Source organism: Miniopterus natalensis, chromosome 15 (assembly GCF_054644295.1).
Source record: "Miniopterus natalensis isolate mMinNat1 chromosome 15, mMinNat1.hap1, whole genome shotgun sequence".
Lineage (NCBI taxonomy): Eukaryota > Metazoa > Chordata > Mammalia > Chiroptera > Miniopteridae > Miniopterus > Miniopterus natalensis.
In genome coordinates, this window is record NC_142095.1 from 8,938,269 (window position 1) to 9,058,331 (window position 120,063).

At 39.6% G+C, this 120,063-nt stretch overlaps 1 protein-coding gene across 6 annotated transcripts; it reads right to left on the bottom strand.

Moving 5' to 3' along the window:
- Nucleotides 1-10,957: 10,957 nt before the first annotated feature.
- On the bottom strand, nt 10,958-89,960 carry GOLGA4 (golgin A4). Of its 6 annotated transcripts, XM_087824865.1 has the most exons (26): nt 89,634-89,960; nt 82,223-82,312; nt 75,910-76,008; nt 73,128-73,193; nt 69,000-69,314; nt 66,519-66,566; nt 63,562-63,618; nt 58,205-58,303; nt 57,722-57,854; nt 56,609-56,796; nt 56,235-56,318; nt 55,330-55,368; nt 54,033-54,180; nt 42,834-43,012; nt 40,534-40,662; nt 37,548-37,703; nt 32,062-36,302; nt 31,482-31,603; nt 30,971-31,101; nt 28,430-28,531; nt 27,042-27,062; nt 26,798-26,866; nt 24,627-24,702; nt 21,502-21,605; nt 16,275-16,361; nt 10,958-11,627 (listed from the first exon to the last, which is right to left on the bottom strand). In XM_087824865.1, exons 1-26 carry the CDS (start codon nt 89,703-89,705, stop codon nt 11,604-11,606), a joined length of 6,879 nt encoding a protein of 2,292 aa, XP_087680991.1. In that variant the 5' UTR covers nt 89,706-89,960; the 3' UTR covers nt 10,958-11,603. The 6 variants fall into 6 exon arrangements, with proteins under 6 accessions (XP_087680991.1, XP_087680989.1, XP_087680993.1 ...); XM_087824863.1 differs by having other exon boundaries at nt 10,958-16,361; XM_087824867.1 differs by lacking the exon at nt 75,910-76,008 and having other exon boundaries at nt 10,958-16,361.
- Between the last annotated feature and the right edge of the window lie 30,103 nt (nt 89,961-120,063).

Sequence of the window (120,063 nt, forward strand, 5' to 3'; positions counted from 1 at the left end):
AATAGGAAAAACTCCAGCTTTCCTGTCTCTAGGTGAGTAATTTCTGAGCCTGGTTTGGCAGGACTTCTTCAAGGGTCTCCAAAGGGCTGAGCCCCAGTTGCCCACAGCAGCAATGCGCTGACTGGTGCACCTTTCATTGGCTTTACGCCCTTTCTTCTCTCTTTTCCCTAACTCCCTCTCTTATGCTCCTCGGGACTGCCTCCCGAATGAAGAACTGGCACCAAAGCCCCTTCCTCAGGATGTGCTCTCAGCGGAGCCCAAACTCGGGTCATCTCTGCCTTCGTGGGCTTCCGTTCTGATGGCAGCGGGAGACCGACAATAAACAAAATAAATGAGCAAAGCCTATAATGTGGATGGAGACGGATGTTATGGCAAAATAGAAAGTGGGGAAGGGGACAGGACATCAGAGTGGATGTGGGGCTTTTTATACAGGGGTCCAGGAAGGCCTTGAGGGCAAAGTGGCGTGTGAGTCAAGGCCTGAAGAAGGCGCATCAGTCAGGTCAAGCTGCGTTATGCTTTGTTAACAAGTAACCCCGGGTCATAGGGGCTTAAAGGTTCATTTCCCCCTGAAACAATGTGTCCCTTGTGGGCCAGCAGAGGGCTGTGCTCCACGTGTGTTCATTTAGTAGCCCGCAGAGGAAACATTGCGGGTTGTCATGGAAGACAGAAAACGAATTCTGGAAGGTCTCCCACCATCATGTGCGAGGTCAGCCCTGAACTCTTTGGTTCTACTCATAACTCATGTCCAGAACTAGTCATATGGCTCCACAAACTACAAAAGATGAAAGAAAAAACTGGTGAGGGCAAGAGCGAGAAGAGTTATTACATAATTTATAGGATGAGGGACATGACACTTCGGGAGGCTGGAACAGGACTCGCCAAGGTCGCCTGGCAGGATGTAACTCGCACCTCCAACCCCACTGTGTTCTGCGGGGGAGACAGGAGGGCGCTGGCTGTGCCCATAAATGGCTACAGCCTGAGAGCGGCTTCCAGCCCAGCCGCTGTGGAGACCGGCTGCCTCAGAGGGACAGTAAAAGCGAAACCGCCTCCATTAATCAGGTCACCGGATTAGATATGAATGGCCGAGGCCTTGCCAGCAACTCCGGCCCTGACAGCTGACGGGGGACATCGGGAGCCCCTAAGCACAGACATGCCTCTGAGAGCTTCCACGAAGCCTATCTGCGAGGCTGGGCGCATAGCTCACACACTCGGCCGCCAAGGCCAAGGTCAGAGGACAGAGGAAGCCTCAGACCCACCCCTGCCCGGAACCAGAGCGGCACACGAAGGACCTATAGAAACCAGAAAACATGCTGCCCTGGGACGGAAACAACACTCCCCATCCTTGTCTCCATCGTGGGGTGTGTCCTGTGGCCCACTGTGGTACAGGGTCTGGAAAATGACTCAGTTTCCCAAAGGTGAGAAACAAGAGAGGGATGCCCCAGCAGCCAAAAGCAGAGAGTGGCCAACTAAGTGACAGGCTGTTGATAGTTTGAGCAAGAGAAGCACCGAGAGGCAGCCATTGGATTGGACTCCTTGGAGGCGACTAGTGACCTTGAGAAGAGTCACCTTAAAGCCACTGTGGGGAGGACCCCTGATTTAAGTGGCTCAGAAAGGAGGAAGCTGGAAGAGCCTGGAGACAGTGGGTGCAGGCGGCTCTCAAGGGCCTTTGCGTACGGAGGAGAAAAACGGGCCAGACGCTGCAAAGGGACGCGGGGACACGGTGGCAATTCGCCGATGCTCACTTGGGTTTGTTTTCTGAGATGGGAGCTGCTTCGGCAAGTGGCAAGTGTCTCGTCCCCGCTGACGGCGCGGGCCAGGGGAGAGGGACAGGCTGCTTGAGGAGAGGAGGCACTTTCCAGAGCTCTGTCCCCGAGGAGGCGACCGGGCGGCTCCGAGGAAAAGCAGAGGTGTCGGCTCCGCGAGAGAATCGGCTCAAGCGCAGTGACCCGACGGGACGGGTTTGAGGAGGCTGCAGAAGCGACGGCGGGGAGGCAGGTCCCCACTGCGCCCATCGCCTCGGCCACGAAGGAAGCACCGGGCTCAGCAGCGAGGCGGGGATGGGGCGCCGGAGGCCCAGGAGAGAGGTTGTCGCGTGAGGGCTGACGGGCCAGGGGATGTGCTGGGACCGGGAACTGCACCACCGGCCCGCGGGAAGCTGCGGTCATGACTTCAGGGAGATGGAAGGTGGGTGGGACCGAGGCAGGAGTCGGGTCACATGAGCCTGATGGAGCGTCCGCAACGTGTGACAGTTACACTGGACGGCGGGGTCTAGGCTGGCTAAGGGGAAGCGCGAGGAAATTCATGGCAGGCGTGAGGCTGTGAAAGGATCCTAGCGGAGCTGATAGACCTTAGATCTTCGCATCTTCAGCGCTGAAGAACTCTGGGGTTGTGCCAGCAGGAGGCATGAAGACTACGTTATGGAGGGGCACAGCTCCGAGACGTGAGGGGGGCGGGACAGAAGCCTGGAAGCTGCAGCGAGGAGCAGGGTGGACACTGACTCCACCTTCGGGCCCAGCGATCCAAGGAGCATCCACCCACCCACCCACATCCACGAACTCAACCCCAGAGCACTGTAAGGGTTTCACTCAAATCAAGCAAAAGAAGAGTTCAGAGCAGAGCTGGGGGATGCAGGGGATTTTGCTAATGATTCAGTGTGAGTTTGAGAGGGCCCTGTTATTGGAATCACTAAGTCCAGGGTTCGAATCCTGCCTTCCAGGTTATTGACTGTGTCGCTTTTAACGCTCTTCTTGACCTCCATGGTGACCCAGTTTCCTCACCCATGGCTGTTATGAAAGTTAAAGGAAACGGCGCACAAAGTTCCTGGCAGACAGTGACAGCCAGGGCCAATTCTCTTCTGTCCTGTGTTTCTGACTCCTGAAGTTTCAGCTACAGCTTCTGACGATCAAACGCATTTCAATGACCGTCTCATCAGCTGTGCTCAAAGCAACTGCTGTTTCTGTCTCCTGACTGCCCTCTCGCTCTCAGACCCCTCTCCCCCATCCCTCCTCCAGTTAAACAATCCCAACCTATTCCATTCCTCCCAAGGAAGGAACCCCAAGTACATATTATCCTGACATTTTCTGACCTTTGAGTATTTCCTTATTTAAGCTTCGATCTTTGTCACAGCCCAATAAAACCTAGTGTCAATTTTAAGACAGCTATTAAATATGGCTAAAGGCGAATCCTAGTGATTAAAGTGGGGACAACACTGCCTGCCTCCCTAGGAGGGCTTCCGTGGGCCACTGGGTCCTGAGTCCCTCCCTGCGCCTGGAAGAAGATGCTCCAAATGCTTCCACCTCCCCCTCAGCTTCCCTCCCAAAAGAGAGCAGTGTCCTCTGCGGGTGCCCCGAAGCTAATCTAGCACCATTAGTATGTGAGAAAGGGAAGATGGCAAATATTCTTATAAGGGTATTAAGAGAAGGAGGGGGAGAGAGACAGAGAGAGGGAGGAACATCCATGTGAGAGACACATCAATTGGTTGCCTCCTGCACGCACCCTGACATGGGCCAGGGATTGAACCTGCAACTCAGATACGTGCCCTTAACCAGGAATCGAACTTGCAACCCTTCAGTGCTCCAGCCAACTCTTGAACCACTGAGCCACACCGGCCAGGGCCAGAGACATTTATAGTCACAGCAAACAGGTTTGATGTCATGTGTGCACTCGACTGACGGGCAGTGGCTGCAGAGTACCGAGTTGAGAACTGTTATGGTAAATTGTTTGCACGAAGGGCCCCAAATCTCTACCTCGGCGAATTCACACCCTTCTCGGGTGACTTACTGATGCTCCTATCGAGAGATGGTGTGAATTTCCCTGGCCCTGAATGCTGACTTTGGCCCAGGTTCTGACAGGAGCAGAAGCTTCAGGAAGTGCTTGCAGGTTGCCATTTCTGCCCTGGCATCTGCACCTTCACCACGAGCACGTGACTGGCCAGCCTGCTGGAAGATGACAGAGACGGGCAGCAGAGCCAAGTTTCTGCAGCTGAGCCCCAAGCCGACAGCCCACCAACCCCCAGGTCATGCGAGGGAGCCTCACCAAGGCCAGAATGGTCCAGCCTCCATCACTGACCCACAGGCGCTCGCTCTTGAGCTAAAGAGATGCTTGTTTGAAGCCACTGGGTTCTGGGTGGTTTGTTACGCAGCATGACTGTCGCAATAGATAACTGAGACAAGCGCTGATAGTTAGTCTGCCATGGTGCAGAAAGGGACAGCGGCATCCCTTCCAGCATTCTAGGAGAATAACAGGCCACATGGGCTTCCAACCATTCTCCACATCGTCCCTGGGCCTCCCACACAGAAGCCCCATTTCAGGGATTGCCTGGCATCACCCTCTCAGGGGCAGAGTCTGAGTCCCCCTGGGGGAAGCCAGGGGTGGAAGTGAGGCAGGGAGTGGCACCTCAACCATCGTCCCACAGTCCAAAGTGGGGAAAGGGAGAAAGAGTATAGGGTGTCCCCCCAAAAATGTATACACATTTTAACAGCTGAGAGCGCAATTGATGCTTCTTCTTTTCAGATTTAACCCATTGGCATTAATAACTATTCAAAGCGTGTATACCCAGGGGACGCCCTGTATATATGCTCTTGAACGGCACAAACGACACCCTCCTTCCCTCTGATCATTCTGCAGTCATCAGTTGTCTCGGCTACAGTCATCCCCACCTCCAGCTGGACCTTGGACAGACCTCCCATCTCAAGAGTGGGACCCACAAATGGATCCCAGTGAGAGCTGAGCAATGGGCCAAGGAGTCTAGGATCTGGTCTGTGTCCTTGCCTTTGAAGCTGTTTAGACTGTGGGCCTTGGTGACAAAGGCCAGCTGGCTGCAACCTCATTCTCCTGGGCCCAGGGAGCAAGCAATGGGGTGCACATAGCTCCAGAAAACAAACGACTTCAGAGGGCTCCTCTCCCCCCTCGCCCCCCAAGAGGCCTGGGCTACCCTGCGCGTCGCATTTGGCTTGAGCAATGGAACATCCCTTGTGCATTTCATTTTTCAGAGTCCACACTGGCAAGAGCTGCTGTTACAAGATTCCTGGCAGCTAAACTGACCCTCGACTTTCAAGGAAGGAGATAAACAGCTTTGAGCTGAAAGCATCCAAGGCTTATGTTGAACTTCTCTTGTTGCCGTTCAGGATGACGTCTCGGAAATCAGCGAGGAGCGTGTGGCCTTCCTCACTGGCCCCGTTTGCCTCTAGCCTCACCTCCCGCACCTGCCTCACACCTTCTCTGCCAGCAGCTCCCACTTGCTGTGGTTTCACACACATCCCTGGCCGCTCCTTACCTCCGAGCTTTGCTGTCCCTCTGCCTTGGACGCCTCCCCAGACTCCAGCAGCTCCCTCCTGCTCTTCTTGGGCCTTGGGCAGGTGTCAGCCTGCAAGGCTCAGCGAGGTGCCCCTCCTCCTCGTTTCCACAACCCCTGCGCCTCCTCCGAGCACCCGCATGAGTCTCTTCCAGGTGATTTCCCATCCCTCTCTCAGGATACAGTGGCATGTGTGTCTTCTGCTGCTCTCTCGGGGATTCGTTTCCTCTTGGAACCCTTCCTCTAGCTTAAGACGGGGTGATTTCCTATGGGAGCCCCAGCAGGCATCCCTGCAGGGCAGCTTCTCGTTTGCTAATGCTGGGGTTCGGTGGGCTCCAGAGTGATGCTTAGGTTCCTTCCCCTGCTATCTGCGCTCCTCAGAGAGCCAGCTCCTGCTTTCCCAGGCAGAGGGTGGAGAGTTTCTGCTTCTGGTTAACGTGTGGACAGTCTTCAGTGGCTCCTGGGTTGATGCAGGAAGTGCGGGCCTAAGTTCCCAGTTTTATACCTAAGCGCACAGGCCAGGCTCCCAGAGCCCATTCATTCATTCCCTCCCCAGGAGCCTCGCTTAGCAGCCTGCCATGGGGCAGGATCCAGAGGCCAGGTTCTGACCACGCAGGATAATCCCCTGGGACAGCTGGGGGTGATGGTCAGGAGCCCTGGAAGCCAGAATTGGGGTTAGCAGCCCTGAGAGATATTATCAAGGGTCAGGACAGAGGAGCAGTGTGAGACTGAGCAGAGCCTGGCAAAAGGAAAGGGCCAAGAAGGTCAGACCCAGTGGTTAGGGCTGCAAATCCAATTCAGGTCAACACAGACAGGACCGAGGTGAAGCTGTCCCTTCTCATTGAATGCTGGCAGGAGGACTCCTGGGTATACACACAGCCGGTGACCTTGAAGACCCAGGGCAGGGCTGGACAGGCCCTGATTGTCCCAGGGAAATGCAGGACGGTGGTGACTTCCAGGACAAACAGAACACCTGATGGCAATGCAGGTTTCAGGCCCAGAACATCCTGAGGCTTCTCCAACAGACATGGAGCCAAGGTTGAAGGAGGGGCTCTCTCCTGAGCTCCCCTCCAGGCCAGCACCCAGAGAACGGTTAGCTCTGGCCTGCAGAGCTAGAGCTTAGCCTGCCCGAGATCCTCACGGAACCTGCAGGATGGCCCCACCACCCAGGTGGGTGCCTCTGAGAGCCAGAGAGGAAAAGGGAACCCCACTCTCAAGGCAAGGCAGCGAGTGGGCAGGAGGGCAGACTGGTGAGGCCGCCCCGAGGTGAGGCCACCCTGATCGGCGATGCCGGTCCTCACACTCTGCCTGTCTGTCCTGTGAGTCTACCTCTTTGCCTACTTCCGGCAGCAGTTGGGCACCTGTGTTGGCTCAGGCGGTTTTCTGTGAGGCTCCTGCGTTACAGCCAGGATCACGGCCAGGATCTCAAGATCCACACCACAACGACTCCTTCTCCGGGAGTCCTGCGAATTCAAAAGACCAATTATCTGTCCTACCCACTCCCACGGAAGGGACAGGGAAACACACTGAATATTCCCCATTTAAAAGGGGTAGGCAGGCCCGCCCAGCGTGGCTACAGTGGTTGAGCATCGACCCATGAACCAGGAGGTCAGGGTTCAATGCTCAGTCAGGGCACATGCCCGGGTCGCGGGCTCGATTCCCCAGTAGGGGGCGTGCAGGGGCAGGCGATCATTGATGTTTCTCTCTCTCTTCCTGTCCCTTTCGCTCTCTGAAATCAATAAAAACATATTTAAAAAAGAAGAAAATGTTACTATAAAAAATAAATAACTAAGAGGGGAAGGCAGCCCTGACCAGGTGGCTCAGTTGATTGGAGCATCATCCCACACACCAAAGGGTTGTGGGTTCGATTCCAGGTCATGGCACATACCTAGGTTGCAGGTTCAATCCCCAGTCGGGGTGCATACAAGAGGCAACTGATTGATGTTTCTCACTCTCTCCTTTCCTCTCTCTCTAAAAAAAAAAAATCAAAAAAAAAACATATCCTCCGGTGAGAATGTAAAAAGGGGGGGCAGCTTTACCCGGGTGTGGGGCAACCAAGAGGTCTTCCTGCTGCAGGGGAGCAAGCGATTGGAAAAGTAGAAGCGATGTACCCATAGCTGCATATCTGGCTGATTTCAAGAGGTCTTTAGAGTCCATTTTTAAGTGGCTGCATTATTTACTGTCATTGAGGTGATGTTCACATATATGTGGTGTTTGAACATTTTTGAAGAATGTAACATCAACAAAACCCAACTCAAGAGGACCCCAAATAAAGGCAGGAGGAAACTGTTATTACAAGGGGGACGGAAGGAATGCGGTTGCTGCTGCACCCGCCCGCCCTGTCCGTGGAAAGTATGCTTTGGGCACAGCTATTTCAATTTGTCTTTGACACTTTCAAATTTGGGTGAAGCCCAGTTTTGAAATGTAGTGTTCCAGGAGTGTACTGGCTCGGAATGTTCACCCACGCATCACATCTTTGGAATGTTAGGGGCAGTGGTGCCAGGCAAACGGGCACACAGCAATCTAAAATGTGTCCACTTGTTTGGCCCCAACGGCAGCTGAGAGAAAGGCAGGTTGGTCCCGGATTGCATTTTCAGGAGTGTGGACAATGTGGACAGTAAAATCATCATGGGGTCCTGAATGAAAGGGACTAATTACACATGACCTAAATGTTCAACAGTAGAGAGAGGGGATAAATGATGGCATATCCACAGGATAAAATATTATGCAGCAATTAAAAAGTTTCAAGGGAATTTTGATGGCCCGCAATACAGACATATAAATGTAGGCATGCACACCACACACACACACACACACACACACACACACACACATCCATTCACACATTAGAAAAATATTCCATGATTAAATGCACCAAAGTAACAGTGGTAATTTTTTTTAATCTTTAAAAATTTTTATTGAATTTATTGGGGTGACATTGGTTAAGATGATATAGGTTTCAAGTGTACAGTTCTATAGACAGTGGTAATTTCTTGGTGGAGGATTCTGGAGGATTTTTTTTAAATATATATCCTGCAAATCACCTACAATGAAAACACATTTCTTTCAGAATCAGAAAGAAAACAAAAACAAAGGTCTTTTCTGCTTGTTTGTTAGAGGTAAAGAAGAAAGTTCAGTCTAAACACAGCCCTTTAGCCTACAGCCTTCTGGCTCCTGTTCGCTGTGAAGGGTGAAGCAGCTGTGACTGAGCCATCCCTGCCTCTGGGCCCTGCTGCAAGGAAAAGGCATGACCACCCGTATAACCTGTGTGCCTCTTACTCTACCAGCAGTTTTTGTAGCCAATGAATTTTTGCAATAAAAGCACACACTTATACATCAGAAAATATTGTGAAGTTCCAGTCCTTTAATTTAGGAATGCTTAATTTTCATTCCTCCAAAAATTAATGTTAGAACCTACCCCCCAAGGTGATGGTATTAGGAGGTGGGGCGTTTTGGGGGGTGATTAGGTCATGTGGGTGGAGCCCTCATGAATGGGATCAGGTCCTTATAAAAAGGACTGTGAAAGCTCCTTCGCCCCTTCGACCATGTGAAGTAACGTCGAAAAGACGGCTGTCTTTGAACCAGGAAGAGGGCCCTCACCAGTCACCGAATCGGCTGGCACCTTGATCTTGGACTCCTCAGTCCCCAGAACAGAGAAAACTAAATGTTTGTTGTTTATAAGCCACCCAGTTGATGGTATTTTTGTTACAGCTGCCCAAATGGACTAAGACACAGAATTCACATGCCTCTGACTTGAACAAAGTGACTAAAAAATTAATTCTGGTCACCAAAAACTTGCTAAAGTAACATCTTTAAATGAAAGGTTTGTTTCTTGGCAACAAACACTACATCAACCTTTTTGTGTGCTTCGGTCATGAGGTCCTGGAGAGAGCCTTGGTTCAGAGACTCGGGGTCCAGATCTAAGCGCAGGAATCACAGCTCTCTGTGTGGCCTGGGGCCCACCCTTGGCCATCACAAACCTCAGTTTCTCTGTCTGCAAGTAATAATCAGAGAGAGGAAGGCAAGATATTCAGCAGACCATAATCTTTGATGCAAGCGTGTCCTGTAAGTATTGGTGGAATAATTTGGTCATTTCCCAGGCACCAATCAGGAACAGTTACAGGGGATCACCAAGAAAAAGCCCCAGACACTGAGCACAATTATAAGGCTCTGGCCTTTTTGCTGGAACAATTAACGAGGAGAGAATGACACCACTATTCTTGTTCACTCCTCCCCCCACTCCGTGTTTAAAATCCAGCTTGTGCGCCGTCTGGTTTGGCTCAGTGGTTAGAGCATTGGCTCGTGAACTGTCCCAAGGTCTATTCTGGCCAAGGGCATGGACCTCAGTTGCAGGCTCGGCAACCAGCCTACGTGTCTCTCACATCGATGTTTCCCTCTCTCTCTGAAAAGCAATGGAAAAAATATCCTCGGGTGAAGGCTTAAAAAAAAAAATCCAGCTTGTGTACTTTCTCGGGGGTTGTCAAACCAACCCGGCCAAATCCAGCCTGCCACCTGCTTTTATAAATAAAGTTTTATTGGAACACAGCTATGCTCATTCATTTATGTATCATTATCTGTAACTGTTTTTGTACTATAGTGATAGAGGTGAGAGGTTGTGACAGAAACTGTATGGCCTATAAAACCGAAAATGTTTACTATCTGGCCCTTTAGAAAAAGTCTGCTGACCCCCCTACTCTTTGATACACTTGTCTCAAGAAATGGGTTAGGGAGAAGCTGTTGGAAGCTGTATATGGATTTCACTAAGAGTTTACAATCTACCCTAGGAAAAGATATAAAAAGGGTAGGAAGTCATATGTCTGTTGTCAGGAATTCTTCAGTGGGACAAAATTTTGCTACTTAAAAAAACCTTGATTTAAAAAGGAGGGAGGAAGGGGAAGAAACGGGAAAGAAGACCCCCTTCCCTTGCTGGGCGAGTAGCCCTCAGAGCAGTCAGCTGTGGGCTAGAGGAAGACCCTTGGTGATTCTCCTCCCAGAGCCCCCCACTCTTTATCACAATATGATGCATCAGCAATGCTAAGGGCCAGGCTGGCTGGGAACTGAGATTCCACCCTGAGGCAGAGGTTAGATAATACCTAGATACTGAACACTGTATTTGCTAAAATATAGTGTGTGAAACCCTCTAAACAGTTCCCATCTCTTGATGACCAGAAATTTCTCTCTTGCCAAGGTTAAAAAGAATCAAAGTATGGTCTACTCCAGGTAGAGAAGGTGCCTCCACGCTGGCGGAACCCTAGAGCATACCACGAGGTAGGTCTTCTTTCCATACTTCTAACGTGGTCATGTTAATTGTGAACATAAAAAAATCTCTCCAAATACTCATCTTGACAAATAATTCATTATATTCACCCAGACAGAAAATAAATTCTTAACTATATTGAAATAGATTTCAACATAGAAAAAAAGCACAATCAGCCCAGTTGGCATGGCTCAGCAGCTGTGCATCCACCTGTGATCCAGAAGATCTCAGTTTGATTCCTGGTCAGGGCACATGCCTGGGTTGTGGGCTCGATCTCTAGCAGGGGTTATGCAGGAGGCAGCCGATCAATGAATCTCATCTCTAATGTTTCTCTCTCTCTCCCCCCTCTCTTCCTCTCTCTAAAATCAATAAAATATATATTTTTAAAAAGAAAACACAATCAGCAGTTTTTATACAGTAAATAAACTTTATTTATCTGCTCGAGATGACATTGCCAACAGTCACAGGTGTGCATACAATAGTTATGTATTGACTATTTACAATTTACAGTAGTATTTTTTCCTCTGAAAAATATAAGTACAAAAGCTAAGTAAACAATGAGGTACTGCAGTTTGGATTTCTCATGTGTCATAACTTAAAGAACTAGTCTTTAGTAAATATTCAACAAATCAATCTGGATAAAATAGTCAATTCAATGCTCTAATTGATCAGAAAAAATCCACTAAGTTTCACCTCAAAATGTATTGCACAAGTCTTTTTTAAAAATCACTCTAAAAATAAATAGAAAAGGTAAGCCATTCTTTTAAAAGGGACAAACAGAATGGAAGAAAGGAACATTAAGTGAGCCCATAAATCAGATTAAGTTATTTAAAAATTTTAAACAACATAAAACTCTTCCCAACAACAAAGAGAAGCAGCAACTATCACCATTCCCCACGGGTACCGCCTATTTCAAGGCCGCCTGCGATATAAACGCGGGCCAATGCCGGCCTTGTCCCGGTCTTCTGGCTGCATGAAGAGCCCGGAACAGCTTTTCTCGAAGAGCAGCAGCGTGCAGCCTTCCAACGCCGCCAACATGGCTCCCCTGTCTCTTCAGGATGAAGGCCGGAGCCATGACTGGGAAAGAAAAAGGAGGACAGAGAAAAACACCCCTAAAGCCAGCTTTTTGGGACATCAGTTGTTTCAAGTTAAAATTAAATTTTATTCTTTGGCCTGGGGACTGAAGTAGAACTGTTCTAAGGATTAAATCCTATGGAAATCTTCTAAAAATACTGTCCTTGGAATGATCTGCCCTGGAGTCAGCAATCCTGACAAACAGGATTTGTAAGTGACACTGAAGCCGTAACCTTCACCAGGAGCTGGACGCTCCCATGTCACAGTCAGAGAAAGCCTGGAGCCACCGTGCTGACTCCGCAGAACTTCTCCAGGACGCAGCAATCCAAGCTGGATTCACAGGGGAGCGAGTTCTTCCCTCGCCCTAATGTGTGATTTTCCTACATATTGCAGTACCCCGGGATGAGATGTGAGGCAGCAGAGGGGAGAAAACAGCACTTTGGTGTAGAAAGCTATGCCTCACCTAAAATTAACAAACTTAATTTTAAAAACTCAAAACGTTATGAGAAACGAAGCTAAACCTTCCTAATAAGGTTTCCTGATTAAAATGCTAAAATCTCAAGTATAAGGTCAAGCACGAGGTTTAAAAAAATGCCATAAAAATAAATTACCGAGTAAGATTAAGTAATAGCAACAAACTTTCATATACCTTTAGTGGAAAGGGAAAGTTTAAGTCTTTCCAATTTGTAAATGAACAATAGAATCCACTACTTATGATGTACTTCAAATAGCATATGACTTATGAAACTAGCTCAATGATCATGTTGGCCCTAGAAAGCTAGACAAGATAAGAAAAAAACCTTCTCTTACATTTACATTCCCATGTCAGCTATTATTTCAAAACCTTAGCTTGAGCTGTCAGGGGAAGAAATTCATGCACGACCGATAACAAATGTCAATGTCATGAAAGACAAAAAGGCTGAGAGAAGTTTTCTGTTTAAGGGAGAGACTAGAAAACCATGACAACAAACTGCAATGTGCAATCTTTGAATGGATCCTGGAATTTAAAATATGAAAGACATTATTTGGAAAACTGGGAAAACATAAGTATTTACTATATACAAGACAACAGTATTATGTTACCATCAAATTTCCTGAGAGTGATTATTGTATTATGAATATATAGAAAAAGCCCTTGTTCTTAAAAATATTTGCTAAAGTATGTCGTTTATGTTTGCTAACAACTGTCAAATGTTACAGAAGGAAAATACACATGGAGAGAGTGTGAGAGCAAGTGAAAAAATTTGGCAAAATGCTAATAATTGGTGAATATAGGTGAGGGTATATAAGTGTTTATTGTACTATTTTTGCAAATCTTATGTTTGAAATTTTTCAAACTAAAAGTTGAGGAGACAATCAATCAATCAATAGAAATGTGACACAGTAATCATTTCCAGTGATTAATGACAGTATTTAAATGCAATAATATAGCAAGTATAATGCTATATATTATTAAAAGGAAAATTTAAGACTTACTGAGTTTGATATGGGATTTACATGACTAAAGACAATTCTAGACAAGTTAATTGATATATATTAAAATCAAAATGAGACAAATGTAGGCATAAAGGATTTTTAAAGTTAAATGGTTTTTAAAAATGCTGTATAGCCCAGCCGGGTGTGGCTCAGGGGTTGAGCGTTGACCTAAGATCCAGGCGATCAGGGTTCGATTCCCAGTCAGGACACAAGCCCGGTTTGCGGGCTCAATCAATGACTCTCTCATCATTGATGTTTCTATCTCTCTCTCTCCCTCTCCTTTCCTCTCTCTGAAATCAATAAAGATATATGTTTAAAAATAAAAAAAATAATAATAAATAATAAAATAAAAATGCTGTATATTGGCATTTTAAACCTTGATACTGTTAGCTGAATACCAGCCAAATTAACAATCACAGAAAATCTTTAATTATAATTAAGCTCTATTAATTGTGATCCAGGTTATTTGTGATTTCTGAAAATTCTAGCAGTAACAGGTAAAAATATACCCTAAATTTTTAGGGGGTGCTAAGTCAAGCTAATAGCATGAATAATACGTGGAGGTGATTGGAGGGGTGTTTAAGTAGTAAAGACAGTCAACTGCTTCGAAGTATTTTAGATGCCTCCACTTCACTGTAGTAACACGGTAATTAGAAACAGCCACCTTCAATTAAAGCTGGCTGCCTAAGGGTCTCCACAGGACAAATGTGTTATTTGGTTAAACTGTATGATCTTAGGAAATAATAAAAACTGCATTTATTTTTAAATCAGCTTTACTAGTTTTCAATATTTCAGACTAGCCTTGACTCCAAGTAGGCTTTTACAATATTTTAAATTCTGGATTTGTGAAACATATCACTTCACTTTTACCTAGAAAATGATTTTTCATCTCTCTCTCACAATCTTTATTGACTTCAAAGCACATTCTTAGGAAGCAAAAAACTGAAAGGAATATAAAATACATAATTTTTTTTTTGATTTTTAAACAAAATTTCAAAGAGAAATTCTGAAACTTCCAAGTACTATTTAAAGGACTAAAATTTCCTAAAATTATATCATCTCATTGGTAGTGGTGATTATTAATCTATATATTATTAATCTATAAAACAATTAATGGAAAATACTTATATTAACCCATAGCAAAATCATATGTTCATTAAACAAAAAAGCAAAAGAATTCCAGCGAAATGGTTAATATCATGCAACACACATGATTTTTGCACAGAAGACACAGACATGATTCTTCACTCACCACATGCTAACTAAGCACAGACTGATGGTTACTCAGAAGATACCACTGCGAGGTGAAGTGTACTACAAAGCCAGGAAGAAAAAAAGCTTATTGGGTTAGTTTTAAGACTTAGTATAACACAAAGATTATATGTGTATATGTACTTCAAAGGATTGAACAGATTGTACTTAAATTTTTCTCTAATCTCCCCAAATCAAGGAAGTATAAGCAAAATATAAGAAATCTGTAATACCTCCCTCCTATCCTGAGTAAATATAACACTAGGTAGCTGAGATTTTTACTTGTAACTTTAATTTAAAAATTTAAACAACATAATTAAAGATGTACTTCCCATTTTAAGTACATACTTATATGCTAGATTAATTAGTGTATATGATTATTTGCTTTATAAAAAGATTTCTTTCATAATTCCATTAATGAACACATTCAAATTAGATTTACATAATCTCAGTTGACCATCGAAACGGGAAAATGCTGATGAACATGACCACAGTCTACCTATGTCAAACTGTCACTCCTAATACATGTCAAGTTTATCAATGAGTGGTTCTCCTGTAATTCAATGGTACATCAGGAATGAGGACACACCCAACATTTCCAGTCAAAGGGACCCAACTTCAAACACAGTTTTGATACAGCAACCTTTTTAAATAAATTCTATGTCCTGTTTTAAGATGGTCATAACCCAAGATTATTAATTAGCTCCCTGGTTTGCTTTAAAACAGCATCAGCAAAAATAGGTGCAAGTTTATAAAATCTGAGTCTATTCTTGGATAATGTGACCAACCTCAGAAGTATCACTTTATTTTTTTATATTTAATATAAGTTAGTAAAAAGCAGTAAAATCAAAAGGCAAACTAGAAAATAATATTTGCAACACACACAACACAATGAGGTTAACATCCTATTGGAAAACCTGCAAAATATATGTATATGGATGTTCCCCTGTGTCTAGTCTTGTAAGTACTGAGAAACTGGAAACCACCTGAGTGTCCATGAATAGGAAATTGGTGAACTAAACTGTAGGACATCCATATAATCATACAGTTAGCCATTAAAAAGTCTGAGGTAGATCTATTCATAATGAGGAGGCATAATATAAAAATATAGGTGAAAAAAAGCAAGCTGTTGCCTACTCTCATTTTTATAAAATAATTAACTGATGAAGGAATAATTATCAATATATTAATAAAGCTTAGACAACCCTGGGACAGTTACCACACTACTAACAAAGATGACCTTGGCACGGTGGAAATACCTGGGAGGCTGGAGATCATGAAGACCTCCCTTTCTGCGTAATGTTTCTGAATTATTTACAATGTGTTTTGATCATTTACAATGATCACTTATTATATAATTCTAAAAAAAAATCAAGAGTCAAAACTGCTTTCAAAACAACAAATCCATATTTTACAGGTGCAGTATCTTTCACTGTGCATCGGTTTTATATGCAGTTGTTTCCTGAATCCACCTTGCATGCTGTACTGAGACTATACAAAGGGAAAAATAAGCCTCCGCTGGAATAGAAACCATTTGTACCTAACAATGCTGAAAGGTTCTGATGATTTTATTAATTCAGAGGAGATTTTAAAAATTCCAACCAAAGGGAGAGACATGAGAAACATTAACTGAAATACAAGGCTGGTCCAGGGCAAGGACTAATCAAGAACTTGACGCAGAACAAAGGATCAGTGTGAAAGCAAAGCCAAAACAAAGTCAATAGAAGATCAATTACTAAAAATTCATATCTGCCCTATATTAAACTTTCTTACTGTGGCTTTACTCTCATTTATCAGGCTACAGTATAATAAAAATAAAAATTTTTAATTTCTTTTACCAACTCAAAGGCTTTGTAAATGAGGCAGAATGTAAATAGATAAGACAAAGTCATCTTCTATCAGTAACCTACTTTGCAAGCTTACCATTAGTCGAGCATCTTCTCTTTCCAAAATTTTCTGAGTCTGATCATCAGGGAACTTCAGTACAGTGGTTATAACTTTTGCCATGGTCTATAAGAAAAACAAGAGATGATGACTAATGGACATTAGAGCAGAAGTCTTGACCCATTCTGACATGTTCTGCTGGTGAGATTCTTTAGTGCGCTCAATGGAAGCCACAACCAAAGAAGTATGATGTGAAGGTATCACTCAAGGAAATCACAGCCAACACTAGAACTTCATTTAAAAGGACTCCTCATAATGTCTGGTTGATTTTACTTTAAGAAGATGCATTTACAATAGCATGAAGCTATATAAAGTTCTAATGCTCTTGGCCCTTTATCTTAAGATGAAACTTTATTATTCATTTTATAAGGCTTTTTATTTGTATAAATCTATCTAGTAAGTGATGAATTGCCAAAACATATGTTCTAAATAATCAGAATTAGATACTCCCAAGTTCAGCTTTAACTAAATCACATCATATATCTCATAAACATGGGCTACTGCATGAACATGAACATGCTCAGTTGGTATTTTTAAGACATGCAGCACATCAACCTAATAGAAATACAAATTACATTTTAAATAAACACAAGATGTTTTGTTTGGTAGAAAACATGACGGATCAAACAATTACACATGGTGGCTTGCAAAACAAGATAATAAATTGTGCAGATCTAAATAAATATACCGTAAGTCAGACTGTCACCCATAAGCTCGTGGAAAATTCTCCTCAAAGGCTGAAATTCCCTATTTTGTATCAAGATGAGATGTTTTGAGGGAGACAGAGAGGAAAGAAGATACCACTTATGAAATAAGTAGGACAACACGTTTAGAGCTTACATACACATTCAGGCGCTAGTGCTCTCCTAAGGATTCCTACAGAGAAGGGGAGGATCACCCAGAGAACTGACTCTAACATTCCTTGTTGCTACACAGACTGTGTGTGTGGGGGGGGGGGAGTGGAGGAGACAGACTAGAGAAGGTCACTGAGGAGAAGATGACATAATAGAGTTAACCAAAAATTTTGGAAACTCACATCATTAGAAAAAAAAGTATAATTATTTCCAGGAAGGAAAGAAACTAACATTTTAAAAATTCATATTATGTTAATTTCCTATTATATTATGTTAATTTTGTTAAAATTCCTATTATATTAATTCCTATTGAGCCTAGGCAAGGCACTTTACATACTTCTAATACTTATATCAACTAAGGTATCAACTAATAACACAAACTCCAACACAGCGAGATCTTAGTTTCAGCTCCTCCTTTTTATTTTCTGCCTCTGCCATTTTGATGATCAAAAAAATACCATTTAAAACAACTTAGTTCTTGGAGAATTCCACAGGAATTCTACAAAAACCCTCACCCTTTAAAATTGTATTGCTAAACTTGAAGTCTAGAATAAAGTGTAAGTATGGCATGAGATGGCAAGAGAAACATGAAGTACCCACTTCAGTATTCTTTTTATTAACACTCTGAAGCAATTTTAAATGTTTTCTGGAATACTATCTATGAAGGCTGTTTTTAGAAAATAACAAAAATCTAAAATTCAGGAATTTACAATTATAAGAATTTCTTTAATTTCAATAGCTTATGAAGTTCAAAGTGCCCAAAAGTCCATTTATATTCACTATGAAACCACATATACAAGGATACACAAGCATGTCTGTCAAAAAAACCCAAAAAACCAAAAACAAAAGAAAACTTTGGCTAGTGTCTTCACATTTCTAGACAGTGGGAAATGGGAAATCTACCTCTAAATTCATCAGCAATTTCATCAGAATTTGCAGCTGATCACCTAATAAAGACTTCAAGGTCTTCCTTGGCATGCTAGAAAACTCTAATGTGAAGCCCAGCTCTCTGCCACACCTTGGGAAAGAAATCAGACTGTCCACTCTCCAAACAATATCCTCAGGCCCAGGGAGTAAGGGGTAGTTCAAATGAGCCATCTGGGTTAGAAGTAGCCTGTGTTGCAAGGTTTTCTTTAGGGAGAGGCTTCAGTAAAAGTTAGGATGAGAAACGATTTCTATTGAAAGGAGAACAGGCTGACGTTTAGTATCAATAATAGCACAAAGGATCAAAACCCAAGAAAAAGAAAGTGCAAGAACAGAAGATAGAGGGGAGCTTATTTAACTTCATACTATAAGAATGTGTCCTACATGTGGTCTTAAAACAATCATCTGCCTCATAAAATCAGAGACCCTCCGTGCAAAGGCAGGTGAAGAAACGCAGGTGGGGTGACAGACAGATCCTGCTAGACAAGAAACAACTAGATGGGGTCAAATTGCAGAGGCCACAACAGAAATCTGGCTCATTGTAAAGCCATAATCTGGTCTCCATTTCAAATTCTTGGTTGTGTAAAAATTGGGAAAATCAGCAAAACATATGTCTAAAACGGTTCTGATCTTGACAAACCCCTACTCAAAAATTTCCAGGGCCACCCCCACCCAATACCTCCAGGTAAAACTCTGGAAACATTCCAGGCCCTCCACACTGTGCAGCCCTAAGCTAAGCTGCTTCCACCTCAAAGACCCAGTGTTTTAATTGGATTAGGCTACATGTCTTCCAAAACCCACACTCAATTTCCTGCCTTAGACCCTCTGTCTAGGCTTTCCCTCCTATCTGAGCTCATCTATCTAACCCTAAGCCCCCCTTTAAAACCAGTAGACACACCTGTTTCTCCATGTCGTCTTCCCTGACCTTCTAGCAATAAACATGAAGACTCCATGCCTCTCTTAACAACATCACATTGTGCTTAACTGAGAACAGCTCCCCTTCCCTACTAGAGACGGTCCCTGACTTATAAATTTTGACTTAAATTTTTCAACTTTATGACGGTGCAAAAGCAATATGCATAATAAATAACATGAAATAGTCGACACTTTGTTATAAAATAGACTTTGTGTTAAATGATTTTGCCCAACTGTAGGCTAATGTAAATGCTCTGAGCGTGTTGCTATGATGTTCAGTAGGTTAGGTGTCTTAAATGCATATTAGACAATGATATTTTCAACTTGCAATGGGTTTATCAGGAAGTAACTCCACCATAAGTCAAGTAGCATCTGTAAATAGTAATCTTAAAATTAGGGATGGTGTCAAATTTCACCTCCCTATCCACCTGGTGACAAACAAAGGGCCACAGGTAGCAAGTGCTCAATAAATATGCAGTAAATTTAACAGAAAATCTGCTACCAATTTTCAATATTTACCTCTAAAATGTGAATGCAGAATAATATACTTCTCATATTTAGCAACTAGAAAAATACCCTGTATGATGAAGATGAACAGCACAGACCGCTCCTCAATGTGGACTCCAGCCAGGTATTCAATGGGGCTGCCTAGGCCTTGAGGAATCCCAGGATTTCAGCTGTCTCCCAAGTCACATCTGCAACTACTTGAAAAGCCCTGAAAACATAAGCTTAGACCTAGCTGAACTGGCTGAACTGGGCCTGCCCCAGAATACACCTTATGTTAGTGCTGGATCTTTCTTCAGAAGGACTTAAACTCTGTAGAGATTTCATCCCACATATAGTCACAACCTCCAAAAGAAAAGGCTGAGGCAGTCAGTCTCTTCATTTCACAGACCAAGAAAAGGTTAAATAGTGTATTTAGCAACAACACTGGGATCATAGTTTTAAATTCACATATGAACCAAAGTAACTAAAGTTCTGAGAGGCTATTTTTTTTTTTAAAGATATGCCTGTTCCCCATTCCCACACAAACTGTCTACCTCACCTCAAACATAGGCTGCTATCCAATAAAGACATAAGAGAAAGTTGTATTTCATTAGCTTTGTTTTAAAAAGTTAAGGAGAAAATTAGTTTCAGCTATCCTTTGAATAAAAAAAAGTTCTTAGAAAACTAGACACTGAGTCACTGAATTAATATATCCCTCCTGTGATACATGTTCAAAATCACACTAGTTATTACTTTAATTTTTAAACTATTTGATACAATGAAATGAGATTTCTATAGATATCAAGGACTCAAAGGACTTCTAGTTCTATAACTCCTAGTGTTTAGCTGAATCTACAATCCATAAATTCATAATATTCTTTTAAGAGATTTTCTTATGCCCTTACTTTTTAGGTTTTTAAATATATTTCAAAACAATCCCTGCCCAGCCAGGTGTGGCTCAGCGGTTGAGCGTCAACCTAGGATCCAGGCGATTGGGGTTCGATTCCCAGTCAGGGCACATGCCCGGGTTGCGGGCTCGCAGCCAATCAATGACTCTCTCATCATTGATGTTTCTATCTCTCTCTCCCTCTCCTTTCCTCTCTCTGAAATCAATAAAGATGTATTTAAAAACAACAACAACAACAAAAAAACAATCCCTGAACTGGCTTAGCAACCTATGACTCAGTAACACCCCCCCCCCCCAGACCTATATATTAAAACACCGATTGCTTCTAAAACTAGAAAACTCATTATTCCATTCTTGGCCAAGGTATACAGATCATGTAAAAGTTCATGTAGGTAAAAACTTGAAACAATATCAGAAAAAGAAATTGCTTTAAATGGGAAGTTCTGTTTGGAAAACTCATGAATTTCCCTAAATGCATTCAATTCAATTCAAGATATAGTTACCAAAAGTCCAATATAAGGTTCTTTAAAAACACTGTAAATAAGAATATACATAAATATAAGACTCTACACTCAAGGATCTTACAATAAATTTAACATCCTAAAAAACAAATAAGCCAGGCATTATTACTCATATGATGTGGTAATTTTAAATGATCAATATTTCTTATATGAAGGAATGATTTTCTTACAGTGCCTAATGTAAAATATTTCTAAATATCCCTAAGTAGTCATTCTTAATTTGATCATTTCCAATACTTCCATACTATCCTTAAGTCACCATGAAAATGAAATGTTATCCTAACTTTAAGATCTGAAGTTAAAAATAAAAATAGCCACATGCTTCACAAAGTATTAAGTTAATGAAATTTTAAGTTTTAGTATTTAGCATCATCCAACAGTATTTTTTAAATTAATATTTTATAAATGTAATAAATATAAGCAAAATCTGTCAATTAACTTCTGTGAATTAACTTCTGTGAATGACACAGGTCCTACACCTACTATTAGCATGTATGGTCTGTTAATAGTAAGCATACGGAATCAATATGTATGTTAAAAACGGGACCCATTTCCTTTTAAATTAAGCCACATGCAAAATCACCAGATATGATTTATACCTTAGTCTCTCGACCCATCATATACTCAAAGAGCACTTTTCGCAAATACTCAAACTCAGTAGGTTCTCCAAAGAGTGAGACATCAGTACGGTACAAATTGCCACCTGTCAAATAAAAAACAGGTAAAACTGTAAAGACAAAACTATATGAGCTACTTATTACTTAGAAAATAGACAAACTAAAAAACAACTGACAAAGAGACACATCATTCTTGTATTAATTATACTGTATTGCATGGTGCTGTACTGTATATACATGAAGCATTACAACTGGTACCCTCCCTTGTAAGAGAAAACAAGGATTATTACAGCAGCTTTATTTCTCACACTTTTCCTCTTCCTCCTCTTCTGATATGACAATTTTAAAAGACTATACTTAGGGAATACAAAGATTCCTTAAATCTTAAAAATTATGTGTTGGCTTCAGATATTCCACAACAATTAAAATTAACAATCATTTTTCTTTTATTAAGAGTTTAGTATCTCAGAATAGTATTCTAGTTTTTCTAGTATTCCAAACCAAAAAGCACTGAGTTGAAATCAAGTTTTCAGAATAGTTTTTGAAACACAAGATAAATCAAGTAACTTGAAAATGCATGAAATATTAATGTCATTATAGCAATTTTCAACTATTTTGATTCAGCATCTTAAAAAGACTACCATAATAAGTTATAGTTTATCTGTTAAGCTCTATTTCAATCTAAGAGTAAAGAATAAATACAGTTCAGATATGTGAAGTCACACTATGACAAACTTTAATCTGAGTAAGTTCATAATTATGCATTATGTGAAATCTATACTTGCATCCACTTCCAGTAGTATGGCACACCAGGTAATCTGAAAAGCCCTCTGCTACCAAGAAACATCTAAATGCTGCGTAAAAACATTCTCAGATCATAGGAAATCCCTAAAGGGATAGAGGAACACAGGAAAATAAAACCATAAAATTAATGGGAAGGCAAATGGGATCTGGGGATGCCTAGACAGTAAAAGCCCATATTGAGTTTTGTAAAGAAGCCAGAGACTAGGGGAATGCACTTATGCTATAATATAATACCAGTGGTTACCCTTGGGAAAAAACAGAGATAGGAGATTAAAGAGCAGCACAAGGAGCCTCAGAGGTACTGCAATGTTCTAGACAGCAGATTCACAGGTGTTAACTAATCTTCATACTTGATATTTACATCTCATGTATGTGTATGTTTGGAATACTTCATTTTTAATTAAATTTATTGGGGTGACATTGGATAATAGGATCATATAGATTTCAAGTGTGCACTTCTATGATACAAGATCTGTACATTGCACTGTGTGCCCACCACCCAAAGTCAAACTATCTTCTATCACCATATATTAGGCCCCGTCCACCCTCCATACCCCCTTCATTTTTTAAAAGTATGTATTTTTAGAAGACCCAATTCACTCAAACCACACTTTGCAAATATAGAGTACCAAGAACTAAATAGTGATAAAACACTATTTTCTCTTAAAAAATACATGTGTTTCATCCCTCTAGATCAGTGATTCTCAACCTTTTTCATCTCAGGACACACACAAACCAATTACTAACATTCTGCAGCATGGCAAAAAGTATATCTAACAAAAAAAAATAGGTACACTTTTGATTCACTCACACCGGACAGCTATTGTTGTGTTGGCTACAGTCATTTTTTATGTGACAATCTAAGGGAAAACAGGTCAGTGCCCCTGACTAACTAGTCAGGTATTGCATGTTTTGAAAAATTCTTACAGTACACAGGTTGAAAACTGCTGCTCTAGATCAACCAAATACAAGAGTTTACAATGTTTTTCACTTTTCAGAAAATAATTGATTTGTTTTAAACATTAAATTACTTATTTATAGCTATTTTCCTGGAGAAACAATTAATACTTTTTCCTGTATGGTGGGTGCTCATTTTACTCTTATTCTCTAAAGACACAGAATGGTAAAGAGATTAATGTGCATATTCAACCAGACAACTTGGGTTGTTGAGAGGATTAAATGAGCTGATACACATAATATATTTTATAATAGTGCTTAATGTTATATATGTGTTGGTTATTAAATAATCTATGTATGATCATTTTACAATTTAAACTGAGAAAAAATGTCATGTATGAAATCCTTAAGTTGACACTACCAAAAAGAGTCAATCCTGTTTCTATGCACTGCTGAGCACTGATTTAACAATTCTATGCTGCATGTTGACGGCTGTGGCAAACAATCTTTGTAGTAGTCTTCTCTGCAATGAGCCATAAGAAACTTCCAAATTGGTTTTCCCTTCTTTTTGAAATGCATTTTGGGAAGAATCCAAAGCAAGTCCTTATCTAATTTAATTAAAAATTGTGTAGTATCTTATGTTATTTCATAGCAATAAGCGCTTTCAAAAATATAATATAAAAGAATGCAAAATGGCTTAGCTTCATGCCCTAGTTCCTTCCATGAAAAAGCAGAAAGGTTTATAAAACATTTAGCAAAATAAAACTATTCTTAATGCAGTGAGGTAGTAAAACTGAGAATGGAAAATTGTTATGAGATCATTCAATGATGGTCATCTCAAGGGAACAACTACATAAAGACCCAAGCTCAGCTTTAAAATCCTTTGTAAGTAGCATACATTATTTAAATTGAGAATAATCTGTCCAAATTATCCTTCCCCAACTTGAATATAAGAATGCTTATGAAATTATTTTCTCCTTAAAGCCTCCTAAAATTTTGTAATTGTATCACTATTGTAACAGGAAAAAACAGAAGCACGTAAAATATATAACTGTGTAGGAGTGTGTGTAGTGGATTAGATAAATGTTTGCATACATACAGAAGAGTCTAGAAAAATATACATAAATTGTCAGGTAGGTCCATTTGGAGAATGGAAATAACGTGGGAACTTGTAGTTTCACTTATACACTGTAGCATTGTTTGAATTTTTAAACAACAAATATGCATTAACTTTGTTTTAGATTACTATTATTCTTTCCTTAGAACAAGCTGTTATTGGTGAATCACAAAGGTAAATATAATCTAGTTCGTTGTGAAAACTAGATTAGCAAAGACAAAAATAAAAATCACCCATAAATCAACCAAGAGATAACCATGGATAACATCATAAGAGGGATCATTCCTACCTTTGTAAGGTGTCCCCACAGTTGTTGCATATACGTTCTTTTCATATTTCTTCAAACGGTCTTCTAAATTGTGAATCTAGAAAATAATAAATATTTATTTTTTAATTTATCTTTATTGTTGAAAATATTACAGAGGTCCCCCTTTTTCTCCATTAACCTCTTCCAACCCCCACTCACTCCCCACCCCAGGCCTTCACCACACTATTGTCTGTGTCCCTGGGTTATGCATATATGCATATAAATTCTTTGGTTAATCTCTCCCCACATATCCACCCGCCCCACCTTCCCTCTGAGATTCGTCAGTCTGTTCCTTGTTTCTGTGTCACTGAATCTATTTTGTTCATCAGTTTATTCTGTTCTTTAGATTCCACATATAAGTGAGATCGTGTGATATTTGTCTTTCTCTGTCTGGCTTATTTCATTTAGCATAATATTTTCCAGGTCCATCCATGCTGTCCCAAAAGGTACAAGGTCCTTCTTTACATCTGCATATTTAAATCATATCATAGAATTCACATGGAGACTATATGTAAAAAAAAAAAAAAAAACTAATATAGCCACTAGATTTTTTAATGCTGAAAACAGCATATAGGCAAATAGAATACAAATGGCTTCTTAGATGTGACACCAAAAGCACAAAAGAAAAAATATATAAATTGGACTTCGATAAAAGTAAAACTTCTGTGCTTCTATAGACCTCATCAATTAAGTGAAAAGACAATCTACAAAATGGGAGAAAATATTTGCAAATCAGTATCTGATTAGGGATTGTATCCAGAATATATTAAGAATACTTAAACCTCAACAACAAAACAAATAACCCAACTGAAAAATGAGCTAAGGACTTGAATAGACATTGCTTGAAAGAAAATATACAAGCAGTTGAAAAGATGCTCAGTATCATTACTATTAGAAAAATGCCAATGAAAACCATAACAAGATACCACTTCATAATAGGAGGGCTATAATAAAAAAGCTTATTGGTGACAATGTGGAGAAACTAGAATCCTTATAGTTTGTTGGTGGGAATATAAAATGGTGACACTATGTAAAATAGTTTGATGGTTTCTCAAAAAGTTAACCATATAATTACCATATGATCTAGCAATTTCATGCCTGAGAATGTATCCCAAAGAATTGGAAACAGGCATTCAAACAAAAATGGTATATAATGTTCCTTGCAGCACTATTCACAATAGCCCAAAGGTGGAAATAACCCAAATGTCCATCAACTGATGAATGGATAAAGAAAATGTGGTATATCCATACAACAGAATATTACTCAGCCATAAAAAGGAATGCAATACTGATATGTGCTACAACATGGATGAACCTTAAAAACATCATACTAAATGAAAGAAGCCCGAAAACAAAAGTCCATGTATTATGCGATTCCATTTATATTAAATACTGAGAACAAACCCACAGACCCAAAAAGCACATTAGTTGCTGCCAGGGGCTAGGGGAAAAGGTATGAAGAGTGACTGCTCAATGAATATAGGGTTTCCTTTTGGGGTGATGAAATGTTCTGGAACTAGATAATGCATCGTGAATAAACTGTCAGTGAATCATGTGCTTTTAAAAATGTTTCAAATGGTTAATTTTTCTATATTTGAATTTTAAGAAAACTGGAATATCCCTGGATATTTAGCCTTCACACTTAGCCTGCTGACCTGACTCACCATTCCTCCAATTTGGAAAAAGACTACTAAAAATCACGCACCACAGATACACAAATACTGGTGTTTTTATGCCTGTGCATCCTTCTAGGTATACACACATGGTCCTATTTAACTCAAATTACTGGATAACAAGTGGACAAATCATATTAAGTCAAGATAATTTAACCACTAGAAAAAAATAGTAAAGATTGATGCCAATGTGTTTTCCCTCTGATAAAAGCAAAAATAATTTTTAGAACTTAAGTTATTATAAATTAAACAAACATAAACTGTTATCCAAAATGTTAAGCATTAGAAATAAGATGCAAATGTTCTTGTTTAAATATATGTAATCACAAATTCAGAGAGATGCCCTCTATAAATGTAAAACAAAATTGCAAAGCCAACTATTAAATCAGTTCTTTTTTAACTAGTTAAAAGAGATTCAAGTACATACTAATATAAATTAAGGAAGGTAGTTAAAATAAAAGGCACCAATTAGACCTGTACCTGTTCTCTGAACTCCTGCTCTTTCAACTTTGAATCACTGATCAGACTGGTCTTCTGTGCTAGTTGTGTCTGAAAGAACAAAAAGTCAGATCTGAAATGCATACGGGTTTCATCACTGTCTGGATACTTTACTACTCGGGAATTTTTAAAACTTAAAACGGTCTCTTTATGTTTTAACTTAAAACACAGAATGCTCCTGAAAATGCACCACCTCTAGTCAAATTCAATGAAGATTTAGTCTTACCTGTAGCTCCATAATTGTTACCTGAAAGTGGAAAAGAAAAAAATGAGTGCTTATTATAAAATTTTTAAGAAGCATTAAAATGGAGTAATAAGAAATTATAAGAAAATAAGAATTCAGTGATACAGTCTTAAGAGAGTGGTCAGATTTGAAATGAGACAATTTAAAATATTTGTTTTTAAACCTGGTCTATTTTGCTATACAAACTATTATAGTGTAAATATACACAAACATTGGTAAACACAAGAAATAAAAATGAAAGCTGCACAAACAGATTCTCAAACTGGGTCCCACATGGCCTGTGTGTACTTGTTGAGGTGCACAGTGGGGCAGGAAGCCACAGGGTAAACATGGCCTATCTTTCATAGCATCAATTTTACTTAAAGGCTAGGATTGCCCAGCCACAGTGGCTGAGTTGGTTGAGCATTTTTCTGAGCACTGAAAGACTGCTGATTCGATTCTCGGTCAGGGTGCATGTCTAGGTTTCCGGCCCAATTCACATGTGTGAGGCAGCAGACTGATGTTTCTTTCTCTCTCTTTCTTTCTCTCTCTCTAAGCATTTCCTCAGGTGAAGATTAAAAAGAAGAAGAAAAAATTGAGATTATAAAAATGCCTTGGTATACAGTGCCAGATAGCTCTGAATTCAGTCATTTTTCAAAATAATCCTATTACATTTGCATCTGACCCATTAACTAAAGAGAAAAATAGGAGTTGTTTTGTTTTAATCCTCACCCAAGGATATGTTTTTATTAATTTTTAAAAAGAGAAACATCAATGTGAAAAACACACATCAATCTGTTGCCTCCTGTACATGCCTCGACAGGGGATCGAACCCACAACCTAGGTATGTGCCCTGACCAGAAGTGGAACTTGCCATCTTTCTGGTGTACGGGATGACGCTCCACCCAACTGTGCCACCAGCCAGGGCAGGGACTGTTTTTCTTAATGACATATAATTAAAGACATTTCTATGTGACTACAAATAAGGCTATGTTATAGAGTAGCATATAAAATTCACATGAATTTTTAACACAAAAATATAAAAATCTAAAATTATCACACTTTCCATGGACCCTTTTGGCTACGCCTCAGGGCTGTGCAGTTCGCTTTCCTCTGCTGTTCTCTCCACAGAAAAGGTTGAGACACACAGTATAACAGAAACGTCTAGGCTTTGAAGTCTCCAGATTGGGTTTAAATACCCAATACAACAATGATTGTGTGAGTCTGAACATTTTATTTAACCTCTTTGAACCTTAGTTTCACTGTCTATAAAATAAAGGCAAGGTTTTTGTTAGGATGGAATGAGGTAGGTATGTGTTAGTAAGCAAGTCAAAGAATGGAAATGACAATGTTTTCAAGAAACGTGTGATGCGAAGTCCAGTTTCTCTCACTTTATCACTGCCAGAGTTTTCTTCCTGCTGATATTTCTTCTGCAGCTCCTCAAGTTGAGTCTGCAGGTCCATTACTTTTGCAGTCATTTCCTCTTCACGAGCCTTTAGAATTAAAAAAAAAGTTAATAAACATATCAAAAAGAGCCTAGAGAGACAGCACAGTATAGAGAAAACTACCTCTGTAGGACAAACACACACCTAAACCTGTCTGAGTCAGCATCTGTGCTAAAAAAAATTTGGAATTGGAATATTCATCAAATTTCCAAGTAATAAAGACAGGACAAGTGTCTGCTGAGTCAGGATCGAAACAGGAAAAACCACCGTAAACAGGTATCTGACTTAACAGGTGTTGACTTTGCCAGAACCAAGGAACAGTCCCAAAAGCAAACAAAATCAGATAGGCCCCATGGCATAAAATAAGGCAACAAACCACCACAGGACACATGGAAAATCTAATTTTAAATATCACTTGTCATGAATTTAGACCACCTGAAAAAGAATGAACCCCTTCTCTCAACATAAGCAAAGCAAGGATCTCCTTTGCAATCTCCACTAAGGCACAATTTAACCTAGCCACCACCCCTACAACGCCATTAACCAGAAATTGTAAATACACAACTGCCCGCAGTCTTGGTTTTCTTTTTTAATATGTCTTCATTGATTTCAGAGAGAGGAAGGGAGAGGGAAAGAGAGAAACATCAATGATGAGAGAGTCATTGATTGGCTACCTCCTGCACGCCTCCTACTGGGGATCAAGCCTGCAAACGGGGCATGTGCCCTGAGTGGGAGTCGAACCAAGATTGCCCATACTGGCCAGGCAGTTTTCTCTTTTTATTTTACCATCACATATCCTGTGTGGATGCCTTTGTCAATGTAGCTTAGCCTTGTTTGAAAGGATTATCTGTTAGCTACTTATTTAGTTAGGCCCAGGTTTTAATATGACAATTAGTTATGTAAAACCTTTCATTTGACAGTTGTGGGATATCGATCTAAAGCAAGCCCCCTAAGAATTAAAAAAGAATCCTTAATGTGTTATTTCTAATTTAAGAAACAGTTCTGTAATTTCCTTTGTAAAAACTTTCTAGTCTTTTTGAAGGGAGGAAAAACAGTACTGCTTGCTCTGAAGTAAAAACAAGAAAAACTAGCTAGATTGAATATTTATGCACATAAATGGAAATTATGTTTTAAAGACTAGTTACTATGCCAAAGCCAAAGCACTAAAATACAATCACTGTCAAAAAGAAACTAGTTTTGTAGCCAATACAGCTTTAGGAGCTACTTTTTCCCAGGGAAATTACTCTGAGGTTGGGACTAAGCAATTAGGTAAACTCCTTTACTTGTGCATACTCAATTCCTCCTTTGAGGGGTCACTACCTCTCTTCCCAAATAAATTCTTCCCTGCCCTGCCATGTGTCACCTCCTTCAAATTTACCAACTGTCTAGTATGAGCCAAGCATTTGGCTAGGTCCTCAAGACTAGAGATGAATAACAAAATCCCTGTCCACAAGATGCTTATAATCTAGGGAGAGTACAGATACATTAACACCTCTACACATATATGTATGTATGTATGTATGACAAAAAGCACACTATAAGTGAAGTGATATGGATGAGTACCAAAGAAAACAGATGCAATTAATTATAGTTAAGCAGTCAAGAAACAATGGTATTTTTTAAAACTTAACACATATGTGCTCTATGGAAGTATAAGAAAAAGTGAAATTATTCAAATCTTTTCATAAGGAGATCTAAAGCTCAAAAAGTATAAAAAGGTAGCATTTGTATGCATGTTTCATACCCTGGAATTCCAGCCTTTTCAATTACATTTAAAATTATTAGAATCTATTCCTGGCTGAGACTTCTACTGCTGCCATAGTCAGCTGAGACATGATTCTCTGATTTATGCATTTTTAATCATCAAATGGTTCTTACCACACAGTGAAATAAGGCTTGGAGTAACTAAAGAATCTGGAACCCAAAAAATAATAATTTACATTGTTTTACATTTGAAAATGTTCTCGAGTTCAAAATAGTCACTAGCACTTGTGGCTTATCTTCACAAACAAAAAATAACAATGATAATCCACCATTAGTGGAATAAGTACATTGAAACATTCTTCCACTAAATATAAAAGATCTGGCTTGATGCACTCCTTTTTCCTCCCCATCTTTTTCATCCCTCAAGACCAACCAAAACCATATAAATTGGGTAGGGATGAAATAAAGTTAACTGCCGTCCCCCACTCCCCCGGAAAGATCTCAACCAAGCTAAGTAGCCACACTGAAACATGCATTGCCTGGTTAGCAGAATCTGATTAGGAACTACAATCTTGGCAGAAATCAATCAGACTCCTTATAAATCTGCATACAGTTTAGAAATGCTAATTTGGGTAATACTGAACCAAAAACAAACAAACAAACAAAAACCTCTACATTAAACACACACACAAAACAGGAAATCTGACAGCCCAAGCCCAGTCTTCTTTAGCACTACCATGAAATCTCTTACAGCTAAATTTCAAAATAGAGAAAATAAGGTACATCAAGGATTTCTTCGTATCTTTTGGCTGTTCTTTTTAGATCATCTTCTTTCTCTGCAATTTTTTTATATAACTGATTTGTCTCTTCTTGATGGCTTTCCAAAAGTTCAGCCTCCACTTCCTGGGCTTTATCTAATAAATAAAAAATGGACACACACAAGAAAACACATTAGGTAAGAATTAGTATCTCTATCCCAATTTCAGTAAGAATCCATGTTCCGAATCAAATTTTATGAAAAATCAACTGACCAAAATGTGCCCTTTACACAGAGCAGGAGTGTCTCTATAAGGTAATTAATTCGCAAATGCTTTCAGGTTTACCCGCTCCTCTTCTTAGTAAGGCAAGCCATGGACAGGCAGCGAAGGTTCCATTAGAGAACTTTCTTGGGCAAGAATCATTTTTCTCCAATTTAAAAACTTAAAGCACTTAACACAGTGTGAAAAGACTAGGCTTAAATTATAGTCTCTGCTGATACTGACTTGTTCTTTATTGAATTTAAAATTTTCCTTACCGATGGTTTCTTTCAGGGTTGTTTCCAGCTCCTGTTCCTTTTGTGCCAGCTGTGTATGGAACTCCCTCATCAGCTGTTTTAATGTGGAATTGTGCTTCAACTCAAGATCTTCCTGCTCCTGCCTGGTTAGCAAAAATATAAAGTTAACCAATGCCATACAAAAAAACAAGCTGTAAAGAGTGACTTGGTCTTCACAACAGTGCATACAATGTGATCTCAGTAGGGCGTGTGTGTGCGTGCGTGTGCATGTGCAGGCAGAGTAAACTGTGGAAGGATACGTAAAGTATGATTATCTCTAGGGAATGGTCCTGGGGATTTGAAAACTTTTCTGTTCCACTTATAATTCCTTAGATACATACCTAATAACCATGATTTTACATGAAAAAAAGGGGGGGAGGGCTGTCCTAAATAGACACGGAGAAACACTTCCCCTGCCTGAAATTGTTTTTATATCTCCTCAGTATTTAACTTATTAGATTTATGTATAATACTTCAGGTAGGTGAAACTTAACTGTACAAAAAAGGGACTTAATTAAGGAGGACTGTCTTAAAAAATAGTCATGCTGAAAAAAAAACTTACTTGATTTTCTCTTCCATTTCTTGTTCATATTCTTTCCTTGTTATGTCCAATTCTTGCTGATGTTCCTTCCGCAACATTCGAAGATCTTTCTGCAACTTCACAATCTCCTTGCCCAGCTTCTGCTTCTCCTGTTCTGCTGCTGCTAATTTAAACTCCAGGTCACTGTGCTCAGCCTCCATGTTACTAAGCAATTTGGGTTGGACCACATGTGATTTGGACTTTTCTTCCCCACTTTCTTCCAAAATTTCTGTGGCTTTACTTTTTCCATCCCTCTGTTGTTGCAAAGCCTGTAATTTTTCATATTTTGAGGTCAACGCTTCCAATTCAACTCTATGTTCTTCCTTCTCTCTTACTAAGCAGGAATCCAGCTCTTTTATCTTTTGCTCCAAAGTCTGACAGGTTAGTTCCCTCTCCTGGAGGGTTTTCTGGACATCGTCAAGCACATTTTCCAAGTTTTGCTTTGTCCCCGTGTTATTTTTCCCTCCTCCTCCTTCCATGCACTGGGATACTATCAAGGAATATTTGTTTTTTTCTTCAAGTTCTTCTCGAAGGCGATTAATCATAACCTGATCCTCGTGCTGCTTTGCCTCGGCATGCTCCAGCTTTATTAAGAGCTCCTGGTATTTGCACTGCATTTCAGAATGAGAAGAAATTGTCTCTTCTTTGTCCTGCTCTAGCCTCTGCAATAGCTTTTCTTTTTCAATTACATTTCTTTGTAAAACACTGATTTTTTCCTCACATGCCTTCTGCACACAGCCATGGAAATCTGCTGCTTCTTGCTCACTACATGCTGCCACATTTTTTGCTGATCTGGGTACAACTGATGTTTCTGATTGTGGTGAACTTTCCACTGACTTAAGTTTTGCTTCCACGACGTGACTTTCTTTCTCTCTTTCCTGCAATTTTGTATTTAGCTCACTCAGGCGGCTTTCCATCTCTTTTTTATACTGCTGTTCCTTCTCTTCCATTTGAGATAGCAACTGCTTCTTGATGGCAGCAATTTTTTGTTCAGCTTTCTTCTTCAGTTCCGCTAATTTTGCAGCGCTCTCTAGCTCCAGTCTACCTTCCAGGGCCTTTAATGCCTCTTCTTTGCTCTTCACACTTGAATTCACACGGTCCAATTCTTTCTTCTTAGCTTCAAGTTCCGATTTCACAGAAGCCACTTGCTCTTCCAGTCTTAAGGCCTTTTCTTCGGCCTCTTTCACCTTGTTGGCCTTTTCTTCTCCCAGCTCCTGAAAGTGCTGAAGTTTCTGAACCATTTCATTCTGCTCCATATTCTTTTGCTGATTGTAATTTTTAAGAACTTCGTTCAAGGACTCGATTTCACTTGTTTTCTGAGCAACATGCTCCTCTAATTCCACAACTCTCGCTGTCTGAATTTTTAACTCAGCCTCTAAATGACACTCCTTTTTCTCCAGCTTGCTCTTCTTATCTTCCATTTCGCCCTCTAAACACTCAAACCTTTTATGTTGCTGGTCGAGGTCCTCCTTCAACAAAGCCATCTGCTCATCCTTTTCACCGGCTTCCTTTGTTTTTAACTCAAGCTGCACTTGCAGTTCTTTAATAGTATTTTGATACTGTGTAAATTTTGACTGTGCTTTCTTCTTCCATTCTGAGAATTTGTTAGATGAGTGATCTACCTGTTCAAGAGCAGAAATTTTCTCTTGACTCAGAGTTTCAACTTTCAAAGATAAATCTTGCACCCGATCCAGCAATTCATGTTTTTCCTCATCGTGCCGCTTACTCAGTGATAAAATGGCGGCGTCTTTTTCAGTTAGGCTGATACTATTCTGAAGTTGAGCGTTCAGATCAGTTAGTTGTTTACTGAGACTGCTGACTTCGGATTTTTTTTCTTTAAGCTCTTCTTTCATCAATGTGACAGCATTGATGTTTTCCGATAACTCTTTCTTCAGCTGTGTGATACAAGACTCCTTGTCAGAGGCGGCCTGCTGCTGACTGCCGCCCTCCTTCCGCAAGGCTTCCTTTTCTGTTATAAGACCTTCAATATCAGCCTTCATGTTCTTAATCTCATTTTCTTTTTCTTCTAACTGGTACACAGCCTGCTGGAAAGAACTATTTAGTGTACTTTGCTCTTCTGTTAGCTGTCTAAGTTGTGCTTCTAATTCAGAAACTTTGCAAGTTTTAATTCGTAGTGCCTCCTTAACTTTAGTTATGTGGTGCTGACAATGGGAAATTCTAGTGAGAACAGCATGAATTTTACTATTACTAAGGTTGACCAGTTCATCCGCTTTAGCCTGCAGTAAGGCTTCAGTTTTCTTAGCACATATATCCAGCTGAACTGCTAGCTCCTCAGGCAGTTTTTGGAATTCCAAGATTTTGTCTTCCAGGCTTTTCTTACTTCTTTCATGTGAAGATTTCAACCTCTGAAATTCTTCATCTGTGGCTTTCAACTTGTCAGTCAACTCGGAAACTTCAAGCTTATCTTTCTCCGACAGCGTCTGCAGCTCAACTACACGCTCCTGGAGACATGCATTTTCCTTCAGAGAATGCTGCAAGCCAGCTGCCAGCTCTTTCAGTTGCGCTTTCAGTTTCACTTCATTTTGTGAGAGAGAATTTATCTGGGCAGACTTCTGGGTGACTTGTTCCTGTAAGTCCTTTATTACCGCACCCTGCTTACCGCCCTCCTCCTTCAACCACGCCATCTCCTTGTTCATCTCTTCTTTCTCACACCCAAGTACGAGGATCTTTTGCTTCAGTTCTACTACCTCTTGTTCTTTCTCCTGTAACTGGGTTTCATGTTTTTCCTGAAGTTCCTCAGCTTGCTGAGTAAGTTTCTTCTCCCAGGCTGATCTCACATCATCAAGTTCCCGCCTATGCACCTCAGTGAGACTCTCTATTTGCTCCTTTTGGTTTGCTTCCAGCCTTGACACGGCATCATGGATTCCCGCTGAGTTAGCCTGTGCCATTTCCAAAAGCTTAGCGTTGAACTGTTTTTCTTTCTGACTAAGCTCTAGAACGGTATTCTCAAGCTCTTTTTTAAGCTTGGCTTCCTGATCCAACAATTTCTTCTTTAGCGTTTCTTGCATCTCCTTTGCTTTCTGCTTAATTTTTTCCATCTTTTTCTCTTGACTTTTAAATTTGGTTTCATATTCCTCATGCAAAACACTAATACTGTCCTCCTTGGCCAACAGTTTCTGCTGGAGCGCTTCAATTTCTTTGCTCTGACCTTCTCTCATCTGTAAAATTACATTTTCCTTTTCCATCAAGATTTGCTTTGTCTGCTCCTGCTCAGTGTTACTGTCTTTAAGCTGGGACTCACACAGCTCGGTTAAAGATTTCACTTTTTCCTCCATTTCACTGTTCTGTTTTTCCAGTTGCTGCCTTAAATCCTGCACCTGGGTTTTGTAAGTGTCTAACTCAATACAAACATCTTTCTTTTGTGTTTCAACTTCAGCTACCTGCTTTGTAAGAAGAATTCTTTCTGCTTCCAAATCCAACAACTTCTGCTGCAGCTGGGCCAGCTGTTCCTCGTATGCTTTTGCCTGCTCATGCGTGGTACTCTGGTGTGACTGAAAAAGGTCCAGTTTAGCAGATGCCTGCTGGAGCTCCCTTCCAGACCTTTTAATATCTTCCTCCAAGCCCTCCACACGAGCCTGGTGCTCTTTCAGACGCTTATCCTTCTCCTCCAGGAGAAGCCCGAGTTGGTTGATCTCATCTTTCAGTGCCTTCTCAGTTCGCTGGATAGACAGCTCTTGCTCTTTAATAATATTGTCCACTTGTTGCTGGTGGTGATTTTTCTGTTCATCCAGCTTGGCCTCTAACTCCTGCTTCACTGTATCTGCTTGACTCTTTAATACAGAAAGCTCTCCTTCGAGCCTGTCACGGGCCTTTAATGCTTCCGCCAGCTCAGAAGACAAAGATTCCAGCTCTGTTTGCTTCACGTCCAGCTTTTCCAACGTCCTTTCATTCATCTCCTCTATGTGGGCCTGAAAGAGACTCTCTTTGTCTTTCAACAATGTTTCTTTCTCTTGTTCATACTTTTCCCTAAGCTTTTCCATTTCAGTCTGATGCTGCTGCTTTAAGACTTGGAGTTTTTCAGTCCAAAGGTTATCCTGCTGATGCTGCAGGTTTTCCAGTTCTGTCTTGTGTTTTTCAACCATGATTGTAACTTCTTTATTGTGCTTATTCTTTTCAGCTTCCAAATGAATAGCCAAATCTTTTGAATGAATTTTGCTTTCTTGTAAGCTTTTTTCCAAAGAACTTTCTAATTCAAGAATTCTCTGTTAATAAAAACAGATGCATTTTTATTAAGTACAGATTTGTTTATTAGCAATGCTACACATGACATGATGTCTACACCTATTTAAAGATTAAAATTTAGATAAATAACTCTACACATCACACCAAACACTAGAAAGGACCAAGAATCTATGCTCAATTCCTAAAAGAATAACATAACAAAGAAAAGATTCTATTTTTAACACAACTCATAATTCCAGATTCTTTCTACCTACATTGGTAACTATTTCCACTACCTATATTTCAAGAATATTTTCACAGAATAGTCAATAAGAAATTCAATAAGAAATAAATTATAAAGTAGATAACTGTTGGTGGAAAGAAGGGTATTTTTTCTGTGTTTTTTAAGACCTATAATAGTATTCTACTACTTTCATAATTTAATTTTGGAAGAAAAATAATGTATTTGATTTTTCTACCCCAAAAGCTATTGAATGTCAGAGCAGATCTTTAGGAATTACCAAATCCAATCTCTTCATGTAACAGGTGAGAAAATTAAGGTAAAATTAATTTACAAAGCTAGTAATTGGAAGATCTAGCCTGAGTAACCATTCCCCTCCATCATGCCATCTTACAAAAATGTTGAAAATGGGAAAATAAAGCAGTTTAGAACTATGGGTAAGAAGTGTGACTGTTTCGCTGTCTAAATCAGAACAAAAAATCTAAATAAATGACATCAGTTTATTCAAAACAGGGCATACAGAGAGAAGGACCAGAGGGCCTTAAAAATGTGCACACTGAGACATACATACAAATGTTTATTATAGGGGTATGTTTAATATGGGAAAATTGGGAAAAACTTAAATGTAAAAGCAGGGCATTGGGAAAACGAAACTATGATACAGAGAATAAAGTACATCCAGGACATGACATGAGGTAAAGCTGGACAGGCAGGAAGGTACCAGGGCAAGGGCTGCCTACAAAGTGAGGCCACTTCCTAAGGATCAGGGTGAGTAAGCAATGGAGTGGAGATTCTACAGAGTGTGAGAGCAAGGAATCAGGGTGAGCGGCAGACAGCAATAGAGCCAGCTAAAGGCAGAGCCAGGAGCACCCTGTAGCAAACACCGAACCTCTCCCATGAATAGCTATTACTACCAAAAATGAAGTGCATGTAAATGTAAATCTAACCCAGTAAAACAAACGCTTCTCTACAACTGGAGAGAGAATTTAGTTCTCATGTTCAAACAATTTCACAGCTCTGGAACCTGAATATCATATAAACTTACAGTTCTATAAGTCTCTGCTTCTTGCTGAATGTCCTGAAGTTTATTTTCACTCTCTGTGAGGATTGCTTTTTTCTGCAACTCTAACTCTTCCAGGGCCAGAGATTCTTGGTGTTCTTTTTCCTTGGTGATCTTCAAATATTCTGATTGACATTTTTCCTGTGCCAAAAGCAATACCACCTTAGACGCACATAAATCTTCAGCATTCCCAAAGCACTTCTATAGGAATCATACATTTCACTTGATCTGCACAGCAGCCCTGTGAGGTAGGCAGTATCATCACCTCTCTCTTCCCATGCTCTAGTCTAAAGAAACAAGGCACTAAGGGTTTTAGTGTGGTCAGGCCAGTCTTTGCCACAACTACTATTGATATGAAAAATCTCCTCCCAGTAACCCCACTACATCTGCTATTTTTCCACTACTTAAAATGTTGTGGAAAACACTACTGCATGTGAAAGGTCACACAATTGTCGCTACCTCCTCACTGCACTCCACTTTCCTGTTTAAACTCTAGGCAGAGAAACTAGATTATAAATTTATATAATTTGTGAGAAACACCTTATTATAATAGAGAGCCTTACATGGAAAACCAGTCAAAATCAGAGGATGACATATGAATACATGAATTAGGTCCATAAAATATCTATAAAAGCCTACATAACTCTTTTCAGATGATCTGGGCTCCTTTACTGTACCATGAATCCTGAAAAGCTTCTTCGATTGCCCTTATTATATATCAACATCCACCATTTGAAAAGAGAAGCTCCAGAGAGCACTTTTAACATTTATTGGCTTTGGACTCCAATTAAGTATACCTATCTATACCTACTGCTTAAGGTTTGTATTGCCAGCTAGCTGCACTATTTTCAGTTCACTACACTCTGGTGAAGCATATTGCTTTAAGCAAAGATTTTGTAGCATATTATAGATTGATAAGAAAATATTAGTTTCTAATCAATTTTAAATATACTATATTCTTAAATGTGAACTACATTTTTTTTTATTGACTTGAGAGAGAGAAAATGAGAGAGAGAAATATCGACTTGTTCCACTAATCCATGCATACACTGGTTGCTTCTTGTATGCGCCCTGGCCAGAGATAGGAGCCTGCAACCTTGGCTTATCAGGATGACGCTCTAACCAACTGAGCTATCCGGCTAGGGCTAATGTACACTATATTTTAAATGCATGTCTCATGTGCACATAAAAATAAGAGAGGAAATTTCACAAGTCTGTTGAATTCTGACTCTCAACTCAAAGCTAACTTCCTGAAGAAACTAGATAGAACAGGGGAGTCAAAGGGCACAGGTGCATGTGTACATGTGTGTGCTTTTTATGGTGTCTATGTCCTGCTCTCTCTATTCAGAATATATCTGAATATATCAATTCCTAGAACAAAGTTTTAACAAGGTGAGTGTTCAAGGCTAATACCCCAAAAAGCCCATTACTCCAGCACAAAAACCCACAGTCAGTCTTATGAAAAGAATTTTTAGTGCCATTCCCAGCTTCATTTACATCCCACTGTGTTCCTTCATTTCCATGCCACTATTTTATTTATTTACTTATTTTTTCCAAGTATAGTTTACATTCAGTATTATTTTGTGTTAGTTTCAGGTGCACAGCATAGTGGTTAAATAATAATATACTTTACAAAAGTGGTCTCCCAATATTTCAAGTTCCCATCTGATATGGTACATAGTCATTACATTATTATTGACTATATTCCCTATGCTATACTTTACATCTCTGTGACTGTTTTGTCACTACCAATTTATACTTCTTAATCCCTTCACCTTGTTCACCCAACTTCCCAATTCCCTCCCTTCTGGCAACCATCAGTTTGATTTCTGTGTCTATGAATCTGTTTCTATTTTGTCTGTTCATTTATTTTGCTCTTTAGATTCCACATATAAGTGAACTCATATGGTATTTGCCTTTCTGTGTCTGACTTATTTCACTGAGCATAGTATCTTCTAGGTCCATCCAAGCTCTGGCAAATGGTAAGATTTCATTCTTTTTTATGGCTAATATTCCATGGTATGTATGTACCACCACTTTTTTAAAAGATTTTTAAAAACTGATTTTGAGACAGAGAGGAAGGGAGAGGGAGAGAGAGAAACATTGTGAGAGTGAAATATGGATTGGCTGCCTCCTGTACACCCCTCACTGAGGACTGAGCCTGCAACCTAGGTATGTGCCCCTGACTGGGAAAAGAACCATAAGCTTTTTTTTTTTGGTGCACGGGACAATGCTCCAACCAACTGAGCCACCCAGCCAGGGCTGCATTGAAAGCTTTTTTAAATTATACATGTTACCGTATGGATAATAACTTCATATAAAAACAAACTAAATTTTTGGCATTAACACTTCTTACAATAACTTATATTAAAGGCTTTCACAATTCAAGAAAAAAATGTTTTTTCATTTTAAACTTTCAAATTATACTGCTCCAAAAATCTTGTTTTTGATTTTCTGGTTGTTGATTTGGTTAGTTCAATCAGTTGTTTTTTATTTTATTTTTATTTTTTCAACATCATATGGATTAAAAATTACTAGTGAAGTTATTCCACTTAAAATGAGAAGTGCTTGGTTTTCTTCTTTAAAATGCATTTCAGACAAAACTTCCTGGGCCGTGAGCTCGGCTCCATTATGTCTGGTGAATTTTTACACTTCTCCCTGAACTACAGAGTTGCTGGCTCACAGCTTCAGTTAACCTCTCTACTCCTTTACTTCTCCTTAATCACAGCCTACTGCCAGGGTGAGAGATGATAAACAACTGATCAATGAAAGCTTGTTACATCAGTGAATTTAATTTCCACACAATACTAAGTTACCAGCTCTGACAGCCCCTTTCCTGCCTACATTCTGTCCCTGCTTAACTCAGAGGTCAACGCTGCCAGTAGTCTGACCTCAAGCTAGAAGCCAGGGGTGAGGAGATGACAACTTTATAATGCTGTGAAGTTTACCTACGGGGAAAAAAAATACTTACAAGGGCTACTTTCATTTGCTCCTGAAATTCTCTTTCCTGGGTCTGAAACTTCTTGGTCATCTCCTGCTCTTTGTTAGCCAATTCTTCTTCATGAAGCTTCTGTAGTTTAGCAATTTGTTCTGAGGATTTCTGAAAATCAGCCAGATAGTTAAAGTGAAACACCCAGAATAAAGTATGTAACTCTACCACCAAATAACACTTTGTTACAGTTTATTATCAAGCTATAGCTTTTTAAGAGAAAAAATCAGAACATATTTCCTACATAAATCAAAAGTCACCCAAGTCTCAATAGTTAAAAGAAAAACCAGTAAAGTATTGTTCCACATTTAAGACAAGGAGAGCTGCTGCTGCAGTAGTCAGTCCTGTGGGGTTGAAGCTCCTCTTCCACATCTTGCAGGGATTCCTTCACCAATCAAGATCGGGAATCACGCAGAGGAAATAAGGATGCCCGCAGAGAGGGTGCTCCACTATGGTCAAGTTGCCCAGGCTGCACCAATCTAATTATGCCTAACTTTCCAGGCACGTACTATTTATTAAAAACTATTGACCTTGCCCTGGCTGTTGTGGCTCAGTTGGTTGGAGCATCGTCCCATACACCAAAAGGTGGTGGGTTCAATTCCCAGTCAAGGCACACACCCAGGTTTCAGGTTTGATCACTGGTTGGGGGCAACTGATCAATGTTTCTCTCTCACATCAATGTTCTTCTTTCTCTCCCTTCCTCTCTCTGAAATCAATTTTTTTTAAAAGTTTAAAATACTGACCTTATTCTTTCTCTGATAGAAAGACTTAATCTTACAAAAAAATGTCAAACCTTCCTAAATAAATGTAAAAATATAATATAATCATATAAAACTACCAACAAATGGGGTGGGGTCCACTAGACAAAATAAACATGTAAGAATAGCCAATATTCTTCTGGAAAATAAGAGTAATAAGAAGAGGTTATTAAACAGAACATATTATAAAACTAGAATAATTAAAACTGTGTAATACCAGCACATGGTCAGAAAAAGCAGTTGAATAGTACAGAGAATCCAGAAGAAAAAAAAACCCATATAGCATATAATAATTCAGTGTGTAATAAAGATAGCATGTCATGTCAGAGGGAAAAACATGGATTATTTTAAAAAATGATTTGGAGACTACTTAGTAGTCATCTGGAAAAAATTAAAGTTGGCTCCCCCTCATCCTTATACTAAATAAATTCCAGTTGAATCAAAGACTTAACCATAAAAAATAAAAGCCTGTAAGTGCCAGAAGAAAACATAGAATTTTAAAAAATGATCTCAAGTGAGAATGTATTTTCAAAGAACAACAAAAATCCAGACATCATTTTTAAAAAAGAAAATTTTCCGCATGGCCAAAAACAAACAACATAAACAAAGTCAACAAGTAAAAAACAGGAAAAGTTATTTTGATAAAAGCATCTTATATCTGAATAGATAATTCCTACCATAAATAAAAAGCCTCTATAAATCAGTAAGAAAAAGACCAAGAGCCCAACAGAAAAATGAGTCATGATTTGACCAGGTAATGCTGAAAGAAAAACTATAAATTCTTTTTAAACATATAAAAATATGTTTACCATACTGGTAAGAGATATGAACATTAACATTACAATGACATCTTTCTTTTAACTGATAAGCTTGGAAAGATAACAAAGTTAGGCAATACCTTCTTTGCAAAGGTATTGCTTGTGAGAATATAAAGTGTTCTCCATAGAGTTTGTAGCAACTATGAATAACTTAAAACTACACATAAATCTTTGCCTGAGTAATATTCCACTTCTGGGAATCTATCCTGAAGAAATATACATGTGAGCAAATATGATAAGGATATTCATCATCTGTAATAGTAAAAAATAACCTAAATATCCATTAAAAGCCTGATTAAATTATGAAGCATTCATATAATGAAATCCCAAGAAGTCTTTAAAACAAATGGGCATCATTATCAATTACTAATGACAAGGAACAATCTCCAAAACAGATTATTAAGTGGAAAAAGCAACATATAGAACAGTATATTTAACATTCTTTTTTTTTTATTAAAAAAATTAAAGAGAAGATTTTAAAACATAAGAGAGAAATTACATGCAGAGACTATCTCTGGGAAGTATATCCAAAAAGATATTAAGTTCATTTCTCTATCAAAGTGGTTTTTTTCCTGTATCCTGATCATGTAATGGTCAAGGTCTGAAATACAAAATAACTCTTCCTTATACTCATAGATTGTGGGAAGAGCATAAGGCTCAAGTTTTCAAATTACTGTAGCCCATTTCAATGTAGGATGGTTCTTACTTTCATTATATCAACAACCTCCTGCTTCGCCTGACTTAATTCTTGTTGAAGACTGATGCGTTCCTCCTCACTTGTTTTTTTAATAGCTTTTATTTGTTCATCCATTTCTGCCTTCAATTTTCTCCGTGATTCTTCTGTTTTTTGGGCTGTACTCAAGGCTTTTTCAAGTTCCTCAAAAGCTATAATGAAAACAGAAGAAAACAAGTATCTCAAGAAATACTATCATTGAGCTAAAGTGTTTTATATTCAATTTATGGAAACTAAGAGCAGCAGTAGCAGGACAGGTTAAAAAAAACTCATCAGTGTTTAAGCCAGGAGATATTTCTGAGTGGTTCAACAAAGCCACATTAAGTTCTGGATTAGGATCTTACAATTGCTTGTATGAACTTAAACTCAGAAGTTTGAAACAAATATTAAATTACTAACGGTTCCCCACTCTACCCAAAAATGCCCTTATGGATAGCAAACTCAAAGAAATAAAGACTTGTACCTACCTCTGCACTATGCAATTTTAACTGTGTGGGTTTTTTTGTTTGCTATGTAGTTCTTATCTATTATCAATAATCAATTAATATTATTATGTATTCACTAGGACATTTTTAATGGAAAGATTATTCTTTGACTAATCTTATTTTTTAAAACCTGTTAACCATATAATAAAAGAACAGTTTTTTTTCAACATCTTACTGGCTGGATCACATATTAAACAATGTACTTCGAAATGAAACCTACTGCCTGTATAAGTTTTGAACTAGGGCTATTAACTGGAAAACTTTACCTGATTCAACAGTATATAGAAAAGTACTATCAGCAGGGAGTTCTTAGGTGAAATAAGTAAGAATTCAGGGCCTGTAAAAACACACATCTAGCCCAGAGTATTACTATCTTTAAGGAGGCCAAACAACTCACCCAGCATCAAAGTTAGATGGGTTGGGTGCAACAGATGGGTAACTTGGCACCAAAAATATGTATGCGTGTATGTTTATGTATATTTGTGTATATATGTCTGTGTATGTGCATGTATGTGTGCACTGTATATGCATGTGTGTGTATCTACTGGCATAATGATCCCTATAAAAGCCATACTGCTATTATATTCTAGCTTATTTCCTCTAGTCCTCACAGAAGTCAGACTTTTCTTTACCATAGAGATGGACTATAAATAAAACATCAATTATCAAGATGGGCTTTAATCCTATCAAGAAATATATGCAGGGGGGTCAGTTCACTGACATCTGTGTGGCATTTTCACTCCCAATGGTATAAGAAATGTAGAACTTCAACCTACGGCATCTGGGGGAAAAGAGCCCTTTTATTAACCACACCGTGGCTTAACGGAGAGTAGTTTAAGCACAGGAATTTCATACCTGAACACAAGAACTGTTCTAAAGAATTCTCTTAATGGCAAATTGCATTAGTACAGAAAAAGGCAAGAGAAAGGCTGAATTCTACTAACAACTGGGAAACATAACTTAATTTGCTTGACACTTATTAAACAAAAACTTCTCTGTGCAACCATGTATCTTTGATATAATAAGAAACTTATCTCATTTATTCATTTTATATGCCCAAAGCATAAAACTAATGCTCAAATATAGTCTAAATTTCAAAGAAACATTAGTTAGCTGAAATGATTTTTTTAAAGATTCCTATGCTAGTTTTACTGGTATTTGCCTGCAAACAGCAAGATGATGATAATCCTTAGATATAAATATGTTGGAAAATAAAGTATTTAAAAGACATGTTGTTTTTGTTTTATTTAGATATTCCTTTACTATAAATTCTAGTGTCGCCCTGGCTGGTGTTGCTCAGATGGTTGGAGCATCGTCCTGTGCACCAAAAGGTTGTGGGTTTGATTCTGGTCAGGGCACTAAAGTAGGTTGCAGGCTCAATCCCTGGTCGGTGTGCAGGGCGTATACGAGAGGCAACGGATCGATGTTTCTCTCTCACATCACTGTTTCTCATTCTCTCTCTCTCTCTTCTCTCCCTCACTTCCACTCTCTAAAAATCAATAAACATATCCTTGGGCAATGATTAAATTTTTAAAACTTCTAGTATCAAGCATAAAGAAATATCTCTTACTACTGACAAGAAATTTAGTTTCCTAATTTCTTAAAAATCAAGTAAAGTGATCAATTATGGGAAAGAGATTCTGTAAGAGTGCTTACTGCTTAGTTTGTGCTGAAGGTTTAAATGTGGGAAAGGAAAAAATGGAAAAAGGAATGACTGTTTTTCAATGCTTGGATGTCATCAGCATCTTTGCATTATGGTTATTATTCAGCATGTAAAATTGTAACTTAGCATTTCTAAGCACTTCACAAAAATATTTTAAATCAGGCTCTGGAGAATCTGAAGATACTTTTGATATTCTTCCAGCAAAACAGTTTTAAATGAAAAGCTTTTGTCACTTAAGCAAAATAAAACAAAACTGTATACAGTGATACCAAGGGAATTTTCCTTGTTTTCATTTTTAAAATTCCAGAATCCAGTACAGTATAAAAATAGATGTAGTGTTCCCACTCTTTCAAACAAAAAAATCCATGCCACAAAGCTCCGATTTAGATATACTTTTCCAATAATTAAGTTTTCTAACCACAATCAGTTTAATCCACTGAAAAAGTTTTCCTAAGTAATTTGATTATCCATCATAATAATTAAATAAGGATAAATCTGGTTCTGCAGTTCTTTTCGTCTAAATTTAATATTTTCTCCCACCTTCTGCTACCATGTCAGAGAACCAGAGATCTTTTAATTCACTGTCCTCATTCAAATGCAAGAACTGAGGCACCCAACTTTTTTCCTCAGATGATAAATCAACCTGAATATGTAGGCTTGATGGTAAAACTTTAAAATTGTATTTAAGGAACAACCCTTACCTCGCATTATTTTTTAAAACTAACAATGCTGACATTGATCGTGTTCAGGTAAGCAATAATATATCTTACTAAACCAGAATTTCTGAACCATTCAATTACTGATGGCTTCTGACTCAACAAAATGCAGCATGTTATACCTCTGGTACACAAAAACTCAACTGCTTGCCACTTCCATCCTGCTTTACAAAATTTTAAGTACAAAAAAATAAATAAATAAAAGCATTACAACGCATTGCATATATCCACATACAGAAAACCTATTTCAAACATTCTGGATTCTACACTGGAACACAAATGAAGCCACTTCCTTACAGGAAGTCTGTCTCCAATGAGTCCCATTTCAGTGCTGGAGGACACATTGAGAGTTTACTTACTAACCAGAAACGTCTCACCTTCTGATGCTGCAAAAACCAGATACAGTAAAGTGGTGTCCAGAATGAAACTATGCTAGGATTTTCATGTGAGTACTAAAGAAGCATGTTCTGAACATCTACATTATTTATCTTGCAATTACCAAGGAAGGACAAGTGAGTGGGGAGAACAAACGGGAGCATCAGCCACAGCTGATGAGTCTCTGCCAACATGCAAGAGCGCGCGGGGAAGCCATGGTCACGGCACACACACCAACAGGAGGCTAAGCACGAACTGCCATCGAATGTTGCAAGAACACGCTGTGTTCTTCCAAAGCAAAATTCAATGTATCTCAGGCAATTTTTATTTAAAAAACAAAACAAAACAAAAAGAACTCTGAAAATATTACTAGGCAAAAATTTATTGAACCTTAAGAATAGTCCTCTGCCAAAAGTAAATTGTGGAAGAGGCGTTTTATTGCTGTCTCCTCCCTTTCCATTGCAGGTGTGGTTTGTTCACGTCTACGGGAATTATAAAAGGGACAGATGCTCACTGCGAGAGTTAAGTGAGAAATGTCGGCAACAGCTCAATAATCCAACCACTCGTTCCTCATGCATTTACTGGGTGTTTGCCACCTGCCAACCATAGGCTAGGCACCGGGTGACATAAAGAACATTTTCACACACTCAAAACACACAGCTGAAGTAGTAGGAGAGGAAGAGAAAGGAAAGAATGAATCCCTCGGTAAAGGCAGGAAGAATGTGGCATTTGCTTCTGCCACCTCATCACCTCACCTGCCCTCATTCATCCTCAGTGCCCTTAATGACCCTGACAAATGCCAGAATTCTGAGACTCCGGGTAGCATTACTGAGGTTTCGCTGCACGGTTCCAGGGGGCGTTACCGTAAGAATAGCAAGGCCCACGTCTGCTCCCACTACAGGGAATACACAAACGTGCAGAAGCGTGGAAAGGCCGCCTGTCTCTCAATGAGCCGTTGGCCCCAAGGAGCTGACTGCGAACATCAAGAAATGAATAAGGAAGCTGGTGCCTGTCTTCACCCCAGCAAAAAAGGCACTAAGATAAAATGCACGCGATACTAAACTAAAAAACAAAGGCAACACTACAAAAGGAATAAAATGCAAACTAACAGAAAAGCAACAAAAGGAATTTTGATCAGAACTTCCATCCCATCACCAAGACTCTTGTGAATAAAAGCAGAAGTCCAGTGGCAGTTTTCAAAGTGTGGTCCAAAGATCTTTGGGTCTTGAGACCCTTTCAGAGGGCCTATCAGGTCCTCCCTTCTCCAAATACATATCTGTATGAGGGGAGACTTTCTTGATACATTTCAACCAAAATAACATATTACAACAGATTAAATGCAAAAACAGATATAAGCCCGGCCGGGCGTGGCTCAGCAGATCAGGGTTTGATTCCTGGTCAGGGCATATGCCCGGGTTGCGGGCTAAGCAGCCAATCAATGACTCTCTCATCATTGACATTTCTCTCTCTCTCTCCCTCTCCTTTCCTCTCTCTGAAATCAATAAAGATATTTTTTTTTTAAAAAAAAGATATAAAATCCATCTATCTCCTATTAAGCCCAACAATGAGATCAGCAAAAATGTAAAACAAGGCCACTCTTCACACTAAATTTTGTTTTGGAAAATATAGGTAATTTTCATAAAAGTATTTAACTAATATATAATAGGCTTATCATTGTTATTTTGAAATGAACTAAACAAACATTTTTAAATCTCTAATACAGTAAATATCACTACACATAACCCACATAAAAAAAGTTCTTTGAAATCCTCAGTAAGTTTTAAGAGTCTAAAGAGGTCCCTAAGAGTAAAAATTTTGAAAACTACTCCTCTAGAGTTTAAATAAAAATAAAATAATACTACCACCCAGTGGCACAACCAGCCAGTACAATATTTATATATAAATTGGGGCCTTCAGATATTTAATGAACATCACATTTATAATGGAGATCTACCGTTTAAGCCACTTTCCAAAATGCATAACAAGATTCATTCTGTAGATCAATTATACTTTGACATTTTAAAATGTATAGATCTAGCCAGGCCAGCGTGGCTCAGTGGTTGAGCATTGACCTGTGATCCAGAAGGTCGCGATTCAATTCCTGGTCAGGGTGGGCTTGATCCCCAGTGGGGGCCGTGCAGGAGGCAGCTGATCAATGACTCTCTCATCATTGATGTTTCTATCTCTCTCTCGCCCTTTCCCTTCCTCTCTCTGAAATCAATAAAGATTTTTTTTTTTTAAGTATAAATCTATCCAAAATTTCATGCACTTTATATTAACCATATAAATTTATATATTAAATACCTTAAAAACACCAGACAGATCTTGGAAAATTCAATTAAATTGAAAATATGATTCTGTAGCAAAGAAATGTGTTCTGCTTGCTGATGCTTCCCAGAACAGTGACAGTGCCAGGGACATAAACAAGTGCAAGGTGACAATAACTATCTACATATATGGATGCACAGCTACTACTGCAGAAATGTGTCAAGCACCTACAAATACATGACTATTAAATAAATAACCTATAATAAATGAAAATCTAATTCAATTTAAAATACTAAATTTTTCCATCAGATATTCATTTAGTGCCAAAATATGCATACTTATCTAACATGGCAGACTTATATTCTACTTTAAATCATACTTTTTTGCCTGAGAAACATGGAATTTTCTTTGTAAAGCTTATCCTAAGCACCATGATAAGAAAATAAATAGCCCTTACCCCAGTCCTGTTCATACAAGGCTTGGGAAAGGCACCATGATTCACTTATTGGCATGTGTGGATGCACAAAAATAAGATGTTTTGTGAGACTTAAGACTCCAAGAAAACTTTGTTACATAAATTATCAACAACTAACAACGCACTTAAAATATACACGTGATTTTTGTTTATCATATAAATACACATAAACCTTACACATTATTTAAATATATAAACTATTTTAAAGGGTACTTCAAACATCATACAAATACATTGCACTGAATGTCTTTATAGCGTGTCAAACCTACACTATACAAATGAATAAAAATAAAAAAACTTATTTCCTGCACAAACACAACATGGCAATACAAAAGCAAAGAATGTTATAAACTAATCTGTTTTTAAATGCAGCCAATCATATAAAACACACAACTTTAGCAAGACAGGGTGCATGAAAGGGAAACAGAGCTTACAAAAGACAGTGCACTCTGGAAACTTTCCTAATCCAAGCAGAATATTTTATTCATCTTGCATAATTGTAGGCAAGGACATTCTAAAGGAGGGGTAGGACTTAAAACTGTTGCATGAGTTCTCTTTTTATACTGGCTTCATTTAAATCACTTAAAGGTAACTAACAAAAAAGACTAAAAGTCTGTAGGTAAGAATTTACCCTGAGAAAAAAATCAAATATGAAATAGGCTATATCACAGAGTTGTTACAGTATTATTCATAATAACAGAAACATAAAATAATCAGACATTGATCAGTGGGGAAATGGTTAAGTAAATGATGCGCAAGCATTCTGACGCAGCCATTAAAATATGTTAGTACTTCAGCAACATGTTAAAGTACTCCAAATGTAATACTAAATGGAGAAAAAAAGAGCATACTGTATATACAATATGGTATTTAAAATAATATAAAAATAAGGATTAGAAAAAAGACTAAATGGAAATATATTGAAACAGTGATGTACTTTTATTTTTTCCAATTCTTTTGCAATATACTGTATTAGTAACTAGCCAGCTGCGCCCACCTCCTACCCTGGTTTCTCTCTCTCTCTCTAACACACACACACACACACACACCAACCAAGACCTAGTGCAAATATTAGTAGCATTAACATTCTGCACTAGTACTGCACTGAAGAGGTACTATTCTAAACAATTAGTAGTAATACCTAGCACCTATAAAATACAGCATTATACACTTAAGCTAAATGACCAGACTTCTTCAAATTTAAAAATCCAGTTACTTAAAGATATGACTATCTGTTCGTAACATCTAGAAAGGAATATTATCAACAGTTGTAGTAAAATGCTTGTAACAAACATACTTATTTTGATGTTTTTTAACCCAATAAAATAAATAATTTTAACAAGACAAGAGTGACAGGAGAAGATATGACCTTGAGTGGTGGGCACACAGAGCAATATACAGATCTTGTGACATAGAAAACCACACCTGAAACCTGTATGTTCATATTAACCACTGTTGCCCCAATAATAAAAACAAAAAAGAGTGATATAGTATCATACTTCAAAAATATGCCTAACAGCCAGGCCAGTGTGGCTACGTGGTGGAGCATTGACCTATGCACCAGGAGGTCACAGTTCAATTCCAGGTCAGGGCACATGCCTGAGTTGTGGGCTCAATCCCCAGCAGGGGGCATGCAGGAGGCAGCAGATTGATGTTGATGCATTGATGTTTCTCTCTCTCCCTTCCTCCCTCTCTAACATCAATGAAACCATACTTTAAAAAAATTTTAACAAAAAAAAATGCCTAACAATTCCACTAGAAAGTAGAATGAAGTACCGCAGGTTGATCTAGCTTCCTAAAGTAAGCGTGTCACCATGCTCACAGTCTCAGTATTTTATGATAAAACTGTTCCTTTAAAAATAATAAACATTCAAATTTCCTTTGTCCTCCAACATCTGGGAGGCATCACAGTTCATCTAGAAAAACTAAGAGCAGTACAACAGAGCGCTTTCCATGAAAAGTAGTAGAGAATGCAATTGAACCAATTTTGACCTCCAGAATAAGCCAGCCAAAGAAATCGGCTGTCTACTAATATCTACATGTCAGAATTTACTAAATATATCCCGGTTAAACATTTTACAGTTGAAAATACGTTAGGAGAGTTTGTATTCTTTGGTAGTTATTTTATGTAGACACAATTTACTTCTAAAAATCTGAACTACAAACTTTAATGATGTTCATGTTTCCTTCACATGGCCAGCTCTTATGTATTTAGCCTTTGAATTTTAACTTTAAGAAACAAGTATTTAACAGAGCAACTGAATTCTCCAAGAACCAGAGAATGTTCACAAACTATTTATGGAAACTCTACTTCCTTTCAAAGGCCTTTTCTTACTTTTAGTACTAAGATGGAATTTTTCGGTCAACTGGCATATCCACCTTATATTTGACTCAACTAAGACGATTAGATGAAACACAGTTGGTGTGCAAAACTAGTTTCCACAATAGACTTAAAAGGCAGTATCTTCAATGTGGAATCAGTCTGTTACAACCTTCTATCACAGCTCTCAATAATTATGACCTAAAATAAAATTTTAAATATCTTTAAAGGCACTCATAACTGTGATCCAAAGACTTTCCAAAGGGAATGTATATTAAATAACTTTAAGTCACATTTCTCTTTAAGTATTTATTAATTTTTAATATTCTGACAGTACTATTAACAGAAAAGTTTCTCAATTATTTACAAAAATATAGTTTTATGAAAATCATATTTAAAGACAAAAGTATATCTGTATTTTGGAGAAGAGAAGGAAGGCTGTATTATCAAAGAGCTGACTAGAATAGTTAGCTGGGAAATTTTTATCTGACATGTGAATTAACTGTATATTTTGTCTACCTTTTCACCATTTATCCCTTTCAACTTAGTATTTATTCATGAGTTTCTAGCTCCTGACAAGATACACCCTAATTTTAAAGGAAATTTAATCCCTTAACCAGCATTATTTTCTCTTGACTGGCTACATTAGTAAACAAAAGCAGTTCTAAATATGGAAAGGCTTGATATGAGAAGATGAGCCTTCGCCTTAGTCTCACTAATTGCTTTTCATGGAGAGCAAACCTGTTTAACAATGTCTCACAACTCTCAAACTGCTTCAAGTAAATCTTCAGAGATTGTATTCTGGGATGTTGTCTATTAATGTTCTCTGAAGGGAAATTTTCTTAGGTTTACTGGGAACAAATTCATTAACTTAAGTCCCCAGCCACTTAGCAATAAAATTTAAGGAGATGGGAGATACTTACGAACACATTTGGTGTCAACCAACTACTCTCTCATCCAGGCTCATTCCCCTCTTTAGACCTTACAATCTGGTTTCTACATTTCTGAAACCACACCCTGGGAATCAAATCCTCATCATATTTAAAGACTTTTTTAAAAATTTCATCTTATTTCCCCCTTCTGGAAATGCCTCTGATACTCCCTCCAAAAAGTATAGCTTTCCACAAATCCTATGACTTCTTGGGTAACATTTTTCATTGCTATCTCTCTGCAAAACTCAAGATCTCTTTGGTTAAGAGCAGACTCTGGACTCAAAATGCCTGGGTTCAAATCCTGACTGTACACTTACTCTCTGTGCATGAATGTAGGCAAGTTACTTAACTTCTATGTTCTTAGGTTATCTTATTTGTAAAATGAGGATAATAACAGTGCCTACTTCATAGGGATTATGATGATTAAATACAAGTGTACACACAAGTAAATACAAGTGAAGCATTTATAACAGAGCTTTGCATAAAATAACTAAGTGTTGGCTGTCAGTAGGAGTAGCAGCAGCAGTGCATACATACTACTGCTACCACTTTCATTACTACAACTGCAAAACCTAATCTTTGAGAAATCAGCCTCTCCTACAGACTGAACCATAGGCTTCAACCTTTGGCTCCTGACTCCTGAAAGATCTCCATTTTCTTATTTCCAAATTCCTACAAGTCAATTCCATTTGAAAAGCTCATGATTGGCTCAAATTCAAAGTATTTAATAAGCAAACTCATCATTTCACCCCATTCCTCAATTTCCCCATTTAGATTTTCTGACTTCACAACATTCATTCAGTTTCCTAAGCTGAAAACCTTGGAGTCATCTTGGATCCCTCCTTTTCTTCCACCCCTCTGAGTTTATGATACCAAATTCTGCAGACTGTGCTCTTCCTCCTTCCCAGATCCATAATCCTAGTCGAGGCGGCCACAGCACTAAGTCCCTCAAACCTGACTTCCACCTTTGTGTCTAAGTTTGACTTCCCCTTCATTTCTTTTCTCCGTAAACCACAAGCTTCCATACATTACACTTTCCTACTCCACTACAAGTTTCCTTTTGCCTTGTACACCAGATCTAAACTCAGCTACTCACCTTTTAAGATTTTAACAGTCAGTTCCTTCACAATGCAACTTCATTCCCCTCTTCAGCAAGAATGGTTTTCGGTTGATTCATACACCCACTATGGTCACTATGCCTGTTTATAGTCTTGTAGCATCTGAAATGTGTGCTACCCCATCTCTTTGTTTGGGCCCATTCTATTCATTTGAGGCTCAACTCAAATACACATCCTCACTAACCTGAAGGCACCAGTTCATTCTGCCATCTCTACTTTCTAACACCTCTCCTTTCTTTCCTAGCACTACTCAGTATTGTAGCTGTCGACTACTACACTGGTCTCTATACTTTACAGCCTAGCATTTATTATGTCAAAACATAAAGCTATTGTGTGTAACACTGAATTATTTATTATTCTTTTAAAAGCAGACTATGTCTTATACTTTGTTTGCCCTAAAGCATCTATAAGGTAGCAGTTATTTAATATGTACTATGTTGTGCCTATTTGGGAAGTTCCAAAATTATAAACCTGAATTTTGATGCTCTAAGGCAGTGGTCAGCAAACACTTCCTATGAAGAGCCAGATAGTAAATATTTTAGGCTTTGCAGACCACGTGTGGTCTCTGAAACATACATATTCTTCTTTTGTCTAACTACTTGAAAATGTAAAAATCATTACTAGCTGAGAGCCCTACATAAATAGGCCATAGTTTACCACCCCCAGCCTCCTCTAAGGAACAATTCAGTGTCTTACACAGTCTCCACAGTTAAGCATGTCTATCAATATTTAACTAATATTTCTAAATGCTGGTTGGTCAAGTTGCGCTTTACATGACTTTTGACCTCTAACATAAAATAAGTAGCCCCTGCGTTCTTACCAGCTCTTTCAGACTTTTCTTTCTGTTCCAGTAATTCCTCTCCCTGGGTAGTCATCTGTTTGATGCGACTACGAAGTTGAGCAATTTCCTCTTCTTTCATCTCTAGAGTTTCATGCATCTGCCGTTTTGTCTCTGCTATTACCATTCCCTAAACAGAAGCACAGACTCTAAAGCGTTTGCATAACAAAACTGCGTCATAAATAGCACGCATCAAACTTACTTTAAGAGGCAGAAACAAAGTATTTCTTACTAATACAGCATAAATTTTTTCACAAACTGAAATCTGTGTTTCTCACTATATACTACCCTACCTATTATAATAACCTTGGTTACCTGACTTATCAGGGTATTTTTGATATATAAATTATTTTCATAGTAAGTTTAATCTTTTAAGTATTAAAAATATATTTTAGTTTAAAAACTTATTTTATAATCTTACTACGAATGTTTGCTATAATTTTTCCTATCTTAGTAAACAGTTTATAATGAACAAAATACAGCTTTTTCTATGTAGCTCAGAGCCATCATGAACTGTAATTGTGAACCTGTGCTGTAACATAGAGAAAGACTCAGAGGCTGCTGAGAGTGTAAGGTTACTGCTGCCATACTGAGTGGTCCAAGATCCTCCTGGTTTTTCTCTTTCCACTTTTGACAGTCTGTGGTCCCACAACTAATCCTTATTACGTCAGTGAGGTACCTCCATTCCTCCAATTTGCTAATTGCAACTGTCTTCCCACTCTCAGATAACCTACACAAGAAATGAACGTCACTAAGTCAGTCATTCGTGACTAACAAAAAATGAGGTGCTTCAACTTGTCTTTGAAAAATAAGATTTTATGACAATTATTTTATGGTCTTAAAAAGATTATTACCTTACTTTCAGGGTTTGTAAACCCGTTTTAGGGTATGACTCTTCCAGATGGCTAATATTAAGTGGACAGATTAAAACAAGGTAAGTGGGGTATTACTATATAAAATTTCAAAACAAAAGCATGGCCTTCAGTTTCTTCAAAAACCAAATCGCAACAGAGACAGGACAGAGAGAAAGAGGGCAGTGAAACCTATAGATTAAAGGAAGTTTTAAGTCATACCAATCACTTGCAATGAAAGAATCTTACTTGAATCCTGATTCATAAAAATGGAAAAATAATTTATGAGACAAAGGGGAAATCCGAAGCTAATTAGACAGTTGATTGTATTAAGAAATTATTAAATTTTTTGACGTGATCATGATTATGTGGTTATATTTTTATAAAAAATAGAGTCCTTTATTTTAAAGATACATTAAAATACTTACTGAAGAAATGATAAGATTTCTTGGATTTGTTCTAAAGAGCTGAGGATGATGAGGGGTTAGGAATGTACAAATGAAATAAGATTAGCCATGACATGTTAACTGCTGAAGCTGGGTGATGAGTTTATAGGAATTCATATCATTAATCTTTCTACTTTTGTAAATGTTTTAAGTTTCTCATAATAAAAAGGCTTTTTTAAAGTGGGCCTTCATGCATTTCATAGAATAGAATCTAGCAAAATGATATTGTAGAATGAAAAGACTGCCAGTACATTTCAATAGAACAGCTCTGACATGTTCTTTATTACATGGCTACTATAGCTATAAAGTAGCATATTAAAGAAAATGGTGGATGGTATGTAACCGACTGGAAGCTGCTTTTTAAAAAGGGCCCAAGAATTTAGGATTGAAAGAGTTTAGGTCAAAACTATTTGCCCATGAACTTTTCAGTTGTCTTTGCTGCCATAGCTACAGCTGCAGCTCCAAACCTAAACTACCAATCTCATTCTGTTTATGAGAATTATACATTACCCACTTTTTTTTTTTAGGCAATTTATCTCAAGATCATTCTATTTCCATTACTTGAAAGACAATATTTTTATCATTCACATGTAGCAATGCTTTAACTCTAAATAACTTCTCTAAAACATGTTATGTACTATAAACAGATTCCTTTGCAACAATTATTCTAATCTATAAATCAAAATACTGACTGGGCTCCAGAAATCAGAGAATCAGCTTTCCATAATACAAAACTAATACTAACAGTTATATAAATCTAAAAATTAAAACAAAAAGATTTTTCATGGAAGCAGCTACAATAATTTTGGAAAGCAGAGGTCTGATTGCTTCCAAAAGTGAATTTTGGGGCCCCCTGCCAAATTTTAGTATCATAAGTATTGTTTTACCTTATCTTGTTCAAGCTGTTCAATTAAGTCCTTTGCATCACGTAACTGAGTGATAAGTTTAGTCTTCTCAGCCATATGAAGCTCCTAAAAATTTTAAAAATTTTAAAAATTCATTTCCATCTCTAATAAAGCTGCTCCTCATTGAGAACTCTAAACATTTTATCTAATTTGGATACTTCTCATATCTAGAAGAAAAGTACACAGGATGTCTGAAAAGTATGGTAACTGCTTTGAAGCCCAAGGCACTTGGGTGCCCTCTCCATGCTGTCTATGGAGGAAGGGAGAAGGCTTTGCAGAGAAGGTGCAGGCCACGCTGGGGCCTGTGCATCTAGCTTTATGGGGCTACCTTAAGCAAAACTCATTTGCTCTTTTACCTTCATCTTTTCTAGCTCTTGAAGTCTTTCATCTAGTTGCTCCTGCAGTGCTTCTTTTTCACTGGTTAATAGTGTACACTGTTCCTTACGTGACTGAATTGTTTCCTTACAACGCTGCAGTAGGTTCTCTTGACGCTTAACTCTTTGCTGAAGCATTTCCAGTGTGTCAGCAGAAGCTCCATCTCCAACTATTAACAACAAAGCAGCACAAGCAGGGGCAGTCAGTAAGGAACATGAGGGATCCCTGGGAATAGTTAATTCTGTTAGTGCACAGGACTGTATTCTTATCGCAACACTGCTATACTCAGCTAGATCAACAAGAGAGGGGCACCCTTCCTGTGTCTTAGCTCCCACCCCAAAAGAATTACTAAAATATTCCTTCCAATGTAGTCTAATCTCGTCCTGAAAAGAGTTCTGGTAAGTACACCTTTCTCCATCTCCTTACATTTATTAGTGAAGTTTTCTCACTTCAGGGGGATTTCAGGGCCCCTTATGGGTTGGTTACTCAGATAGGCAGCTGCTTAGCACCTTACTCTGGCTCTGACTAGACCGAAAGTTTATCATAAATCTCTTGGAGACAAAGAACTGGTAAATAAAAAGTGGAAATTTCACTGAAGATGTACCTCAAAGCCTCAAAGAGTAGGGAGGACTATAAATGGATTTTAAGAAAAGATTTAACTATTTTTTTCCAGTTAGGTAGCAAATAAGAGGGCGAATACAGATATCTTCGAATGCAGAAATATGTAAGTAATATTACTTAAAAACTTATAAACAATTGCAAATGGCATATTCATTAATCTCGAGTAGATAGAACTATCCTGTTATATGAAAACTACTGCTATCAAGAAAACTGTATAAGATAATAAACTGACTTCAATTACAATGAAAGTGTGGTGCTACCACTCCCAGACTGTCAAGTTTTAAAACAATTACTTACTTTCTCCTGAACAACAACAAAGAACAAAAAAATAACAAAAACTCTCATCTTTCTGGAAATGTTAGGATCAGGATACTTTACTTCTATCCCAGCCCATGTCTACTAGCTCATACCCTAGAATCTCTCGACATCTTCCTCTAATTCTTAAATTAACATTTTGACAAGATGAAACTTACCTACTGCCCCTACATCACTCTCTGTGTTTTTTTCTTCAGTAACGCCTTCAGCCTGTGGTTCCATCAGAGGGAATGGTTTTGTCAAACCAATGTGCATCGGGCCATTTCGTAACCGTTGTTTCAGCAGAGAAACCTTAAAAAATGTGCTTTATTTAAAAAAAATTATTCAAAAGAAAACATGGCAGTAGTACTTTCCTTAAAATAGACAGGATAGAGCAAATGATATCCTTTTTGCTATATTGAGGGGGAAAATTAAAATAAAAAGTTTACTCCCAATGCAGTTTATTTCTGTATTTGTTATTTTCAATTGCATCATAGTTAGCCGAAAGACAGTAAGTCAATAATTGTCCTTAAAATTAATTGAGGAAAAGCAGAGTTTTAAAAATATACACCATTTTTTAAAACTTCTAGAACCTATTACATATCTCATCAAAATCCCTTTATTTTGCTTTATCCAAAAATTCCACACTTTTAATCTTTTACCTGAGTCTGGAGAACACTGATGTACTGATCTTTTTCCTCTAAAGATGCATCAAACTCTTCTTGGAGATGTTTCTTTGCTTGCTGGTCCATCTGGAGCTCCTAACACATAAAGGATTTTAGAGGTAGTTTTCAGCATAAAACAAAAAAATAAAGAATTGAAGTTTTCAAAATTTAAAAACATAATCAATCCAGATTTGCATTCTTAAGGCATCCGCAACAATAACTAAAAGACAATCAACACGTAAAATGTTAGTATTTACACCAGCATATAATCTTGATCCTTAAAGAATATAAAGATCCTTGAAGAATATTTTATAGCTGTAATGACTGCTGAACTGAGAATAAAAAAATTACTTAAGATAAAAATAAAACTTATCCTACTTTAAGACATCTAACTACTTGTTCTACTTGACATTCACTTGATCTAAAATTGAATTGTTATATACCAAACAGACAGCCAACAGAGACTTCCTCCTCTCAATATATGAAACAGTTCGATAGCCAAAATCAGAAGCTTCCTCATCTGTAAAATAAAAGGTTCAACTAGCTCATCACCAAACAGTAAAATTTCAAGTTCCTGAAATTACTATTCAAAAAGCTGCTTTCTTTAGGTCATTAATGAGCTTTCCTAACTAACTCCAATGGTCTTTACCTCTGTGCTACACAGCAGTCACCAATAATGATCTCCTCAGTGTACCTGCTTTCCAGGGCTTCAGGGCTCCTGTCTAAATTCCTGTCTCTTACAGTTTCCCTCCGCCCTACTCTGATTCCATCGGCTCTCTTCCTCTGGGCTCAGTCCTGTGTCTTTAGTACTTCTGCCTTACACTTATTCCATTGGCATGCTAAAGACTAACTACTAGAACATTTTAGACTTAAAGTTTTCAAAATTTAAAAACATAATCAATCTAGATTTGCATTTAAAGCACCTCTATTTTTCTGGGATTCCTACTTTTCTTACCTCAAGTCTTCCTCTGACTTGATCCATCCCTTACACATTTGCTAGAAAATTTTCCTCAAATGATATTTTCAAGGGCTTATAAGCAGCACCCTCTTCTTACATTGTTTCAAACTTACTAATTCTCAAAACATTGAGGCACTAACTGTCCTCTAATCCCCAACACACCCACACTGCCCAAGATCTCTAAGCACATTATTTACTGTTTTGTTTTTTTTCACTAGAAACTCCTGGCTTGACTTCCCCTCACAGCAGTAGTCTTCCAATGCTGGTCTTCTGATTAGAACATGTCCAGAATGAAGTTTTCATAGGTCCATGTGAAATATGAAACAGAGGTCAATGTAGGGTTTTTTTCTTAAATCCAAATCTTTCATTTAAACAGCTATACTATATTCTGAGAATATGTCCTTCCTAATTATTTGCTATTAAAAAAAAAACACCTTTCTTTTATGAAATAATGACAGCAGAACAACCTGGTTCCTTATTCTTGATGTCCACACTTGAAAAAATAAAAGCAGCCCTATGACAATTCTCCTGTCTCCCATTTCTGGAAGGAACTGGAGATAATTTTCTAGTCCATGAAATCCACAAATCTGGAAAGTACTGTCTTCCACTACTTTGCATAGGCCAATTCTTTAGTCTGGAGTCTCTACAGATCTCCTCAACAGCAATGCAGTCCTTTACTTTCTTTAAAATTCATTTCTTCTAAATACTGTTCTATATCCTACCATACTAGATTGTTACACGGCATCCCTAACAGCCCATAAAAATGCCTCAATTTATACTACAGTTTTCAGGTTTTGAATGTTGTTGTTTTTTAAACATTCTAACAACTTGACTAAACCCTTTAAAAAAAAAAAAAAAAAAAAAGGTGCCAAGTACTGATTCTAAAGTCCAATCTTAAAACCCAGTATCTTAGTAGGGGGGGAAATCTGCATGTTAGCCACTTAGAGATGAAAAAATACATTCAAGATATACTATCATCTGACAGTCTATATATCATCCTCAATTACCCCACCTATTTTGTTAAGACTAAGCCTACAGAAGAAAAGTAAGTCTTTCAGAAATCTAAATAAACTGTATTTCCAGTTTAAGTTTAAATCAGTAATGATTTTCAAAATATTTTCAACTTAGTTTATCTGCCATGAATAGTCAATAAAGCTCCCTTGAGTTAACTGCTTAAACTAACCTGTTCAAGTCACAAGAATAAGATACTGAAGTGTAATGTAAACTTTTAAACAAAATAATAAATGGCTCTATAATACTACTAAATATGACAACTAATTCAATAACTCTACTACTGCTGACCATTTAGATGGTTTCCAAACTTTCGCATACTCTGGGATTAACATTTTTAGGCATAAGTTTTGCAAGGTCTTCCTGACTACCTCCTTACAGAGAAATTCCGATGAGTGTAATGTATCAAATACCTTTAACTGTTTCACTATTTTTTATCTCAGTCTTATGTTGCCCATTATGTTCCAAGGCAATTTCAAGCTACAAAAAAATGAACTCTCCCTCCCTGAAGTCAGCTTTGAGAACAGCGACTGCTTATAACAAATTCCATCTGGATGAGCCTAGAAAAAGTACATGCCATACACATAGAGGAAGACAGAAAAAGGAGGGAACATCTAAGACATCATCTTCATTTATTCCCCATTTAACCGGCCCTAAAATGGAATCAAAGAACCCCATCTACTTAGATGAGCTCATTATTTGCATAGCATAATTATCACTTCCTGCAGGCATGATATTTCTCTTTAATATCTGTGTTATAAGATTTAAAATCAAGCAAAGAAAGTTATAGAATTTAATCCCTAAGAAACCAAACATTTATGATTTATATCACTCCAAATGTTTAATTAAGTTGTAATCGTGATTTTATGGGTTATATTATCTTGTTGAAGGAAATTTTTCTCTTCATGGAACAAAATTAAAAGTATCTAAAACTCTCACTTACCTACTTTGTATTTACACATAAATTACTGGGTACATTTTTCTTTATGTAACTGGAAGCAGGATTACAGTTCAGAAATATATCTTAGCTACTACAAAAATAGTTTAGATATGTACCAAGGAAGAATTTACTATATGTGCTCTAGAATCCCTCTTCTCCTTTCTCTTATTAGCTTGACACCTTGATTTTAGTCCAGTGAGACTTGTGTCAAACTTAAATATAATACATTTATGTTGTCTTAAGCCATTAAGTTGTGATAATTTGCTATAGTAGCAACAGAAAACAAATACAGGGAGGCAGATAATTAAAAAGTACTAAAACTCAACCTGTGGCTCGATCAGTACTTCCTAGGAAAGGAAGATAAAGTTACTGAATAAAGCTGTGATTTATACTACCCTATATCCTTTAGTTCTACATTACCTTCCCTCTGCATGTCCCCTCCACCCCTCACCAAACCCCAGAAAGAGGAGGGAAAGCTGCAAATCTCATTGGCAGCATCCAGGTTATTCAAAGAGGGCCACCTTCTCTGAAGGGTCAGCACATCTACTTCTTCCCACAGACCCTGGCAGGGGTTTATGCCTTTTAGTCAAGTCTCTCTCATCATTTTCTAAGTTTCTCAACGAAAGCAACCAAGTAGATAAGCCTAGATAAGCCTGCTGGAAAAGCAGGCCCTTTCTCTTTTCCCACTGACAGGCCTAAGAATACTGGTTCTATAATCTAAATTAGAGAAAGAACAAATAGGAGGCCTGTACTTGCTAAGAGCCAGCAATGAGGAATATCGAATGGGTACTTATCCATCTATTTTATTAATATAATAGAAGTTTGTGGCCCACTCAGTATTTGTTTGAGAACAGCTCCCTCAGTCAGGGACCCCTAGTGGAGGACTGAGCAGCAGGAGAAAAAAAAATCAGGTATTCCTCTGTCTCCAGCTGGGACCTAAGACTATTATAAACACCTTCAAAACCTGATGCCTAACACCTAATGTACACTCCAAGAATTTCAATATGCCTGTTCTGGGGGCATGTGTGCAGAGGTTGGGGGAAGTAAGAGAATAACACAGGGCATCTTCTTTTTTTTGGTAAACATTAAATATACCACAGGAGTTAACAGGAAAAGAATATATATGTAATGGCTTATGATCTAACAGTATAGATATGGAAAAAGATTTTTTAAATGATGGAAGAATGGAAATAGCATATAAAAATATATTTAACTAATTTCAATAATCATAATTGATGGCGGTAGTATTAGTATTACTATTCCAAGACTGTTAGTTTATAATAATGTTAGGAGAAGAAAATGAGTAATTTTGGATGTTCTAATCTGTCAGCAGATTCTTCAACAGACAAACAATAAAGAAAACAAAGGGATGCAGGAATGTGTAGATTTAAAAAGACTTAATAGATATATCAAAACTATTATTATTTTTTTAAATATATCTTTATTGATGTCAGAGAGAGGAAAGGCAAGGGAGAGAGAGAGAGAGAAACATCAATGATGAGAGAATCATTGATCGAGCCCGCAACCCGGGCATGTGCCCTGACCGGGAATTGAACCCCGATCGCCTGGATTCTAGGTGGAAGCTCAACCGCTGAGCCACGCCCGGCCGGGCTCAAAACTATTTTTGCATGGACAAGACTGCAGTGTCTGGAAGGCACACTCAGGTAATAAAACAAAGAGACACTAGGTGATACAATAAAAGTCAGGAGAGTAGTTAATTTTGGAGAAAGGGAGGAAACTGATTAGGTTGGGAAACAAAAGGGGGCTTTTGGGGTGACTGGCAATGTTCTATTTCTTGACCTTGGTGGTGATTACAATAGTGTTCACCATACACATGTAAGCTATATATTTTTGGGCATGACTTTCTGTATCTGTTTTATTTTATAATTAAAGGATTTAAAAATGTTCACTACAAGTGATGTGGCAGAGATGCGGAACGCTGTCCTCCAGCCAGCATAAGCCAATTTTCTCCATCCTTCTCACGGTGGGGCAGAAGCAAAGATCAGTAGAGTGCTATTTCAAATAATAAATATTTGCCTGAATTCTAATACTTCACTGTAAAAATTATCCTCCAAAATTACAATGAACAAAATTTTTATTTTATTTTACCAAAAAGATTGTTGGTTAGAAAAAACAAAAAGACGCCTGAAATACCTCATAGAAGGGACAGTTTAGCCTTGGAAGTTGCCAGACTATTCATGCAGGCAAATGATATTTTATTGCTAAGTAAGACATTCCTATTTCTAATTCCACCAACAATATATATCTGCGGAAAACCACACAAATAAAAACTATAAGAATTGATCCCTGGTCTTGTAGGCTGGGCTGGTTAGTTATTGCTATAACTATTGAAGTACATGAGAGCCTATCCCAGCACGAACAACAGTTCTGATAAAAATAAGAGATTTAATTATTATTCTCAAAGTATGAATCACTACAACTTACCTCTCTTAATTCTGCAATTCTCCGAAGTGCTTTATCCTGGCTCTGACTTAATATACCCTTTAATTAAAAATTAAAAATAAAGTTGGGTCAAACAACTGCATGACATAGTAATACAAAGCCAGTCAAAAAGAATTATTTTTACAATATTACAACTGTTTTTCCAAAAATAACCTGAGGATGGAGAACAGGACTGAAAATCTTAAGGATATAGCCATGATGAAAGTCTGCTAAAAGTTAAATCATGATGTTACAGAACTGTCCTGCATCCTAGCTGTGGGAGAGGTGACACAAATCACATGTAAACCATAAAAGTCAATTCTCCTGTATATTAATTTTAAAAATAAAAATTTTAAGTTATATCAAATTCCAAATGCAATTTATTTCATTGTACTCTATAACTGTGGGACAAGTCAATCACCAGCCTGTTCACAAGGTTGTTTTTGTGACTTAAAAACAAAAGTCCTTTTCTATATTTAAAAAAAAAAAAGCCCAGGAGAAAACTGCAAAGAGAACTATAGATTGCTAAATTAGTAATCATATATAAAAATCAGGAAGCTAAAAGAGTAATACTGAAAGAGTGAAAGGTAAAATTATTCATCCTTTCCTGCAAGAGGGGGAAGAGGGGGGGACACATGGACAGACAGGGGACAGAAGATGGGTGCTTTTCACTAGTGAGGAAATTAAATCTGAAAAGTTATGGTCTATGGACACAAAGTAACTGTATATTATTGTACAATATAAATGCAGAGGTAAATAAATGGGGTAATCTGGAGCTTCACTGGTCTGTGTAAACTAACAACAAAAAAGAGAGATATGGGTAGCAAATGGTTTGTTTATGGCCCAGGGGAGTGTGACTGGGCTGTATCTGCAGGCCCTTGTAAGTGAATAAAAAAAAAACAAAGGCTTTTTCCCCAAAAGCCATGAACACAGGTTTTACTTGGTATAATATACAAATTTTGAATGCAGGAAGATGCATTGCTGAGAACGATGAAAAACTGCAATGCATTATTTACAAGCACATGAGCTGCAGTCTAACTGCCAGGAAGGGATCCCAGCTCTCCTCCACCTCTTACAAGCTGTGCAACAATAAATAAGGCTCTCTTCCTCTATTCCTTCACAGGAGAGGTTTAAGGACTAAATACACCATAATGCCTGACACCCAATAAGAGCTGAGCATCTGTTAGGTAGTATGAACAGCACTGATAACAGCACTTACAATTTTAATTTCACTGGATCTACTGAAAGCATGTTTGTCTATTTAATAAAGAGGTTTCTAGGCATGCCAATATGGGCATGTACAGAGATAAAGAAAAAAGCAAAAATCACTGAATTTTATCTCTAACACCCTTTATATCTGGGACTATGCAACCACTATTCTCTACCGCCACTTAGTGGTAGAAATACATACACCTAGAAATAAAAATCCATAGACAATTCATAGAAACACAAGCAAGGTACCCACAGAATTTAGGAATAAGATGACCTTTTGAGAATAAATTTATGTATATTAATAATACAGTAAATTAAATTAGAACCACTCCACCCACTTCAATATAACTCATGTTTAAGAAAATATTTTTAAAAACTCTATTTGTAATAATCTAACTCACACATTTGTTATAGACAATTAGAACACTGAATCAGCAGTAAATAACTAATGCTGCCATTCTGATTATATTCCATACCAAAACCAGAAAATTTAATGTTGCACTTAATGGAGATTAATATTTATGGCAGATTAAATATTTTAAAATAATGTACATAGATAAATTAATTTTACCAAAACTCATTTTGCAAATAACTCTTGGTTATGTAACTAACTTTTGGTTAGTGTCTTTAAATGGCACAAAATTCTAAACTGTTTTAAATAACTTCTGTAAAAAAAAAGACTGTATTTGCCTGGCTGGCGTGGCTCAGAGGTTGAGCATCGATCTATGATCCAGGAGAAGCTGGTTCGATTCTCAGTCAGGACACATGCCTGGGTTGTGGGCTCCATTCTCCGTAGGGGACGTGCAGGAGGCAGCTGTTTCTATCTCTCTCTCTCCTTCTCCTTTCCCCTCTCTGATATCAATACAGACATACTTAAAAATAAATAAATAAGACTATATTTTATAAATAACATAGCAAAATGATAGCACTGTTTAAAGTGGACTGGATATTTCCCTTTAGATCTGACATGTGATACCTGGTGGAAAATTTCTGACCATGAACAGAATGACATAGTAGGGACAGGGTGGGTCACCCAGAAGAGCTAAAATAGCTTCCTCTTTCCACATGTAACCAAGAGCTTTCCAAGCAGCAGCCTCAGGAAATGGAAGAGAGGATGCTTGGGTTCAGACCCTGATACAATGATAAGAAACAGGTATGTCTGCAGATATTTAAAAAAACAGAAGGGAAAGCTATGAAGGCTGTATGTCTCTTTACCACTAAAACAAAGATGTAACCTGTAGCCCTGGCCAGTGTGGCTCAGTTGGTTGAGTGTCATCCCATTCACTGACAGGTTACTGGTTTGATTCCCGGTCAGGACACATGCCTGGGTTTCAGGCTTGATCCCCAGTGGGGGCATGCAGGAAGCAACTGATCCATGTTCCTCTCTCTTTGCTGCTTCTCTCTCTCTCTCTCTCCCCCCTTTTCCTCTCTCTCTAAAATAAAAAAAACATATTTTTTAAAAAAAGATGCAACCTGCCGACTGAGATACTAGGAAACGCCTGAAAGAGGCAAACATGCCTTAAAGCAAAACCAGTTTTGCAGGGATCCAAAACGGAAGGAAGCCCATTCTTACTATGTAAAATCTCTGGGATCCCTCACTCTTTCTCTTTATCACACCCCAGTAATGGTAAAGCACGTTAAATACTTCAATCATATGGAGAATTATTACAAGTGAGAATAAAACTATAAGCTCCTTTCTAATTTTAAAATTATGTATGAATCAATATCACAGCCAACAAATCACTTACTTGTAGCTTTTTCTTCTCTTTTTGAAGAATCTGATAAGCTGTTACAAGCTAAAATAAAGAAAAAGTCATCAATAACATTCATTCCTAAATCAATGCAATTAATTATTCTAAACTCCACTAAAACATCTTGTTATGAAAGTCAAAAAATAAATCATAAGAATCCTTTTATATAAGACAATTCAACCTAGTTAGAGGCATATATGGCCAAACTAAATAACATAGGAAATATATTTCTAAAAAATAAAAAGAACTCAACTCTATAAAGATATTAAATCTCCTTTTGACTTCACCTTAGACATGTGCTTCTTTAAATTTCAGTACCTAATTCATAGGTAGGAATTAGGGTCAACTCGCCTAAAGGCAGAAGACAGCTCAAAGGGTATTCATAGACCAGTACCATCAGCAACAGCATCACCTGGGAGCTTGCTGGAAACAGAAATTTTTGGGCCCCACCCCAAACTAAATGAATGAGAATTGGGGTAAGAAGAGAGGTAGACATAGGAATGTGTGTTTTAACAAGCTCCAGGTGGTTTTTTGCCTGACCGTGTAACTGATCTAAAAGTTCCTTCTTGTTACAGGATCTGTGACTATGGCTGTATAAAAATCTGAGGAAAAGAATTCAACCAACAGATGAAAACTGGTGTCCTAAAGAAATGTTTAACCACTTAAGCTAACTAGGCTACTTAAACATTCTAGCACAACTTGATGAAATTATGAATTAACAAATCTTTTAAACCCATAAATTATGTAGTATTACTCATCTGAAGGCTAAAGCACATGGCTCCAATTCATTATTCAGACCTTGCTTTAGAAGTGCTCGTGGCCTCTGAAGAGAGAGGTTGCAGCTCTGCAGCTTCAGGAGGAAGCACTCCCCTATTCTGAGCCTTGCCATTTTCCTTGGAAGGCTGCTCTGTGCCCCTAAATGCCTCTACTGAATTCTTGAGAGAAGAGGCTGGTAGCAATGAAAGGTGCATCAGCAATAGAGATAAGAATACAAAAAAACACACATCAAAACTCTGCCTAAGACCAGGACCCTCCCTGTCTTATTACCTTAAGACCAGATAGGCGAGGAAAGGTAAAGACAAAGTCTATGGGCTCTTTTCCCTAATGAGCTGCATAATTCTACCTGAGGTAGTACAGAATAGTAGAAACAACCAGGAAGGCACAGAATCAAAAGATTCTGTCAACTGCTACCTATGTGACCTTAAGCAAGTTACTTAATCTCTATGATTATGTTTCTAACCCCTATCCTACAAAAGAGTTTAATTGATATCTACTTCACAGAGATGATGCAAAATTAAATGGCACCATAAATATAAAATGCACAGTGTCTTACATACTTGAATGCTAATTATACTGTTGCCCCAGCTTCAAACCTAAAAGCCATGAATAAGCTAGTGAAAATAACATAAATCTCAACAAACAAAAATGAAGACCATTATTAACTTTGATAGAAAAAATAAAATAAAAATAAATTTTAAAGGAAAAAGTTGCCTGATTCCACAAGTGCCTCCTGAGATACATGGCTTTAACGCCCTGTTTACATCTCTGAGTTCCAGCCAGCCAAAAGCTTTCAGACTAACAATTCCTTCCTAGTTTGCCAGTATTCTATAGTTTTAAAGAAATACTTCACGTATTTCATTTAGGGTTTTTTGTTCTTTTGGCTGTAGGGTAAAACTGCCCATATTATAGCTATACTGGAAATAGAAGTTATAGCTAACTGTACATATTAACCTTGAGCTTCATTATTCATTATTTAAAATTCACTACAATGCTGATTTACAAACTGTTAAGACAATAAACTGTTAGGCACTGTAAAAAATATATTAAGTCATGGGCAACTTGCTCCAGAAAGGTTTTCCTTAGGAAGGATTGCTTCAACTGCACAGGATGGGGAGGACAACTAATACAATTCAGCCTGAAGGGAAGGTGCTGTGTTCCTGAAGGAAAGACAGATGGAGCAGCACGACTTCCTCTCTCAGACCAACAGTGTCATCCTCAAGGGGATTAAAAGTTAAAAGATTCATTTGAGGCAAAGTTCAAATGTAGGTACTATAAGAGTGAACCACATGTGTCAGAAAATCAGGATACTTAAAACATAATTGGGGTCCAGAATAATGAAACTCTGGTTGGCAGAAGAGGTCATGTTGGAGCCACAGCACTCAGAGGATGATCAGGGAGAGGATGTGAGGAGGGAAGATGGTGACCTCTGCCCTGGGTGTCCAAGCAGAAGGGCACAGAATATGAGAACCAGGAGGCTATGGACGAAAATCTCCAAAATGTTACTAAGAGTCTTGCCACGAAGCCTCTGTACTGCTGAGAGTCTTTAACTAGATACTGCTACAGGTTATCCATCATTTGTAACCAGCATATCTAAGGAATCGAGAGTTCAGCCAACCCAGGAGTAAAAGCCACAAAGTAATATGAATTAGCGAACAAAGGGAAGAAATTTTCCTTTCGGCAGAAAAGTCATGCTCCTACCTCAGAACACTTTCCTTTGTAGCTATTCAACCGCCGTTCCATTCTTCGCAGCCCCAGAACCAACTGCTCTTTGTTGAGGCCATCTAAATTCCCCAGTGAGTCTTCGGCCTCACTCTCCATATCAGAGGGTGGATCAAGGGTGGCAGCAGAAAAGTCCAGGTCAAGTCGATTCAGGGATTCTCTGGAAGATGTTCGTACCAAACACTCTTTAGAAGAAGATCGGAATAGAGATTCCTTTATTGGGCTTCGAAACAAAGACTCCATGGAAGGCACCCGGAGCTGGAGTTTCTGTGCGAAAGTCTGTGTGTCACCTGACTGTAACCAAAATCCAACAGAATATGTGGGTTAAAATACACATTTAGACTTCTAATGTTCCCTATCACCAGCAATAACCTATTAAAAGCTCTAACATAATCAGTAATATTCCTGACATTTAACATAATATATTGTTTTCTGAAAAATAAGAGACACCTGGTTATTTCTGAAAAAGTGCTGGACTTGGAATCAGAGGATTGGGGTGGAGGTCCCAGGTCCGTCACCGAACAGTGGAATGACCTTCACACTAAGTCACCTCCTTTCAGTTCACAAACTGAAGGAAGCCATACTTTTCCCGCTGCCCTCACAGGTGTGCTGTGAGGATTCGTCCACTAAACTGTAAGATCCTTGGAGGCAGTATCCCCAGTGCCTAAAACTCGGGTATGTACTGTGAAGTGTGAAGCTGTGGCTGAAATCAATTGGACTTTATCTGGAGTCTTTATGGAGGCACCAACTCCTGATCACTCTTCTCAACCAAAGAAGGGAATGGGGGCAGGGGGACCATAATTATATATAGTGAGCCCATTTTGTTTCTAACAGAATGACGGGCAGAACGGACCAGTGACAACCAACTATGTTCTATTTACCTTGTCTACTGGGAATAGAAATAAGCATTAAAAAATCATGAAGGACAGGTGAAAAGTGTGAGCTAGAGTCCCTCTGCCCAGATCAGTAAGTCTGATGTTGGAAGCAGTGATAAGCAAGAGCTGTTCTCTTAATTAATTTAAATAATAACACATTAACAATGAAAAGCAATATAACCATTCAAAAAACCATTCTGAGCTACATTATTCTGTTCAGGTGACTATTTTTCAAATGCATTTTCTTTCTTTTTAACTACAGTGGCATTCAATATTATTTTATATTAGTTTCAGGTGAGCAGTCAATATTTAACAAGCGTTTCCTAGAAACTCATTCTCATCAGTGCATGCAGCAAGGTCCCCTACAAGATCTCAACAATGCCAGGAATGAAATGCTCAGGGGGGACTGAGGTCATGTGTAGGCAAAGATTACAGGAAAACAAAAAGACTCTCTTTGATTTTCATGATTTGAAAATACTTTACTCATGAATTTTAGAGATTAATAATAGTATTCAGCAAGGTGGGAGTAAGACGGATAACCTGCCTCACTCTCTTTCTATGCACAGATTTCTCTCAGGTTGTTTAAAACAGTAAAGACTGGAAACAACCCAAATGTTCACCATTTGACAATACATTCCATAAACTGCAATGTATGGAAGGAGACACGCTATTAAATGGAAAAAAACAGGTTACTGTGAATCCATTCTGATTTAAAGTAATTACATGTACTTTTTAATTTATATGTATGCTTACACAAACACCTTTAGAACCAGGTCATTAAGGACAAACACCAAAAAGCACACTGAAGTATCAATGATAAAATCTAGGTGGTGGGTATACATAGCTATTCACTTTAAAGTTCTTTCACTCTTATTAATGTTTGAAAATTTTTGTAATAAACTGTTGAAAATTTTAAAACAGCCATATTTAAAAAACAGCAACAAAAAATTCAAAATGAAACTTTAATATTATAATTTATCTTATATTTAAAAATTCACACATGGTTATCAAGAGAAGAATTTTCCCAACAATTAAAAAAACAGCATATGAGAACTGCCAGTTAAATCCCTGTATTTTGCTCTATTGAATTTAATAAATTCAGTTCTCATTTTGTTTTAATAGCATACAAATTCAAATGAGGCAACACATGGCAAAAAATTACAGCTAAATAGAGCGATGTTTTGTGTCTATCTATAGTAATCCCATAGTACTATCAGTAACCAGCCACTGGTACTTGGGCAAGGAATTTAAGATTTCATGCCTGATAACTCCTCTATATAGTAAGAGAGTAATACTAAACCCTAAGATGCCTCTTAAACTGCTAAAGTACTAACACTAGGATTCAAAAAAACCATTTTACAGCTTCTCAGATAAATGCTCAAATATTACCTACTGTTGTGAAAAATGTATTTTTTTCTATTATGTGGTGACATATACTAATTATTTTCAAATATCTGAATTTTATAAGTCTGTCTGAATAAAAAAGGCCACCTCTCTGCATTCTTTTAGAGGTGAATGAAGAATCGTTTTCCTTAGCTGAATATTATGAATTGCACTGAGCAATTTAAAAGTTAACTGTATTTAACAGAAATTTTTCTGAAATGCACTCTTTTCTGCCCTCTTAAGTAAGGACAATGAGTAACCCTTTATCACGACGTCCTGCCACCATCATTACGCTGTGTGCCAAAACCACTGACTTACATAGGATGTTCTCTCCAGCAATAAGGGGGTCACACGGGTAGCTGTGCCTTATGAATTCCTGGGCTTGCTTTCACCACCTCACCTAGCTTGGTATCAACTCTGACTTCCTGCTGCTGTCAAGATGCCCCGCCAGAGTGAGCATTCTACCCCCTCCACGGACATACACTGTTCCTAATTTGCTAACAACCAACACCCAACTTGTCAGAAATCTGTTTAAGCATCTCCCTGTCATAAGATTTAAATGAGATCATATATATAAAATGGTTAACAATGCCTAACACAGAGTAAATACTCAGTAAATGTTATCTTATTATTTTTTAGGAAAATATTTGTTGCTTTCTTTAAAGAAATTTCAAAGCCTTTAGTGAGCTTGCTTCCTGAGTATCACCCATGTTCATTATCTAACTTAATTAAAACTTAAGTCTCTCCCAAGTTTGTTATAAGGCTGGTTATCATTCATTCTAGTTTCTGCATTCATAACTACATTTGGTCATTTTAGACTATTCTATAAGAGAAGGAGAAAAGCATTCTAAGTAATATTCTTTAATAATATTCCTCAAAGATCACTGGATCTGTCCAGTACCGTTTAGGCTGGTGCCTCTCAATATTTTACCCTTACCTCATGCCACTTACAGAAAATGATGTATGTGTAGAAGACTTGGGATTAATTGGTGATGCTGCTCAAGGCCAGAGTGAACAGGCCCAAGGACCCGGATTATGGCCAGAGCCTCATCGGCCTCCCCAAAGGGATGAGGGCCTCAGCTCACAGGTGAACTTTCTGTGGAGTTTGGAAAGCTGTAATTTATACATTTGCTAGACAATGCTTTAGAATGTTTAGTCTACATAATTTAGTTCATAAATCATTTAGCTCATAAATTGTATACATTCATACACTCCAGGTTCACAGAATTAGAGTGTTATTTCCCTACATTAGAGACTGCTGAGAACAGCCAGGTTAATGATAACCATCATCACGAAAGCCAAAGTAAGCAAATGTTCATTTCAGACACTGCTATCATTATGATATTTTTAATGAATTTTTTTTCACTTTTGGAAGGAGTCAAAGAATGTCACTTAGCCCCAAGTTCCAAAAAGCTTTTGAATCTCAAAGATAACCTAAATTCTCTAGTAGAAAAATACCCTGCATTAGCACATTTAAGAGAAAACTTTAAAAGGAATCACCTTTCCTTCATAACCCCCTTTCAAATTATGTAACTTAACATGTCTTTCAATATGACTTCCTCTATTTTCTTTTACAACTATAAAGTCAGATTCCTTTTTCCAAAAAGTTTTCTCTTAACCACCATTAATTTTTTAAATGAGTAATAACGGAATCTTGCATGACTGGTGTATATACAAAAACCACTTTCATTTAAAACTTTTTCCAAGAAACCATCAACAAACCTGGATTTACCATACATATTGTATCAAATGTTTGCACATCACTGTTCCAATGTAAAGTCAAATGCTAGTAATACAGATTGACCAACACTGTGAAATGCTATTTTTAAAAATAAAATTAATAACAGACCTGAGGAATCATTGGTTCACTTCCATTAACACTGTCGGGAGATTTTGTGGCTTGGATAGATATATTCTAAAAAGAAAGAAACATTGTAAAGAAAAGGAACAAAAAACCTAAAGTTTTAAAACTGTTAAGAACAAAGGCCAAGTACCAAGACCTATTAGATACATTTATCAAACAAAATTAGTAGTTGTTCATTTATTAGAATGTCTTCATGCAAGGCAAAACTAGTATGGTAAGTATTTTTGAAAATTCATTTTGCTGTAATATATGCAACTAAATAGCAAAGATTAGTATGTAGCAAAATTTATTTCAAGCTAATCACATACCTTTCCCATTATAATGTCCCCAGTTTTTTCCCCACAGCAAAATTAACTTAAAGGTTTCAATTAGCAAAACTCATTCAAATAGAAATCTATCCAGAAAAAGAAGTAATATCAATAGTTCCCTACAATAAAAGAATATTCAAATTAAAGTTATTTGGGCTAAGCTTTGAAAAATATCTTGCTAACAAGAAATACAAGTGCCTCATTCATTTGAAGCCAGTAATATAAATGACATTGTTATGACAACTTTCAGAAAACCTTATACTTAAAAATAATTTTATTCCACATGTGAAGGTTTTTTATTTTGTCCTGTTGGTAAGACAAACACTCCAAATTAAGCAACATTCTGCTGATTACATCATGCTGGAATAGGTTCCATGGTAATGGATGAGATTCTTTGAGATTCAAAATTCTATACTACATTCATATTACACTAAGTATGTAAATGAAATTAGAGCTTTTTGAAATAGCTCATGATAAAAAAAAAACCTCTATTTTTTAAACAAAAGCATTTGACCAAATACTAGTCACTATGTTTCAGTAACTTGGTCTTTAAATAGCACATTTCCCCCACAATTCTACAACTGACCGAGAAAAGGTCAAATATCTGACCTTACTTATTCTAAAATATAAGTGAAGGCACTCAGCTTTGCAAAAGTGTTTTCAAATTCTTGAGCTCTCATTAGGTACTTGATACTAAGAAATTAATTTTTAGGTATGATAAATGTATTGTGGTTATACATTTTTAGTCTATCTTTTAGAAATACATACCAAAATATTTAGATACAATAATATTTCTGAAATTTGCTTCAAATAATCCAGCAGGAATGGGGATGAAGTGGGGGTAAGCTGCATGTATGGGGAGGGTGGTAGTGGTATGGTTAGGAAAGTGGGGGAGGGATCCTAATAAGATGGACATGAGTTCATTGTTGACACTGGAAATGGATACTGTAGGAGGGGGAAGAATTACTATTACTACTACCACTATTACTACTACTATTTCCACTTTTGTAATATGTTTAAATTTTTTCCTAATAAAAATTTAAATACTTTCTCTCTCTAATATAAAAAAAGTTATCAAATTGTATCAGTCCAAGGATACAGCAATTTTTAGAATTACAGGTAAAGATATGCATTTTTCAAAAAAAACTAAATTAAGGAAAAGTCAGCATCTGGTAAACTAATGTAGTGAATTAGGCCCTCACTAAATTTTTATTCTACTATAGGTTATGCTATGGTTCCCCTTTGTTATGTGGGGGAAAATAAGTTTTTATATGCACAAAACTCAATTTAAATAATATTATAAAGACTTTTAGTCTACTTAAATTACTTTAAAAGCCTTCATTTAAAATTAGCATTTTTTTCACAATAGGGTAGAGCTCAATACAGATTACTTTTATGTACTTATGGAAGCTCTTTTTTAAAAAAAAATCTCTATTATTACTACATGAAGTGTAAAGCAGTGTCATTTTCTTTTTAAATAAGTTGGTAAGTTATCTTTAACTGGGATTCCTGTGTCCCTCTCAAACCAGTTTTGAAAATAGTGAGGGGTTAATTGCAGCCAGAACCAAGGAGAGGCCTCTTTCCCTGAGATCCAAGCCAAGCATTACCAGAACTCTGAGCTGCTTTCTTTTCTAAAACCAAGGTTACAATGTAGTTTAAGACTGCTAGTGGCTATATACAGACCAAGTCTTTACTGACTGTGGGGATTACATACAGAAATGTTCTAATTTCATCACCAGCTACTTAATAAATTAAACCCAATTCTCATTGTTTTAAAAAAAAAACCTCAATCCCAATTCAGTGTTCAATTTAACATCAGAAGCTATCGTTTCTGAGCAAACACCTCTAAATTTTAATTTGCTAAATTAAGAACTTAGATACTTTAGGGAAAAAGTCCACTTTCCCAAAATTATATACAAGATTCAAAATTGTATGAATTCAGTCAGCTGAAAAATAATGAGATAATTATTTCAGATATTTAATAGACAGAAAACTGGTACTCTCCCAAAATGAGGCGCAATTATTTGTTACAGTAAAATCAACCTACCTACTCCATGTCATTTAATTACAGATTTACACAAAATACATTTTTTTCCCTAAAAATGTGAGTCCCATATCAAAATATTCTTGGCCTCCTACTAAACAGAATTTTCTAATAATGCATACCTTTTTTAGTCAATAAGCAAACATTCCCTAGGAAGAAAGTTTAGGCCAAGTGAAGGTAGTCTTCACTACATTAATGAAAAGTGTTATTATGCAGTTAAAAAGCTACCAAAAAACACACCAGCCATCAGAATTCAGCAATTTACTCTCTAATTTTTTAGAGCAGGGTTAGCAACAGGGCACTGAAGATGCTTTGAGAGATGGTAAGTGACAAGCAACATGAGATTTGCTTCTAGAATTACCAAATTACTTTGCTTCCCCACAAAGGGAATGCAGAAAGCGGTGGAAGGACTCACCACACTGTCAGTCTGTGTTTTAGGCTGTTTGGAGGAATCCAAAGCAAAGATAGTATACTCAGAGAGAAAAGCAGGCTCTGCTATCATCCCGGCTAGTAGCTGTCTCATTCAGTGTAACAAGCAGACGTATAAAAATAAAACAAATGATGGAAAACAAATCATAAGGGCATGTTGCAAAGTGTTCTCACCACACAGCATGCACAACACTATATAATGGCCTTGCACCGCCACTGCTGCCACCATCATTCCACCCCCAAAATAATAAGTTGCTGGGAAAGGTCAGGAATGGAGATGAGTTGAATTGTTTAGGATCTCAAAGCTCAACTTTAACCAACTTGCTTATTGGCATATAAATAATATATGGAACAGGCACCACAGCACAAAACGTGCCTGACAGTTTGGTATAAGAGTCTATACCAATAGGAACAATACACAATAAAGAACACAAAGCTTTAGCATAAAATAAATACTGAGCCATTCATTTTTATACATTTAAAAAGATAGCATGGAAATTTATGAGAGGCTAAGACATATAAAACTTTATTGATTTTTCTTTTTAGAGAGAGGAAGGGGGGAGAGAGACAGACAGGCAGAGACACTGATTTGTTGTTCCACCCCTCCATGCATTCATTGGCTAATTCTTGTATGTACCCCAGACTGGGGATGGAACCCACAACCTTGGTGTACTGAGACAACGCTCTAACCAACTTACCTACCCAGCCAGGGCTTGAAGAAAACTATTTTTGTATAGAAGTACAAATAAATGATTATTTAAAGTTTTGTATGTCAACCAATGAATGCATAAACAAGTGAAACAAATTGACGTCTCTCTCTCTCCCCCTTCTTCTCTCTACCCCTCTCCCTCTCTCCCTCTCTAAAATCAAAAAAGTATTCTCCAATATGTATAGAAGAAACTTTTGAAACTGAAATTTATAAGTTTTAAGGATAAATTCTATTATACTAGTTCTTTTGATTCTCTTCTGTGCTTCACTTTTCTTTCAGAAACTACACTACACACCAAAATACTAACAATCATAAATTAAATGTATAAGAGATTATAATGAAAATAAACTTCTTGATGGTGGAGGTTATACAAATATACCCTTGATCAAACTGCACAGAACTACAAACACACACAATGATACATATAAAGCTAGTGAAATCTGAATAAGCTCTGTGGATGTTACACAATATACCAATGTCGACTTCCTTGTTTTCACAGTGTACCATAATTTTACAAGGTGTTACCTTAGGGAGAAACTGGGTAAAGGGTACACAGGGTCTACCTAAAAAAATTTTTGTAACCTCCTATGAATCCATGATTACTTCAAAATACATTTAGCCCTGCCGGGCGTGGCTCAGGGGTTGAGCATCGACCTAGGATCCAGGCGATCAGAATTTGATTCCGGGTCAGGGCACATGCCCAGGCTGCGGGCTTGATCCCCAGTCGGGGGGGCGTGCTCAATGACTCTCTCATCATTGATGTTTCTATCTCTCTCTCTCCCTCTCCCTCTCCTTTCCTCTCTCTGAAATCAAAAAAGAGATATATATTTTTTAAATACATTTAAAAAAATCTTTTGAAACATTAATTTAGCAGCCAATGTATGTTATATTATATGTGATATATAATAAATAACTTATATCAGAAAATAAGTATCTGCAGCGGGGTGGGGGGGGCCAATGGGGGAAAAACAGGGGACATTTGTAATATTTTCAACAATAAAGATAAATTTTAAAAAATAAAATAAAATATACAAAAGGAAAAAACTAAATATCTGCAAAAGTTTAAGAGCTTACGCTTTTCATCGCAGTACTGTAGAGTTATGGAAACTGACTAGAGCCTTCACTAACCCTTCACCTGGTCCTATAATAGAGACTGTCTAACAGCTAGAGCAAAGGTTTTTAAGTCATGTTTTGGTTTTTTTGGTTTTATGTTAACTGGTACTCCTTGAGTAGGATTCAAGAATTGACTTCATACTAAATCCTAAAATTCAGTATTAGTACTAAAATATTCTATATGCCTGTTTGGCTCTAGGGAATCATCCAATCAAGTTTCTACTCTTGCTGAAAATCTACTCCTGGGAACTCAGGTCAAGCTTCAAATGAATGTTATTTTAAGTTAAAGACTATACAAATTCAGTTTTTTAGGCTTTCAAAGTTAATTTTTAAAATAAAGTCACTCTTGCCCACACAAGGAAATAACTTAAAATTGCCCACTTAAGAGTATACTTGAAATTTTAAGAGAAAAACACAAAAGCTAATTCATACCCAGTATAGACAAACATATTGACCAAACATTTCAAAAGGTGCTGCCAAGCAATTTGCACTCTGGCCCATAGAAAAGCAAAGTATATCAAAATTAGTTTCCACTGAGACCTACTTCAAAGCCCAAGGAGCTTTTTTCCCCACTTGTCCTTGTCAATTGCTTCTATGTATGTGAAAGTCTCACCAGCATCAATTCTCCAATATTCCTCCCAATAAATTCAATCTCAATTTGATCTTTTTCAAACTGTTCAAATTCTAATCTAATGTGCTAAAAATTTCACTCACCTCTTCTGTGTGGTTCCGCACTGAAGCCATCAGTTGAATTAACACTGACTGAAGTTGTATGTATCGCAACATTCATTCAGCTACCTTAAAACTCACCTTAGATGTGTGTCGAAAGCTTTCAATCTATCCTCCATGTCTCTTACTCTTGGAAAAAAAATTTTCTTAATCTCTATCTCTCTGTGTTTTGAGTGGGATTACTCAGTATTCTCTTAGAATTCCCTAATTTTCTCTTGAACTGAGACCAGTCTGAGTTTTATTTTTCATTTACATTTTTGTATAATTTTTTCTTTCATTTGTAGCATTTCTATTTGGTTCTTTTTCATATCTACCTAGTCTAGTTTTGTTTTGGCCTGTTTCATCCCCACAATTTTCTGTTCTTCTATGGAAAGTATTATTTCATTTATCTCACTAAAGATACTTGTTTAAAGTCTTTTCCAAATTGCTCTATTATTTTAACTTCACCTGGAGTAAATTTATATCCTAATTTTTGTTTCTCTTCATTGCCCTCCTAGCATTTGTTTTAGAATTTTCATTTACAGGCTCATTTTGAGAAGGTATTATCTTTCTCCTTCCTTCTGTGCTCAGCCTTCCTTATCCAGTCAATCTGATTCCCTGGGCCCCAGTTTGGGTTTCCTGACCTATGGCAATACACAGGTTATCACAGACTCAATCACTAAGCCAATGTGAGATTTGGTTCAGTTCTTGATCGTGAGGCCTCCCCTAGGGACAGAAGCTTCTTATAATGGGCCACAGAGAGCTCTAGGCAGCAGTTAGCAAAAGCTTTTTCAACCTCCTTTCACCAGTGCTGGGAGCCCCAATTTAGCCGCTAGCATGTAGTCCTAAATCTACCTCCAGCAGCACAGAACCCTCCCGTCCTTCTTCACCAGAGCTCAAAGAGAAAATTAAGCCCTAATGCCTACTTTAAGGCACCTACTAACATCCACTGTATGTAATGAATTAATGTGTCTCCTATGAGGGAAGGGACCCTAAAAAATTTAGTACCTCAGGAAGTATATCTCTCTCTGACCTAAGGAGAGGAGGTCCTGTTTCTGTCTTCCCAGCTAGTAGGAACACTTACTATTCTGAGTCAATCAAACTCATTCCATTCTTTTACAACAATGTATACCTTAAGTACTTGTGATAATACACTCTGCAGAAGATACAAGAATAAAATTGTCTACAGTAGTAGCAGGTAAGGAAATATGAAGTACAGACTGTGGGTAAACTTTTGATCAAATTCTAGACCACAACTTAAGCCCCTATTTTGTCTATATGGATATTTCTAATTCATATTGAGTCTTTTTTTTTAAGTGTATCTTTATTGATTTCAGAGAGAGGAAGGGAGAGGGACAGAGAGAGAAACATCAATGATGAGAGAGTCATTGATCGGCTGCCTCCTGCACACTCCCTATGGGGATTGAGCCCCCAACCCAGGCATGTGCCCTGACTGGGAATCAAACCACGATCTCCTGGATCCTAGGTCGATGCTCAACTGCTGAGCCATGCCCGGTCAGGCTTCATATTGAGTCTTTAAACAAACAAACAAAGCTGGCAAAAAAGGACAAGGTGTCTAACTTTCTCTAGCCCTAAGCACCACTGAAAAGGCCAAGGGTATTAAAGATGGGAAAAAACATGTATCAGTGCAGAGAACCAGGAAAGTGGCCATACAGATTCAAGGAGTTTTTGCTAAGTCCCAGAGCACCTGAGACTTGAGAGAAATAAGTCATCAAAGATCAACTTGCCACTCCAATTCTGAGAATGCTCAGAACATTCAACAAAAAAGTGGAACCAAAAGTTGGTACCTCAAAATGATGTACAAATCTTTAGCTTAACTGACAGGGGAAAAAAATTAAAAGAGAGAAGACTCATATTACTAACATCAGGAATGAAAAGAGGGGAAATTACTATTATAATTTTAAGGCAATACTATGAACAACTGTTTGCCAACAAATTGGATAACCTGAATGACATATACAAATTCCTAGAAAGACACAAATTGCCAGAACTCAGGAAGAAATAGAAAATCTCAATAGAGTTATAAAAAGTAAAGAGAATGAATTATGAATTAAAACATTTCCCATAAGGAAAAGCCCAGGATCAGATGGCTTCATTGGCAAATTAAACTGAACATTTAAGGAATTAATACTAATCTTCACAAACTCTTCCCAAAAACTGTAAGTGGAGGGAGCTCTTCACAACTTATTTATGAGGCCAATATTTTCCTGGTACCCAAATCAGACATTACGAAAAAAAGAAAACTGCAGACAAACATCTCTTATGAACATAAACATGAAAATACTCAAAGGAAGACTGGCTAATCAGTCTTAGCTGGATGGCTCAGTTAGTTAGAGCATTGCTCCATATATCAAAAGGTCTCAAGTTCGATTCCCAGTCAGGACACATACCTAGGTTGCAGGTTCGCTCCCCGGTTGGGGCATTTGCAGGACGCAACCAATCGATGTGTCTCTCACATCAATGTTTCTCTCTCTTTCTCTCTCCCCCTCCCTTCCTCCTTTCCACTCTCTCTGAAAAGCAATGGAAAAAATGTCCTCAGGTGAGGATTAACAAAAAACAAAACAAAACAAAAAATACTAGCAAATCAAATCCAGTAATATAAGATTATACATCACGAACAAGTGAAATTTATCCCAGGAATGAAAGGTTGGTTTAACATCCAAAAAACTAATTAATACAATATACTGTATCAATAGGATAAAGGTGAAAGCCCTTAATACACACAAAGAAAGAGTCTGACAAAATTAAACGCTTCTTCATGATAAAAACACTCAACAAACTAGGAATGGAAGGAAACTTCCTCCACATGATAAAAGGAATCTACTAAAAACCCATAGAGATGGTAAGCAAATTAGAGGTTTCCAAGGGTTGGCTGAGAACTGGGAATGATTGCTTAATGAGTATGGAGCTTCCTTTTGGGGTAATGAAAATGTCATGGAACTACATATGGGTAATGAATGCGTATCATTGTGAATATACTAAACACCACCTAATTGCTCACTTTAAAATGGTAAAATTTATGTCAGAATATGAATTTTATCTCAATTTTTTAAAAAATCAGAATAGGGCAAAGGGCAGGAGGATATGGTAGTTTCATTTGCCCTAGTTAGTCCTTTACATGACCTTACACTCTATATTGCTCCAAAGCACCCAACTCTAGAGAAGCAAAAAAGATTCACTTCAAGCAACAGGAAAGGAAGGAAACTCTATACTGAAGATAATGAGACTATGCCCAGTATCACCAAGAAAGGATACTGTCATCCACTGGACAGATACGACACCTGTGCATGATGAGAGAGTGTCAGATGTTTGTTGCCCTCAGGGTGAGTGCAAATTCAGTCTACTCCCCTGTGCCTTCAATGTACACAATCATATAGATGATTCCTATAACCCTATAAGAAGGTCTGAGGCACTGCAACCAAAGAGACTTATTTAGATTTACATATAATATTTACTAACACTGGAAAATAAACATATTCTAGATAACATAGACTTTACTGTATCTACTGAAGAGGTGGACAAATATTTATATTTTGAGTTAAACTCTCACATTTTACTAAAAGAAACAATCTACAAAAAACATAAAACTATTTGCAAAAAAAAGAATTATGTCACTAATAAAAACAATATTTAAGAATTAAATAATTGACCTGTTAAAAGAATTTCCCATTTTGTTATCAACAGCAGCATTACATTTTAGATCAATAAGCTTCTTGTGAAAGATTTATTAAAGAAATTCCAGACCTACCTCTTTATTGGGTGTACCTTCATCGAATTGCTCTGTAAATGAAGATGTCCTGCTCCTTGTTCCTGTTGGTGTTGAAGAATTGGAGGAAGCCTAGATTTAAAAATGATTGCACGAATTAGAAAGATACATTGACAAGTACACTATGTGCTGGGCAGTCATTCTCTCAATCCATGACCAACGAACCCAGAGAAAGGAGAAGAGCTAACACATGAAAACCGAAAAGGATGAATAAAACGTAATTGACCAGGAGACCGAGGCTGCCTACTAGGTCCTTGGTCTGACTCTGCTACCAGCTAGAATTATGATTTTAGCTAAGTTAACTTTTTGAGGGCTATGTATCCTCATCTATAAAATAGGGTTGTGATGGTAAAATAAGATGGTAGTATTAGGGGAAACTAAAACCAGGCGAGGAGTATATGAACACTCTCTGTATTATCTTTGCTACCTTCCTGTCAGTCAAAATTATTCCAAAACAAAAAGTTCATTTTTTGGTCCATGTGGCTCAGCTGGCTGGGTGTCATCCTATCCCCTGCACCAGGAAGTTGCCAGTTCAATTCCCAGTCAAAGCACACGCCCAGTTGTTACAGGTTCCAACCCCAGTGTGGGATGGGGGGCATGCAGGAGGCAGCCAATGTTTCTTTCTCTCTCCCTCTCCTTTTCCCTCTCTCTCTAAAAATGAATAAAACTATTCTTTTTCTAAACAAAACAAAAAAGTTCATTTAAAAAAACATGGTTGTCAATTCGATCTTTAAAGGGCCTCCCAGCTCTAATACTCAATACTATGAAATGCACAGGTAAGCATCTCTCTTGTAAAAGGCCTTGCTTTGAGCCTACCTTACACCCACAGCTAGATACTGAGAAGCCAGTTCATTTAGTTCTATAAAGGACATACAGCCTGACTCCTAAAATCCTCAGCACAAAAAACTTCAGGAGGAAGGGCCTAAAATTTAAACTAGGAGTTTGAGGCCTACTTAAGGTGAATTATAAGTGATGGGAGAAGATATGACTTTGGGTAATGGGCACACAGAGCAATATACAGATCTTGTGACATAGAAACTCACACCTGAAACCTAATGTTCATTTTAACCAATGTCACTCCAATAAATTTAATAGTGTTTAAACAGTTATAAACAGTCCTAAAAGTATAGAGCCAAAACTTCAGGACCTTTCTCCGAAACTAATGCAAAATAACACTGCATGTAAACTGTAATTAAAAAATAAAATTTTAAAAATAAGTAATTTTTTTTAAAGAGAGATGTTCAATAAATGGTGTTGGGACAAATGGCCATCCATATGAGGGGAAAGGAACACCAATCAGACCCTCACTATATTTTTGAGGGCTATGTGTCCTCATCTATGAAATATTAAGCTATATTAAAGATTTAAATGATCTTTAAAAATTGAAATATAAAAAAATTAGTATTTCTATAATCTCTGAATAGGACAAATATTTTTATGTGAAAAGCAGAAATCAAAAGGAACAGCTTAATTAGGAGGAGGGGGAAAATATCAACAAAATATGGCAAAAGTTTAATATTCTTTTTTTTCCTAAACAGCTCTTATAAGTCCCTAAGTTAAAACTCAGAAAACTTACTGACCCAGTCTTCTTTGCACCTAGGTCAGGTGACCTGGGCTGGGCTCCACCAAAGAACACACCCACAGGATACTCTGAGTCATAAGTGAGTGATGTGAGGAAATAAACATGCAAAACTAAAGTTCATCAGCTGAAGAGCACGGAGACGGCTTCCCATAGTCACGCACAGGAGCTGTGCAGTGGAAGACCCAATGCTGGTGCCCAGCTGAGATAGCTGCAACAATCTTCTTAGTGCAGTCCCCCCAGTATGGCTGGGCAAGCAATCAGCCCGGACTTTCAGGCCTGGAAATTCTGTAAGCTACCAAATATTCTTCAATAAATTCATTCTGCTTAACTAGCTAGACTGAGTTCTGTTGCTCACAACTAAGAATTCCAACACGCACACACACACACACACCTTCTAAAAGATGAACCAAAAAAAATCAACAAGTGATATACGAAATTAGTTACATGCAAAAGTCACCTTAAGGAATAAGATATCCTTTCCCAGGATAAAAACAGAAACAGTAAGATCTTAAAATTTTGAACAAGGAAATAGTTGAATGTGAAATAAAGCTAAAGCCTTATCAGTGTCTTAAATGTCTAGAAAATGTATGACTAGAAGCCAATATTGTGCTTAGAAAATGGGAACGGAAAGCAGTCACTGGACAGTTTATCCAGGACTGAGACTAAAATGCAAATGTTCAGAGCACTTCAGAAACAGCTTTCGCTGAGGTTGAGAGAAAGTCAATGAACCTTTCCTATACCCAGAGCCATAAATTTCAAACCATGACAGCTTCAAAGGCTATAGATGCTTCAAAGGCTACCACTATGAGAGGGAGGAGCTCCACTTCTACCCACTTTTAAATGGTTATATGTAATAGCTCCTATAACTTAAGGGCCACTGAGAAGGGCAAAAAGATAGGAAAGTAACTAGAAAAGTACTACTAGGCTAAAAGGAATAGCTCTTGACCGATCCTCTCTGCTGTGATTCCATCATCTCCAAGTAATCTTTGGGTTAATAATTCAGCTTTCCAATTGCCCAGGTGCCAGAAAGGGCTACTCTAGACACTGACCTTCCAATCACTTGAAAAGTATACCCCCAATGTGAATTATAAAAACTGGTACTATGTCTTTTTACCTTGGCCTCATGTGAGCCTAATCAGTAATTGAGAGCCTCTTCAGCTCTGGATAAACCAGCAAAATCAAATGTTGGGGTTTATAAATTTGAAGTCTAGGTTCTAAAACACACTGTCCTCAGAAAAGTAGTACCACCTGGCAAGGTTTGGCCTGATAGCTTGTAAGTCTTCCTCTGGAGTTGCAAGAGTATACAGTTCACATGAAGGAATGGATGTGACTACAAAGTATAAAACATGCATGAAACACTAACTGTACTTGAGCATTTATCCCAACATCCTGGATCTCTAATGGGCTATCCTCACTTCAAAACATAAAAGGATTCAGATTACTTCAAAATAAACTTGGTCTAATTAGTTTTCATAGCCATGAGAAATCTGAAGACAGATTTCTAAGCGATTTGTCAAGAAACCTGATGGTTATATACAAGCTCACAATTAATATTTTTATTGCCAACTGATTGTTGTGTTATTATTGTTGTTATTATTATTACTTCAAAGCCCCCTTATTATTATTATACCAAAGGCCCCAACTTCAGTATAAGAAAAACCATTTTAGTAACTGCAGTATGTAGAATTCTAAGATGATCCCCAATGACCCTTGCCTTGTGAATCTGATATCACTCCTCTGATTATCTCACCTTACATAGCAAAAGGGATTTTATAATTATATTTAAGGTTATTAATCAGTTGACTTTGAATTAATCAAGAAGAGATTATCTAAATGGGTCCAACCTCATCACACAAGCCCTTCAAATATGAGTCAAGAGAGCAGAGGCAGAAAGCAGAGAGATGCACTCATGCTGTCCTAAAGAAAGCACAGTGTGTATGGGGGCCAAGTGGCAAGGGACTTTGGCACCTCTTAGGAGCTGAAAGTGGTCCCCTTCAACAACCAGAAAGAAATAAGGACATCAGTCCTACAACCACAAAGGACTAAATTCTACCACAACCATGTGAGCATAGAAGAGGACCCTAAACTCCAGATGATAACAGTCTGGATGACACCTTGATCTTAGCCTTGTGAGATCCTGAGCAGAGAACCCGGTCACACCATGCCAGGCTTTTGACATACAGGCTGTGAAATAATAACTGGGTTATTAGGCACTAAGGTTGTGGTAATTTGTTAGGCAACATTAGAAAACTAATACAGTCACCTTTAGAAATAATAAGGCTTGAATACCTTGTCCGTATATACCATGACTTTTCATTATCCATCAAGACTACTATGATGTCACTCTGACTGACCCTCTCTAGAAACCCTTCTTATATGCCGCCACAACAGCTTGTGCACACTACCACCATGCTAGGAAGTACTTGTCTCTCAACCCCATGATACAGAGACTACATCTACCCTTCCAGGCAAATGCAACACCCAGCATAGCACCTTAGCAGGCTCTGTTAAATAAATAAGTGCTCTATAATTACGAATGCTTCCAAATACTTTATCTCTTTTGATCCTCACAAGCAATCTGAAAGGTAAGCAGGGTAGATAGTATCATTCCCGAATTTCCTGATGAGAAAACAAAAAGCTTGGAATGCTTATGTGGCTTGTCCAGGTTGCATACTGCAAGATCTGGGTTAGCACACAAGTCTTCTGATACCCTCGTCCACCTCCCCAATATTCTTTAGATCACTGTTTCTCAATTTTTTCCCCCACTGGGATTCAGTTAAAATTTTTGAAAAATTAAAAAGAACCCATTTCACACACAGACACCTCTAAAACAAAAGTTTTACAGAACCTTAATCTTCATGACATAAGATGCCATATTTTCTGACCTAATTTAGTCTTTCCTTAAAACAGAAAAAAGCTGAACCAACCCACTTGAACTACTTTCACCATTAAAAAAACTAAAAAAAAACTTAGGATATACCAAAAAATTTATCCAAAAAGACGAATTAAGAATTTTTTCTTTTTTAAAGCAAAGGATAAAAACAGAAAAACTAGAAATTTTCTAAAATCAGGGGGAAAAGAGAATATGCAAAGATCAGGTTAACTAACAATGAAGAAAGAACAGGTTTAGAATCAGACTTCCCATCTGCAACACAGATGGGAGAAATACATTCAACCATCTGAGAGGAAATTTTCAACCTAGACCAATAACAAACAAATCCTCTTTGAGTGGGGAAAAAGGCCTTTTACACCCCATTAAATTCTTGATGGCATGGTGCCTTTAACACAAAATAATTTATACTCAAAAATGAAGAAATGATAATATACAAATTCAAAACCCTTTGCTTAAGAAAACAAGAATTTGTGTAATCTGTTGCAAAAGGATTGCCATCAAAAAAGTTTTTTGTTTTTTAATTCATGCATGAAATAAATCCTAAACTCTGAAAAAAATAATCCAGAACTACTCATCCTGAAAGGTTCTGAGTTCTATCAGTAGTTAATCAGTAACGATTTCCTTTTGCATTCTGGATAAATATACATATCATCAAATGGGAATGTTTTAGATCTTTTGTACACAAAGTGATTTTTTTCTTTAAACACGACTTTATTGATTTCAGGGAGAGGGAGAGAGAGAGAGAGAGAAACATCAATGAAGAGAGAGATTCATTGATCTGCTGCCTCCTGCACGCCCCCTACTGGGGATCCAGCGGACATGTGCCCAGAAGGGGCATCAACAGTGATCAGGATCATAGGTCGATGCTCAACCTCTGAGCCACCCGGCCACCCCTGCCCCGCCACAAAGTGATTTTATTTGATCCAGATGCACTGTCTCATCAGAGGCACTAATCTATCCAAACTGGGAACTCTAATGTGTTAGCTTGTAACTAGCTTTTCTACTGCTCAACACAACCTCTCTTTGCTAACGCATAAAAGCAATTAATTCTCATCAAGAAAAACAAAACATTAAAAATAAGTAAAAGAATACTCATCTCACCAGCATCTTAGAGCATATCCTTCTTAAGCTATTTTCACTGTGTATAAATATACTTATATATATTTTTCCCCCCACAAAATAGGGATCACATGCTGCTTTTTAATATGTCTCTTAAAACAAGTATCTTTGCATGTTAATAATACTTTTTTGTAGGCTCTCACACTAGCTATGTGATATTAGGCAACTTACCTCTTTGAGCCTCATTCCTTCATCTATAGATTATCCACCATGTAGGTTTATGCACAATTAAATAAAATAAACTATGTAAAACAGTAAACAAAATGCTTGGCACACAGGAAGAACCCAAGAAATTCTGGCATTTTTAAAGGCTGCATAATAACAGACTACCTGATACAACTTCCTATTTCTACTGTTGAACAGTTTTTATCAATTAAAAAACACTGAAACGAAAATCCATGTGGCTAAATCTTTAGCACGTCCTGAATTTTCTTAGACTCAATTTCCAGAGATGGAATCTTGGATCAATATTTCACACATCCCCAAATGTAAACGCCTCACATTCACTAACACACGATCACGTACGTCCCCACATTCTTGTTTCTTAAACGACTATGTTTTGTAGAGTCAGAAAAGCCTGAAGAAAACGGTATGAAAAGTAAAAGATTTACTATTTAAATTTTAGTCACTATTTACCCTTTGCATGGGAGAATAAACAAGCCTTCACTGTCACCTTCCAATGTATTTCAAACACTGTTTACTGTTTTACTCTACACGAGATTCAAATTTAACAGAACACCTTCAATTTAACAGTTTAGAACAAACTCGATGCCGTCGCTGTTAGATTTAATAATTGCTAATTATATAAATGTTTTGTTTAAAACGTATCAGAAACGCCAGAGTAGTCCAAACTCAGCCTTCCTTGTGAAAACTAAAATCAAGTGAGAGGTTGGCTCAATGTGTTGCGATTCGGAAAGGCTGGGAAGAAATTCAGCAGAAGCCCCATCTTCCCGGCAGAGCCCACGTGCAGCCGGGGCCAAAACACACTTTCAAGGGGGTGCTTAGGCGGCTGTTTCTTTAACGTTATTAACACGCCCCCCTTTTTCCTGGAAACTGTCATTTCCTGACGCCACAGCATTCGTGAAAAATAAACGCGTAACGAGGCTCTTAAAGAAGGAGAAGCCGGGTCGCGGCCGGGCGCGAGCCCGGCGGGGCCTCGCAGCCTCAGCCCCTCCGCCCGCCGCGGATCAGCGGAGTTATGCGAAGTGACTCCCTCGTGACAGCCGCGGGCGCTGGACGCCCGCCCGCCACCCCGCCGCCGCTCTCGGGTGCCCGCTCCCGCCAGCAGCCGGGCCTGGAGGGAAAGGCGCACCCCCGGCCCTCGCCCCCGGCCCAGGGTTTTGGGAGTAGGCTTCCGTCACGGGCCAGGAGTCCTGCGGGACCCTGGCCCCTCGGAGAGGGCACTCGAGTCAAGAGGTCAGATACTGCAGGGGACCCAGGTTTCTCCCATGCCGCCCTCACCCCTGAGATGGGGTCTCGGCTGAGTGGGGGGGGGGACACCTTCTACAAGGGTCAAAAGTCCCGCAAGAGCAGAGCCCCTCTCGCTTACTCTCAGGCCGGGCATCAGGGGAAAACTAACAGAGACCGGCTCTCACGACGGACCGGGCCACCCCCACCCGCTCTCCGGGACGGAGTTCCGGGATGGGGCACCCGGGTCAGGACTCATTCCCAGTCCGGGGTTCGGAGGGTATCCTCGGGTCAGAGGTCAAGGATCACCGGGACACCTCTCCCCCCTCCCCTGTGCCCGGGAGCCGGCGTCAGGGGGTGTTGGAACCAGGGGAGCGCGGCAGCCATGGTACCTGAGGAGAGGCCAGCGCCTGCTGGAGCTGCTGCTGCTCCTCGCTGATCTTCTGCTTCAGTTTCTTGAACATGGCGCAGCGCGGGAGTCCTGAGTGTGAATGAGACCTGAGGGGCGAGAGCCCAAGGAGACCCAGCCGCAGCGGCGACGGCGGCTTCTCTACACCAGGGGCCGCGGGGGCCGGGCCTCGCCGCCTACTGCTTGGGCTCGCGGGCGGCTGGGGACTCTAGTCCTGCGGATGTCAGCGTCGCCGCCGCCGCGTCTCTTTCTTCCGGGTGCCACTGGCTGGCCTCGGCCCCCCATCCAGCCCCGGCGGCGGCGGCGGCGGCGGCGGCGGCGGCGGCGACAGCGGCGGCAGGTGAACTGCGTGCCTAAGGCGCCTGCGCGGTCTACGTGGAGCTCGCCGGCCGAGGGAGCTTCTACGGCGCGCCGTAGGGGACAAGCGCGAAGTCGGGCGGCCCCGGCGCGCTCCGGGGTCGCTCCCGAGCGCTGAGCGAGCGGCGCGATTGCACACTCGCTGCAGTCGGACCTGAGCTCTGCCCTGCCCTGGCGCGCACCCGCGCATCGGCGCTGCGAGGTTAGGCGGGGGGAGGGGGGAAAAGGGTGCCGCTTCTATTGAGCATCGCAGGGCTGGCGGGCCCTCTGCGAAGAACCACGTGTGTGAGCGTCGAGGTGGGAGAAGCGGCCATCGGAGAACCTGCCATGGGCTCTGCAGAACCGTGTACTTTTGCTCCGTCTTTACAGTTAGGAATTTGTACCTTCAGTGCCTAGTACCCCTAATTACCCCCCAGAGGGGTGCCTGACACTAGGCTGAGGCCAGGGTCCAGACGTTTCAGAACTATATCGTAAGATCTCAATCATTTGGACCCCTGCCTTTATTTGTTGTTGTACAACAAAGTATTACCACACATCTCATTCAAAAACTTGTATCATTCTAAGTGCCAGGTACTGGGGGGGGTGTTAAAAGAATTCACAGCCTGGCGGAAGACACCGATTCCTAAGGGTACACATTTAAACCTGGCCCGTGCAATCATTCTGAAGAGTTTAATGTGTATCTGCCTGATTCATCCAACACCCTGCATCTGCCAGGGTGGAACCCGCAAATCCATCTCCTCCACCTTCGTCCATATGCTATACCAAATTGCTTCACATTGGCTCAAGTATCAGAACCTGTCAGAGTATATGCTGATCACATTTTAGCAAATTTTATTTACTAGCAATTATAGGAGCAAGTTGTTCTCTAAGGTTCCATAGCCTGATCCCTAAATGTACTAGAGCCAGAGCAGGGCCTGGGCTGAACATTGAGTTGACAGCTGGGCTAAGACCTGTCCTATCTCATAGTGAACACCTATGCTATAACTACCAAGAGACTTTAAAGAAGTCTTTCTCTCTCAAGACTATAAACTTCAGCAGGCCTTCAGCTGCCCCCATTGACATTGTTTCTCTATGTTCAACTCTCTGCTCCCAAATGATCTACCGATTGATACTAGTGTCCTCACTAGCATATAATTTTTCTTGATTGCAAAACATATATATTTTATTTCATACATATAATCAAAGGATTATCCTCAAATGTGAAAGTGCTACAGCTGCGTTGTTCTTCACATGCCAGATTTGCCAACATTTGTATTGGGGGGTGAGGCAGAATACATACACACACACACACACGCACACACACGCACACACACGCACACACACTTTGGTGATAGCAAGTGCCACCCGAGATCCAGAGAAGATAGGAATATTTGTATTACTACATACACTGTTTTAATGTACTTCATTAGAACACTTTGAAACATATTATGTTTTTATATTTACTTTTGCAAAAGAACACACTATGGCTATATAAATTAAAGTTATAAAACAGTTGGAAAACATCTCATGAAAGAAAGGTCTACACATCAGTGCCTAAACTTAGACTATGACTCTCCCAGGAATTTAGCCAACTTTTCAGCCTGAAGCCTTTACTTTGAAGAATTTTTTTCATATTTTTATTTTCTCTTTAATTCCCCTTGTAGGCAGAAAGTAAAAAGGGGACAGTGAGGAGCTATATTATTATTGCTATTGCTCATGTTTGACAAATAGGCACAAAAAAGAGCCAAAAAAAAAAAAAAACTTTCCCAGAGTCATCTGATCTCAGTGACAGAATGTGAAGCCGACCTCAGGCCTTCTTGCCCTTTGTCCTGGTCTGCAACTGTAATGTGTTTAACAGCTCTGTGGTCTCTGAGACACACCCTGCTCAATTTTTTTTAAGTAGATCAATTTAATTTTTAACAGTTTTATGACTGTTTACATGACGTGTCATCGGGCTGTTTACACAGCTGATGAAAACAATTTAATGAGAAGAATCATTTGAAGGGAAAACCCAACACTGCGCTGAGGGGGGAAAAAAATCTTATTCCAGGAATGAGGCCTCTTGGAAGCAAAAGGGTTGATGAAATGGAGGCAAAAGGTGTGAAATGCCTTCCTCCTTACTAGGTAACCAATTGATAATCAGACTCCTAAGGAAACAAACATTTTAATACAGTGTTTGTGTTGGGAAGAAAAAGAACACATGCCTCATATTCAAGATGTGTGGGTGGGTTCCTCCAACGTGGACAGGCTGGATAGTGTAATGAGTAAGCACACAGACATTAAGCACAGCTGGCTGGGCTCAGATCCCAGCTTTGCCATTTATTCTACGATGGGGAAAATTGCTTAACTTCTGTATATGTCAGTTTCTTTATCTGCAAAAAAGAAGATATGTTGTTGTATCCATCTTAAACTTCCTGTGAGGATTACGAGTATTTGGATGACACACTGGTATCATGAAGAAAAAAGAAGTTGGATTCATTCCTCACACCCAAAAAATTAAAGTACCAGAAGAAAGCATGGGAGGGTTTATTTACTTTATAATCTTAGAGTGCTCAAGGCCTTTCTAAGTATAATGCAAAACCCAGAAACCATTACCAAAAAAAAACCGTAATTCAATTTATCAACCTATCTAAAAGATTTTCAATTCTGCATGTCAAAAATGCTATAATATAATGAAAGATTGTGCAATTCATTGCTTTACTGTAATCACATGACAACAGGAATAAATCTGGGAGCAAAAGATAGCCAGCAAAAGAATATACACCACGTGATTTCACATAGACAAAACTAATCTAGGTGTTAGAAGTCAAGGAAAATATTGTCTTGAGGTATAGGAAAGGCATAGAAACAGGGAGGGGGTCCCTGCCAGTAGGTAGTATTCTGTCTTTGTCATTGGTGGTGATTATAAAGATATGTTTGAAATATTTGTTTCCTGATTGTGACGGTAGATATATAGATCTATATATGTGTTAAAACTCACAGAACTATACATCGGAAGATTCATTTTTACGGTATATAAATATTAAAATAATAGTTTGCCATGACAACAAATAAATAGGCAACTCTATACACATGGATATAGGGAAAATCTCAAGATTTTTTGTTAAGTGGGAAATCAAAGTGCACAGTGTATATGGCATGCTACCATTAGTGTGATTAAAAATAAAAATGCTGATTCTTTTAAAGTTCAAAAATGGCAGTTTCATATGGTTTAACCTACCTTTTCCCCCAAACCACCCTACTCACTGACCCCTGGGTCGCTGTCAGTCTCCCATGCAGGTGTCAGCCTTGTTTGGCTCAGCCTCTTGCAGTTGGTCCAGGGTGCTCCCGAGCCTCTGGCATCTCTGCCTCTCGTTTGCTGAAGCACAGCCTCCTCTGCGGGCCTCTCCAATCTTGCATTCCCATGTCTACCTCTTAAACTCCTGTCCTCCTGGGCAGGAGAGGCAATTGTTACAGAGAAGCTGCTTTTGCACTCAGCAAAACAAAGATCCTCTGGTTACTAGGCACGGCCTCCTTAGGAGGAAGGGAAGGAAAAGTAAACAGTAAGTCTTCTAGCATCAATCATTATTTAAAGGATCACACTTGTAATTTAAGAACATTAGAGCTGGAAAATAAAGCCTTTTCCTGACATTTTCCTAACTGTGGTATACTGTGGGAATTCCAACCCCAGGAGCACCATGCTGTTCTTTGCTACTCTAAAAAAAATACACAGGGGACCAGAGGGAAAAGACAGCCTTTATTACTTACATAGTGGGGAAGGCCCTATGGTGGCAGGTCCGGTGAGTTTCCACCCCCAGCCAGGGTCAAGCAAGGGATTATCTAGCAGCTAGCAGAGGAGAGGGGGAGGGGGCCATGCTGGGAATGGCCTGCATGCCAAGGCCAAACAGAGTCTGGTGAAGCTAGTTAGCCATCAAGGACATGGGAAACACTCATATCTGGGCTTCTCTGCTCCCTGTGGCCACTGGCCAGGCAGACACCTTTCCACTGACTGGGAGGGGGAGTTGGGCTATATCCTCGCTTTGCACTCCACATGGACATTTGTTTCAACACATAAGCTAAGGATCTTTATCTAAATAAGAGTTTCCAGGCACCAGGTTCCTATAGAAATAGATGAAGAAAATTAAAGTCAATAAGGCATATTAAAAGAATCAGACTTCACTTCTCAACCCAGGGACAACAGGACAAGTGTTCCACATTTGTGAGGGTCTGGGATGTTCGTGGCTGCATCTTTTAGACCCTCAGAGAATGAGCTTGTGTGCCCACCTTGTACCAGGAGTAATTACCCACAGCTGCCCTCCACGGTTCCCATGGCAGCCAGGAGTGTTGGGTCACTCTCTCCTCACACTGGGCAAACAAGTAGGGCCTCTAGTCTCAGCGGAAAAACCCCACCCACCCCACCTCCAGCAGCTTTGAAAGGTGGAGAAACATTCCTCTCTGGAGAGTGCTCTCACCTGGGACCACGCCCCCAACACCAGATCAGCAGCTCCACCCCAGTTCCAGATTCAACCTCTTGAGAAACCAGAGAGACGCCTGCCCTGCACTCTCAGTCCCAGGACTGTCTGCACTGGAGGCACAGTATAATTCTCATTGCCTCTCTTGATCACCAGACAGCTGAAGGGTGATGGATTTTAACAAACACTCATGAGATATTCTGAATGAATACATATTGTTTATTTTGGACGTTGAGGCTTACATTTCACTGCAGAATCAACATGCAAAAATCATACTTGGTAAACTGTCCCAGAAGTGTGATTCTAGAATTCTGTTCTTTCTCCATTTGAAAGGGCATTATTCAGAGTACATTGGCCTTCTACTTGAACAGTCTTTGAGGGAAAAAGACAGTCTCTCTTGTATCTTTTCCCACTGTGTATGAAAGAATTGCCTGTCCTCCCAGGGCCAAGGGACAGACGCCAGGGTGAGCTATAGCTCAGCGGTGGGATGACTTCGAAAATATTGACATTTGACAATAGGCCCCAACCGACAGCTGTGATAGTTCAGCAGCTGCCCCAACCCAGACAGGCTATGGATGCAGCCAAAAGAACTGGTTCCCGCCTGGCTGGATGTGGCTCAGCAGTTGACCATTGACCTATGATCTGGGATATCAGGGTTCGATTCTGGTCAGGACATTTTGCCTGGGTAGTGGGCTCCATCCCCAGTAGGGGGTGTGCGGGAGGCAACCAATCAATGACTCTCATCATTGATGTCTCTCTCTCTTTCTCTCTCTTTTTCTCTCTCTCTCTCTCTCCCTTCCTCTCTCTGAAATCAATAAAGATATATTTGAAAAAAAACAACTGTTCCCAAAAGAAGAGGTTTCTGTGGCGGGACAACTCCTCTGACCCCCACCCTAGGCAACTACACAGCACTGATTTATTTGTGACTCACTGACAACAACCAGAGAGAATCCTTCCTGTGCAGGGAGCTGGATTGTCCTCTGTAACCTGCCCTTTTCTCTATTTATAAAACTTTCCCATTCCCCCAGCCCCCTCAGGGTGGAGGACATTAGCTTTCAAAGGAAAGCACTGTTAGATGCCTCCAGGTCTCCATTACTTTCCCTGATGTGCTTTGACTTCAAGGTAGCCTACCAAGTCAAGTAGTGTTGGCCTATTTCTCAAATGTTTTCCCTCTCCCAACTCCCATTTTCTGATACTTCCATGTGTCTATCAGTCAGGGTCCACTCAGGAAAACCTACTAGGTATGGACTACTAGTTACATAGGTATTAGAAAAACCAAAAAGCCAAACAAGGGACTGTGAGGACACCTAGAGTTTAGCAAAAGCAGGAAGCTGCTCCCATCCCTAGGGCTGGAGGTAGGAGGGCAGGAGGCGTGTCAATGGAGTCCAGAAGAGGACCGGAGCCACAGAAGTGGAGCCACCTCAGTGGAGAGGCTCCTTCTCTTTCCACCCTCAGGCTTCTCACTGGCAGCACCCAGCTGGCAAAGGAGCCTGGGAACTGTAGTTGTAGGGTCAGCACCTTTGCAATTCCAGGGGTGGAGAGTAGACCCGCAAACAAACTGTAAAATGACAATCACTCCCCAAAAATGTCATTTCTGCAACAAATAAAAGCTCAAAATCCTCTGCAAGTGGACTGTGCACTCTGAGCAGACTACCTAACATATAGCAAAATTCTCAGGTGCTATCACCACGGTAGGACCAAAGACTTCATGCAGTGCTAACCAAGGAGGATTCTTGGAAAATTAGTTTGGCGAAATGTTAGCAGTTGCAAGAGGGAGGGAGAGAGAGAAAGAATCTGGAAAAACTGGTGTTTTTAGCAGAGGTCAGATAAGATCTGATTTGCATTTTTACAAGAGAAACCTGGTTGTGGGTCAGCAGCAAGGCTTCTTTAAACTTTAGTGTGCATACAGAATGCCTGGGGATCTTGTTAAACTGCAGGTAACTTAGCAGGCGGGGCTGGAGCCTGAGATTCTGCATCTCTAGCAGGCTCCCGGTGATGTTGATGCTGCTGGTCCATGGACCATGTTGAAAGCAAGGATTTAGGGAGACTCTTGAGTTTGTGTAAATGCTGCTTGGAAAGATCCAGGAGGGAGAAAGTGTTGACTCAGAAAGAGATATAGAAGATTCCTGAGAATAGGGAGGGGCTATGATACTGGGAATATAGGAATGGACTGGCCATAGGTGGAAAGAGACTGTGTAGGTTTCTTAGCTGAGGTTTCTTTCAGAACCTTTACTACACTAAGGTGTATTATGAACCAATCAGAGGTTTCCTAATCATAACTGACTACAGAACCCTTCTCATGGATCACCAAGGGGGCTTATGTTCTGGAAAACATACCTTGGAAAACCCTGACCTACCTAAGATATGCCTGAACTTTCCTAGCTATTAAATGGAGACAATAAGATCTTATCTGACAATTACTTCATAATGATATTGTGAAGATAAGTTTGAAACATATATTTCATAGTAGTTAAGGTCTCAGTGTAGTGAATCAAGTAGGGAAAGACATATGTTTCACCAATAGTATAGTCCAGGTGGTCATCTGAGGAAGCAGAGCTGGCTGTGGTCCAGGAGGGCTCCCAGGGTGGCATTTAATTACCTTGTTGAATTTAGCAAAGCTCTCCAACTTGCAGGCTCAGAGACCATTTCCTCAACGCACTGAAAGGAGACACCTCTCAGAAGCTAGTACACATGAACTGGTATCTCAAGATAGACACATAAACTAAAGTTCATTCATTTACAACCATGAGAGCTGTATCTGTCACATGAGCCTTTATAACCTTAGTCATTCGTTCAAGAGTATTTATTAATTGCCTGCTATATGCTGAGCTATGAAATGGGCATAAGATCTCAGCCGCATTAATCAGTGTCCTTCCCGGGAAGTGATACACAGATCTCTTTCTGATGACACTGTTAAGCTTGAGAGGCTGTGACTGTTGGGCTGCTGGGGGATTAAAGGTGTTGTAAATGGGATGCACCTTGTCTGGATCAGGCTAATTTTGAAGTCATTTAGAGCAGCTGGTGTTCCCTCTTGATTCGCTAACCTTGACAGCGAAGATGACAGATACAAGCTAGGCAGGAGGGCTTTTAAGGCCAACGTCTGCAAGATCTGAGAAAAGAGGCTAAAGAATGGCATTTTCTTCTCCGCCCCTTTACAAACAAGAAGGGTAGAACTGAGCTAGCCTTAAACCTTTGGTTGCAGAATCCATCAGTAGTGGCCTGTTTCCTTCGTTGCTGGCTCACTTCTGTCCATAGCTGCGGCCCAGGTCCGACCATCGCGGGACCACGGAGGCATCTGCCTAGCTCCTGCCCCACAGGCTGTGCATCGGCATGGGTCATGTCACCTCCTTCTGGCTGCAGGGGCCCAGCTCTGAAAACTGAGCCCTGGTCTCATCAGCAGGATCACCTCCCCGGCATCCCCAAGTACTCTGGTTGTGCATTTGGCTTTGCCTTGTCTCTGTTCCTGAACGCTACCATCTCGCTCCCCCTCCTCCTCTACGGGCTCTAGATTCGCTCTTCCTCAGGCCAGCGGCCAGCATCTTGCCACCCTGTGACCCATCTCCCTGGGTTTTGCGCGTCCAGAGTTCTTATCTTTCTACCATGATTATTGTAACAGCCTCGGGAGGCTCAGCTAATAACCTGCTACTCTCCTTTCAGGTTCTGAGCCAACTGAGAGATAAACACAGGAGTCAGACAGATGGAGAACCAAGTATCAGCTTTATAGCTGACAAGAGCGATAGGGAGGAAGAGGCATGTTGTGTGCCTCGGGCCCTTGTTAACAATCCTCGCTCCAGAATCGCACTAGCGGTGCAGCGGAGGCAGAGGCATGGCCTCCTGCTCCGGCCTCTGTGCCCCGGTGACGGTGCCGGGGCTCGGGCCGGGCAGCTGCCAGTATCATGTCCATTTTCACCCAGTTCCCAGTGACAACTGCCCTGGTGGGCTTCGCCTGGCGTCTTCATTGGGGTTCCCCCAGAAGCAGATGTTGAAACAATGACTCAAGCGCAAGTAACTCATGTGGGAGCTTAAAAAAACACCAGGAGGAGGGGACGTGAGACCGTACGGGAAAGGCAGACAGAAAGGGGGTCTAACATGGGGACGACTGGAGCTCACTTGTGATTCTGGGACTCAGGCATCCCACCCAAGGGAGAGGAGCTTTGGTATTTATACAGGAACTTCATTAGTCACTGGTTGAAGGCTAGTGGGGGGTGGGTGAAGCAAGGGGAGGGACAGTAATTCCTAGACACCTGCAGACTGCCACACAGGTGAGCAAGGTGGGCTTCAGTGGCCAGAGAACAGCCCTCAGACAGAGTTGCAGGAGCTGGCAGATGGAAGTCGGGCTGCGGTGCACTGAGGGGAAATGTCTTTAGCCTCTGGATTCCATCTTTGACCCCAAGGAGAAGACTCTGAAGCACATGGCTGGGCAGAGGAGGGCGAGTATCTAAGTACAGCACAGCATCTGTGTATCTGGGCGGCAGGTGGATAAAATGGATGTTACAGGAACACCACTGTATCAGTTACAGGTTTCCTTAGGCCAGCTCCTCCTACAGTGTGTTCTGTGAACCACCTACATGAAAATCATTCAGAGGGCTTGTTAATATGCAGATTCCTAGGCCTAAGGCATTGTCCGCTACATGGCAGGAGCTTATGAGACATCTGTTGGGAGGAAGGGGGGAGGGAGACAGAGGCCTATTGAGTTAGAATCATCCTCAGAAGGTTTTTCTGCTCACTGGTCCTCATAAGCTGAAAACTAACGATTCCCCTCTAGCCCCTTCACTGCCAGTCTCCCGGCAGACGGGAGGCGGACTGTGGCCGCATTGCCACATGGTGCCTCTTTGCTCCAACACGTTCAGTGATGTTAAGACGACGAGAGTGCCTATCAGTTGTACTTCACATGCATTATTAATACGGCTTTCGGCTTCACTCGCCAAATCCACGATTCCCGTTACAACACTTCATGAAAAATGAACGAACGCGGTATTAGTCCACTTTGTGGACTAAGATATTGAAAAACATCTATAAGGCTTACGTGTGACATTTGCGAAAAGCAGCATCTGGGACCATTTTTTAACGCAATAAAACATCTCACGGGTGACTTTGGCATCTGGAAAGCAGCTGCCCCAACAGCACGTTGGATAACTGAACAGAGTCTGACTTAATGCACAGCCTCCAGTTAACTAAGAGCCGTCGCAGGGTGAAGAGGGCCTGGGTGTCCTTAAACGGTGACCGCCTCCACCTCGCTGGCTGTGGCTGACTAGACACGTTCACCAAGGGCCTGCTTAACTGCTTCGTCGGATGTGCACGAATCATTTAAAATTTAATATAGCCGAAATAAAAGTCTTGATTATACCTTCGCTGATGATGTTCCTGTTGGCTTTTCTCCCTTTCTTGTCTCACTGTCGTCACTCCTTCACTTCCAACCCCGTCACCCTCCGAATAAACTGTTTGTGCCTAAGTTCTTGTTTCACTCTCTGTTTGTTATTGTCGTTGTTGTCATTAATCCTCACCTGAGGATATTTTTTCCATTAATTTTTTTTCTTTTTAGAGAGAGAGGGAGAGAGGGAGGGAGGGAGGGAGGGAGGGAGGGAGGGAGGGAGGAAGAGAAACTTCGATGTGAGAGAGACACATGAATTGGTTGCCTCTTGCACGTGCCGGGACTGGGGGCCGGGGATCAAACCTGCAACCCTTCGGTGCAGGGGCAGGGGCTCTAACCACTGCGCCACACTGGCCAGGGGCAGGCTCTGGTTTTGAGGAAACCCAAACTAAAACAGGTGATAGGAAAGGATCGAGGATTTCTTAAAATAGTACTAGGACCCTATTTCAAGGAAATGACGAATACAGTATGCACACAGCACAACTGACCTATACGTGGAAGGACAGACATGATTAAAGGGGCACAGAAACTGGCAACATTTGCCTCTGGGGACAGGAATGGGAACCGGGAGAAGGGAACTTACTCTTCATGGTGACCTTTCCTAACCTGAATGCTTTTGTCTAGTTAAAAAGACTTCCCTATTTTACACGCGGACAGACACAGTGACTCTGAAATGCAGGTTGAGCCATCCCAGTACGAAATTTGGCTGGCGCCTACATGGGAGGGCATGTGTCCCTTAGCCCTGGAATGTGCTTGACATCAGGACCACAATTTAAACTGCCTTGTAGGGAGAGCCCAAATATGCAAAGGCCTGCTGAACTCAGGGGACAGAGTAACAAATAAAAGAGGGTTTATCTTGTGTAAATACAGCTCCATGGCTCTAACTCGGGGGGGGGGGGGGGAGGGGGGATGTATTTCACAGTCCACAGGTAGTTAATGGAATAGGTTTCTACTGTGGTTCCCAATGCTCTCAAGTGTAGGTGTTTGGTCTGGAAGTGACGGAGAGGGCGGAAGGATGGATTTCCATGGAATAATTAGATGGTTCTCGACTTCAGAATATATGCTGCAAGGAGTGGGTGGGACACGTATCTCTGCAGTACAGGAGGTGGTTTCAGGTGGTCCTTTCATGGCTATGACCTGCCGTTCACGGTGACCCTTCTCATCCATGCCCTTCGGGGGAAAGGGCATGCCAGTTCTACACTAGGTCGGCAGAGAGCCATATGGTGCAGGGCTGGCTCCTTCTGCTGATGGAGGCCTGGGGAGAGAAGGCTGTGCCTGTCACCTCCATCAGGGTCAGAGACAAGGGGGCACCTCCCCACCCCAGCTGCTGGATGGAGGCAGGGGGAGAGCAAAATGCCGCCTACCTTCTCTGGGTCTCATACTGGGAGTGATGCTGTAGTTGGATATACAGAAAACATTATCCTGGAAGACGGGTGAAGTTAATAATCAAGGATAAGTCTCTATGAATTATAAAGCTCGAGGCAAGCAGAGCCCACTCTGGATCTTAGTTGAATAGATTCCCTGAATTATTTTTAGGTACCGCCCTGCCTTCTGTCAAGCTACCAGAAGGCCAAGGCTGCTAGGCTGGTATTCTCGAGTTTTCAGAACTGGTCACCCAGCATTATCTCCTTAACTACCTGAGTCCCAGGCTGTCTTCTTATCTCAGACTCAGGTTTCTGCTAGACCTTGGCTCACTCTCTTGACCCCTGGCCTCAGGCCGGCTCCCGGACACTTTTAACCGAAGTTAAAAGGGAATGCTGAATGGGCGGCAGCAGAACCCCCTGTGGTGGTGGCGATGAGCCAGGCCTCAGAAGGACTAGATGTTAAGAGATGAACAGCCAATAGATGTCAAGAACAGACAAGAACATTGAAAGTCACCAGAGAGAGACATCTAAAAGTCTGCAGGTGCCCGGCCGGGCGTGGCTCAGCGGTTGAGCGTCAACCTAGGATCCAGGCGATCGGGGTTTGATTCCTGGGCAGGGCACATGCCCGGGTTGGGGGCTCGATCCCCAGTCGGGGGCGTGTAGGAGGCAGCCGATCAATGACTCTCTCATCATTGATGTTTCTCTCTCTCTCTCTCCCTCTCCTTTCCTCTCTCTGAAATCAATAAAGATATATTGTTAAAAAATAAAAAATAAATAAAATTTAAAAAATAAATAAAAGTCTGTGGGTAACAGCAGAGAGTGCTGGGTTAGACAACAAAGTCTAGATTCAAAGGGAACTCAGGTGGCTAGAATGTGAACTCGAAACAGCAACATGACATTTTAAAGTAATAGAAGTGCCCTGGCTTTTGGTATCACCATGCCATAAGCAATGATGGAAGACTCTTGGTTTGGGAACAATTTTATGTGAAAAACACCTCAGGGTTTAGATTAGCACAGCCCCAACGTGAGCCTAAACTGTTCATGCTGAGCTAAGGACAATGGGATTTAATGGTCCCCTTAAATTCTAAACGTCAGACCACATCTGAGATATGTGGGTCTTGGTCTGGGTATAACGACTGAGATGAGATCTTAGCAGAAAGCATCCAGATCTCCTTTCCTGGGCAGCCATTCCCCCCACACTGTGACTGTTGGCTGCTGACAACCTACAGCTCTACCCTGCTCCTGAGAAGTCCCTCGCCCACAAGGGAAGCACTCTGCTCAGGAAGGTTACTCCAGTCCCCAAACTCCCAGAGCCGTTGGCTGAGTGACACAGAGTACAGAAGGCTGAGCCATGTGCCTCAAGGTGGGGTGCCTTTCAGGCTCCAGAGCTGCCCCGGGGATCAGCCTGAGGCTCATCTCCAGCTCTGTCCTTTGCCCCATCCTTCCCCTTATGATCCTACAGGTGCCCCCTGAGGGCACCCCCCCACACACATACACACATACACCTGGAAGTCACTTGCACTAGAATCCTGATCTCAGACTCTCCTTCTAGGAACCTGACCTGAGAGAGAAGCACAGAATGATGAGGGCTCTGAAAAATCATATCACATAAGGATGAGAGAAAGGAGCTAAAATATTTAGTCTAGGGAAAAAAATATGTGGAAATATAATAAGCAGCTGCCCTCAAATATTTAGAAAATTAGACAATAGGGAAAAAAAGACAGGTTGGATAGAAATTAGACCAAGGCAGAATTTGGCTCAGTATCTGAAAGAACTCCCTAATAATCAAAGCTTTATAACCTAGGTAAAGACTGCCTTATAAATTGGCAACTTGCGTGGGAAGTAGTCACCCAGCATCCAGACGGCCATCCGACGTATGTAGGAGGAGGAACTCTGGGATTGTCTGGTGGGTAATTCACTGGACCAAAGGCTACACTCTAGTTGTTATTACTCTAAGTGGCCACGAGATGGAAGCAGCAGCGAATTCACCGGTAGGTAATTTCAAAGAAAATTCTAGTTTACACAGATTTGACTCATATCTTTCAGACACTAAAGGAGGTGTCGTGTATACCATTATAAGCCCTTATACATTTATAACACACAAATTTTCAAAGTAATAACATTTTCCTCAAATCTTATATTTTACTATTGGAAAAAAATGGAATCGTAAAGGTAGAAAGAGGTAAACCCTGATCATTAAGGTTACCATGAATCAGGGTAAATACATGTCTTTTTTTTTTTTTTTAATTTATCTTTATTAATTTCAGAGAGAGAGGAAGGGAGAGGGAGAGAGAGAGTTGAAACATCAATGATGAGAGAGTCATCATTGATCGGCTGCCTCCTGCACACCCCTGATGGGGGATCGAGCCCACAACGCAGGCAGGTGCCCTGACCAGGAATCGAACCACGATCTCCTGGATCCTAGGTTGATGCTCAATCGCTGAGCCACGCCCAGCCAGGAAATACATGTCTTTTATTCTGATAACAACGCTACTTCTATCTTGTTGCACAGGTTTCTAGGTCCAGCCATCGAGTACCTTCAAGGGGTCTGTGTTTGAAACAGGCTCAACAACAGAGCTCCATGTTAGGCCTCGGCCTGTGTTGGTCTATGGTCCTCACAAAAAAACATCACATTGTGAGGCCTTTGCCTACACCAACCTCAGGGTCTACAGGAAGATGGACTGGCACTGAGGGCCTGACTGAAAACTCTGTGGGGAACCCAAATATACCTGTGATTCCATGAAAATATGAGAGGCATGTTTGCAACCCTGAGGACAGTTAATACCACAGGCCTTACGACCCTGCCATGCCTGGTCCCATCTGTGGTTGCCAGGCTCCCAGATGCACCCTCCCCACCCAGGTGGTCCTTTCCTCCTGGTATCTATGGGGTCGTACGGTCCCCATCCACACTGAATCATAGATGATTGCTGTGACCAATAGGTCATCGCAGAAGCGATGGTGTATGCCTCCTGAGACTAAGTCCAAAAAAGACATTGCATCTTCTGTTGTACTCTTACTGGATCACCCACTCTGGAGGAAACCAGCTGCCCTATTGTTAGAATATTCCAGCAGCCCTGTGGAGAGTTCCTCGTGGCTCGGACTTAGACCTCCTGCCAACAACCAGCACTGACGAGCCATCTTCCTCCCTGGGTCCTCTAGCCCTAGGTGATCCTGTAGATGACCACAGCCCAGCCAGCATCTCCACCGCGCCTCACAAGAGGCTCCAGATCTGCGCTATCCAGCTATGCTGCTTCTGAATTCCTGACCCACAGACGCTATGAGATAATGATGTTTGTTTGTGTTTAATTAATGTTTATTGTTTTAAGCTACTAGTTTGAAGTAATTTGTAGATAACTATTAGAATAGCCCAAATGCCAGTTTCCCTGGCCACATGCACTATCTTTTCAAACATTTTCCCTCTGCCCTAGCCAGTTTTGCTCAGTTTTGTAGTTAGAGCATCAGCTTGCAGACTGAAGGGTCCAGGGTTTGATTTCAGCCAAGGGCATGTACCTCTGTTGTGGGCTTGATCCGCAGCCCCGGTCAAGGCAAGTGTGGGAGGCAACTGGTCAATGAGTCTCTCTCGCATCGATGTTTCTCTCTCTCTCCCCGCCCCTTCCACTCTCTCTGAAAAGCAATGAAAAAAATATCCTCAGGTGAGGGTTAAAAAACAACAAAAAAAAAACCATTTTCCTCTCTGCACTCTGGCTGCTGTCCTCCCCATGCCTGTTAAGTAACAATAACCTGTTAACGTTGAAATGACGCAGACACTCATTCTCCAAGCCTTACATTACTGGATCTCTCTGCGTTACCTGGCAGTGGGGATCGTCTTGAGAATTCCTACTCCCTGGCTTCCACTACACTGCCTTGGTGCTACTGATTTTCTCTTTGAAGTCTTCTGTCACCTTCAAAGACGCTTCTTTCTCACGTGACAAGTAAATGCTGGTGTTGCGTCAGAGTCTATCCTTTGTGCCCTTCTTTTGACCCTGAACCAACTCTGTGGATCATCTTGCTGGCTCCAATGACCACCGCTCTGCAGATGACCCCCCAGATCCGTCTCTCCAGTCCACATTCCACTGTGAGCTTAATACTCTCACATCCTGCGGCCTGCAGGCGGAGGTGTGGGGAGCCCACTCACAGTGACTCTCAAGAGCCAACTGCACACATCTCTTCCCAACTCAACATTTAGCAATGTCATGTAGGTTGAAATCAGCCACGATGGGAGCATCTAAACCATGGCATTCAATAAATGCTACCAATCAGGGCTTTGTCAAGAGCCAGTTGATAAACATTTATCAGCACATAGCTGTTCAACCAGATGCCTCTGCCTTCTGTGCTACAGGCACCCGTCCTCCTTGCTGTTCCTTGCACACACTAAGATTACTTCTGCCCCAGCGCCTTTGTACTGGCTCCTTTGTCTGCCTAGAATCCTTTTTGCCCACATATCCCGTGGTTCAGTCCCTGAGCTTCAAGTCTTCGCTCAAAGGCCACTTTCTCTGATGTCTCCATTTAAAGTTGCAGCACTTCCTCCCATCCTGATACTTCTGAAACCCACTCCCCACCCTGATGTAGTGTAAATTCCACAGGGATAGGGAACTTCGTGCCTTATTCACAGATATAATCCAAACATCTCGTTGGATGATTCTGGACACACCCTGAGGCTCTTCCCAAGGGCTCCCCCCTGCCTGAAGGGAACTGTTTCCAGACCCTGAGTGCAGAAGGTCCCTCAGACTCTGGAGACAGTAAGACAATAGGATATAACTGAATTTGAAGGCGAACACCCTGGATTAGGGGTAGACAACCTGGATGTGGGCTGAGTGACCACTTCCCAGCTCTGAGATCTTGGGCAAGTCACTCCATCTAAGATTTGGATTCTTTGTTTGTAAAATGAAGTTAATAATATTTGTCCCTCCTGCCTTGCAAGAGTGGTGGAAAGTATAGCCTTATAGCTTCAACCCTTACACCTCATGACCCAGAGAAATGGCCCACTCGTTAGCACATGATCACCCAAGGGCTATGTCATGTTTTCCAACTGTCCTTTGGGATAAAATGTCAGTTCTGGGGGAGGACACATTGTTTTTAAAATTCAGACATCCTGGGGACATCTGGATGAGGTGGGGAAGGAATGAGATTAGGATGATTCAGGCAGAGTAGTCCGTATTCAACGGTGGAGCAGAGATGTGCATTCCATGGTCAAAAGCTACTAATACGGGAAAGCCAGGTGTTGAGAGAGAATGAATTGCTTCTCATAAACCTAATAGACCCTCTGTGGACTCTAGGTCAGCACTTTCTCCATCACTCCACATTCTTTTATTGTTAGTTTGTTGTTTTGCTTTTTTATACCCTCGCCCGAGGATATTTTTCCCCATTGCTTTTCAGAGAGAGTGGAAGGGGCGTGGGGGAGGGGAGAGAGAGAGAGAGAAGCATCGATGTGAGAGAGACACATTGACTGACTGCCTTCTGCACACGCCCGGACCAGGGCCTGGGATCAAGCCTGCAACTGTGGTAGGTGCCCTTGGCTGGAATCGAACCCAGGACACTTCAGTCCGAGGGCCAGCACTCTAATCATTAAGCCAAACTGGCTAGGGCTCTACATTCTTGAAGAGTGATAAAACTTCAGGTCCAGTTCCTTGAGAGCACCGAGTATTTCATGGACCTTCACACACTCCTGTTCAAGCACTATGGGCTGTATCTGTATCTAGTTTCCAAGAATCCTATCAAAACAGGAAGTAGCCCAGGTTATTGCCCAACTCTGCCAGTCACCTAGTTCCCTGTCCATTCTATAGGTCTGTCTCAAACCACCATTTCCATTTTAACATGATGTTTTTTTTCAAGCCACTCAATTAAATTGAGGTAGGGAACATGTAAAGGTAAAGAAATCAATCACACAAAGTGAGTGATGGAGCCGGGACTCAAAAACCTGGGCAGGCTGACTCAAGAGTCCATTCTGTTCCTTACAAACAATCACGCACCCTCACCTTCTCCCCTCTTCCCTAGCTCTTGTTTCTCTTCAGTAATCGTTCCCAATTCTTTGCTGCCTCAGCTCACCAGGTGGATGAAACTTCCTAGTCCATCCCCAGTTTCTTTGTTTTTTTTAAATCCTCACCAGAGGATATTTTTACCAGTGCTTTGTGAGAGCATGGAAGGGAGGGAGGGAGGGAGGGAGGGAGGGAGGGAGAGAGAGAGAGAAAGAGAGAGAGGCACATTGATGTGAGAGAGGCACATCAATTGGTTGCCTCCCGCACTCACCCCTACCAGGGCTGAGGATAGAGCCTGCAACTGAGGTAGGTGCCCTTGACCAGAACTGAACCTGGGACCCTTCAGTCCATGGGCCGACACTAACCACTGAGCCAAACCGGCCAAGGCCCATCCCCAGTTTCTAACGTGTCCTGTGCACTTCTCTGTTGTCTGGCTCCAACTCCATCTGTAGCTCTGGTTATGGCCCAGAAGTGTGTCCAACAACAGCACTCTAAGAGAAAAGAAATACACCCTCCAGACAAGTAGGAAAGGACTTTCCCACTCTAGTCCCACCCTCATCTTCCACCCTCATCTTTCTCACCCTTCCTTGAAGCCTCCCCTTGAGCCAAGCCAATCAGAGGTCTTGAGAGGCTTTGCTAGTAATGTCCTCCTCACCTGGAACAAGCCACTCTTCCTTCCCAGCTATTCATGTAAAGCTCACATCTCACATATTCCAGAAACTTTTTGTACAAAGCAGGATTCTCAGGTTGCCAGCAACAGACACTGACCTTTAAATGACCTCATTAGAATGATATGGGAAAGCTCTCAGAATTTACAGAATTTGACCTGTCAGGCCCCTGAAAGAAGAGAAATAAGGGTAATCCAGGTAGCGGAAGTTAATGGGCAGTCCCTTCAAGGAGCCTCCCTCAGGATAGGTTTTCTACTCTTATGTTCCTGTGCTCAAGATTCAAATTTCTGAAAGAACACGAATGGCCTGGTTTGGGTTACTCAGTCACACATACTCCTTGGCCATTTCCAGCCTCTTTCTTGAAGGTAGGAAGGCTTCGACAGCTCTCATGGCTTTTTCAGAGCTAAAATTCTAGAAGTATATATGAAGAGTCAATAAAGAAAAAGTTGTCTATATCTTGTTCAAGGCAAAGGGGTATAGAGGAACCTGAAGAAGTAAAGCAACCATGCCTGACACATAAAGAAAACGCTTAATAAATAACTATTTGTTTGGTGGATAAATCCTGGGAAAGGGGAAGGAGAGTTAAAGAGTGATTGTGAGGGAGGATTTCCTTGCTGACTCTAGGCCCTCATGTACACCTCTTTTTCTCTCTCCTACCTTGGGAATACTGTTCCTTCAACACAGTCCCTTCTGTAAGTCCTCTACCTTCTCAGGCATTTGGATCCAAGTGGGGCCCCGGTCTGAAAGCCCAAAATTAAACTGTAGGATCTGCTTCTTCCTACTCTCCATGATGCTAAGAATAGGCCCTGACTCATTGTTGACTATAACTGGGCTCTCCCTCCTCTGGAGGAAACCTTCCCCTCTTAGTTTTCTGTTTCTTTCTCAGAGAGGAGAATGTTGGCTTCCTGGGCACCTGACAATCTTCCATGATGGGTTTAGGCCTGGTGCACACAGAAAGAGGCCGGATAGGTAATGTCAGTTGTAATAGACAATAGGGAGTGCTGGGGGCTCTGGTAAACTGGAAAGCGGAGCACTATGTGGCCAGAATTGTACTTTTTAAAAAGTACTGTGTGGGCCAAACTAACCTCATTAGCAGGTGCTATACAAACAATGGATCATTCATTTATGGCACCTACCATTTATGGCACCTACCATTAAGAACAAGCCAGAAAGGGTTGTCAACTTTTTACCCTTCACTCCATAACGTGTCTGCCTAAGACTGTCTGCTTGAATGGAGGGAGAGGAGAGGAGGACATGCCCACTGGAAACCAGAATGCAGGTTAATATCTTAAAATATTATCCTTCTCTATCTACATTTGGCTCAAGTGGAAACTTGTCTTGGGCTAAACTACATAAAATTGCCGTAGAGGCACAATTCCTAGCTCCAACCAGAGCTGCCTTTGACTATTGAGAGGGGAGAGTCTGGGTCAAAAGGATCCATTTTCTGATGAATCAGTGAATAATTCTGAGTAGAACTAATCAGGCTTGTGTGGTGTCACCCTTTCTTTATAACCCCTACTTTAGTCATTTGAATCTGACCACCCTCCTGTGACTTCCCCACCTCCCCCTCCTGCTTCTGTAACATGTATGCAAACTCCCTGCATACCTGCATGTGCAAGCACACACACGCACACGGAGACAATAAGATCTAGAAGAGTAGATTTTAGTGATGAGAAGGCTCTGAGAGATTCTAGAGCCTTCCTGAATGGGACTGGAAACAAAGAGATACGCCAGAGGATGATGACCAGTGGAAGGAATGTAGCTCTCCTTGCCCCCGGGGAATCAGGAAGGTCTCAGGGAAACACAACCCTGGGTAACAAATGAGCTCCTCAGCAAGGCAAATTCCTGAAGGCTTAAAGGATGGGAAGCATTCTCAGCAACACTTTAGTTACTTATGCCAAGAGAATAGGAGAGTAATCAATTAACGTTTACCTCAGGATTCAGACTGATGTTATCCCACCAAGCATTGGGCCATATCTCCAAAGGTATGCTAAGTCAAGCCTGAATTGCCCATCATATTAGCAAAGGTTATATTGGTTTAAGGCAAGAAAATGGACTTGGGCTGACTTAAACCAAAACAAGGGGATTATTGGAAAGTTCCTTGGGGTTTTTATGAAATCGGAGGAAAACTGGCAAGGGAAGAAACGGAGCTCCAGGAGTTCATGGTTGTGTTGCCATTGATATGGTCTCAGAGTGTCTCGGCTCTCCGGCTCTTTGGCCAAAGAAGATCTTGTGGTCCCTTTGACTTTGCTTAGGTTCCCTAAAGCTGAGAGATTCTGGTGCAAGTGATTTATGAGGGAGTGCTCCCAGTGAGGGAACAGGATGCAGCAGAAAATAGAACTGAGCAAGCCTGGCCTCAGCCTGATCCCACGGTGAGAGCTGGAGAGTGAGGGACATTGCAGAGCTGCCCTGTCTTGAGGCAGTGGAGCCTGCCTTTTGTACTCCCAAGTCCATCAGTTATTGGCTGTGGGCAGCTTCCAGGGAAAGGCATAGTTTCTCAAGCATATTGGGGCAAGGTGATTCAAGAGAAGGGGGCAGCTGTGAGCTGCTAGCAGCCAACATTCACAGGAGCTGGGGGATGGTGCACTGTCCTGCAAGGAGACCTGGGTAGAGCACTGACTGCATCCATGACACCTGACATGGGTACGGTTTCGGATTACTCAAGAGCAATCAGCCACTGAGGAGAGAGAGAGAGAGGGAAGGGAAGGGGAGGGGAGGGGAGGGGAGGGGAGGGGAGGGGAGGGGAGGGGAGGGGAGGGGAGGGGAGGGGAGGGGGAAAGAAGAGAGAAGCAGAACCTTGAAGTCTAGATATGTGGCAGAACAAAAGAGTGAAGGGCAGCTATGCCAGTGTATACACTTAAATCACAGCCACTGAAAATGCCCTTCTGGTCAGCAATTAATATTACTTTTCTGATCCCTCTCTGTGTGCATTTGAAATTGTGGCCCTAGGCCTAAACCCATTAAAGAATAGTTAAGTGCCTAGGTATGCACCTAGAAGTGGAATCTGTAAGTCATAGAGTATGAGTGTGTACAGCTTTAGTAGACACTACCAAAGAGCTTCCCAGAATGGTTGAGTCCATTTTCAATTCACTCAAGTCAAGTCATTGCATATTAAAACCATAACTGTGAATTTCTGTTATCGCATATGCGTAAGTTGAGTCCATATAATCCAGTTTTATTTATCCTAAAAGGTAGGAACCTAAATTTTAAAAAATATTTCTGTCCCTTTGAATTCTCTATTCTAGTGGTAGGCAAACTCTTCTGTAAAGGACCAAAAGTAAGTATTTCAGGCTTTGTGGGCCATATGGTTTCTCTCACAACTACTCAATTGCTGTGGCAGCTATAGACAGTACACAAATGGGTGTGGCTATGTTCCAATAAATAGATACTGACACTTGAATTTCATATAATTTTTATGTGTCCTAAAATATTTTTTTGATTTTAAAAAACCTCAACCTATTTCTCAAAATGTCAAAAAATTCTCAGTTGCAGGCCATACAAAAATAGGTGGTGGCTAGATTTGTTCCATCGGCAGTAGTTTGCTAACTTGGGCTTTGGAAGTTCCCCAACTGAAACATTAGAAATATGGACTTACAAAATTGAGATTATAAAATAGTAATAGGCATTATTTATGGAATATATAGTAACTTATTTGTCTCCTCAATTGATGAGAATGTGTTCAAGGATATAACTATACAATATTAACTAGGTAAGATTTTCCTTATTTCCCAGGAATTCCTATGTAACATAGGAGAATTCAGGAAGATCACACTATATGCGAAACTTCTCTATAGTTGTTTCCTATTATCTAATTTTATAATGTACTAATTAAACACTTATTGTTAACGAGGAATAAAAGGAAATAAGGGGCTTTCAGATATAAATAACCTAGTCACTTAGAGTAATAATGATGCCTGACATTTGTATAGTGTGTGATAGTTCACAAAAATTATAGTTCCATATATTATCTCTTCAGATCCCCACAACAACCCTGGAGGTAGAAAGGCAAGGTAGTTATTAACCTAATTTAGAGAAGAGCAACCTGCCCAAGATTACACAACGGAGTAGGAAGAAAACTCAGGTCACACCTCTGAACATAGTCAGAGTTAGTTGTTCCCATAAAATGTAATGATAAAATTGTGCAATTCAAGAACCTCGTAATGAATAAATCCTGCTTTGCTAACTCGAGAACGCACAGTGTCTCACCATAGAGATGTCTCTGGTTTGTCAACACAAGCCCCACACGTCTAGATCAGTGGGAACTCTAGACCTCCTCTCCTCCGGCCACCTCCTTCCCTCACATGACTAAGAATCACAATGATCACAGTCAAGGCTGATTGCTCTGGAAGGTGTTACTCTAGCTGGGATGGAATCCAGGAGCCAGCCAGGGTCATTGCTGACTGTGAAACATTCCAAGGCTATGCCCTTGGAAAGCAAGGCCCTTGTCAACTTCCTCTGCTGCCCACAGGACTGTCCTTATATCTAATGAAGCCTCCATTGAGATAATTATACCCCAATTTAGATCTCAGCTCCATGTGTGTCAGCAAGAGCTTCAGCTACCTCTTCTTTGATCACCTGTGGACACACAGGCCACCTGAAAGTGACTTGGATTGAACTTCCGTGCTCACGGTGGCTGTTACTAGTGCACTTGCCCTCAGTGGTTCCACAAAATAGAAAGGGAGGTGCTCCTTTCCTCAGGTTTACACAGTTGGACGAGTGCACCCAGACCTGCTGGCTCAGGGATCCCAATGTTATAGTTCACATTCATTCACTCAGCTTCTTCCCCAGGGGCACAAGTCAGGTATGGAAAGAAGCTGTCCTAAAGCCTTTATGTCTGTTTGTCTGTCATGTATTGATTGACTTAAATTTTAACTCCTTGTTCTGGAATATTAAAAACACACACACAAAACAGACGATGGTATTATACCCCATCCGCCCATGTGCTTATCATTCAGCTTTGACACTGACCAACCTGTTTCCCCTAATCTTGTTTCATTTGTTCTGATATGTCCTCCATTTCCTCTGAACTATTTTGAAGGATATCCTGGAGGTCACAGAATTTCACCCTTAAATTACATAGTGTACATCTCTAATAGACAAAAGACTGCTTTCAAAAAAACAACCACTATATCATTATGACACAGATAAAATTATTAATCCTTAATTAATAATAATTCCTTAATATCACTTAATGGCCAGTCTACGGTCAAATTTCCCCATTGTCTCAAAAATGTTCAAAACTGCTTAATCAGATCAGGATCCTTGTGCTATATTTGGTTGTTAGGTCTCTTCTATCTCTTTTAAATTATTAAGGTAATTTGTATCTTAAAGAAATCCTGTCATTTGTCCTGCAGAACTTCTCATATTATGGATTTAGTTCATTGCATCTTCTTGTTGTGGACACTTTCCTGTTGTTCATTCCCCTTCTTTCTTAAAAACTGACAGCTCCATTCGCAAGTTTAATTGGATTCTAACTAAAAATATTTGGGAGAGTGGCAAAAATAATTCGCAGGTGATTCTATATATTTTTGATTGCACTGCATCAGAATGCATATGATGTATAGCTGCTCGGCTTTCAGTGATGTTAACACTGATCAGTGGGTCCAGGTGTTGCCAACCCCATCCAACCATTATAAATTATACCTGTCAATCTTTTATCTAATGGTTTTAGTAGACATTGATGATTGTTCTTTAAATCTGTTACTTTATTACGTTTCCTAAATGGTGATTTTTAAATTTTGTCATTCCTTTTACATTTGTTAGTTGGAAATACCTGATACAAAAAGAATTTTCCTTATCAATTCCCTGACTACTTTAAAATACAATTTGTACAAAAAAGGCAGAATAAATATCTGATTCTTCCTCTCCACTTACCAATTACCATCACCATGTAATCTAGCAACTTAACCATAGCAACTTTTATAGGTGACCTGTAAACTTTTTTCTCAGTACCACTATAAACGTGGTAATTTTAACATCATGGATGTGATCGATGATTTAGAATATATTCTGTAGGCAGTGGTGACCCACCACAGACAGCTTCCAACTTTCAAACATAAAGCATACCTAAAAATATACCTAAAAATCTAACAATAAACTTACATGTTCTACGAGGAATCTTTTCCTGAATAACTGAAAAGATCAAAATCTTTAAACACATCTAAAGTTTCAGGTACTACATTTAACAATGACTATTTCCAGGATTCTGCTTTTGTTCCCTGATTTTCTTCTTTCCCATCACACAATTTACTCACCTCCTTCCGTGAACATCTGGTTGTCTGATTGGGGCCAGAGATTTATTGCTTCTGGCACGCCTAATGATTTCCATCTTGATATCATTCAAATTACATTGATAAGACCTACATAAAATAAGAGCAAATAAACACTCAAATAATTGAACACTAATAATTGAATTGAACACTACTGTGAGAACGAGGGTGGAGATGTGGCTCAAACCGAAGCTCAACGTCCCTGTCAGCTGACGTACCAAAGCTGGATCTGATGTGCAAAAGGAGGGTTAGGTGTTCGAATGGACAATACATAAGACTCTGTTATTGGCTGTAACGTGCTGGATTGCTCCTGTCAGCATGTTATATCTCCACTAGACAGTTTTAGGAGGGCAGGAGCCACACCTGTATTGTTCATTTATGTCCAGCATCCAATACATAGTTTTTCTTTTAAAATGAAAGGACAAATGATGTATGCAAGGTAAGAGAAAAATCTCCAATGGTTTTGAGCAGTGAGAATCATAATTAGATCTACTTTGCAGTTATATCTTTTGTATATTTTGAGTGGGGTATTGGTATTATAAGCTACTTTTCTTTAAAAATTAATTTATCTGAGTACAGATGGAATATATGTCATCTAGGAACATTTTGAAAAGTAAACAATCAATTCAAATCACTGATAATTCCACTTCTTAAGGTTAACATTTGGGTGTCTTCTCCAGTATTTGTCTATGTCTGTATAATATTAAACAAGATTGGAATCATCTAGAACATACTGTTTAATAACCTACCTTTTACATTTAAATACATGGTTAACGTTATCCTATGCTACCTTCTCCTACAATAGAAGTTTTAATGGCTATATTCCATCATATTTATTTATTTTTTAATAACATTTAAAATATATATATTGATTTTTAGAGAGAGAGAGAGGGAGAGATATATTGATTTATTGTGCTGCTTATTTGTGAATTCATTGGTTGATTCTTGTATGTGCCCTGACCAGGGAATCGAACCTGCAACCTTGGTATATCGGGACAACACTCTAACCAACTGAGCTACCTGGCCAGGACCCAGTATATTTAAGGTAACCAGACCCAAATCCAACTTCCAAATAAAAAATTTTGATGAGCAGAACCATGGGGCAGTGATTCTGATCAGAACTGTGCTGCTTGTTAATAAAAGCTGGCTATTCCATGGCATGCACAGCTCCAGGATGTGAGATTCACTTCAACAACTGTTCATTTAGTTTGGTTTGATTTTCTGCCAGTCTCATGACCAACTTGAAGCAGGTCCTACAACAGAGAATGTTATGTTTGGTGTCCAGGGAAGCAGCAAACTAGAGGAGCCACCCCAAATTCCAGAATAATAAATAGAGCCAACATTCTCTTTATACCAAAGTTATCCATTTTCTGCAGCAAAATTTGAACTAAAATGTTAAAAATGCCATATAATTTAGGTCAGACATCTTATGGGGGAAAGTAACCTGTTAGTGTAGAAAGGAATGAAAATGGCAAAGCTGAAATGAAGCTTAAGAGAAAACAGATATACCTTTAGATACATTTGGCTTTTAAGATTCTATACCGTGTAAATGTCTTTCTTAGTAGATAAACTCGAGCTGATTGTCACTTGCTTCTGTAGTGGTTTCCCAGGCATCTTAGCTAGCAGCCACCCTGGCCCCAGGGTGTTGAGTGTAAATAAATGTTTCAGGCAGACTGACAATAGGAAAGAACTATAGGACAAGAAACTACCTGTAATACCTGTGCTGAAATACTGATCCTTCCAGCTGGTTAAGTTCTATACTCATGCACTTCTTTTTGGGACGTTCACTCATCAATGACAAGTGAATGTTTCCCCCTAATGATTCAGGGGGAAGTGCAGTATTGTGTAAGGATTTGGAAGAGATTCAGAGTGAGTGCCATGGCATTATTAACTTCTTTTAAAAGCTTAAGGGAGGAACAAAGCCTAGGTGTCTGAGTTACTTGGTGAGTATTCATTGTTTTTTGACCTTCAGTATCCATTTCCTCATTTTGGTGACAGTACTTCTGGGCACCCACCCTCTCCTATAATCTACGTTCTTCTGTGGGTGAACCAGAGGTGAAGTATATGACTCATATCGGGCCAATCACAGCAAAGGATTTTTCCAGCTACAGTTAATGTCTTCAGGGATGGGCAGGTCATCATGTTGATTCAACTAGCGAATTCAGGAACCACTGGGAAGGACCTGTTTCTTGCTGGACTGAAACGTTGCTGGGCATGAAGTTTGAGTATAATGCCAACATGGAGGGAGAGAGCTGGACCCTTTTTTTTTCAATAAGGTCTCTTTGTCTGACCTGAAATGGGCATGAATGACAAAAGATAGAACAGTCTAACTCTACCCTTATTTTCACAGAACAGCTAGAAGTGTCTAAATTAAAAATTTGTAAGAAAATTAAAGCTTTATAACACAAAAGAAATGGGAAAAAAAAAAAAAAGAACACCTCTAGCATTATAAAATGTCTTCCAGGGATATGGCACTCTAAGATCTTTCCTGAAGAAATGTATAATCTGCTTGGGAAGACTCAACATTAAAAATCTTAACTCTTTAGAAGACAAGTGAGTTGCAGACAGCAATGCATATAAATATTCTGAAAGGCAATATAAAGCAACTGATAACTATCTACGAACAAAGCCAGCCTAGAACAAAGGCACAGTAAGAGGCTTTAAGCTAAACTCTGAGTATTTCTATTTGACTCTCAAGGTATATAGGTACTTATATTCCTGTTCTCTATAGGAATTCATACATTTGTGTTTCCTACCTGGATATTTCCTCTGAATTACTGACTTTTATACTCAATTGCCTTTTTGATATCTCCACTTAGATGCGCAACAGGCATCTCAACCTCACCTTGTCCAAACAGTCTTTTCCTCCAAACCTGCTTGACCTAGACTGCCTTTTAGTAGATGGGAACCCCATCTTTTCAGTTGCTCAGGTCTAAAACCTTACATGTTCTTTAATTTTTCTCACATTTCTAATCCATTCCGTAAACAAATCTTACTGGCTCTATCTTCAAAATTTATTCAGAATATAACCACTGATGACCTCCACTGTCATCTGAATTATTGCAATAGCCCAAAACTGGTCTTCCTGCTTTCACCTTTGCCCCTTTTCCCTCCCCCACCCCAGGTCTAGTCACAATAAGCAGCTAAAATAGTCTCTTCATCTTATTAGGAAAACATTTAAACATACAGCAAAGTTGAAAGAATTTGTGATCTATCTGTATACTCACCACCTAGATTCTACCATGAACAGAAAAGTTCTTTAAAGGGTGACATTATGTAGCTCCTCTGCTCAAAAATCTCCGCTAACTCACCTCATTGAAAGAGGAAAAGCCAATTTCTTACCATAGTCTACAAGACCCAGCAAGATATGGTTCCTACTACCATTCTTCCCTCTTGTCCATTACTCCTCAGTCACACTGATCTCCTTGTTGCTCAAACAGGGCCAAGTGCATTCTTTAGGGCCTTTTTTTTAAGAGTGGAAGGGGTGAAGAGAGAAAGAGAGAAACAACGATGTGAGAAAGACACTCAAATGGGTGCCTGGTACACAGTAGTTTAAAAAGTTTGCTAAAGGAGCCATAATATGAAGGATGTTTCATTTCTCACTTGCAATGACTATATAATGCAGAAGAGCCATCACCTGATTAGCTGTGCCTAGGCATTCATACACAATTGATACCTATGCAAAAGGTCCAGCTCTCACCTCTCATTAACCTTTCCCCATCACTAAGACTGAAGAAAGTTTAAAAAAAAAAAAAAAAAAAAAAAAGACTGAAGAAAGTTAAGTTCCACATCTCTCTTTGCTTTGCTTACTCCCTGATGGAGTAAAGGGTGAGCTACTCTGGTTAGGAGATGCCATGTAGAGCCAGAACGAACCAAAAATGAGATCTGGCTTCCAAAACAACAGACCATGGCTCTCTCATTTGGATAGTTAGATGTTTAGAAACTTTTTTTTTTCTTTCAGTCACCTGAGGGGCTTTGCACTCTTCTTCTACTTTAATAGCAAACTCTTTGGAAACATTTCATTAGTCAGAGGCTGCATAAAATACACACATACACAGGTTGTCTTAATGTATAGGTTTATTTGGGCAGGATGACATGGAATAGTGTCAGAAAAAAAAAGACAAAAATGAATAATTTTTAAGCGTGTTGACCCACAGAATTTTTTAGTAAACTTACAATTACAGACGAGCTCCATGGCAAGCTTACTGACTTTGTCACTGTCTAGGAAAGGGAGAAGAGCGAAATAAAATACAATAGAAATGAATTATGGCAAATGGTAATTTTTTGATATGAAACAAAAATAAACTAAAAATCTAAAGAAGATAGCCAGATGTCATTTCCTACTTTTAATAATGTATTATTATAGGTATGTAAGAGGCTACCTACCTTTGTCAAGGAAACTTGACAAAGGGTACACAGGACCTCTCTACTATTTTTCCAGTTTCTTGTGAGTCTACAATTATTTCCAAATCAAAAGTGAAAGAAAGAAAGAAAAAAAAAGACAGCAAGATTAAATAGTAAATCTAGATAAGAAGAAATTTTTAGAGAGAGAATATTGGTTACATTTAAAACAGATATACATAGTTGCTAGGTTTCCATAGGTTTGTAAGAAGTTAACCAAAATTTTAAAAAATGCTTCCAACACACATGCACACAATTTACAAATAAAAACATCAGGCTCTAAAAAGTGGCAATTATTTTTAATGTTTGAACTTACAATGTTTTCCAGAGATGTGTATAGAGTGAAACATAGTATTATGTTCACAAAAGACAACCCAGTTTTGTGAAAACCATGAAAAAGAGTGCTTGCTCTTGAGAAAGGAAAATTTTTGTTTCCTGACATCATCAAAGAAAAATGTGAAAGATCTGATATAAAAGGAACAAAAACGTACAAATCCTACTACCTCATTCCTCAAAACTGTATAAACACTTGCAGAATTTTCCTTCATCTATTAATTTTTCCCTAAAGCAGCCAGCCCACACAGACTTGGGGGCATTCACATGTCAGAATATTCCACCAAGATATGGGAACACATATTTTTGGCAGAAATATCAGTAAATGTGCAGGGAAAGACTGCTTGTGAAATAATTCAGAGTGATGCATTTAGTCAGAACCCCTCTGCAATGACAAAATATTAGCATCACACTTAATAACATTCTTGGGAGTGTTCAAAAGACACAGGACAGTGTAAACTCTTAAAACAAGTGGAGTAGTTTTTATGTAAACAGAGAAGTTCCAAAATTGCCTCATTTATACTCTACGTAAAAGTGTGTTTTCATAATAAAATTCTAAAAGCAACACAGAAATCTGCTTGGCTGGACTTTACTTATATGGACCTCTTAAATAAATATTAAAGTACGGCAACATGGTGTAAAGGGAATTAGGGCCAGAAAGATCTGAGTTCAAATTTTAGCTCCTCCAGCTACTAGTTTTGTTAGCTTAGGCAAGTCACAATCTCTCTGAACTTCAACGTCTTTGTTACCAAAATGGGTACAGTATTCCCCATACCTGAAGGTTTGTCCTAGTAGGCAAAGGGATAATATATTTAAGTGCTATCACAGTGTGTGCAAATCACAGGTATTCAATAAGTGTGAGCTCTCTCCTAGTTTTCCCAGAAGACACAACAAAATATTTCTCTCTTAGTTTGGTCTGAGCCAAAGCAAGTGGTTAAAGAGTAAAATAAAAAGGGCAAGAGAATCTCATCCTAATACTATCCAAACAATCTTTCCATTAATTATGCAGTTATATAAAACCAATATTTAATAAACATCATGAAGTTTATTGGTATTATCCAGGTAATGCATTATTACCCGAATAGATACTCTCTTGCAAGTTGGCTTTTAATTTTGTTTAATTTTGCTGACTTAGCAAAATACGTCATTAACCCTTCATTCAGATCATAAAATAGTTATGCTCTTTTGGGAAGATTAAGCTCCTCTGGATCCCAGGTAAAAGTTATTCTCCTACCCAGGGGTCTG

What these genes read in the sequence shown, in the direction of transcription:
- GOLGA4 (XM_087824863.1), bottom strand. Translation starts at nt 89,705, where the DNA reads ATGTTCAAGAAACTGAAGCAGAAGATCAGCGAGGAGCAGCAGCAGCTC. An exon ending in AGGCGCTGGCCTCTCCTCAG is followed by an intron (nt 82,313 to 89,633) that starts GTACCATGGCTG and finishes TTTTAAATCTAG; the next exon opens with GCTTCCTCCAATTCTTCAAC. An exon ending in AACCCTGAAAGAAACCATCG is followed by an intron (nt 31,102 to 31,481) that starts GTAAGGAAAATT and finishes TTTATTTATTAG; the next exon opens with ATAAAGCCCAGGAAGTGGAG.